The sequence below is a fragment of the Dinoponera quadriceps genome, unplaced genomic scaffold (genome assembly GCF_001313825.1).
Source record: "Dinoponera quadriceps isolate SergipeBrazil2010 unplaced genomic scaffold, ASM131382v1 scaffold4681, whole genome shotgun sequence".
In the NCBI taxonomy this organism is placed as follows: Eukaryota; Metazoa; Arthropoda; class Insecta; order Hymenoptera; family Formicidae; genus Dinoponera; species Dinoponera quadriceps.
Window position 1 is genome coordinate 1196243 of NW_014561157.1, and position 144179 is coordinate 1340421.

The window sequence follows — 144179 nt, forward strand, 5'->3', positions numbered from 1 at the left end:
CCCGGTCGCGGGATCGGCTGCGCAGCTGCCCGTCGCGATTCCCCGTCGACGATGACCGCAACCGTGAGGGAAGCGTGCACCACGACGCGCCCGGGACGATGTGCAATCCCATATGCGTGCACCAGGGAGAGAGGTTTAAGGAGACAGGACTCACATCGCGGAAGATTCAAGCCTAACGCGAGCCTCCGAGGGGTGTGATTCGTGTGCGCGTGCCTTCCACGATGAAGTGGAAACGCTCAGCGTCGAGTCCGCTGCGCGGACGCTTCCCCCGCGAGCGAAACCGCGGTCAGCTGTGTTGATCCGGATTTCTGCTCCTCCATGGCGGGACCGGAACGAGTCAATGATAGACGACACTCGGGCGACACTTGTGCGGTGATAAGGAACGCGTCGTAGAGATCGTGTCATCGGGAACGTGTGACTTCTGCGTAGTTTTGCAAGTTTCGCCGCGAGGTAAACGAGACCATCCCGACGACGGTGTTCGCGATGTTCCGCGACCTGGTGCGCGGTGCGGGCGGACAGTGCGCGTTTCGTGGGGCGCTCGCGGAAGAAGCTCGGCGGTCCCGGAACTCGTCAAGTTCGTATGGTATTTATTACGCGCAGAATTGTCGAATACTGTTCGACGACGGAACCGGAAACGGCAGTCATTACATGTCGCGGATACTTCGGCGAGAATAATTAGAGAAAACGAGAATCGCGGTTCTCTATTTCTTGCAGATCTAGGAACCCCGTTCAGTGTTTTATACGCCGGAGTCCCTTGTCGGTTCCTCGATCTTGACAATTTGACATTCCAGCATTCACATTCTCTCGAAAGCGCGTCCCATTAGTCGCCCGCATCTTTTGGATACCTTTAAGCACATTTATTTTGTACACTGAAAGAAAGAAAAGTGCTACATCCAAGTAAATATTTGCTAATAAACATCGGAAATCTAATTATTTTAATTAGATTTACCCTCGAACAAGGCTCATACGGTCATCCGTCACAGCAAGGTCGGTCGGATCCGACCGGTAGAAACAACTTGTAGTTTTTTCAATTAATTTTGTCGGCTAGCCACTTTTTGTTTCCATAATAAGTTATGAAATACTTGAAAGTAAATCAAATATATCACGAAATGCATAAAATATCTGAAATATAACGCTTGGTCAGTGCGTTATATCATGGATCCGGTCGGATCCGACCCAGCCTTGTTGTTCGAGAGTTAAGTAAATATTACTTGAATGTAGCACACTGAAAGAAAGAAAAGTGTTACACTCGAGTAACATTTTTACTTAATCCAAATGGCACTGCAGCACTTTTTTCCTTGAGCGTAGCGCAAACACGAAGAGACACGCGCCGATACCGGTGCCGGTTTGATGCATCGATAGAATGGTCTTCACAAATCGATCACCTGCGCACTTCTTCACCACGAGATACTTAGTCAATTGTAATTTGCAAATTCCCACTACACTTGTGTGTTTGTATGAAAATGCATGTAAAACGTGTCTGGAATCTGTGATCAATGCGAATTGGCGTAAGAGTCGACGAAAATTGGCCGTGCTTGAATAACGACGCTCTTGTTCAAATTTACAATACTCCGTTCTTACAAAAAGTGAAGAGACGAATGAAGGAAGAATAACAAGAATGAAACCCAGTCGTTTACGTCAGGGAACGGCGTTCTTGTAAATAATGAATGCCGTTATCGGTCACGTCGGCGCGGCGAGATTCCCTCACATTTTTTTGTGCGCGGAATCTACGCGCGGGAAGCACGTGGCGTGTGAGCGAGCTGATCTGTATGTTACAACAGTATTCTACCCGCGAAGAGAAAAGGCGAAGCAAAAGGAACGGACGGAGATTCAGAGCGCGAGGCTGAATTTCCGATAGTCGGGAGGGATTCGAATCATGATTCGTTCGGGAAATCTTTCAAACATTTCTTTTCTCTCGTTTCAGAACAAACTTATCTTCATAACCCGGATTAAAGAGATCATTTGTCTCTCGTAAGAACGAAAAGATGTTAAGGTAAATTTTCCTTCTTATTGCACGCCCGAATCGAATCACGTTATCTTTTTCTTGTGTGAAACTGACCGACCAAAAGTTGGCAGATTTGCGGAAATCTGAAACCGCACGGATGAAAAATTCCGTTGGTACAACTGAATTTTTCGTTGCCTGGGGATCGATCGAAAATCGATCGTAGGAACGGAAGGATTCCTGCAGGAGGTTTCTGCTCTCGACCAATTGTCCTCAACTGTCTGAAAAACCGACGCTGTTTTAATGCAACTGAACGTTCGCACGAGCGTGCTCAGTCAGCGCGGAAGAGATATGGTTCCCTGTGACCGAATTTTCAATTCCCGTCACCGAGCTTTCGTTTGGTCCCTATTCGGTTGCAGGAATTGAACGTTTTTTTTTTCTTTTTTTCTTTTTCGTGCGGGAGATTGAAAATCCTTCGCGTGGAAACGAAACTCTGTCGATTCCTATCGCTCGACCTATTTTCCGCGGGGATCTTATCGCGCGCCACTTTTTCCGCTTGCCCTTTGAGACCGGGGGAAAAGGCGCAAGAAACATATCAAGTTACTAGAACCGTAATCCGCTCGGATGCAACATTCCGTCCTACCATATTCTATACGGCAGCTCAAGAGTCTGCGACGTAAGCTTGGGGAATACGGACGCGATCCTAGCGAGATCAGTTCTTGCGAATCGTCGCGCCGGTAGAGCGCCGATCACTTCTCTGACCGAAATTAATTAAAATTAATTACAATTAAGATACGTGAGATTATAAAGAAATCTAAATTGAATAACCTGCTTCCGTTTCATCGATTTTATTCGGTCACTCTCCTCGCGTCTCCTGCATCTTCGATGTAACTTGCTGCCTGATGTCACGATCGTGCACGGAAAAAAATTAGTCTTAAATCAAAAATAGATATTCTCATGTATAAGCGAGGATATCATAAGGTCACTCCTTAGGTGACTCTTAGACTCTTGACTTGATTGAATTTATATTGATGCACGTATTACTTGAACTCAATTCAAGACTATAAATCTTCTAAGAAGATTATGATATTCTTGCTTATGTATGAGAACGTCTATTTTTGACTTAAGACTGATTCTTTTTCCGTATATTGCTTTGAATCACGAAGAGTGCGCGTCTCGTTGCGAGTTTATCTGCGAAAGGATCGGTTGGTACGTGAGAATATTAAAAACTCGCCGTCTGTATCGCGGTCTTGTGATGTTCGCCGGGCTAGAGGAATTCCTCATAAATACGCCGATTGATACTCCGGCTTCGTTTCTATCGAGCGTCCCGCCGTGTAATTACGAGTGCGTGCGCAAGGAAGACCGAGAGAAAGCTCGCCGCTGCTAAAAATAACCGTCTTCTCATAAAATGTATAATTCTGCTGAATGGCAGAGTTGTCCTTAATCGACGCTGCGATGCTTATCGGCTTATGGAATGCCCGTCGGAACAAATCACGCCGTTTAACTCCGGGCGAACTTGACATCGCGATTTGTATCGAATCGCCGTGATTCTCTGAACAGCCGGAACGATGAATATTCAGTAGTACTGAAAATCCCCGCGAGATTCACGAAGTAACAACAATTGTTGCACCAAATGACGCCGATAACATCGGAATTATGCTAAAAATTACAATATTCGCCGAGTTCGATAAAATTCATTTATATACGACGATAGTCAGATATTTCCGCTTAAAGCAAAACTTTTCTCCCCGCCGTCCGTTTGTCCGAAAGAATCTCTATCACTATGTATCACGAAGTCGTTGCAAGGCGCCACGACGGCCAGTTTCGTCAACGAGGATATCGTCCAGCCGTATCAATCCGCGTTGGGGTTTTCGCACACGAATTGACATGAAACAGTAAAACGTAAAACATAAATTTAGGCTGAAGAATCAATCAGAATATTGATTTAAGTTTGCGTATTGTAAAGGAAGAGAGAGGTGACCATGTGTAGATTCAGACTGAGAAACTAGGATTTCAGGCTAATAAAATCCTAGTTACTTCTGCTTATGGCCGTATTTACCATCAATTTTATATTTTTCCAGAATACACAAATTTTAAGACAATATCTTGATTAGTTATTCAAGCCTTAACTTACGTCTTACATTTATGGTCACGCTAATTCGTGGTGTGCGAAAACCCTTAACTTTGGGCCACAACCTTGCTTTAAGACGAAAGTAGTGAGCAAATTGATCAATTTCCACAATTTGCTTACTGCTTAAAGCAAGATTATGGGCCAAAGTTTACAATCGCATCTATTCGACGTTTAGTCTGAGTCTACGATAAATGTAATAAACCTTTAGTCTTTTGCTCTAAGCAGTAAAATGTAATCTTTTTTATAAAAGGCGCGTCCCACACTGCCGAAGGTCGCAATAACGTTTAAATCTCAGGAATCGCGCCGTCCAATAGCTGTGACAACGTTTTCTGTTATACGGAGAAGATGCTGGTAACAAAAATTACCACTAAATTTTGTCATGCCGAACCATATCAGAATTATAACTGAAATTATGACGTGTCTAGTAATCTTTAGCGATACATTTCACTGTACACATCACTAAAGATTACAAGACACGTCAGAATTTCAGTTATAATTCCGGTCCGGCCTTACAAAATTTCGTAATTTTTAATACAACATTTTCACCATGTAGAAATGACGCTACGATTCAGCGCTCCGGAGCAAAAGTCTAAAGGTGCTCGCCGCACTTATTATAGATCCAGTCTTTCATCGATCCTACGACGATAAAGCACCGAGACGGCTGCTCGAGACTGGCGTCGACGGACGGAGGAGCGAGCGTTTCCCCGAGGCGCGTCCGCGACCACTTTTTCCTGCGGCGGCGCGGACCAGAACGGGACGGGCAAGAAGAAGCCGGAGGGACAGGAAACTCGCGGACGAGAATCCCGTCTCCTCCTCCGCCTCCCCCTCTCGAAAGGTAGGAGGGGGAGGAGGAGGATATTCAGCCTCGCGCCGACTGCCTATTTATATACCGCTGGTACTTATCCGTCCGACCGACACGGTCCGGTCAGCTTCCAACAGCCCCGCGCGTCCGTCCGTCCGTCCGTCCGTTCGTCTCGTTACCTTCTTATTACACTCGTCCGCCTTCTTGCTCGTTTTCCGCGCTACCACCGGCAACCTGTCCTGCCGGGGCGACGCGACGCGATTTTCTGCGCGCCGTCTCGCCTCGCGAGAGAAGAGCTCTCCTTAATGATCGGCGTGCTGGAAGCCGAACGAACGCGGAACGTACCTCGCGTAACGGCGCTCGCTTTGCTCGCTTTTACCTCGCTTTTACGCGCCTCGGTCCTCTCCCTTTTTTTTTCCTTTTTTCCCCCTTTTTACCTTCTCTCTCTCTCTCTCTCTCTCGCTTGCTCGCTCGCTCCTCATCTCCTCAATGCCGCGGAAAGTATTACGGCTTCATGACGGAGCCGCGTTTTTTTTTGTATTCTGCACGCACTTCTCGCTCTCTCTCTTTCTCTCTCTCCTTCCCTCCCTCGCGGTAAAAATCCTCGCCGCTGGAGTCCTGAAAGCGAAATGAAACGAAACGACGGGGCGATCGGTATCAATCATGCTAAGTAAAACGACGACCGGGGCGCGCGTATCTCTCATTTGACGCGCGTTCTCACGTATGTGCGTCCCGACCAGAGCGAAACGACGACCTCCGTCGAGCGCCGGATAACGCCGATTCTTTCGAGATAACGCGGGGAGCGATGAGCTCCATCGATGTCAAGTTTGCACGAAAAGCCGTCGTGGAACCGTTGCGCCGCGCGGCAGACGTTCTCACGTATCTCTCGCGGAGACAATGCAACGCGAGAGAAGGAACTTTTTCTTTTCTGCGAGAATCGTGCGAGAATTATGCGTCAAATATCGGGTTGACGCAAGGTGGACGATGTCTCTCAATCGAAGAGACACGCTCGTGTCAGAGAGCGTTCTATCACAAACACGACATATCCGCATTTTATTACATACATTACATACATTATACATACCTTATCACATGCCTTACACATATATTCAGGAAAAAATACAACACAGATGACAATTTTGTATGTAGAATTAAAGCATATGGTTTAATCAATTATTTTATAGTATATCAAATTTTAATTTGAGTGGTTACGATTGCTATAGTTATCAGAAACTATAGTTTACGCTATGCTACACCAGATTTAGTTGCGATAACTATAGATAGATTATTAAACTATATGTCTCCCCAGACCGCCAAACCTGCAGAAGCAGATTTCGCGCGGTGTCTGCTGCAGGCTGTGCGAGCAGTTTGCCGGCAGAAATCTGGCAACAGGATCTGATGGCGGAGTACGATGACAGACAGACAGCAGAGATCGAGCAGGATGGTGTCCTTCCAATGTATTTAAATGGCCCATAATCTTGCTTTGAGCAGTAAGCAAATCGATCAATCACGGCTGCTTATTTATTAGAAGAATAAATACACTGCAGATCCTGCTCGCTTTCTGCCGCCGATCTGCTCGTCAGCAGGCTCCATCGGCAGAACAACAGCAGATTTGCGGATGACTATGGATCTATGGTCGCCAGTCTGTCGTGAGATTGCTAACAGATTACTCATAGGGTTGATTTCACATACAAAATTCGTATAGTTGTCACTTTTGTAGATCGCCACGATATATAAATAGTTGTCTCTGAGTGTAGGACTATCCAGTTATCGGATATCCAGTTTTGTAGTCGCAACGAGAATGAGTGTCTCTTGTAGCTGTTCAGTATCAGCTGTATCTTACCCCCTACTTGTCCCCGCATCACGAACATCGTAGATTTAAGTAGCTCAAGTTATCCGGTTGTAGCAGCGGGTGAGCGGGATTAGCGTTGAGATCGTTCGGCGAGAGAATGGCGGGCGAGAGTGAGCGAGAGTGAGAGCGATTGGGAGAGCGTGCGTTCGTTGTTAATTGCGTTATTAAGAAGTATGACAATAAGTCGGCGAGCCTCTCGGCGTCGTGAGATCCGAGCCAGCCGGTCCCATTCACTCGCGATCGCTGTACACGTTAATACCGCGATTAATTAAGCAGCGACACGTGAGACACGCGAGTGAACTACGTTGACGAGAGACGAAAGATCGGGAACTCGTGCCGGGGGGAGTTCTCTCGAGGAGGCGCGTACACACATACATATATACATACACCGTTTCTTCACTCTGTCGGGGACTTCATCTCACGCGAATGAATCATAATCTGCACCTTGAACGCATCTCGAGGAGAGGACATGGTTTATCGGGGACCACGATCTAACAAATACTTTTAAGCCTGCGAGATTAGACTTCCTAGATATATTTTACTGAAAGATATATTAGATTTCAGTATATCCCCCCTTCCCCCTTAATATTTACGCGTTACGTATGTGCAATATAAATATATATATATATATATATACATATAAATATATAAATGATCGATTTATGAGATCAAGCACGCGCGGAATGCGTACGGAGGATTTCACGAGCCATCATCCCGGATCTACGACACATAGAGACACATTTCCACGATTAGCTCGGGTTCTTTCTGCTCTTATTGAGATTTGTAAATATTACAATAGTATTATAATCGTTGTAGGCGTATATATAACTCGGTGCGAGAACGGAAGGAGGTGCAACTGGGCGTTCGACACACGTATCGTGAGCAAGTCTTACACACGTTGTTTTCTGTTATTCTTACTTAACTACGTTCGCGCGCGTGTCGAGAAAGATGCATGATGCGGTCCCATGAGGTATTGTCATCCCCTTCGCTTCTCACCCTCGTACTCGAGATCGCCTGTTTCCCTTCGCGCCTCGTTCCCGCGCGCGCGTCCCTTTATGCTTCCTTCCAAAACATAAACACCCGGGGAAAAATGGTTATATGTGATTACATATAATTATATAAAATCATATATGAATCTTGCTCATATATATGGTCACATATATGATCACACCAGATTGATTGATAAGTCTTTAGAATGACACATTAGCGGTGTTGCCATCTCCAATGCGCCGTAAATTTCCAGTAGTGCCGACCTTCAAACCTCTCACTACACAGACAGCTATGACAATCAATATATTTGCCACCGAAAGCACCTGACCTCTGATATTTTGTAAAAATGGAAAAAACTGAAATTCATGGAGTGATTAAGTATTTCCATTCGAAAGGCTTGCGACCGCAAGAAATGATTGAGGACTTCGAAAAAACTTTGGGAGAGTCTGCTCCGTCGAATGCAATCGTATATAACTGGATTGCTGAGTTTAAACGTGGTCGTACCAACACATCGGATGCACGACGCATAGGTCGTCCAAATGAGGTGACTATACCAGAAATGAATGAAAAGATCCATGATACCGTGTTGGATGACCCCAAAGTGAAATGCGTGAACTAGCTGCGGCTGTGGGCATCTGAACGTGTGTTCAATATCCTACACGAACATTTGGGTATGAGAAAGCTAACTGCCGCGATCGCTAACAATCGATGAAAAACGTGAACGAGTTCGCACTTCTCAGCATTGTTTGGACATGTTTCGGCGCAAATCAAAGGAATTTTTCCGTCGATACATAACCGTTGATGAAATATGGATCCACCATTATACACCTGAATCGAAACAACAGTCGGCACAATGGATTAAAAGGGTGGAAGTGCTCCGAAGCGACCAAAGACGCAACAATCGGCTGGAAAAGTTCTGGCCACTGTGTTTTGGGATGCACATGGAATAATTCTCATCGATTATCTTAAAAAAGGAAAAACAATCACAGAAGAATATTATCCATCATTGTTGTACCGATTGAATGATGAAACCAAGAAAAAACGGCCTCACTTAGCGAAGAAAAAAATTCTCTTTCATCAAGGCAATGCACCAGCTCACAAATCGGTAAAAGCAATGACAAAATTGAACGAATTGAGGTATGACTTGCTCCCACATCCACCGTATTCTCCAGATCTGGCCCCGCGTGACTTCTATCCTGTTTTCAAATCTCAAAAGATGGCTCCAAGGAAAGAGATTTGGTTCAAATGAAGAGGTTGAATGGGAAATAGACGCATATTTTGGCGGTTTAAAAACTTATTATTTGGAAGGCTTAAAGAATCTAGAAACTCGTTGGACTCGGTGTATCGAGCTAAAAGGAGATTATGTTGAAGAATAAAGTTGAGTTTTGCTAACAAAATGTTTTTTTTTTTTTCATTTTCATTCTAAGGACTTATCAATCAACCTGGTATATATCTGTACGAAAAAAATGATGTTACGTCGTTTAATTAAATGTCGATATCATGTCGCTTTCAGAACCACAAGTAGCCAGAAGCATTTACTTCGATTGTACTTTGCATATAATTTGTAAACAACAGTGTTTTTTCGCTGTGGGCATGTATGATTGTACATAGTCGTATATGGCCAAATTTCATACATGATCTTTTTTCCCGGACATACACTTATCTCGTTTTAAGTACGCGGGGAGCGCGTTCGGAAACACCGTAATTGCAATGGGACGGGTCGCTCGAATATCCGCCATTTTTAGGACAGGCACGCGCGACAACGCGGTTGTTATTATACATATATATAATCCTTAGGTGAGCTAAGGGGATTCGGCGTATATAAGCTAAGCTTGTTGTTTTATCCACGATCTAAGATGCTTGGCGCGTCGATATTGTTATCAGCGCGTCCCCCACAACAACATTGTACAGTATATTAATATTATTTTATATTATTATCATTATTATTATTATTATATTATTATTATTATTGTGCTACCTTTTCACACACTTCCTTATTACACTGTATATCGCGTTCGATTGTTATCGTACATTATGATGACAGGTTGATCGTAATTACAATCATTACAATTGTTACGTCGTCTCAGATTATCGCAGCTATAGTTAATAATATATTATTATGTCATCATCGCCGACACACACGTAATGTTACATGTAAACGATAAGAATCATTTTATTAAAATTGTCAATTAAGATCTAATGTGTGAAGTTTCTTTATCTCCGTTTGTCCCTTCGACTATGATGTAACCGCGCTTTTGTTCGCGCGCTAGCGTCGATGGAAGAGAAATTTCTTAGTGAAATCACAGTCAAATTCGAGAGAGTTTTAAAAAAGGGATTCAAATGGCGAATGCTTATAATATGATCTTGAAAGACGATTTGTGCGATGCATCCGTTAATTGAATGAATACATTTGCGCGTAAGATAACGTGATCTTGAAAACAAAGGAAAGATTAGGTAATCAAAAATATGAATATCATCGTGTAATTTTTCATAAATACATAAATTTTTTATCTAACGGATACGACGGATATGATAAACAAACGATATGGTACTACATGGAAATCTGTGAAAGAATAGCTCATTACGATCCGACGTTCTCGGAGGAGGATGAGAGAACAAAGGAGGAAACGACCAGCGCGCGCCGTATTATTACACGTTATCTTGTTACGTAACATCGTAAACGCTATTTGCTCGAACGAAGACTTACTCGCTATTCCGCAGCGAGAGTTACAAATCCAAACGGAGGAATCCAAAATGAAGCAAGTACAAGTGCATCGGGTTGCCACTTTTCCTCGACATCTCGTTCGTCTCATTGATAAAAGAGTATATCAAAATACCGGATAGGATATCATAATTAGTTTATTACAATAGTGAAGGTTATATACATGATTTTATTGATTGAATAATTATGCATTCATAGTAGCAACCTATATGCGCGTGTATATGTATACGTACGTGTCATACTTGCTGCACATACATATATATATATATAATATATATATATAATATAAAAATATTATATTATATATATATATATAATATAAAAATATTCAATATTTCCGTATTACAAGCAACTTTTACGATTATTCAGATAGAAAAACAGTCATATAAAATCATCACAATTATTGGAATACAAGATCTAATATGTAAACTTCGCTTCTGGAGCCCTAAATGCTACATTCGCTAAAAGTAAAACACTTCCTACAAATAAGTACGTCCTATGTGATTAAGCACGAAAGAACAAAATAAATATTTCCATTTCAACAAAATGTCAATATAGAAAATATAGCTACAGTATCCTCTAGGAACTACATGCATCAGGAATCACTATCCTTCTTAACGTAATATCGCGTTGCAATAAGTGATATAGGCATTTGACTGTATAATTAAATTCAAGCTAATAAAATAAATTCTGCATATTCTCGAAATATACATATTCCATCTATCTTCATCTAATAAAGAATCCAATCTACTCTATACATCTTAGGTCCCATAAAATGCTGCTGCACCGACATATGATCTGCTCGGTAAATCATACAAGAATGTAAATGTTGAAGATTATAAAAGTACTATACTTTGCAATCATTATACGTCGTATAAATTTACTTTCTTGTGCGATTTACAATCGCGGTCTTATTTTAGTTCAGTAATCATTCCGTGGCACGTCAGCATATATAAATAAACAGCATGAGTAACTCGATAGAATTTTGAATAATACAATAATACACAAGTCTACATTGTTTTATTATTGAGCATGTGTTTGTTTTTTATCTAAGTAACAACTGAAAGAGCACATCAAACAGCTTTCGCTATAAAGAATATATTGCCCATATCTCCTAGTCGTATATTAGTATCGCAAGAGGAGTATTATTTTACATAATTCATATAAAATAGTCGGTTAACTGTAATACTGTTTCACGTACGAAATGCCAGGCATCCGAATGATGTATATATCTTATTAGTAAATAAAACATATGAAATATTTCGTCGTACGTACACATCTCTATTCTTCCTCGTCGATAATAAGTAACGTTACACATCGCTCGATGTGACTGCGCACACTTGATATCAATATCGCAACCATATTGAATACACGTAAAAAAGTATTTTATAACAGCCTCTAGTATTGGTATATGTTTAATATCACTTACGTTATGAGCATGATGAACGTTAGACTATGTTGCGTATATATTCCGTCTACACTCGTGATACTCGTACAGATATTTACACAACATTGATCTACAACGATCTAAACAATGGCCTTCTTGTCTTTTAGAATAAGTTTGGTAGTGATATAGCCGATAAAATCATTATCATGGCAGACAAAACGACATACCTATTCTCGTTAATAACGGCACAATTCGTAAAGCTCTCAATAGCACGCGTCATATAATACACACACACCCACACACATATATATATATATAAATATATATATATATATATATACATATATATATACATTATATGTATATATATTACATCTTACTATGTGTCTACATCTGGAGCCTAAAAAATTCGTAAAGCTGCTTTGTCCAAACTACGACTATTCGCTATGTTCTTGTGCTGGAAGACTTTCAGTGCAAACTAGAATATCTTAGACCAGTGCTCGAATTTTGTTGCACTCTGAGTCGATTGTCGAACGTCACGCGTTAATTTCATTCATTCCCGGATCGAAATTACAGTTCTACATTAAATCTTCATAGGTTTTCTATGGTGCTCCTTTTGATATTACAAATTCTGTTCTCTCTACTTGAAGACTTAATGTAGAACTAATTAAGTAGATTTAACGTAGAACAAAAATTTCGACTCGGGTTTACTCGGTGTAATTAAACTACAGGTGTTAACTCGCCGTTCGAATCTTCTCGAGGAAGTAGCAGAATGTCAATGTCTTAGATCATTACAGTATATCGTACACCGCGGTGTGGAAAATACAACATAAAAGGCACTGTTACAGTTCCGGATCTACGATCTTCAGCTGAAACTCCGAACAATTATTTATCTAACGCTCTAACGAAATCGGGTGTCGTGTTGGCTGCAAAATCGCGCGGAATTGTCATCGTTCTTAAGTACCGAACTTTCGAAATACTTACAACATGTCGTAGCAAATTTAAAGGGACGTCGTGAGCTACATCAAATTAGCATTCGTCATCTCGAAATCTATGGTGTCATCTTTAAGTAGCATTCGCTTATCCTCCCTGGTGTTGCCCTGCTTTTTACCGCCACCCTTACGTTTGCCTCTGTTCTGCACGCCGTCCATGTCGTCCATCATGCGTACGATCTGCGCCTGATCGGAACTCTCGATCGGGGCGATCGAGATGTCGCGCACCGCTCGGAATTGACCGCAGTTGTTCAGGTGCTCGTTCTCTAAGCGGAAGAAGTTCCACACAAATCGTCTGAAAGCAGTTTTGCTGAGATGAGAGGAAGGTCACGGAGGGGAAATCTTCACGGATGGACTCGAACGGTACTCTCTCTCTCTCTCTCTCTCTCTCTCTCTCTCTCTCTCTCTCTCTCTCACCTGAACACCTCGAGAGGCGCTACTATGGAAGTCATCAAGTCACTGGATACGTATCCCCATTCGACCAGGAAGAAACTGGCGACCCACACAAATCGCAATATAAAATCTTCTATTATCGCGAAGTAGTAAAAGCCCTGCAAAACACACGCGAAGCATGTAACACCTGCCTCTTTTTGTGGTTTAGCGTTGCTGCGTTTCGCTACTTACAGCCGCCGAGTAAACCATCTCCTCGCGCAGAAATCGATTTTCACCGGCATTCGGGTCCAAAAGACCCCAATCCATCTTGAGATCCCACGTGTACGAATATATGGAGTTTACAAGGCACCAGAACAACCACGCCCACAAATATCCCGTTTCCTGCGAGCTATCCGGATAGTTCGCTGAAAATACGTATATTATCCTTCTCTTACGTGTATTCGCCCGCACACATACGGTGCTAACAAGTACATTAACAAGTTATGAAATGCACTGAAAGATATAATACATAAGAGAGATTTTGTAATTGACATTTAGTACGACGTACTTGCGTTATAGATGTACAAAGTGTTAAACAGGACAACGAAGAAGGTCGTGGCGTACTTTCCGGCGTTTACCAAGTGCGGAAACGCATCTCTGGAGTCCCGGTAACGACGGATGCATTGGGCGAAACGAAACCATGCCGGTAAGCAATTGACAATGGGTTTAATAACGAATAAACCGTAACCGGACGTGCAGTCCTTGCTGTCATTCTGCTGATGCCAGTCGCCGTTCGTTATGTAAAAGCATATCAGAAAATATACGTCGACGAACGCCGTCGCCAGACTGTTGAATTGATCGGCCAGCCAGAAATCGGCGAAGTTGACGTACGCGAACGGTGAGATCACGACGCGCATCTGGAAGGCGAAGAACCACGTTCAAACTGCTGTCCATTTTTTGTAACGTCGACGCGCAACGGTTGTACCTACAATGATCTTCAATAACCACAGACGAGCTTCGTGGTGAAATATCTTGAGGGGATTTATCAGGAAGGCCACCATCATGCAGACGAGCACCAGCGGATTTATATATGGCGGTATGCTGAGACTGGTGCTGTACAGAAAGCTCAGCAAGCTGAGCGTCCAAATGACCCCGAGGACAGCAGCCAGTTCCATGAGATGCTGCTCGGACAGGTGATTTCGCGGGTCCAATTCGAATATCAAAACGTGATTCACACCGGAAGATCTCCAACCGTAAACGTTGACTCCAATAAGGAACAGGAATTCGATAACAAGCAGGGGACCCCGGTACAGTCTAAACGCGATCTTCAGGTTTTCCCCGCCATCATGGAAGATAGCTTAAAGTAATCGAGGTTTGGACGCGTACAGTTGTGCAAATATTAACGTCGTAAATTATGACATGTAGAAGCCTGAGGAAATTTCGAGCTCGCGAGGAATTTCTTTTTGCAACACTAATTATATAGCGCAGAGAGACGACCGTTGTTCGCCCGAGTGTCGATTTTAATGTCTCGGAAACTCGCGTTGAAAAAAGTGCAATCGGAGTCGTGGCCCGGTCGAAGGTCGCAAAATGGAAATTTTCGGAGAAACTCGAAACTCTTTCTCAGAAGTGTCTGCCCGTGACAAGTGATCTTGCAGGTACCTGAGAGAACGACAGCAACTGCTAGAACAATGAAGCTTCCAGAAAACAAGCCGACCTTGAAGGTAGTCCACGGACTCTGATGCTCACCAAGCGGTGGCACCCGAAGACGCTTCATAGCACGCTGTCGATCCCCACCTTCCAGATCGTTCGTCACAGTAGCCTCAGTTTCCTGTATCAGTCTGTCTATGTCCTTGGAAGTGTAGAAGTGTGAGGTCTCCACGCTCTCGACTCTCCATTTTGAACCGGCGTCAACCGACAGTAACTGGAAACAATTATTGGCGGCACGTTACAGAGATCAAACTTGATTTGACGGCTAGACAACACAGACCATAAAGACAATTATTGATTTTTACTTGGTCATAGAGGGAATTTGGATTTTGTGTCATGCATAGCAGCTGGCTGTCGCACCACTGTTTTGCAATTACGAAGGGAAACAATGACAATGATATTGGGATTATTGTAGTCTCTGAAATTACACAAGCTGTGACTAATGAGCATAAAAGTACAAGAAACGTTGGGTAGCATCACCCTGTGCGAATACCTTATCATGTTTCTTGAGGATCTTGCGGAAGCCAGTGTGATTCAAATTCTGATAATTTTGAAGCAGGATTAGCGAAAGGTAGAATTCTGAAAATGCGAGCTTTAGCTCCCTCAGTTTTCTTCCGGGCAACAACGGCTTTGCGCTAGCTTTCTCTTTGTGCTTCCCGCCCCCCTGTTGCAGCTCTAGCGCGGTTTTCAACTCGCTTTGCAGAGCTGCATATTTGCGCGTAGCTTCTGCCAATTTTTCTGCGACAAGAATGGAAATGGTCGATGCAATCGTTTGCAGAAGGATTTTAAGACTACGAAGACAACTTCAGTGTCAAGGGAATTCTCACCAGAGAAAAATGTATTGATCTTCTTCAATTCACGATCGCAGAACGTGAAGAAGACTTCATCAAACGAAGCAAAATGACGGGATATCACTTCTGGTTCTACGCTTTCAACCGATGGCGCCTCTTCCACCGCTGTATAAAGCATTGCTTTCATCTCCTGTAGTAGATTCGAGAGAATATGATATATTTAAGAATTTGATACAAGATGAACGTTTTAGAGATTCTCTATATTTTATGTATATATTCTATAGCTCCATTGATACATTATAAATTGACATATCTGTAATAATAATTTGTAATAAGCCATACCTCATAACTAATATATTGCTTACGCCACTCAGGTGTTATATGAGCAGACAGATGCTCTGCAAACTTCATGTTGCCTCACAGATTGCAGCTACACGTATCTGAAAGAAAAATATAAGCTAGATGAGAATCCAAGAATCCAAGATAAAATTTTACTTGTAGATTGTAATTATACGTGTTACTGTATTTATAAATAAAAAAAAACGCAAGAAAAATCGTACAAAGTACACAAAAAGAGCACGGTCTGTCGGGATCAAACCGTTTGGGTACTCGCCTCAACTGATTTAAATCCTGAGTGAGGTTATAAACGCCATTTATATACCGAGGAGCTTTGTCGGCGGCGGCTGATCAAACGTTTTAACCTTCGATGTTTGGTGTGATGATAAATATTTAATCGTGGCGCAGATAAAACTATTTGGCGTTCGCCAGCTATAGGTGAGTCAACTGTCAAGAATCTCCGTGCCCGACGTTAATGAGAGCTCCGTTAAATCTAGAGCCAGTAATTCCTTCAAAATGAATGCTAAAGTGTTCTGGAAACTCTATGTTATTTTAGTCTTCGTATAATAAAATGTTAAGTGAAGTTTTAATACGTTTGACGATAAGGGAGAAATAATATAATTATGATAACGGTGCAATGTAGACGTATAATAACGTACGAAAACGATTGAAACGTCAAACCAACGGCAAAAGTATATAAGCGTGAAGAAACCTGATAGATCTTCGCGTTACCATTCCGAGCTTAACTGAACTATCGATTGGGCTAACTGATGTCCCCGGATTTATTGTTTGCTTTCTCGCATATCACTCGTACACAAATAGAACAACGTCGATGTTTCCCACGGGTCGTTTCGTCATATGTGTGATTACGTTTGTAAGAAATTCAAGAGAATGTTATCATGTAACATATTCCAAGTGTTTACGTATTCAATGACACGTCCAGAATAACGTTCCTGAAGCCAAGAGCGAGGACACTCGTGTGGAAGAATTAGCATATCACTCAAGTAACGCTATCAATCAATTACATATATCCTTTCAAGTAATATTACTATTTGAAAAGTAAAAATCTTTATCACTGAATTAAATTGAATTATTTATTTATTAAAATGTATCAATGAAAATACTAAATGTTTCTTTCTGATCTGTTGCTGAGTTTGTAATATTTGGAAATAAACGCTCGTCTAATTTGTCGTTGAACAGTACTACTCGGGACTAAATGCCTACCCTGCCGTTGAGTTGTACTATGATCTCGATTGAATAGTATGGGGATACCTTTCATATTTATGCCCTATACGGTCATTAAGAACGTGGTAGAAATCAACAGAAATAAGCAGTTTCGTATAACATTGAATATGTTTTATTTTATAGTCTTTGCATACTCGTTAAGTAAATGCGTATCTAACGACGTTTGCAATTTGTCGACTCGAGCCGACTCCAGATCATCGTATTACGTTCTGATTGGTGTATTCCTAAAAATGCAGATACACAGTTCAATCAGAACACAGCAAAATGAGCCCGAGTCGGATCAAGTACTGCGCTTAAAGCAGGTTCTATAATGAGAATTTAAGATTAAACCTTAAGAAATCGACCGATCACAATCGATTATTCCTCTCATATTCAATTGTGATTGGTCAATTTCTTAAGGCTTAAAGTTTAATACACCTATTGCAAACCAAAACTAAAGCGGGGTCTACAATGAGAATTTAAGAAATTGACCAATCATAATTAATTTTTCTTCTATAATTCGACGTGATTGGTCAATTTCTTAAGTCTTACGCCTTAAATTCTTATTGGGTGCGTTCGAGAAGACACTATTTAGCACTATCGCATCATTCTATTTTTATTACTCTTTACATGTATGTAAAGGATAAAATGACAGGTAGGGCTAAATAGCGTCTCTTCGAACGCATCTATTGTAGACCCCACTTTAATCGTCGATTAAATTTAAACCATGATGGTAGAAATAAGCATTATTGCGTACGCCTGTGATTGCAGCGCCGCGGTGTATTGTGCCCTCTGCAGGTCAGGTTGTGACCGGATGTCACTAGCTTAGTGAAAACACCGACGTTTCGTCCCCCAGGTCCCGCCGAACCTTTAGAAGGAAAGTGTTTCCCACGGATCCCGTTGCCCGTCCACGGTCGCCAGGGCGTTATTTTTTGAAAGCTTCGCCCAAACTCCAGGCCCGGGAAGCTGGACCGGCCAAGTCTCCCTAGATGCGCCTTTACTGTTAGGGGTTATATAGAGGGATTCCCTTCCTGATAGAGTTGTCGTCCCCGAAGAGATGTTCGGATCACCGGACGCTCGCCTCAGACACTGGATATGGGGATAGGGAAACGCGAAAGAATGAACACGTACCCCGTGAGAGCAAATAAAATGAAATATATTAAAAAAAAAATGAAGCAATAACAAAAAATACTGATCTATAAATCCTATAAGAGTAAAACGAAGTTAATGAACAGAATAGAATCGTGCGAAAGTTTGATGATAATTAACGCACTTGTTGGACACGGAATGAGTATGTACAGATGAGCGATGAATATAATGTAATGTGACAAATGATGGAAAAAATTATAATGAACGAATCTTATATAACTAATCTCCTGATATTACGCGGTCTAAGCCATAAAAAAAAATATATATATATATGTAAAATGTAATTATTCCACGGACCGATACGCCGATAAAATAAAACAATTATCCCCACGCGTCGTAGTTTGAGGATATTTTATTTTTTATCGATCTATCTCGACGCAGGACTGTCGTCGAGAACACGTCGGGACACGATCGGGCGCGCACGGCGGGATAACGTAATATGCGTCGCTTACCATACCGGGCAGCCCTTTGATCCCGCCGACGACGGGATTCTTTCTCTTTCAAACTTAGTTTTTCGGTTCCGATCACCGGTACCGCGTTTCGCGTCGAGCTTCCCACCGGATGCCTCGGTTCTCAGACGAAAAGTCTCAATTTTTACGGAAAGTTACGAGGGGGAACTGTGGCAATTTTATAGCCCACTTACCGTCGCCAGGCGATCGGTCGTTTCCCCGCGTCTCCCTGGGCCTCCACCAGAAGATTTGCACCAGGACATCTCCGCCAGCGACTCCTCCAGGGTCCTTTTCTTTCCTGCGTAGTTTTCTGCCTCTCTGAATCTGCATCCTCTTGCTTCCCGCGTCTGCATGCTACTGCCCGCCTTTCCTTCTTCTTCAATTTCAAATGTTCTCTCCTCTCCGCGACGCTTCCCGATTCGCCGGTGGCCCCCGCCAATCACAATCGCCCCTCGCATTCGTGTTCGTTTAAGTCTGCGGTATCCCTAGACCTATTAAGGCTGTTCTTATAGGGTCAAATAAACTCTTCTTTTATCATAAAACTATTTCTTTATAATAACTGTTCTTTTAAAACAAAGTAAACTTTTCTTGTAAAATAAAATTGTTCTTGTAAAATCGGAATAACAAAACTGTTTTTGTAACGCCACTATCCCTGTTAAATAAAAAATGAGCTTTTCTGTAAATGGACTTCGTGGACTTCTTAATCTTGTTCTCTTTCTTTCGGTGGCCTTCCTCTTCTTCTGTTCCGCCGCTCCTCCCTCCGCGGCTGATCCTCCGGTTGCAAGGTCCGTATCCTTCACGTTATTAAATTGAGATCGTTATACGACTCAATAGGTCTGTTCTTTTTCGCTGCACCGCTGAACTAGTGCAATAAGTTGAAGCGAGACAAATATATGTTTTCTCACTTTAACTTATTGTACTAGTTCAGTGGTGCAGTGAAAACGAACAGACCTAATAACATGTCAGCAGGATTCCTTATTTTTCTATAGTATGGTCGAGTAGCAAGTCAGGTGAATCTCTATAAATTTTGATGAACATCAGTGTCAACAACAATATTAATACAATCTATCTAATTTTTTATTGTATTTATCGAAGTTCCCATCAAAGAAAAATAAAATCTCGTTTTATATGTTACAAAAATAAGATATAATCTGCATTTACTGGCTGAAATAAGGTAAATTTTTGTTCAAATGTGCAAAATATTGTCTGTATATTTACATATTAGTAAGTTTACATTTATTAGTTAATATAAATAAGTTTTTATTCAAGTAAGATATATTTGTGGTATATACATTTAAATAATATTTTAAAACAGACATATTTACATATAAAATTAGGATCTTTTATGATGATGTATCAACGTTATAACTATTACAACTATTTACAAATCTCTATTTCTATTAATATTAGTCTTATTTATTAATCAACTTATTTATCAATAAACAGTATAAAATATATATACATATATATACATATATATGTATATATATGTATATATATATATATATTTTTTTTTTTTATCTAATTTATTATTAACATACATATTGATATAATACATATATTATATAATATTAATGTAATGTTATATATTATGTAATTCCTAAGTGCTTATTTTTCCTTTTAATATTATGAAATGAAAGATGAAGTTAATGATCTCATCTTTTATTTCATAATCAATTCAAAAGGAAATGAAAAATGGAGTGTAGAGAGATATACCATGTGTGCATACATGTATTGCTAATATATATTATCAATTATTAATATATCGTTAATATGTTATTATGTTTTAGTATATATATTTTTTTAATACATATCTGTACTTTCTTTTTACAGCTTTTTCCAATAGAGAACAAAAGTCAGTAATACAAATAAATATTTAATATGCGCTTTCTATTATTGTTACTAGTTGTATTACATATCGCAAGCTTTAGCATAGCATGGCGCAATTTCATGAGAGGCCGAGGTAGAAATGGTAATTTAGGAGAGCCAATTTTGTCATCTGAAGATTATAATCCTCCTGAAGAACAGTGGTTTGCACAGCTGTTAGATCACTTTAATCCAACAGATATCCGTATGTGGATGCAGGTAACATAAGATACACTCCGTTATATTTTCACATGTATTTAATATATGCATATGTTTTTCCAGAAATATAAATTTCCTTATTGTTTCAGGTCACTGTTATATTTATAATATGTCGTTTCTTTGCAGAGATACTTTATTAATTCAGATTATTACAAACTCAATGGCCCTATATTCTTGATGATCGGAGCTGAAGGTGAAGTAAAGCCTAAGTGGCTGGTAGAAGGTCTATGGATTGATTATGCCAAGGAATTTGGTGCGATGTGTTTTCACTTGGAGCATCGTTTCTATGGAAAAAGCCACCCTACTGTGTATGTTAAGTGGAAAATCTTTTAATGCTAGGAGGACAAAATTTACAGAGATCTACGACTTACGTTCTCAATACTTGGCAGGGATCTCAATGTAAAGAATTTGGTGTATCTAAATTCGGAACAAGCTCTAGCGGACTTGGCGTACTTCATTCACGCCGTTAATATCGCATACAAGTTTCCAAATGATACAAAATGGGTCGTATTTGGGGGATCATACGGTGGTTCTCTGGCTGCTTGGATGCGAGCTAAGTATCCTCACTTGGTGCACGGTGCGGTATCTGCGAGTGGGCCATTGTTGGCACAGATCGATTTCCAAGGTAGGTAAGAATATAGCACTTTAACAAGTACGCTGTGTACACACGAACAGTTCAATGTTGCAGAGTACTATGTTGTTGTGGAGGATGCTCTGAGGCAACATTCTCAACAGTGTGTCGACGCGATAGCAGATGCCAACGTGGAATTCCACGCGATGCTGCGTCATCTTGTCGGTCAAAAAAAATTAGCTGAAAAGTTCAGGTGAGCTGTCGGGTCTTGTCGGAATGCGGAATGCATCGATCGTAACATAATCTTTGTCTAACGAGTTATCTCTTATAGATTATGCGACCCGATTGATCCTGGACATACCAAGAAGACCGACATTTCCAATCTGTACGAATCATTAGCGGGCAATTTTGCTAGCGTTGTACAGTACAACAAGGACAATCGGCAAGATTCTAAAACCGTTAACATCACCGTCGATATCGTATGCGACGTATTGGCAGACGATAAATTAGGGAGATCGGTCGACAGGCTCGCTTACGTCAACAGCATGATATTAAATGCTACCAAGGAGAAGTGTTTGGATTATAGATACATCAATATGATTCATGCACTTCGAAACGTCACTTGGGCGAGTGAACAAGCGGAAGGAGGTGCTTGAATTGATCGCTTGTGCATTTTCATTACTGGATTACTTCTGAGTGCGCGTCGACAACAAAAATGTTAAATGTTCACAGGACGTCAGTGGATGTATCAGACTTGCACAGAGTTCGGATTCTTCCAGACCTCAACCGCACGGCCGAAATTGTTCAGCGACACCTTCCCGGCGGACTTCTTTGTAGAGCAGTGCGTCGATATCTTTGGACCCAAGTTCGTTCTCGCTTTTATATTATGCACCCAATGAGCAGGCTTGGGAATGTTACTTGAGAAAAGTAATTCGTTATCGTTATTCAAAAAGTAACGAGTCATTATTAATTTCATCGAGCTTTGAGAACCGTTTTTTCTTCAAGATTCGCTTCTGCTAGTTTCATATACGTGTGTATTGTACTTGTGCGAAGTAACGACGAAAGTAACGATTGTACTGGCTACCGTTATGCAAAAAACGTCACGTGTTATCGTTACTAATGAGAAAATGTAACGTCGTTACCAAATCGTTACCGAAGAAAAGTAACTGCAACGGTATCGACGTTACAAGTAACACGTTACTTCCCAACCCTGCTAGTGAGTGTGACTCGCTAATACATTGAATGAACATAACAGAACTTATCTTCTTTTTTTGCAGATATAACTTAGATTTGTTAAATTCCGCTATTACTCGCACAAATCTTCTGTACGGTGCGTTGAATCTATAAGCGACAAACGTAGTATACGTGCATGGTTCCGTGGATCCTTGGCATGTGCTGGGTATCACGCAGTCTTCCAACCCGCAAGCATCGGCCATCTATATCAACGGTAAGTACAAAATATCATAAACACCCGTCTGATTTATTAACCTGAACGCACTTCTGTGATTTATTAATACTCGAAGGCACGGCACATTGCGCGATTCTGTACCCACCGTCGGAAAAGGATCCGCCACAGCTGAAGCAGGCTAGAATACAAATAAAGAACCTGATCAAACAATGGCTGGACAATTGAGCCTTCTCTCTCTTTCAGTACGATATTATATACGTAGCAAGGATGAAGAAAAATAATAACAAGAATGTTTATACTATTAAGAGAAGAGTACGAACTCTTACGAATGAAATTCATAATATTAAGTTATTAATATTCTGTGAATATCTTGGCTGTAATTTGGCGAAAACTGCATTTTGGATTTGTTTATTTTTTTCCTTTGTTATTGCGCAGGATAAATGAGGATTAATATATACGTTTATATAAATATGTTTATTTTCTAAATCTTTATATATAATGTGAAAATTAAGTCTAACGATATATATATATATATATATATGCAACGGTCTACTTACGAATACGTTAACATCCATAATATCATGTACCATGTTTGAATGACAAAACCGCTCGTTCGACTTGGATCAAACGAGTTTGCCCCAAATGGCACTATCATAATTTATACCGCGATAAATAGAGTTAGACAAAGAAATGCATGTACAAAGTTATCCCGCGTAAAGTTATCTCAGTCAATAAATAAACGTTAACGTTGTTGTGAGAAAGTTGTATTATACTTACTAATTACATAATAATTTCAATGAGCCGCTCGGGAGAAACAATGACGTACTACAGTAGAATCTAGAGAGTTATGCGTTACGTATTTATATTACAAGAGAACTCGGTAGTAGCATAGTAATATATATTAGCAGGTATAACGTTAGAGCGATTCGCGAGGCGCATGGGAATTTTTTTCCGCGAGTGCCTTCGTACATTTGCCGTCGGACGCGCGCCGCATTTGACGCGGCGCGTCTCTTTGATTCCTGAATGGATAACATCGGCCTTCCCTTAACGACACCTATATGCAGCGTCCCGTTTGTCTGGAAACATAGCGATCCTTTTAAAGCGAGGCCAAGGTACCCATAACGGATATGAATTTCGCCGATATCGGTGGCGCCGACATCCCTTGGACGTCGTCGTGCTTCTCCAAATGTAAAAACGTGAAATCCCCGGGTTGTTGTCTTACAGTAACCTTACCGTTAAGCGTTACATTAACATCTGTTTGATCATTATTACAATATTACTTCTTTGCTGTTTTTGGCATGTCCTCTGCGATCCAGCTTCTACCACCTTCCTCGATGACGACTCGCCGTTCTTAAGCTTACGAACTACCTCTGTGTGTATGTGTGCGTGTGTCGTTAAGGGCTACTTCTTACCAGCTACAATTGTCATGTATTTACATCTCGTACGGCGAGAGCGACGATAATATAAATAATTTACGACGTAAAACAGAACAATACGTATGCAGGATCTACATCCCGGCTCGTTTCTGGATTCCCGCGTCTGGGCTACAGATTGCTGGAGTATTCGCCGTGCGCCCTCGTTCAAAGGTGGACCCTTCGAAGCCGCGTTTGCTGAACGTTCACTACAGGCTCCCTACGTCCTTCCTACGTCCTTCCGCCTGCGAGATCGCGCGCAGACGACCGTAGCGACCGTAGCGAGTCGAACGACAGAAAGTCTCTCGCTCGTCGTTTCTTCTCGACCCTTTAGTATCTATGGTGGGACTGCGACTGTCTCCAGTCGGGCGTCGCGCTACCGTGATGGTGATGATGGTGGTGGTGATGGCGCTTCTTGTCGGAGATGCTGGCGTGCTTGCTGGACGGGTACGCGGCCACGTCGCTTACGACCAGCTCCGAGCCGTCGCGCTCGGTGTTGTTGCCGGTGCGGAAGTTCTCTCGGTATCCTGGTTCATCCAGGGTCTCCTTGCGACGGAGCGGCGGATGGCCGGCCTTGTGGCCGGCGGTCTCGTGCAGGTTCTCCCAGGCTTGACGGTAGTACCGATTCAGACCTCCCCGGCTCTCCGACGAGCTGCTGTCGAAGCTGGCTACGGTGTTGCAGTCGGGCGACGCACGGTGACGATAATGCTTACTGCTTCTTCCACGGTTTCTACGTAGAGACAGGGTTGAGTTGCGTTAGTCATTCTCTTTATCTCTCTCTCTCTCTCAGTGTCGGCTCGGCCGTCTAATTGCGAGAACATTTCTCACTGCTCGGCACCGAGGGTTTGCAGTAGGCGGCGAGAAGACAGGCAGCAAAAGCGCTATGTGCAGTGGAGAAACGATCGGATCGGCTCATCGCGAGTGACGATGACGTCGTATGATGTGAGTTCAGCGAGCGTCATCGAGTCTCTATGCCCCTTCAGAGAGGGAGAGAGCGAAGTAAGCACGAATCCGACCGTTCCGCTTTTACATTTGGCTACGTGAGAAACCTCTACTCTTATATTGCTACGACCCGAAGCAACCTCCGAAGCGGTACGATCAACGTGAAGGTAGAAGGCGGAAATGGGACGAGCGCTAACGTGGTGCAAACGAGAACTTGGTGTGGCGCGGAGTGAGGAATGTAAATCGTGTTCAGAGAGCACTCTGAGAGAGTAAACGGGTGCGTGATCAACGTGATCTCGAAGGGATAACATGGGAGAAGATGCGAAAAGAAAGAGCACAATGTACAGGAACCATCTTCCGTCGTGGTTTTCGCGCGACACTCAGGACTTCCGAAGTCGTAATTCGCCGCGGCTAGCTCGGTCTGATTCCGAGAATCTTCAAGTTGATTCCCGAACTGGTCGCATTAGTTCAAGAAGGATACGTTCCGATATCGACTAAAAATCCATAATATACGTAAGGATCTTAGCAGAATGACTGACTTGCAATCCCGGACAGCAAAGGCAGATTCTGGGCAGAGGCTGCTGCGAGTTTTTGATGCCAGGAAGGGAACAGATTCAACGCACGATCTGTTCCATCTGATTACGTCGCAAACTGCCAAACCATCAGAAACGTGACAGAACATGACAGGTAACGCGACCAGAGATTTACAGTGTTGACACTTTGGAGATGCAGCCCTTTTTCAGCTAATGTCGCCAGTTCCGGAATGAAGAATCGTTCGTCTGCGAGCTTGCAGAAGGCCTGAGTACGCGCGAGATTGATCCGCGCGCAGGGGATGTTGGTGCGGCCACCGGTGCGTGTTCACCACCAAGCCCCGTCATCTAATTCATAGGCGTGACGTAATTGTGCGACGCGGTGGGACGCAGCGGTACGTGAAACGCGTGGAAAGTTTCGGGACGAGCTATCGCTAAAGAAGGTGCTTCAAGTAGAAAACTCTTGCTCTCGTTTACCTTGACTAGTATCACTCGCGAAGGTGGCGCGTGGTAGTTGGTGGTACGTGATGATGGTTGATGTGGTGGGCGGTGGTTGCGTGGAGGGTTGGGGTGGTAGTGGTGGTAGTAGTAGTAGTTGCGGGCTTTATAGGGAGCGGTTCTCTCTCGCTTTCTCTCATTATCGGCGGCGGTGGTGGTGGCGGGGGTGAGAGGGAGGGACGGCGACGGCGGCGACGGTCTACAGAGAGGGATTTGAGAAGTAGCCGGCACGGTGTGCCGCCGACAGGCTGAAGGAGTAAGGGTGGTCGCTACCGCGGCGTGCCGTGAGGTCGCGGCGCCCCAGGTGCTGGTCGGGGAAGGGCAGCGCGAGTAGCGTATACCAACGCGAGGGCATTCCGGTGTCGCCCCTCCCAAGGCCACCACTACCGCCACCCCTCAGCGCACCAACCCCACCGAGCCCCCTGCGGCGCCTTCCTCTGACGCTGCCACTGCCGCTAACCACCGCAACGCAAACGGAGCTCAGTGTTAATCGTCGTCCTGGGAGGCCAGACCATCTCCGTCTGACGCTACGTCTTAGATCTCTCAACGCGTCTCATCAGAACCAATGTTTCTCAATTACGTATCACTCGTGGCCGTGCCTCTCGAGTTCTTCTCGTTTACATTTACGTTCGTCCGCCAACTCGTACTTCGGATCTGTAGTAAGTGCAGTGAGCATTTTTAGCCTTTTGCTCTGAACAATAAAATGTTACGTGATTCTTGGCAAAAGGCGTTTCTCACGCTTGCAAAAGTCGCAATAACGCTTAAAGGTGTGTTGCCTATAAGTTAAAATTATGAAAAAATTATGAAAAAATGACAAACCTCTATGTATATATATATATATGTGCGTGTGTGTGTGTGCACATCATACATACATACACATACATACATATGTATACACACATTGCCTATAAAAAAACCAAAAGTTTAAAAGTGACATCACTAATAGGCAATACATTTTTAAATCTTGCGAATTTCAACGTCCGGTAGCGCTGAAAACGCTCTTTGCTAAAAATTATGTTACAACTTAGTGCTTAGACCAAAAGGCTGAAGAGTTACTACACCTATTGTAGATCCAATTTCACAGTTATCGTTAGTGGACGAGAGAAAGTATGGGATGACTCGCTGATAAATTAATGCTACTGCTTATTAATGCCATTAACTCTGAGTAAATTTGCTACGATTCTTAAAGAAACAGCCTTATAGCATAGCCTTGTGGCTTGCACGAGTGACACTGAGAATCATTGTTTTGGACAACGAGCCACAAATTAGCGGGATTCATCACGGAGCGACTCGCCGGCTCGCGACAATCGCAGCTCCCAATCGACAGCCGAGACATTCGACGAGACGCGCAATTTGAGGCCACGTCGTCCGCGGGTAAGTTCTTCATGCTAAATTACAGGAAGCTTCATGATCGATGAGCGAAGGGTATCTATAGTACTAGCGGTAAAGTATACTATCATCTCCACGCGGCTCTACTCGCGACTCGGCATGTCACGGATGTTGAGGGACTCGTTTGTTACACCGAGACTCGTCGGCTCCGAAAGAGATGTACACGCGACTTCGGTAAGCATGGGCGAGAAATCATACTCTATAGAGAGAGATACAATGCAGCGTATTATGTATCACAAGTTAGGTAGAAGACAGAGACAGGTGGACGAGCGGGTATAGAGAGAATAGTATGAAACAAATACAAGGGGGCAAGCGATACAATGTACAGTTCCGCTCGAACGTCGTCTATGTATATATAAAGGTGCGCTACGGTATCATCAGAGAGAGAAACAGACAGACAGAGGAGGGAGATCGACGCGGGCGAGGACGACGATCCTTACCTGCGTATGAGTATCACCACCGTCGTGATCACCGCGGCGAGGAACACGAAGCCGCCGAACACTCCCAGCGCGATCACGGCGCCAAGATTCAGCTTGGCCTGGTGAGCGCCGCTCGGCTGCTCGGCGCTGTCCACCCTGAACGGGCCGGACGGTTCCGGCACGGCCGCTCCGATCCCCGCCTGGGCGTGATCGACTCCGCTCCCGGATATCTCATTGTCCTGCGGATGATCGGCGTCGTTCAGCACCGTCGGCGGCGCCGGTTTGTTCAGCCCGATGCTCGGCCTCTTCGACACAGTCTCCCTCACTGTGGCCGGCAGTTCCGCCGTGTTGGCTACGTTCCGGGGCGGCAAGGAGGTCGTGCTGCTGGTGGCCACTGTGGGCGAGCTCGTCGTCGTCCTGATACGCGGTGTCAGGTACGGCCGGACCTTCGGGGTCGACGGACGTGCCGTCGCTCGGGAGGGAACGGTCACGGTTGTCCGTGGCTCTTCTGAAATGAAGAATGGAGATTGCCGTACGCAAGAGATGGAGATTTTGGTAAAAAAATACGACAAATGCAATAATAAGCCTGTTCGTTTTAATTGAATTAAGGCTGAACTTCGTTCCTCTTCCCTTCAACGTTAACACTTTAATGACCGCTCACACAACATGTGTGTGATGCTACCGCCGAAGAAAATATTGCCGGCCCCTGGCGACGTTTGACTGCGTAGACGTGCGGCCATTAAAGTGTTAAGTTATACGATTGTTTCCCTCTAAAGGCGAGAAGTGCAATCTAGTTCGGTTAAGACGAACAAACCTAATGAGTAATCCCGAAGGGATTGAACATAAAAATATAACGAAATATATTTCCTCATTTTTAATTGACCTTTTTAATTAACGTTTTAAATTAGATCCTCTCTTTTGTTATATTTATTTATATTATAAAATCACGTACCTGTGCATGTGGGTGCGACATGATCGTACAGTCCGGTAGTCAAGCAGAGTATCTGCCGGAAACCGACGAGCCGGTAGCCTTTCTCGCACGTGTAAGTGACGATGCTACCGACCAGCAGGCTCCGGTTGAAACTGTTCCTGACCGGGACGCTCTGGTCTTCGTCGATCTCCTCCACATGAATGGTGCTGTGCGCGACCACAGCCGGGGGATCGCAAAGTATCGGCTCGCATCGCGGCGGCGGGCCGTTCCAGCGTTCGTCGATGTCGCAAGTTAATCGGGCGCGTCCTGCAATCGCGGATCAACTTGCAAGCCTCATTTATACAGAATGTTATTATAATGCGCACATTCGATAGTCCGAGCATAGGACTTATTGCAATCCAAGAATCTAAATTATCTTTTCGTCATCAGTTTAGTCTTGATTTCATATTTTACTTATTTATGTTATCTTTAATTTATATCTTTCCTTATCTAAATTTAATCACATTTTTTGCAGCTTCTCCGAAGCTTCGATATTAATTAGCGATATTATTTAAGTCTGAAGCTACTGTTAAAGCAAAAGCTACCTACGTTAAGTAAAGAATGTTAGATAAAATTTCGACATTCGTATTGCCATGCAATTCTCTTCAAGTTCTTCCGTAAACGTTGCGAATAATTACGAATACAGAATTGCAATTGGCCGTTAGGCTTACCGGTCATCTCGTAGCCCTCCTCGCAAGAGTAGAGTACTTGACTGAGGTAACTGACAGTATTATTAATGAGTGTATAACCACCGTGCTTAATGCTCGCGGGATAGCCGCACTCGATACCTAAAACGAGAAGAACGAAAAAAAAGAAGTATGAAGGAATCATCATATTTCGACGATTCGACGCTTGCGAGCTCGATTGGCCCCTTACTTTTGCACACCGGTGGGAAGTCGTTGTAGAAGCCGGTGTCGAGACAGGTGCGGGTCCCCGGCCCGATCAGAAGATTGCCCGCGTTGCAGTTGTACTCCACCGTCGTCCCGACTTCGTACGCGCTGGTGAAGTTCGGGCTCCGGGGTGTCTTAATCACCGTCATCGTAGAATTCGGCGGCTGCTCGGGTCTGCCACAAGCTCGTGGTTCTACGAGAATGAATTCGTAATCATCAGAACGGCGTTTGAGGCCCCCCAGTGTCCTCGTCGTGGCTATTTTATGATATTGAAACGAGGAAACGCCCAGAATTCTTGCAGTATATATTAACACATAGTGAAAAGTTCCATGTTAAATTTGATACATTTTACATGTTCCAAACGATCTATACGATTTAAACGATCTATACAAATTTTTGTGTTGATTTAACACAAGGTGAATATGTTGAAAAATAACATAAATATTACGTCGAAAATTAATACAAAATTAATACCCATAATATGTTAATCGACACTGAAGTATGAAATGTGTTATTTTAATATTTATACACATTGAAAAACTCATAAAGTATTAAGATAACATAAACACAATATGTTAAATTAATACATGGATATGTTAGAGATGTTAGAGAGTTAACACGAAAATTTTAACAAGAACCGGCTTTAACACAAGTACAAAACATTTCTTGCTGTATATATTCAGATAAGAAGATATACTCTCAAAAAAAAAAAACATTTGTGATCGATTCAGCATACACTTGCAAAATACTCCCAACAATTTCCTTTCGCTCGATCAGTCGATAAATAATCGTAAAATTAATGCGACAAAATCATGAGGAAATATAGGTTCAAAAGGAAAGTTGCACGTCTCATATTAATTTTACGATTATTTATTCATGTTAGAGCGAAAGGAAAGTTTTTATACTTAGAGCGAAAGGAAGAGAAGGAAAGAAAGTTTTTATACTGTAAGAATTCTAGGCGTGCGTTTTCTCGTTTCTGACATCATCCAATAAGACGACTGCAGCGAGAGACCAACGAAGGATCTTAAAAAAAGAAACGGGAGCCTCACGAGACGATACTTACGATGTTGGCAGATGAAATTCAGCCGGGCTGTGCAAGGCGTATCGGTCCAAAGCCAGCCTCTACCACCGTCGTATCGAGCGCAGTCGTTTGTACCTTGAGGTAAGTCCCAGAACGAGACAGACACCACTTCGCCGCTTGCGGTCCACCTCCACAACGTCCGATCCTTCAAGTCCCTAACCGCGCCCATCCAGTACTGACTGGATGTGTCGCTCCTTCGCCAACGACCGACAGAATTTTCGTTATTGTAACCGAGTAAATTGTGAACAAATATAATATGTAATATATATAATAATATTGTAATTCTTTGAGAAGGTAATATGTTACTGCTTAACAAATAAACTTGATTTAATTTCACATTTAATTCAATTTACTCCGATTTCATTAATTTAAGCACACGCAATTATTTTCTTTACGAAGAGAAGTAAATGTGGCAAGTTTTGACTGAGCACACGCCGTGAATTGTTCTAAATGAATTTTTCTACCCTTGGAAAAAAGCCTAAAAAGGAAAAATTTTTCCGCGAAAAAATGGAAAAAATCGAGGTATTTTTTAAAAATATAGGTTCTACCAGGTATATCGATTCATTTAAGCGGCCTCGCGCATTTCGAATACCTGTGTCGCCTCCATAGCTCCCAGGAGATGAAGCCTTGCAGAGCAGGATTGCTCTCGTCCACGAGACTGCCGCCTCGATTGCGGCAGAAGGCCAGAGCATCTTTGAATACCAGCTGGCGATTGTAGAATATGTAGCACTTTCCGTTGTAGGTCGCCGTCGATCCCGGCGGTTGGTCCCGGAATTGAGGACACCTCTCGATCGGCAGTGCCTGCGTTTCATTTTTCGCGAGATCAGTTACGGGCGATGTGAAGCAAGCAGTGCGCGAAAATTCACTCCCGCTTCCTCGGCCGCCGTTCCGAGCGCTTTCGCGTCTCGCGTAGCCGCCAAATCGCGATATACCTGATCGGTATAGACGAACGCCTCGCACAAGGAGAGCTGCACTGGGATGTCGTCGGCCTCCAGGTGCACCGAGACGAAAGCTCCTGGCATCGGCGGGTTGCAGGGCAAGAAGAGCGGCTGTCCTTCCTCCAGTGGCCCGTTGAACCGATTGCAAATCGGATTTATTCCTAAGTCTGGCCGATTGTTGCCGACTCGGACGACGATAGTGCCGGGGATACCGTCACCTGCGAACAGTTTAAACCGATTACTCATCAGTCGAGATTCGATCCGAGATATTTCGATACCCGTGTCGAAATCGTGGCTCTACGTTAAGCTTTTTATAACCCAGAAACGCGTGGAAAAAACAATTCCATTCGTGTAACTGAATTTTCCATTGCCTTCTGGGAGACCAGACGAGAACTCGGTTGTATGGGGACAAAATGATCCCTGGAAGGAAGTTCAGTCAGGACCTTATAATGACCGACTTGTCAGTTCAAAACAATATTTTATGCCTTGAGTCTTTGTATTAAAAAAGTGCACAATGATTGGCTTACATTTGGAGTCTTAAATTAAAAAAACTGATCTGTTTGTGATCGATAACAAACTATTGTAAAATTAAATTAAAAAATTAAAAAATGTAAGGAAAGAATAATTTAGACAAAGATTTATGAGATATAGAATATTGTCTTATAATTACAAGTCAGCTATTTTGCTAAGACCTTCAATTGCTTTCAGTTGTCCTAACCGATGGCCGCGTTCAGCAGAAAAAGCAGCTTAATAAGCGCTTAGTGCCAGCAGCTTTGCAACTGCTATAAGGTTTTCTGCTGAACGACACCAGCGGTTCACACATTTCCGACATGTTTGCTGAGTGATCGCCATTTTTCCCAGCATACTTTTAATACGCTGGATCGTTTAGTGAACACGTTGGAGCAACGTAAATTGCTAAGTGTCGTTCAGCAGAAAATCTTACAACAATTGCAAGGCTGCTAGCAGCGCAGCGGAGAGCATTTACCAGCTGATTTTTCTGCCGGAGATGCAGACAATGCAGCTGAACGTTCATCACGAATGTTCTCAGTTGCGATAACAGAGATATCATTTCTTGTCACCGAGTTTTCATCTGATACCTGTTCAGGAGTTCAAGAACCGAGCTTTTTTTTCGTATAAGAACTATGATAGCAAAACAGGTTTAAAAAGTTTAATAATATAATTTACTTCTACTTCGACTCCGATGATGTCTTAAATTTTTATTCTGTTTGTGTTGTTTTAACGCAGGATGTTCAAGGTAGCATTAAAATTCAATCTAAAGAATTGAAATTGATAAACTGTCGTTAAGAGCGTCAAGGCAGCATCAAAATTTCGACTCGGATAATTGCACGGACGTCAAGATTCGTTAAGAAGATTCACCGGCATCCTCGGCCGTAACATTCCTGTTTTAAGTACGCGAGCAATCACAGAGGTTTACGACCCGGAACATGGTATGAGTCGTGTTGATGCAATTTTACCGGAGAAAAATCCAGAGGAGATTGTTTGCATCGCACGATGACCGCGGCGAATCTCAAGCAAGATCACCGGCGCTCATGAACGCGCGGGTAATTAACGGTATACGACACTGAATGTCGGTTTCATCTGTGTCAATAAGCCGCGCGATAATGCATGCTACGTGGCCAGTGGTAAATTAAAATACAAATCGAGAGGCTCCTATTTAGACGGAACGACTTTCAAACGGTACAAGAACAGCTCACGCGTATGCAACGTGCGCGGCGCAGTTTTGACTTCACATCGCCGCATTCGTGTCACCGCTTCTTTCCAGAGACATCAGTACGGCGTCCCGTGATTTTACAAACACTTTACGAGCTTAACACACTTATCCCGTACTTATCGCGCCACTTACGGGACCCATTCCCACTTTGCTTCTTTTTTTCTTTCGAGCGTATCAAGTGTAAACGTGTGATAATTATACGTCCGGATAGTAAAATCATCGGCAACGCTTCCCTTTCTAATACGATAATTTTACTAGAACACATATAATCAAATTTCGCATGACTTTCTAACGAAATCGCCGCAAAGGGATTAAGTGCGCGATAGTCGCTATCAATTGCATCAACTTTTACTTTAATTGATCGTATTCAATTAACCGTAAGTAAGGCGCGTGATTTTTTTCTTTTTTACGTAAGTGTTCGCATGGGAATCAATCTGATCCACATTTTAATTGATTTATATTCTAAGTATGAATAAAGTTTTTCATTTTCATTTATAAGTAATTATAAACAGACTTGTTTTGAACATAAAATAATAATTTTTAAACATTAAAAATGAGAAAAAGTTCATGTTTTTTTTAATATTCTTTTTCATAATATATTTGGATAGTGAATGCAGCTAGCAAGTTACATAGTAAATGCACATACAGATACTTAAAATCGGAAAATAATTTTAATTATTATTGCACTTCAGTTTAAAGTACAAGCATACAGAATATATGAATATTATTTAATAATGTGATTGTTTAAAGCTAAAAATATTTTTGAAATTGGATTATTATCATATTTCTTTTATAGAAGTACATGTTTGATTCTTTGCGCATTAATTTTTCAAATAAAATTGTTACAAAAATAATTAAATAAAATTTATATACGTATTTATTATTAACAAATTATTATAAATATAGACAAAAATCATTATTATTAAAAAGAACTGAAAACTTATTAATAGACATTTCAAAACGAAACATATTAAGTTTATATTGTAAAAATTAATTTAAAGTAAAAAATCAAAGTAAACTAAAAATAAATTTTTTATAATTGATAATGTGTGTATAATGCAACAACACTATTTTAGTCTATCTTATCTCATCTGATGAATCTGAAGAAATTTTCGACATAAGGTGCCGAATTTTTTCGTTTCTCTGTTTTCATCGTCCATTTTCTCATTTTTGTGAATAAAACTTCTGAAAATGCCAAAGAGATTATAGCTTTAAATTTTAAGCTGTAACATATTTGTTACATTAACTAGACTTAATTTATAATCATTAATTAATTATTATTAAATTATTTGATAAAAGTAACTTACATATCGCAAAAAAGTGTATTAAACAATACGCTGAAATAAACCACGAAAAGTTACATATATATATTTGCATAAGGATCAAAGGAACCGAAGAAATAAATCAACCGCTATTTATAGCTCGGATTCGCGAGTGTTATTGACGCCACTTTGCCGAGAATAAACGATGCAGAGGAGATACTGAAGAAGGCGCCAGCCTTCCAGACAGAAACGAAACGGAGAAACATTCATTTGTTCACGTTTGACCCCTGCGCGTCCACTTACTACGGGTTAACAGACTCCTCTCCTCTCTCTCGTGACCGGTGATGAGACGAAAACAAATTACACGGCGCAGAAACCCCAACCGACGTCGATATCACGACGATGCCAGTTTCCAAAGTCATTCAGCTTAATTAGGTCTCGAGCTGCACGCTCCGTTGACGTATATCGGGTTAATGTAAATCGAAGGCCACGAAGGGCTTTCACTTGCGGTTTAGTTTAGAGGGGTACAACAAGCGCTCGCGTTCCCGCGTAGTGGCCGATTACGGGCGTAGTATCTGGACAGATAAAATCGTCTCCGGCAATCCGGCAAGCGCCACATCTTCTGACCCAGAAAGTATCGCGGCTGTGACGAGCGCGAACGGGACGGCCGGCCGGCCGGTCGTCCGCTCGTACCTGCAAGCCGCAATTACATGCTTTCCACGTTTGGTCCCCGCGATCGCGTCGCGTTCGGACCCGCGCCAACGACGGTCTGCTGTTCGGTAAAATCACCGAGGTAAGAGGTACTTACGCGCGCACGCGGCGCACGTACGACGGCGCGGGTACTTTCTCATTGCACGCGTGAGCCGCTATTCTCGCCTCTAATGAGCGAGCGGACATGCGGCGCGCGAGGAGCGGCGCATGAGATAAGGGAGAAACTCTTGGCATCGGAGGAAGGATAAGGATTGTTTCGCGCGCGCGCGCGCGCGCGCGTGTGAAATCAGTCGAACCGGTTGGCAAAAGCCGCCTCCCCCGATATTCACTCGCCGATATGGAAAATTTATAATAGGCTGTATTTAAATTTCTGTGTTGAAATTTCCCGAAGTGGAGTGTCACCCGAAACCCCCGAGAAGAGACGGTATTTTCACTCGAAGCGACGGTGAAAATACCGACGCACTCGAAATCGCAAGAGTGAACGTTTCATTCCAGCTCAGAGTGAATCTGACTCCGTATGAGCGGATGTTTCAATCGATCAGTGATTATGCTTTTGGGACGGTATATTAGACTCGCTCCCTTCAACTTTGAGTGAAAATGTTCACTCGACATGTTCAGAGTGGACAGAATTGTCTGAGCGAAAAATCACTCGAACTCTCGGTGATCACTCTACTTTTCGTGTGGAATTTCACCACAAGAAACTTAGAAAATACGTAAAACGTGAATTATAAATTTTCAAAATTATAAACTTTCACCAAGAGTGAATATCGGGACACAATCAAAGTAGGATCTATTAAACGCTTCAAAGCATTCTAACTACTACATCATTAATCTCGTAGGTAAAAAACGCTTAGGAACCTATGAACGCCTATGGGTGGAGCTAGGATGGGACAGAGGGGCGCTTATTCTCTCCTTCAAATTTTAGCAGGAAGAAACAATTAAATTATGAAAATCTTAAAAGTAAAAAAATGTAACATTACAATCTATATTCCGCAAAAAAGCTGCGGTATATGCTCTCTGATTAAAAATCAATAACAAAGTATTAGCAATGCTTTATAACAATAAATGTAATAAAAATTTCTTAATTTCATCATCCGACGTTAGTACCTGTATTGTCTACAATGATTTTGGCGTATTTCAGTTATGTAGGAAGGATTTAGTTCCAGACGTGCGTAAAAAAAACATCGAGAAAAGGTAGTATTATGATATTATTTTATCATGCTCTCCTCCATTTACATTTTGCACAATAATAACTTTATTAATAATCAATATTTATTAATATCACTACATTTATCAATAATAACTTTCTTAATAATCAATATTTATATTGAAAACTTAACGATTATATTCGTCAAAGTGTTGTTCAATCAACCTACGTTCAAAATTATGAAATATTTATTATTTAGGACGTTATTTATATAAAAATGTGGCAACACTGTGTAAATGGATCGAAGAGAAACAGGAATGATAATGTGGCCTCCACTAAAATAAATTTAAAAAATTGGTTTTGTTTAAAAAAATTATATCTTAAAATAAAATAAATAAAATTATACAAGGGCCATAATACAATCTCCTTTTCTAATAATACAATTTGTGCGAAGGTAAATTTTTGCCCTGCCCTCGACTAAAATCCTAGCTACGTCCATGTCTATAAAGAGTGTAATGGATTGCGTCCATAAAGAGAAAATGCCTCTTGAATCATAGCATGTAATCGTAATCGCCGGTGACTTGAATCTAATTTCGCTGAGCCACGCCCGATCATTAGAGCGCTTTTGCAATTACACCGCCGAAATATTGAACGGTTCGATTCTCCTTTACCGTTCAAGCGTAACATGAAAGCCGCTCTTTCGCCCGAAATAATTATAATATATTTATAATATATATAATTATAATTATAATATCCGTCCGTTTAATTACGAGCATGAGGATTATCGTCGTAAGGATTATTGTCACGTATCTCGTCGGTGCTCGGCTGTGACTAAACAGCCTGCTTAGGATGGGCCGCATTACGGGGCCCATTGTTTCCGCGAGTTCGACTCGCGCGTGTCCGTCCAACGAGCACAAAGGCCGATCGTCAATTATCGCGTTTGAATAATTCATCTACGGGCCGCCGTCGGATTATGCGGAGTGGAAACCCGCGCAAGAAACACGCCGCGGAAGCCGTTAACGATCAATCGCACGATTGCGAAAGAGCGCGATCAAGACGGCATCGCTATTCCCCCGTCGCACGCGAGAAGAAGAATCTCAGTTACCGCGAATGAATGATGGATGATACATCAAATGAAATTTCGGTAACGAGAAATGAAAATTTGACGACGAGAAATAATATCTTTGCCACCACGACTGAGGACGAATTCGTGTCGAAAATTCGACTGCGTCCACCTTGAGAGTAACACCTGCGATCTTGACGCTAAAGTAACGTCATAGGTCTATTAGGCCTGCATAAAAAAAATGGTAAAAATCGTGGTTCCTTTGCATTTTTTGGTTCTTCATAAATTGTTAAATTTATTGCCAATTTCTGTTCACTATAGATTTTGGTCGCTGACAGTAAATCAGTTATCTCATCCGGGAGATCGGGCTGATAATAGCAGTGGTTACATAGATTCAATTTTTTCTGAGTAATACAGGAATTAAAAGTGGGATATGGCATCTTGCACAAAACGTGGGAGAAGAGATAGGCTAAAGAAAACGCGTGTAAATCCCGTAGAACATGCTACTGTCAAGATTATAACTCGGTTGAGATAATTAGGAGCAATTGATTTTCTGAGCAAAAATCTCCTACAGGAATTTCTCAATTCCTGTATAGCATTGAGTTTTCAGGTGCCTGGTTCCCCGGCGACAGAAAATTCAGTTGCACTAATGGAATTGTTTTTTCCATGCGGGTGATTGCGCACAGAAGAAAGAGAATTCAGTTATTGAAACAGAATAGGGACTAGATGGAAACTCGACGAAAAGAAATAAAAACTCGGTGAAATAAGAAGCGATAATTCTGTTACCGCGACTGAGAATATTCGTGTGCACATTTAGCTATATTAGAACTCAACTGGAACAACTGAAGACAATTGATTAAATAGATACTTCCTACGGGAATGTTTCTGTTCCTACAACTGAATTTTCATTTAGTTCCCAGGCAACGGAAAATTCAGTTTCACAGATGGAATTGTTTTTTCAGTAGGAATCGGCCCCCGTAGGCTTCCGACGCGCGGATCATCAAACGTCGACCCCGTTGACGCGCGGATAAGTGACTCACGAATTGGAAATGCCTCTTATCCGAGGAAGGAAAGAAGGAAGATACCTTTATCTCCGGACGAAATGCGGACTCTCGCTTCTTTTCTCGCGCGTGGAGCGCGTCCAGCCACCGACAATGCCATTATTATCAGTCGTTTAACGGTGAAAGTTTCCCCCGGTTAGGCTAGACAGACGCTCTCGTCACGGACGGAGCATTACGGACGAAGCGAATGAACTTTCGAAACGATAACGCACTTTTTTCGTGCTCCGCAATAGACTCCCGCATTAGCGGACGCGCTGAGATGAAATCTATAACCGAGATCCGTGCTCGGCTTTATTAATTCGCTAGATGTTCGTGCGCCGCTATCGGCGCCACGATCAGAAAAACGACTTCTTCCTACGCGGCGGGAAATGCGGTTTCGCGAATAACCGCCAATCTCTTCTCAATTTTCTTGCTTCTCTTGTCCGGTGTACGATCGCGCATTTAAAAGTAGAATAGTTGAAAGCAGTATATTTGAAAGTAAAAATGAAGCGTCTGAAAGCCTAACAGAAAAATTATCCTTTCATTAAAGCAGCATACGCTTCGTTTCTAAAGTAAGGAGGATTACCAGCGACAGAGAACTATTCAGTAATAACTTCAATCTCAGTTAAAGAAGGCACCGACGTTTCTCTTCGGATATTTATTTATTTAAACGGAAAGTATCCTTTGGTTTACAAATAAAAAAGAGAAATGGGAAAAAGAAGATACATATGAATAATCGCAAAGAAGTACATAAGAATATGTAAAATTTGGATTTCGTTGTACGAATAAATAAGTAGCTTCTAGAAAATATATTCAATAAATAAACTCAAGATGAGAAGACAGGAGTCAAATTACGGGATTTCCTCTCTTTTTCCTATTTCACTAATTATCTCATCATGAGTATGATTCACAGGTGTAGATGACGTGGAGATAGAATTGAAAACTTTCTCAAGAGCAGTTATGCGTTCCCAATAGACAGTTTATCGTTATCTAATTTAATTTTGTTCAATACCTTATAAGATACATCTCACGCATTTCTTCCCGAAACTTATCAAGCTCACTCCGAAATCTATCAAACTCCTAACGGAATGAATCCTACGTGCTCATAAGTAAATTATTGTCCACATCACCGTCAGCAGAAAGACCGGAGGAAATGGTACAGTCAATAATATGACCGTTTGAATATGGATGACCAGCTCAAGATATGCAACCCGGATGAGAATTCAAGCCACAAAAAGTACAAAAAAAATTAGTTTAAGTACTTTTGTATGACAAACATTGTCTCTTTTATCTTATCTGCCATGTCTTACTATCCATAGTGTTCCAATGAAATTTAAATTATTGTTGAGAGATGACAAAATATAAAGACTATTGCGGAGCGAAATGAAAACACGTCCATTCTCAACTATAATTTGGATTTCACTGGGAACGCTATAGACAGTAAGACATGCAGTAGTTGTCACACAAAGAAATTAAACTAACTTCTTGCGCTTCTTATAGCTTGAATTCCAAATATATTTCTTAGTCACCGTAATAACAATACAGGGGAAAGAAATGAAAACGTATCTCAAAAGAAGCGCTCGTAAAAGCTCGCGTACCTCTTGACGTATATAACCGGCAAAATATAACTCTCTCCGAACAATCATAGCTGGTATAATGAACAAACTGTAGTTTGATTAGTAAGTATAACATGCGATATGTTACCTACATAACGTGTTTTATTATATCTCTCGTACTTGTGCGTACTCCCTTAAGTTGAATCAGTGAAACAGTATTCTACCGTTCGACGATCACTGACTATTCACTTCATTTCTAGTAGAAATTTTTCCATTTAGTTCTTTTTTGCTTAATATTTCACTGATTTTGGCCAGTGAAAGATCCACCGTAAATCGCTATTACGCATCCCGTAGCGGAAGTATCAGGTCGTCAAGGATGAAATTTGTAGAAAAAAAGGCAAAGTTGGTTAAGGAATATAAGGAATATAAAGTTGGTTGATAACTTACAAATATAAGGAATTATTTTATTCATCAAAGTATGCACCCATATTGTCTATACACTTTTGCCATTTAAGCGGCAGGTTGTTTAGGCCGGTGGTATAAAACCCTGGCGGATGAGAGTCAATGAATTCCTGGAAGGCCAGTTTTACAGCATTGTCGGAATTAAATTGTTTTCCTATTAAAAAGTTGTCCAAATTGCGGAAGAAATGGTAATCAGTGGGGGCTAGGTCTGGTGAGTATGGAGGATGATGAAGAAGTTCCAACTCCAATTCCTGTGGTTTTGCCACAGTCATTTGTGCAGTGTGTGGTTTAGCGTTATCATGCAATAAGATAGAAGTCGATCTGTTCACCAATCTAAGCTGTTTTTCTTTAAGTTTTTGCATCATTTCGTCCAGTTGGTTGCAGTATATTTCTGCTGTGATCGATGAGCCAGGTTTCATGAAATCATAATGAATCACACCTGCGCTAGACCACCAAACACTCACTATCAGCTTCTTTTCATGAATATTGCGCTTTGGAGTGTGTTTTGGTGATTCATCCTTGTCCAACCACTCTGCTGGACGTTTGCGATTGTCATATTGGATTCATTTCTCATCACAAATGACAATTCGACTAAAAAATGGATCAAATTTGTGACGAGAAAGCAACATCAAGTAAGCTTCCAAACGCTTTTGTTTCTGTTTTTCATTCAGTTCATGTGGAACCCACTTATCCAACTTTTTCACTTTACCGATTTGAACTAAATGAGTTGATACTGTTTGTTTGCCAACACCAAACTTCAACGATAATTCATAGGCACTCTGACATGGGTCAGACTAAACGGTGATCTTTAGTTCGTCATTATTGACCTTTGATTCTGGGCGACCGCATGGCTCATTTGTGAGGTCAAAGTTACCTTTACGAAATTTGGCGAACCAATTTGATACCGTCTGCTGCGTAGTAACACTAGAGCCAAATACACTATTAATGTTTCGCGCGGTCTGCGATGCCGTAGTTCCACGTAAAAACTCATACTTCATAATAGTGCGAATTTCCGACCGTTCCATTTTCAACAAAATTAATTTTTAAAAAAAGGTTTTAATATCTTTTAGAGCTTACAATTATTTCTTTAAAACTGGCGAGATATGTAACTTTCCAACAAAAAAAAACAAAACGGTAATATATTAAGCCAATATCAAATAATAAGCTGTTACAGTTGGCGATATTATTAACTACAAATTTCATCCTTGCCAACCTAATATATGCACGCTTGAAAAGATTGCAAGTCGTCGGAGCGTGTAGCTCCTTAGTCAAATATATCCGGCGACTTTTCCCAGCCGAGATCGATCGCCGGGTGTATTCTGCGATCCGACGGAACATTCGCGGAAAAATCGCACGCACCGTGGGACGGTGTCGTGCGACGGTTTTCGAACACAATCGAAAGTGGAGAAAGACTCTCACTCTCGTCGCGCACGCGCGGAAGTTTCTAAACGATCTCGCATGCAAACGGCGTCTCCGATCGCGCGGTCGCGGAGTAAAATGGCAGGAAGCGCGAATTTTACGACTGGGATTTTACGGTTCGCTTGAGAGAGACGACTTTTCCGCGGGCCCTGCGGGACCGATCTCGTCGATCGGTTCACCGTAAACCGCTGGAAAGCGACGGTCGGTCGTAACACGACCGTGGTGTTTCAGATCGACGACGGATGCTCGCCGAAGAGCATCGAAGTCTCCTCGATCGCGACGAGACGTCTCGTCGCGATCGGTGATGTCGCGAGTCACAATTTCATGCGTCACTCTCTCGATATCGGAATTTTATTAGATACTTGGAGGAAAAGGACTCGATTCTTGCGACGGAATAGAGGCCGGATGGAATTTCGGTAACGAGAAATGAAAACTCGGCGACAGGAAGTGATCTTACCGCGACTAGAAGCATATTCGTGTGAACATTCAGTATTGCATTAACCCGTTTGAGCTCCAATGGGATATACTACTGTGATCAAAAAGTATCCGAACTTCATTTTTAAAAATCAAAATAACAATTCAATCGTCAAAATTCTTATAGTCTCCTTCAAAGTGGTCCCCATTGCTTGCAACGCACATATGCCAGCGTTTAATCCAGTCCTGGAAATATCGCTCATACGCGGCAGACGATATGGCTTTCGGTTCACGCAGCGATTTTTCTTTGATGCCCTCAATCGATTCGAATCGCTGTCCGCGAAGTGGTTTTTTTAGTAGGAGAACAGGAAAAAATCGCAGGAGGCCATGTCTGGTGAATACGGTGCTTGCGGAGCGACATTCGTTGAGTTTTTTGTCAGAAATTCACGCACAAGTGTCGAGGCATGCGATGGTGCGTTGTCGTGATGCAAAATCCACGAGTTGGTTTCCCACAATTCCGACCGTTTCTTACGGATTGCCTCGCGCAAACACCTAATGACGGACAATTAGTATTCTCCATTTACTTTTTGACAAGATAGAAGGAATTCCTCGTGCACAACACCGCGATGATCGAAGAAAACCGTGATCACGACCCTGACTTTTCTCGGCCTTCTTGAAACTTCTTAAACCACTCAAATGTACTTGTTTTCGATAAACAATCATCGCCATAAGCTTTTTGCTTTTTGCATTTTGAATGCGTTTGTGAACGAAATTCCGTTTGCAATACAAAATTTCAAACAAATTCTTTGCTCCATATTTTTCGACATCGTAAAACTCGCACGCACAAAAATCTTCACTGACATAAACAACTGCCACTCTCAAACGGCTTGAAGGAACGTCATGATTTTTTTATCAAATGTGAAGGACATGTGTACCGACTTAAGAAAGTAAAGTAAGATTTGATTTACATTTTCACGCGATTTTTTAAAAATAAATTCGAACACTTTTTGATCACAGTAGTATACGTCTCACTTTCTGAAGATATTCTATACAATAAGAACTCACTCAAAGTCTTGTCCAAAATTTATCAAAGGAAAAAGACCAAAATTGGGTCCGAAAGGGTATATAAGAAATGTTATTTTCACTTTCGAATATCTGAGTTTCCGAACGGTCAGTCGTTTTCTAAGTTTACAGACGTGCAGATGGTATTTCCATCGATATGCCAAACTTGAAGAGGATTCCTGACAAAAAACAGTTGGACGAACCAACTATCTAAAGCTCGGTTGAGACAACCGAGAACAATTGTCCAAGTAGAAATACCTCTTGCAAGAATCTTTCCGCTCCTACAGCCGAATTTCCGTCTGGTCGCCGGGCGGGAAATTCGGTCGCACCGACGGAAATGTTCTTACAGCAAGTAGTGGCGTCGGAAGCGCCGAGGAGATCGCGCATCTCGATGAGAGTCTCTCGCGAAACCGGCGGAAAAAGAAACGAATGGAAAGTTCTCCGGGAGTAGGCTCAAGGTAAAGGCGAAATTACACGTCCAAACCACCGGTGATATACACGCTCGGCAGGCAGATGTGCGTTTGTAGCGTCGCGTTTGTTTTGCGCGACCACATATTGCCGGCGCAACGACGCGATCGCGAATCCATCGCGCCGGCGGCGCTGTTATTGCCGGTAATTACCGGTAATGCTTATTTATCGATAGAAAGTCGAGAAAACGCGCCCATCGAAACGAAAGTGCCGGGCGGGCGGAGTCGCGTTCGCGCGGTATCGCGGCGATTCTATCTCGGCAATGAGCCTCGCATTAGAATTCATACCACGAGAGCGAGAGACATTATCTTCCGCGTTTATCGGCCGGCCGCAACGCGCTCCTCGCAGCGGCAAATTGCAATACGCGCGCACGCGAATGCGGATCCGCGCGACGCGAATCTCAAGAACGTCCGATCACTCGCCGTGATCGACTGGACCGACGGCGAAGGGAAGAACGACGCGATTTGATGAGCTCGTAAAATCAGCGCGCAAACGGCGAGCCTCCAATTATCGCGGCCATCGCGCGCTCTTTCTTACGGCCGCTTCGGCTGCTTTTTTCCTCAACCGCGCGCTCGACCGCGGACCTTTTAACGCCGCCGGATTCGTCTCGCCGCCAGGAGGAAAACGAGCCGACCGTTTGTACGGGGCTATAATTTGAAACAGAGCGGATCGTTGGTTAAACGCGGCGCAGTGTAAATATCAATTTCCCGCGCTCCTCTTAGTCATCGTGCGGCGCTGAGTCAAGTCTTCGCCGGTCTCGGCCGTTCTTCCCGGATATTGAAACCTTGTTCCGCTGTTTAACCGTGACTGTCGGCACACCGATCGTTATGCTTGTATAGCGGCAGGCATGTAGTGTTAAATATGTCGTCACGTACGGAGAGTATAAGAAATGCCCCGAGAGTTTTCCATAATCTTTCTCGTCCGTATATTCTTCGACAAGTCGTGATTCAACTAGTTTGTTGTAATTCTCCTAATAGAAAAGTCGAAATTCTCGATGATTTCGGTCTCAACGTAAATGTGGATAATAATATTTCACTTATCTGATCTGTGTGCACGAGAAAAATTAGTATCAATACAAGACTTATATTCTCATATGTATAAGCAAGAATATATTATATAATCTTATACAAAGATGAAACTTGCTTTTATATATATGGAGAAATTCTATATAATTTAACACTGAGAAAAAATATATAAAAAATAAAAAATATTTATTCGGTGAGTACTAACATATTTGTTTAAATATGAATTATTCTACTTAAGTAAATTAAAAGTTGCTTTCATGGGAAGTTATAAATTTAAGAAGATTTATATTTCTTCATTTGAAAGGAATTTTTTCTCAGTGTAAAAATATGTATTTTAGTATAAGTAAATATGTTATTAGTTCACACCGAATATATTTTATTTTTTAGATTTTTTTCTCTCAGTGCGCTAAAGATATTACATCCTTATTATTTAAGAATAATTTTTATGAATTGAGAGAAAAAAATAATGGGTAGACAAAAGATATTTTCAAATTGATACAATTCTTAGTTCGAAGATATCATTCTTCCTACCCAATATTTTTTTCCTTTAATTCATAAAAATTATTTTTGAATAACAATATGATATTTTTTAAACAGGACTATATAGAATTTCTTCACATGTAAGAGAAAATTTTATTTTCATATAAGATTATATTCATTTATATACATTTAAGCAAGGCGGCAAAACCAGTTGTACAGTTATTGCTTCGTTTTTTGGTCAATCTCAACATAGCGTCTTCAATACTTTTATACTCTGTACATAATCATTAGCGCCCAGTAATATTATTCTTATTATTATATTCTTGCTCATATATATGAGAATATGAATCTTGAATTGATACTAAATTTTTTTGCGTGTGAAATTAAGTTTTCAGTTCACCGGCTAAATCAGCCTATTGCGTCCATATCCTAGATTTGATGCGAATTCCAGCATAATTTCCATTCAAGACGATTTGTAAAGCGAATCTTTCGATGAAGCTCGCACCAGACGAGTATATCGCGATATCGCATGCGTCGTTTAACAGAGCACGTTGCGCCGCTTACTGTCCGCGGGAATCATCCGTAGCGCGAAACGGTGAATTTTCACAGCCGGCTTGAAGTTGCTGACAGATATACAGTAACACTTACCGCAGCACGGCTTGCCGAAGTCCAGACGCACCAGCTGCACCATGTACGGCTCCAGCAGGTTCACGTACCACCATGGTCTGCGTTCGAGCTTCGTCAGGGTGCAGGCCTGCGACGTGTAAATCTCACTGCTACTTCCGTCGACCGCGCGTTGCGGAATTCCGCCGTCCGTGTTGCTGGACTGCATCGGCGCCTTGCCGCCGGCCACGTTCAGAACTGCGGAGACGGGAAAATTAATACATTTGATTGTCATGCTCGCTAATTGCCGCAAAACGGACTGCCTTCCGGGTGTGCTCAAACATAATCGGTTCTCTTATTTCTTTTTTGCGCGCGTGCGCGGAGAGATTGCCGCGGGAGAGCAAGAATTGCGCGATTAAATAACATGATGTATGAGAGCGCCTTTTGCTCATCATCGGGCACACGTAAAAAATATATGTGTAATGAAAGTATCTGTGTGTATGTGTGCGTGTGTGTGAGAGAGAGAGAGAGAGAGAGAGACGCTATACTGTGTCTCTCGTAAACGGAAGTGTGGAGTTTTAGAGAGACATCGAGAGCTATTCAAGTAAGTAACTCAACATAAGAGATCTTTAATGACGATTTTAACGGGACGATTACTGCCATTTTTCGGCCGTGTGACGCGAAGAAGTGTTTTCCACATTTTTTAAATACACGTTACATTTTGATCGACGAGAAATTGTACAAAACTGACTCTTCTCGTGTCAAAGGGTATTACTACTCGAAGAGGGGGCGAGGGAATTTCTCATATATAATTATATACTGGGTAATTCTGAGTGAGTGTGCAAAATGAAAGAGGAAATAGAAGATGTCCTACTGAACATTTTTAGGACTTAGGGTCTGCGAAGCCAGCTTAAGAAGCTATGCATTTAAACATGTCAATCGCTATCGCTTACTGTTTTTCATATTATTTACACTTATTTATATTGATTTATTTCCATATTATTTACCAACTTAAGTTACAGCGTAATGTAAAACCCTAAATTTCCCTATCTCAAGATGTTCAGTAGGACATCCTCTTTTTCCTATTTAAGTTTTGCTCATCATCCTTCAGAATCATCCTGTATAGAATATGTCCCTGTATCAAAATATATAATTATACATGATTATATATAACTATCTGATTACGTATAGACTATATATATATAGCAGAAAAAAAATATATTTATTTCTTTTTTAATTCTATAAAAAAACTTTCCGCTATTTGCTGTCTCATATTTCGTTTGACAATATATATATCGTACATTATATATATTTGTTTATATATTTACATATAATCATATATAAAATAATAATATATAAAATTATATATAATGATATCTGATTATATATATGGAGAATTTTTCCCGGGCAGAAGTTAATATCTTTTTCCAGTAAATCCTTCGCCAACTATTTCTCAGTATTGATCACTGAATCGATTAAAGTCTGTCTATTAAAAACTGCATTTCATTAATATACAAATATGATATTGCATTACAAGTATCTACGCAGTTGCGACGCAAAGCAAAGCAGAGATGAAGACAGATAATCGCAATGTACGTCACCTACGCAATCCTTGTGCTTCTTTTTTCTCCCCACAACGCGCATACCTCGGTGACGCGACGATAATTCCCGGCGGTGTGAGAAAATCGCGGTAACTCATTGCCATATCCGTCCGATAAAAAGAAGGTCGACCACGAGCGGCCGTCGCACGGGTGAATAGCCGTACGACACGCAGATGGGACGGCCATCGGACGGTCGTGGTCGCCAAGTTTTGTGCAGCAAGTGCCGTGCATTCGCGAACAAGTCGGCGGCCTTGCGGTAGTTTTACTGTACCGTAACGTGAGAATTTTATCGACGTTAACGCGCGCGAGCGACGACGATGCGTGTGCCGGTAGCCATCGATCGGACGCGTTGCGGTTTGGCGTCTCGTTCGCCTTAATTGCACCTAATCGGGGGATCCGGCTTGACGGACCGACGTCCTTCGCTCGTGTAGGACCGAACTAATCAGCCGAGTCCTTGAGCAGATACGCTACTCGGCGCGCTCGACCCATATTCGCGGCCGCCCGACGACCTTCCCGCGTTACGTCATTCATTCGGTAGACATTCTGGAGATAGAAAACATCGTAAATGCCATTCGATAAATAATCACACACGAAGCTCGGCGGTAAATTATACAGCGAGCGTGCATAGAGAAATATATCATTCTACTACTACTAAGAAAAGCGACTACTCAGTTTATTCTCCTTCTTCCCTCCGTGTAACAGTTTTTTTCTTTGTCGAAGATAAAGAATAATAAATTTTTTCTGATGATATTCTTCAAATATACTCGTCACCAGTTTTAGAAAAGCTCGTTATCATGTACTCGAAAGAAGAATTTATTCTGTTTTCAAGAATATTATAAATTTCATCGAAGATAAGATAAATTCGATTAATTTGAACAAGTAAACCGAAGTTTTAGTTTTAGTGTTTTAAGGGGCTATATAAGCTCTGTAGTTTTGCGTAAATATTCTTAGTAACATTATTATTTAGTCTTGTCGTAAGGTTTTTTTGATCGATGTTGTAGTTTTTTATAAACGAAAAGAGGAGAAATTTTTGGCGAACAATCGAACTCTTCACATCAAATGTTAGTAGCTTTATTAAAAATTAATATTAAAAAAATTAATATTTTAATTTTATATATTTAAATATTCTTAATAAAATCAATATATCTTATTGAGAATATTTATGTAAAACTACAGAGTTGAATCGGTCGATAGTTCCCTAGATTTGTTGAATACGGATTAGCGATAACGATTTCATAAAAGCAATAATAACAACATATACGTTACATATCAACTTTTTGTAATAGGCTTCATGTAATAATATGTAAATAAAAGTATGAAGAATCATCTCTCAAAAGAACATCTTCATAATATAGTTAGCAGAAAAACTCAAACATTGGGAGTTTTTGAGCCGTTTGGCGTAGCCCCTTAATTTAATGTATATATTCTTAATTGAAGTACTAAACTTACTAGAATTCATAATATATTAGATTGGTGCAAACGAAATGGCCGTTTATAAATATAAAATTGAAACTTGTATTTTTCAAATTTAAAACTTACATAACTAATCAAAATAGCTTCCACCTACTTCAATACACTTCTGCCAACATGATCCAAACGCATCAATACACTTTCTAAAAAAATCTAGAGAGCGTGAATCGATAAACTCCTTAAATGCATTCTTCACACTTCTTTCTTCATTGAAATTTTTGCCCGCCAAAAACGCATCCAGATGCTTGAAAAGATGATAATCTGTTGGTGAGATGTCTAGAGAATATGGAGGGTGAAGGAGAACTTCAATGTTCACTCGGCGAGTTTTTGAACGGTTTGTTTTGCAATGTGTGGTTTAGCGTTATCGTGCAACAGCAACATGCCGTGTCTGTTGAATGCTGGCTGTGGAGCGCTCAGTTTTTGGTGCATGGTGGCAATTTCCTGACAGTACGTATCAGAATTTATAACCTCACCTTGTTTGGTAAATGAATAATGAACGATACCTTTGCTAGACCACCATACAGACACTATCATTTTCTTGGGGTGAAGATTCGATTTTGGAATGTATTTTGGAACCTCATTCGCATCTAACCACTGCGCAGAACGTCGGTGGTTGTCGTACAAAATCCATTTTTCATCACAAGTCACAATCCTGTGTAAAATTCCATCTGTATTCTGTGGCAACCGCAAAGAAATGCAGATCTCCAAACGTCTCAATTTGTCTCTCTGTATGATTTCATGGGGGATCCATTTATCCAACTTTTTCACTTTTCCCAACTTGTTTAAATATCGGACAGTTTAAATATCGCAGTTGAATGATCAACTTCGAATCTTTGACAATCTTTCAGACTGTTAACTTTGGATCTGTTTCAACCCATTTCCTTCAAAACAACGTCATCAATGACGGAAGGTGCGTGTCCGCGAGATAAATCGTCGAGGTTTGTGTCCCCAGAAATTTTTCAAATCAACGTCTCGTCGTTATTTCACTTACAGTACCTTCACCAAATGCAGTATGAATGTTACGCGTTGCCTCGGCTGCAGTATGACCAAGTTTGAACTCGTATAAATAAATTATATGAATTTCTCTATTTTCTATCACAGCGTTAATGTAAACCTCTATGACTAACAATATAGAATATAGAAATAAAGTTATATGCGCTAAATCACATATGGATCATGTACTTTTCACACAGTATATATACACCGTTCTCTGTATGAAAGAAAAGTAATCTATAAGGGTGGGAAATTCAAAACACCGAAAACGGACATTTCATTTGCACCAATCTAATACTTTGAATAAATTTGACACTTGTGAACTTGTGACATATACTTGCGGCTATATAAACTTGTGAAAAATACTTGAAACAAATAATATTTATCCGAATGCGGTATATATTTTTCTGTGTGCTTATATACGAAACGCAGCTATACACGGTGTACGATTTAATTATCACCGGGAGACATTTATCGTTTATTTGTGTCGAAAGTCCGAATTATCGCCAGGAACAATTGTTTCGGCGGGCTCTCCTCATAAATATGCAACGTATTCCTCGTAATCGACTCTTAGTCCGTAAAATGGGTGATGTTGCTCTAAGCGAGCATTTCGTGATAGCCCGCCCGCCGTCCCCGCGAGATACCCCGGCATAATTTCTACGCGCAATCTGTTACCACGGCCCCGAAGTATCTCCGCCGGAATCTCGCGGTGGAATACAATCGGGAGATGCACAGACAAGAGGGGCGAGAGTGCGCATCTCATGCAAAAAGACCTGGTGGGCACGAAACAAAGGACTCGCCTGCGGAGTCGTACGCGTCGGCCGCGCGCACTTCTCGAGATACTCCGATAAACGCGTTGGGAAATAGCGCGGTCAGGTTTATTCGGTAAGGTTAATCCGCGGGTCTAATTGTATGCCACGGTATCGTAGTGCGCGCGGAAGCGCGCCCGAGAGGAAACTCGCGCGGTCGTTGAAGAGATGGAAAACGTGCCTGCGTGGTTGCGTAATTCGATTTCGGTTCGACGAGGGATCGTTGCGCGCGCTCCGCGAGTACACGCGGAGATCGAGTTCGCAAACCGTTTTTGAACTTCGAAAACGCAGCCTCAGTTCTCGTGAGCGTGAAAAGCGCGAACGAAGAAAAATGATTGGCTCAATTAATGCGATGATGAGCGAACCAACCGCGTTTCGATGGGAGGAGACAGAACTTCTGGCTCTTATGAGCCGAATTCGGTTCTTGAGATGCTATACTTGAAAACTTTGCCGACAAAGTACCGATTTTTTCTACAGAGTTCACGTCTTATCGGTTGCACAGAATTATAAATGTTTACGCACGGTGAAAGTGCGCGCGAAAATTAATCGGAGCATTGTTCGGTACATGGCGAAAATGATTAAAAATTGCGAAGTGACATCTCTAGCTGCCAGTTGGCATAAATATTCACCGGATATAGAAATTCTGTAGTTTGTTCGTACCGAACGTGTCAATGCTGCCCGTTAAAAAAGTTTCATAGAACATATTTTTATACTTTTTCAATCAAATTTAGAAGCCTGAAAAGATACGACAAGTTTGTGGAAAAACTTTTACATATCTTGTTTGGATTTTTTGTTACGTAAAATAGGATAGCACGCATTTATCATATTCACATCGCGCTTACATTTACGTAAGGTTTATATTTACAAAACATATAAAAAGAGTAGCGCGATCATGTCATTGTTTATGTGACGTAACATTTCGAGGATCGCCCCTATGTTATTGACGCTCATCAAGTTATTTTCGGCATCCCCTTAAAAGGACCCGAAAGTTCGTCAGTTCAAGCGTTAATTCAACCAATCTTTTCTTCTCCATGAGTCTTTCGCAGTGGAAGAATTATTACGATCCGAAGGAACGTTTCCTCATATCATTCTTCAGTGCTGTTAATCCCTACTTTTTATTCGATGCCTTTTCGTTCCTCGATCCCTCGCGCTTATGAATGCAAACACGATTAAGAGTTCTTTGACGCGTTCGCAATCTGTCGTGCCGCGATTATTTTACAACGAAGTCATCGGCATTCCATCGTCGGCTAGGCATAGGTTCGACACACAAAACCATAATCGATGCATTCTCGACCTAAACCCACATACTGGCTGGAGCCCCCATGAAAGTCCATGTATGCCGCGCACGTATGTTCCCACAAGAGGGGCATATGTGCGCGCCGTGCCTACCTCGTAATTTACAGTTATTTCTTCTACATGCAAATGCGAGAACATCTTCGCGTTGCGCCCATCGCTCCTGTCGATACGCGTAACGAGATATATGGAGCACGGTCCGATTGCACGCGTTTCCGGCGCAGTCGTCATAATTACGATAAAATCGATTTGATGTTTTGCCGCTAGACTGAATCACTGTAGGTCAGGTCGTGAATAACTTCTGACGAAGATAACAAATATCCACTTTTTCTCGAACACTTGCAGGAGGAGTCGATAAATTTATCTATCAGTCCGAAATGCAAGTTTCACTATTAGTAATAATGAATATATCTTAAATTATGCGAGAAACTCTACAGTAGAAATATTTCACATCGAGCTAAATTTGAAATAAAATGGCATTTGAAAAATATAAATAAATAAAAAAGCAAACCGCTTGTACACGTCACACAGCTTGATTTTCTATCTGACCGCATGACTATTTGCTATTTTAGAAACGCTATTAGAAACGGCGCGTTATTTCTTTTCTCGTCGTGTGTTATATTCGAGGATTGTATAAAATGAATCATCGTTGCCCGCCTCGTTCTTATACGACTATGACTACATTATTTTTCATCGCTCTGACTATACACGCTCTGACCATATATTTTTTTACTTTAATCTTCAGGACGAGTAACACCACGCTGTAGTACCAATCGCTCATTTATTCTTGTGCGCGTTCATATTCCAATTACGGCGAGGATATCGATTATACGAATGAAACGAGGAGACCGGATTCATCCTGCGAAATTGCCGAGTTCACCGAACTCGCGATTTATCGCGATAATAACAGATGATCCTGCGACTTGTAACTATCGGAATATACGCAACGCGTTTCATCGCGATCAGGAAGTTCCGTTCAGCGTTGGAGAAGAAAGTACATCCTTAGTTTCGCGAAGTACCGTCGTTCATGAGTCCTTAAGATCGGAAAACAGAAAACGATTCGTAGGCGAGCGCCAGCTTTATGTCTAGGGTTTAAAGTTTTACTATGCCGTACACGCACTGTGGACGAGTCGCACAACCACTACAGCGGTTAATCTCATTAGTCTGCGGTATTTTCCATGGAAATCGCGTTAAACTCCACAGGATATGTCTGTCTGAAGATGTTATCTTAAGGGAATAATTAATTTCGGATGAAGGAAGTGAAAGATGATAATTCTATGCAATTAAAATCTAGCCAAAGAAAGTCAAAGAAGTGAAACGGCCGGTCTTTATGTAAGAAGAGTCAAAAAGAGTTTTTTCGTGCTTAATTGAAATTGTGAGATAAATCACTCAAGTACGTAAACAACAAGATATCATATAAACGGGTTAACACGTCAGATATATTAAAGAAAATATGTAAAGTGGGAGAAAGAGAAGCTAAATATAAATAAGAACGAGCGCTCCCGCGTTTCTTCGTCACGGAATGACATCATGTCTACACCTAAAAGGAATTTTACAAGTTTTTAAAGTTTTACAAAAATCGTCTTTCCAAATTCGCAAGTTTCCTGGACTTTACATTTATTTCCAATGCGACAAATCTAGTTTGAAAATCTAGAAGAAGGAAAATCTAGAAGAACACAGACACGACATTCGGAGGTCGACATCATCGTGACATCATCAACCGGAAGTCAAGGTCGTTTGCGAATGAATTTTGTAGAGAATTACGATACAGTTCCCACTTGAACGTGGGAGGCGAATGAGTACGCGTTCGAAGAGTCAAGTTCACGCACAGGTGCGCAAGTGGCAAGCTGCTCTCGCGGTCGGCGGATCACGAGAAACTGTTGCGACCGTCTTGGGTGGGCAAGTCGAGCAATTTCGCGCAAACATCACTCGCGCTCACGAGCCTTTGCTTCGCAATCGCCAAAATGACGACGAAGACCCGCGCGGCGACCATCCCCCTGCGCAAGAAATGCTACCATTACGATGTCATTAAATTGTACGGTATTTTCTGCCGCCTCGAGAAGCAAGCGCAAAAATTACCGCAGGAATGCGCGATATTTCGCTCCACTAAATTACCATCGCCGCTCGCATTACCATCGACACCCGTCTATTACGGGTGTCCAGTAGAAAATCTAGGATATTTTGATACGCTACAATTTTCAAATTTATTGCCCCCTTACAGAAATTTAATACTGAGAATTACTAGGGGATTCACAGTGATTAAGTACTGGTAGTATTTCAGTAATTATTTGGCCAATACTTAATCATTGGTTAATATATTACAAATTATATACATATAAAAATATTGTATACGTGTTTTTATTCATATTAATAATAGAATAAAAGTAATAACAGTGGAAAAAAGGAAGAAGGAAAAAAATACAGACTCAGAGCAATATTGAACCTAGGCCATCTAGTTAGCAGTCAGACATCATAGATCTTCTATTATCGGAACACTTATTTGATGTAGATTCACTATCTACTGTATTTTTACTGCTTTTTTAATATTTAATTATTGCAAATTTAGTAATTTCCAGTATTAAATTTTTATGAGGGCTGTACATGAAATCTGTTATTATTGTTAAACATTATTATATGAAAGAATGTTTTGTTTTTCCGATATATTTTTGATGTGATGAAAGAATTCACTTTAATCTGTTATAATTTACCTCGAAATAACAATTTGTTGTTAAGTAAAATACGTTCTCTCTCTCCCTTTCTCTCCCCGATAGTACTACCACTGTATAAATAATGATAGTACATCACATTAAGAATAATATATGTTATTAACAGTATTAATATATATAAAGACATTCTTAAATAATGCAAGATAATTGGTTATCTAGTAATATTTCAGAGCGTTCATTGGATTACGCTGCACAGGATATTATCTTAACAACCGAGATAATTGCTCACTTGAAGCTCACGCGAAATATATATAACCGGCTACAAGATAGTGTAACTGAAGTTAATTTGAGATTTTAGTTTCCTACTTTGGCCGTGACTGCCGAGGAAATTTAGCAAAACAAGCGAATTTAGCACGAGTGCCACTTGATTCCTACGAAAATACTCGAAACCGTCGCGGGGTAATTGGGTAGTACAATCACGCAAATGTGGAATCGCGTTCTCGAAAACATCCGGGTTAGGAAAGTCGTTAACGATTTTTGCACGCAGACCGTGAAATTTGAAAATAATTTCGGAGACGCGTGCTTCCGTCTTTCTGGCCGGAACAATTTTATTCGCGCCCGTTCCCTTCTTCGCTAATCGGTCGAGACCCCGTGACCCCGTAATCCTGTCCGCGCAACAACGGTCGACGTTGATGCGCGTTGCCTAGACGTGTCTGGGATACGTCGACGTTACGTTACACGCGGACAAAAACCGTGTTTGCGTTGTCATCGTTGATCGACTGCGCGTCGGCTGCGCTGAAACTCGACTGACTACTTACTTTATCGGATCGCGCGTATATCTGGTATCACTTTCTTAAACATACTTCATCCGCGATGGTACTCCCAGCGACGCTTATTGGCACGAGAAACCCTTACGGCGACGTCATGTTATACGGTCGATTAAAAAGTTGATTATTATTAGAGACTTGAGGGACTTGATTCGCGTTAATCTTCGAGACGGCGTGAGATCTCCTCGCGCATTCCTCATTTTCACAAAGTAGGACGTTAGGAGAGGCTGACGTAAGAATCTCGTTATTTCTGCACGTACTACAAACGCACGACTCTTCTTCGGCGTACGAAGCTCGTGCTCACACGAATGGATGAGAGTGTTACAGCATTAAAACCACAATGTCCCCGATAACATCTATCCTTGACTTAGCCTGAGAAAAAAGATTAGACGAGGAATCTCCGCAAGATATACAAAGGTGCGTGCGGACGAAGGATGTCGGAGCTTGACGGAATTAAATTACGCCGGTGGGTGAGCTAGGCGGCTAGGTTAATTCGCGAAATTCCGCTTCCTCAGTGATCCCCTCTTTCTCTCATGCCCTCTAAACAGATCATTCATCATTATGTTTGAGGTGTCACGTTGTCTCGCCCCTCCGTCGGCGGACTCGGTGACGGAGCGCCTAATGAAGGCACCGTCTCTCTCGTTACTTCTCTCGCGCGTATGTTTGTCGGTGTACTTGCGTCGTAATCCACGACCCACTTCCGCCCACGTGACAGCACCACTTCTCGCGGTCCTGGACCAGTTCGGCGGCTTGTCGTCGAGAGAGCTCGCGGAGCGTGAGATCTCAGCGTGAGATCTCATCGTGAGCGATTCTCTTCCCGTCGTGCTCTTTCTTGTGCTTCGATCTGCGTACGTCTCGCGCGTACGGCAATACGCGCGACAATCTAATCGTCAAGAAACGAAGTCGCGGAAGCCAGCGCGAGACTTTAATTCGCTCGTCAGACGATTGCACGACTTCCTGACTAGATGGAATCGAGGTCGATTTGCGATGTTCTGATTTATTTCTTGCTCGATTATAATTCCAGTTTCGGACGAAGATGAAGAGACGATTGCTCATCAAGGAAAGGTGAAAGAAATTGCGATTATGGAAAATCTGTCGCTCTCGAGGCACGTCTTTAGAGCTTCGATATGCAAGACGGTGCGAATAAATGAGAGAAGAAACGCAGATAAAGAGGCGTTTGCGCGCGATGTTTCTGAATTCTTTTTTCTCGGTACACTCACGGAAATAATAATTTTGCTGACGCAGAAAATTGTTAGTTACTACGGGGACAATAAAAAGATTTGTTACACGGAAAAAAATAATTTTGCTTGTCATAGCAAAACCATTGTTGTGACAGCGATAAAATTTAGTTGGCATAACTAAATTATTTTGTTGTCTATATATCCGATAAATAGTAATTAATATTCTTAACAAATTTTTTTGCTGTCCCTATAGTAACTAATAATTTGCGGTGCCAGCAAGATATTTTTCTCCGTGCATTATTTCCGACACGCCAAGCATTTCGTGCATTTCCGTGCTCGCGGCGAGTATTCGAGAGGCACGGAGAATCGGTCACCTCATTCCTAAGATGGTCGACCACGAGGCTAGAAAACGCATTCCGTATGATAAATACACAGTCGCGTATCGATTTGTACGTATGATTATCAGTCGGGTTTCTCGCCGACGAGAAGCGTATTAGCATACACGCGTACACAAGAAAGCACGTGAGAGAGTTCGGTCGCCAAGTAAACGGCTGACTAATGAGCGTAGTCGAGCCATCTCGATCGGATCGTTGGTTTTCACCGACATCCTACGGCGGTGAATTGATATTCCGTATATTCTCGCGCTCGTGAGAAAAAAAAACTTATCGTATCACAAATTCGATCGTTCCGCTTGATTTATTGCGCGTTTGTCTTCGTGCGCATCCGTCGTCGAGAGCGTAGGGAAGCGTCGGGGTCGATATGTAAAAGCCGCGCGCCGACCCGGGAGTCGCGCACGAGACGAAAACGCCGTGAGGACGCGTTGCGGGAGGCGTTTCCCGGGTCGTCTGAAGAACGAACGAACAGATTCACCCGGCCCAAGGCAACGAAGAGCCCGGTAAAACCCGGTGCGCGGAATGCGCGCGAGGTTGGGAAGGCCGCGGGCGTTCTTAGGCAGGTAACAGGTTCAGAGTTAACGGTGCACTGCCCCCACTGGCTGCGGCATTTCTTGTGCCACCGTCGTCGGGCCTGCTCGGTCAAGGACACGTGGAACCGGGTCACTTGCCTTCCCGAAACCGCATCGATTCACCTGAGCGATTCACCGGAGGCTCTATCGACTATTCGCTTTGCGTATAATTATAGAAGCCGGGAAATCTCGCGTAATCCAACGCCAAAGGTGTATCTATACATCTACCTGCTTATCCACCTATTTACCTACCGACCTACCTATTCGGATCAGTCATGTCGCGTAAGCTTTTATCTATGAATTTTCCGTCGAAAATTCGAAGCTCCTCCCGATTGGAAGTGCCGAGAAATCGATAGTTTCTTCCGCACTGATAGAAAATTATAGTTATTTTCGGTGCCAACCATACCCATTTTTTTATTTTAATCGTGAAAATAGTTAGGAGAACTACTTTTCTAACAAATGTTATTATAGTGTCAGTGATAATAACCTTGCATACATGTTGCTATTATAAAATATGGTTGGTACCGAAAGTAATTATAATTTTCTACCGGTATATGTTGCGCCATTAGTAGCGAATTCGATTAGATGCACTTGTGCGCACCAATGCACACTAAAGCCGTATTCATAGTTTGTTTTTATATTTTATATTTAAGGTTGTTTTGTTTTTATATTTAAGATCTGAAATTCATTTTTGATGCTCCGTAGCGAATAAAATGATCCGTACAGTATCTGAAGATGAACTGTAAATGATTTTAAATATAAAAACAAGCTTTATTATTATTTAATTTATTATTACTTAATTTATACGGCTTTAATGTGCACTGATGCGCATTAATGCGTCCAATCGAATTTGCCATTAATGGCACAACATAGAAGAAACTATTGATTTCTCGACGCCATAAAAATTCTGATTCGTCGTCTCGTCAGAATCGAGAAAACGCGTGTCCAGAATTCTTACGATATACGTTCAAATAAAAAAGATATGCCCATAAAACGACAATTGTAATGGATTCGGCACACTAGTAAAATATTCTGAAAACTTTCCTTTTGCTCTGACAATCGATAAATAATCGTCAAATTTGCATGACACGCAACCTTTAACCCATCTTTTCTCATGATTTATCATGTTAATTTTGCGGCTTATTGATTATTCGTATGTTTACCAATAAAAATTGAAAGCTTGTCGCGAGTCTCTAAGCCCACGATTTCACCGGCATAAATAATAAAAGAAGATAGGCTTGCTCTTTGAGATCGTTAATGCGACTTTCGTTGAAAAATGCCCACTTACCGCAGAAAGGCACACCTTCCGGCGCCCACATGCCGTCGGTTTGGCATTGCCTTCTCGCAGGTCCCAGGAGTTCGAATCCCCGTTCACAGGAATACGTGGCCACGGTGCCCACCGGTAACGTGGTGTCCTTAAGGAGAGCATCCTCCTCGTCTATGACATCTTCGACCTCCGTGCCGGTAAAACGCACGCTGCTGTGCGCCGGTGCACCCGGATAACCACATCCGGCGCCATTAGATCCTGCAATGCGATGCGTCCCTTATTATCCTGACATCGTTATGGGGCATTAAGCTTTACGCAATTAACGACGTGTATCGATAAACAGATAAATTTATCCGCGTCAAAACACGTCTGATATAAAAGAAACGCGGTGCGTTTTCTTAGAAATCACACATACGACTGCAACGTTTAGCGCATATAATAATAAAAATTAGTTTGATGATAAAAAAATATATAGTTTTGAAAGCTCGGAAAAAACCTGTTTTGAATAAGATTATATAGTTAACTTTTTGAATCACATTAATATGATGAGGGAACATTAACAATTCAATTCAATTCAATCGAAATATCATTTAAATAGCAAGAAAATAATTTATCGCAAAGATCGTTTCCTCTCGTTCTTTTCAGCGATTGAAACCCCGTTTTTTAACTATTAAAAATATAAATAAATAAGGAATTTTATCACGGAGAACGTATGTAGTTGTTACAATTTATTATGTATATGTACAATGTATTGTTACAATTACTCTAACTGACGTATAAGAGAGAAATGTGTGTCATTGGAGAAGAAAGTATGTGTCGCGCGCATATAAATATAGATATCTCAATCAATAAAACTGTTCAATATTCACGGGTGAAATCCGCGCGCGAATTTAATATCCGAGTTCCGTCGAGAACTGGTGTAGCATTTTTACGTCGTAACCTACTCGAGTGTTAACGCGGCCGAACTATCGCGCGTTTCGTTTCTACAGTACGTGGGAAACGCTTCACTTTTGCCCTCGTACGGCGACGATGGCTATCGAGAACGACGTGCTAATTAACGCGGATCGCTCCCATTTCTCTTTCTAACCGTCGAGCCATCGCGTGCCGTCGGTTCGCCCATGATTATGGCGGATTATAATATACAAATCAAGCGGGTGATTTTCTCCTCCGAGTTGGCCTTGAGCGGAGCTTTCTAAGAATCGGCATTTTAAAAACGTCCTTTTGATCAAAGGACGCGCCGATTAGCGCGCGAGGGTCGTGATCTTCCCATCCCGAGCGCTAATCACACGTGTCGTTTTCGCGCTCCCCCCGCAGCGGTCACGTACGATCGTGCGCGTCCATTTCACGGTGCGAAATTGCCTTAAATACCCGCGCTCGCGCGAATTCTCACTGCGCGGCGCGAAAGCTGTTAGCTCCTCACAAAGGCCGCGCTCTCGGCTATCTGCGCGGTTCAATCTCTCATGACTAATTGCCGCACGAATAATGCAACGCGCGTCTGCCGGCCGGCCATCGCCGACGCGTCGCTCCAGCTAGGCGCTAAGGCGAGCGTGCTTTTCAATCTTCCCGGCCGTTTCGCGAGTAGTAGACACGCAACCCCACGTCCTCGTCATCATCATCATCGTCATCATCATCATCACGCACCGGGCGCATCGGCGATGCGCGCGATACAAGGCGGGACGTTACCTCATCGAATTACCGCTGCCGTTTTCAAGCCGATGATTTCAATGGGCGGCGAAGTCTCTCGTCATCTTCCTGGGCAAAACGTTCGGCTCGCCGACGCAACGCCTCGTCGGCGGCCGTTTTACGTTACCCTCGTGCAAAATAGGGTCTCACTTGCGCAACCCCCGACCGTATCGTTCTTTGCACAATGCGAGCGAGCATACAGGAAACCGGCGCTTCGGTGCGAGCGCTTTACTTTGCGTCACCGTCGCTTCCCTCCGCGGCCAGAAGGTAAAACGAGTTTGGTCTGAATACACCGCCACGCCTGTTACACCCGATTGTGTACACATCCGATACTGGAAACATTCAATCGCGTGTGAGAATTTCACATCTAGGTATGCTTTATTCAAAGCAGAGAGAGTCTGCATTGTTTTGGTGAAATCGCAAATAAAGCTCCATCTATGGAGGATTCGTCGTTTTCGATGTCTTGTAGTTCACAAGTGTCTCGACACACGACGAGAATCCTATCGGAGATTGGCGAGCAAAAATCTCAACAAGGTGTACTCTATTAAAAGTAGAGTCTGTTTTTCTTACGGAATTTTAAATAATGCACCGTTATTTTCTTGGACCTCCGAAGCTTATTTTGCGGAGGATTCGTCGTTTTCGATGTCTTCACAGGCGCTTCGATATATCCGGTGATGAAAATCGTTTCTGAGATCGGTGAGTGAAAATTCCATCAAAAAGTACACTTTCAAAATGACTCAAGTCAAAGTCTATTATTTGTAAAATTGCAAATAACACTTCGGCATTTTCTTGGACCTCCGAAGCTCATTTTGCGGAGGATCCTTCGTTTTCGACGTTTTACAGCCCGCCGGCGCCTCGATGCTCTTCGCGGACAAAAATCGTTTTCGAGATTGGCGAATTTCCAGAATCCGTCCATTTTTCGCCGTTTAGGAAACCCTCGTAACGTGTAACGGCTCGCGCACGACGCATATCTCAACCTTGCCCGAAGAAGACGTAGAAACGCCCGAAGCCGGGCCCTGATTACACTACTACGCCCTTCCGTCCCGTCACGTTCCAGTGGGCGCGCGGGCAGAAATAAACGCAGAAACACACACGCGTCTGCCGTGCAACCTATCATTACCACCACCCTGTCATTTACGTTTGCGCACGCGGCGATAACCGGTAGTAGTAGTAGTTTCGGCCCGAGCAAAGTGCAACGCCGTCCGAGGTACGTTGCGAGGCAGCGGGGGTGGCGCGAGCGACGCACCGTGAGCTTCGTAACGGAAGCGATAATGCAAGCGACTCACATCCTGCGGCGGCGGCGGCGACGACGGCGGTCGCGCAATCGTCTAGGAAGTAATCGGCTATGCGGATGCACGTTGCCGGCGGCGCGTTGTGTGCCAATCCGAAATTGGCGTTCGAGGGAAGTAAACCTCAGCGATCCGGCGAATTTCACTCGGGTGTTATTGCGTAAACGCACCGCCGCCATTCTTCATTTCTTCGCCGGCGACTCACGTTTCCGCCCTGCTCGAGGAGAATCTGACACACCTACGGCGCAGTCGTACGCGCGTCTCTCTTTGACGAGCCCAGCTTTCTTTCACGGGTCGCACGAATGCCTGAGTTTCGAATGCGGAGTACTTTCGACGGGAGATCCTTCCCTTGATTCAACCTGGCTTGGTTAGGTATGCAATGAAACATTTTGTGTTGGAGACGGTCCATTGAAATGGTGTGCTACTTTAACAAAGTGAATATATTAATTTTATATTTGTGCGCTTTTTAACGCATTCTCCATGTTAAGGTAACACGGAAATGTCAGTGGATCGTTTTTAACGCAACATTTTTCACTGTGTAAGTTTGTAGTGTATGTGAAGGAAGAACTTTTTATTTCTGTAAGTATCGAAACTTAGAGAACGAAACTGTTATCCAGCAACCGTATTTGCTCGACTCCACCGTCCTTTAGAAATTGTTCTTCCGCTTTCAATAGCGGGACTTTTTTGCGAGAAATTTGATTAATCATCGATTTCTAATGCGGACGTAGTGGAAAAAATGTCCAAGAGTGAAAGATAGATATGTATTATCAAAATATGTTAAATGTTAAAAACAAATGTTCGTGTAATGAAAAAGTGAACACACTCGGCTGAAATCGTCCTCCTTCTTTCCTTTCCTTTCCTTCTGCGTTGTCGTACTTGAAGATCTCAGCGATGCGAGGCGCAATCAGATGCTCATCGGGACGATTTGCGCGTTGCATAAGAGCGGTGGGCGCGCGGAATCGCGTGCGGAACGCAAATCGCGAGCGTCTCGAACGTACGCAGACACGTCTTGGAATCAGTGAAATCGCTTCTCGCATCTCGGCCTGCGTATCGCGATGTGCTGTCTAGCGGCGGCGAAAGACGGATGCATCGAATGCAGCGGAATTGTAGAAACGCGGGGCAATTGCACGCACGCGCTTCGTAAAAGCGGACGTTGCGGCGCGAGCGCAAGGGTCGTTGACTTCAGATGTCAGATACATGCAACCTGCGCTGCCATCGTCGAGCGTCGATGCACGGACGATTGTTTATTCATCAGGCGGCCGAAATTGCGCCGGTCCGCTCGATTTATGATTGCCAATTTCTGAAATTCTTGCCGGCAGCAATATCGAGCGCATTAAGTTTACAACGTTACGAACAGAGAAATGCGAATCAATAGCAGCGTGTCTCTCATAGAAAAACATTCTACAGTGGTCGCGCGAATGACAGGTGTCGCATTAAAATGTATTTTACGAAAAACACTGACAAGCATCTATTTTGCGTTTCCGTGTACATTCGTCAGTTAGTGACGCGATCGTTCCAGGGTTAAAATTCGTCGGTGAATTTTACTTGATAAGAAAATCGCTCTTAATAAATCATCCGAAGAATCCGTCGAGGAAATGAAAGACGGCGGTTTTCGGGATACTTGATACGCATATTCGATGCGTTCATCATATTCACGGTGAACGGGAACAGACATAAGTCTCGCCATAATCTTCGGAAGAAAGAAGATTGGGCACGCGCACGTCATTCGCCAAACTTGGCGCGATAGAATGAGTCCTCGAATCACTCGGACGTGTCCCCTATGGTTCAGGAATGGTATTCCTTTACCGAACGAGCGGCCAAATGGTGCCGTCGACGACGACGACGCACAATCGGCGCCTCGCGGGTCGACTGCGTAACGGTCCGTACTGTTCAATTAACATATTTATCGCGCCTTCTCCTAGCCGAACGTACGAACGCGCGAACAAGAATTCGCGGCGCGATATTCCGACGGCCGATGAAGAATGGCGAGGTGGAATGGCGAGGCGTGGAAGAAACGAGCGGGCTCCGTTAATTTCATTGAGCGTTATTTTACACCGCCGTATAAATACCGCATCGCATCGCCGCGCGACGACGATCGGGCGAGTTATTGCTGTCGGTGGAGTCGGGACACGTTGCGAAAGATTAAGTTAAAACGTATCCTCTGTAACGTTATGATATAAATTCGCGATTTATAATGTAAATTTATCGTAAGATAAGGTGTGGTATAATTAATGCACAAATCAATTTAAATCACGAGATACAAACAACTTCGCACATAGTTGGGCAAAGCTATTAAATATATTCACACGATTTATTCGGCATATTTAAAAGATAAACGTTATTTAGTATTAATATATTCAATTAAACTGATAATAATATATATTTTCAAGTAAATATTAAATAGTGAAAACATAATTCATCTATTCACTCCTGTATTTCTTTTCCACCCTTTCAATGAATGTTTGCCGGTTTCATTTCTAAAATTTTACAAAATTTATTTATCCAATTTTAAACATGTGATTTGTTAATACAAGGCAAATTTTTTATTATTAATTTTTTAATATTACAAATTACAGAAGAACCGAGCTTTTACATAATTAATTAATATTCTGCTTAATATTCTCTTTTTATACAGTTCTATATATTTCCGTTTCACTAAACAATAGTATATTTCCCGACAAGGAGGAAGTCGATCGATAAAGATCGTGCTGGCATAAAGCGAGCGCGAAACAGGTGCTGCTTGTGCGAGCTGCCCACTTCGTGTTACGATACGCACGTTACATGTTCATATTCTCGAGGTTGTATTACGTGCACGTGCTTCAAAAAACAAAGATCGCAGCAACCACTGGTAGATTTACAACCGGCACCCAGGAGGAGGCGTGTAACTACGTTATGAATGGCAACGGCCGATCTGTTTCTTCCCATTAACGCGTGGTCAAGCCTTTAAGAAAAATCGCGAACGTAACTATGGACAGCGAAACAGTGCTGATAAATCGACGAGTGTGATTTTTTATTTCGAATGAAGCCGTCTGTGTCAATCATCCGATCAAAAATTGAACGCGCGAAAGATCGTTTGTATCAAATTACAAACATTTCCAGTCCAATTTCTTGGACAGATATTTTAATATTCCACTAAGTTTTTTGTCATCGTTATCGAGAACGAGAATACACCGACAAATACTGACATATTCAAGTCTGAAGTCGCGATCCATCGGCTGGCGTTATTTCGTTGGCGCAGCAACAGCGGCCGAAGGTCCGCGTTGTGTAAATCAATATGTGCGTCCCTCGAAAATCATCGGTCAAGTTACATTCTCGAACTGTACGTCGCAAACGGCGACTGTTGCATCCGTCTAATGTAGGTTACCGTCGTAATTGTTAAGCCGTAAACCGGGGCAGAACCTGAAGCCGAGGTCTGATTCGAAGAGTACTTTATCGTGCCGCCGTTGTACATGATCGTCATCAACGTACGCAGCCACGTGGATCGTAAATTACCGAGGAATCGATTAGAGGCCGGCCACCAGTCGCATCTTACGACGCGAAAAAAGGAACCGCCAAGCCGTGCGAATTATCACGAGCGACGAGATATCGTTGCGCGAATTAAAAATCAGGAAATGTTCGAGGGACGATTGTTGTAAAACAACGGGAAGTTGTGAATAAGTGATAAATTAATAAGAAGTTCGAGACGTTTAATATTAAATGATCAACTAGATAGAAATACGATGAAGATAGAACTGAAACAGCTGAAACGGGCTCGATATCTGCGTATAAATTTCGCAACGCTGTTCTATTTTCACTAATTCGCATGCGCTTTACCGTAGAATTATGCGGAAAAATCCGCGCTGGACGTCTCGATACAACCGCGTCCAAAATACAATGGTAAGTAGTACGTGCCTCGAATAAACGAGCTTATGTAGGACACTGGAATGGAGACAACGCGTGTCGGAATCGCGCATGGAAAGGGTAAAAGTTATTCCGGTGTAAATATCAGGTCACCGCTATTTCAACCGTTATCCTTAAAACGAAGTGATCGTGATATCGTGTCCATCATCCCATTTCACCACCGTGACAAACGTATTAAGCAGATTACCTGTATTACTTTCGAATTTCGCGCTGTTTGCACATAAAACTCCGCGCCTCGCTGATGAGAGAAGCGACGGGGGTCTCGCTTCGTAGCCGTAATAATTTGGAAATTAAAGTTAAATCAGCCAAACGGCATTTTCTAACGTTGGAGACACCCGCCTGTACCGTCTTACCGCGCCGAGTATTGTCGGCTCCGCCGACTCGCCGAGTTCTCCTCGTATGTAGTACAACACGTGGTTCCGACGTTCGGGGTTTCGCCCACGCCGCAAGAAAAGTGGATAATCAGGGCATAAGTAGGAGAGAAAAGGTGCACCGGACTCGCCTTCTTTTTCCCGCTCGCTCGCCGAGGTACTCCCGTTACTTCACGTGGGAAATTGGGTACTCAGCCAGGCTAATTAAACACACCGGCCTTTTGTCTTCGCGAAGCGCGATACGTGTGCGCCGTACGTACGCGAACTCGCGGCGAACACCTACAACGCGAGATGGTAAGTGCGTGCACTTGACACGGCAGCTGTCGATCGTTCCACACTGTTACATGTCCACACTGTTACATTACGCACAATGCGCACATTAACATTATGCTCGTTAGAAGCTGATATTACTTAATTTTCCTAAGTGGCATCGCTTACAACGTAAGCGTCGCATAATTGTAAACGTCTCTATTACATCACGAGAGAAGTTTATTTATAATCGAAGAAACGAACAAGCAACTGCCGAAGCAAATATAAGCAGTGTGCTGATCAATTTTTTATAATTTCGTAAAATATTGATTCCATCTGTAAAATGAAATTAACACGAAATAAATCGTGCATTGTGGGAATACACTATCACTCAATAGAGTTTGCTCTCCCAATCAGCGGCGCTTTTACATTCGGAAATTGTGCGCGTGTATCTCTAAATTAAGCATCGATGATGTTATCCTACAGGTTGGACAATAATAGCATCGATGTCACGTTTATCGTCAGTTGTAAATTGCGCGACGCTGTTGGATCGCCGTTCAGCCCGTGACAGATTTCCCGACACTCGAGGCCTGCCTGTTCCATTAGTGTGGGTTTCGCACGGATGAGATATGAATATCGAATCGGTGAATATCAATCATCGATGATCGGCTCGACGAAGTAACGAGTAATGAAACCTGCTCGCGTCCCAGTTGATACCTGACACCGATCGATCTAACGATAACGGCCGCGATCGATCTCTCTGTAGTTTCAGCAGGAAACGTCCACGTACGCGCGAGAGGACAGTAACTGGATGTGACTCGACGGCGAAGTCGAAGAAGCCAGCCGGCCGCGAACGCGTAATTAAGGGAACTGTTTGAAGAAAAAAAGGAAGAAAAGAAAGGAACACGCGCACACGACGCCACGTGAGAAACGCGGGTAAACATTACGACCGCCTCACGAGAAGATGCACGATCTTGGTCGTTAACCCGCGGAAGAAGTTGGAGTCTCGTGCGTGTTATTAGAGCAAGATGTAAATCGGCTAACGACGGCGAGAACCTTCCCTTCGCGTGTCTGGAAGAAGCTATCGATCGCTCTCGACGTGAGAGGCTCGTAGGAACTATGCGCTAATATCTGAGATAATACCGATGGAAAAATGCATTCGTGCCGCGTAAAATATCTTGAATCCGACAGAAGATACATCCATTCGCACACTGAGAGAAGAATATTTGATATTTGTAACTATAATCACCGCAGTAAAAAAATCATAGTCGGGAAAACGAATTTTCTAAGATTTACAGTATTATTATAGTGTTAGCGATAATAACTTTGCACGCATGTTGTTACTGTTAATTTTGTAGTTGAAAGTATAAAGAAATTATGATTAGCGCCGAGAATAACTATAATTTCTCTCGGTGCAGCGCCGGGATTAACGAAAAGCACCGATGGTCCGATCGGTCGGCGCGAAAACGTCCGACGTGAAATCGTCGATATGTACCGTTAAATCCATAAAATTGCACGACGCAGATATCCCCGTTGCGAGCGGAGTCCCGCGAGCGAAATCTCATCGATTCCACGCACATTCGTATTCTATAAACTAAGCGCCGAGCTCGCCGTAATATGCGCCGAGTAAATAGGTAAACGACTTTCCTCACGACAGAGCGCCGCGTCGGAGCGATAGTCGGCTATGAGTCTTTCGCGAACTTTTCACACGTTATTGCCGCGATATAAAACCGCTCCGCCAGCCACTTTCCACCGCGTGGAAAAACGAACGAAGCGTCGTGGAAAGTCGACTGGTGCCGCTGCAAGTCGCGCGTGCACCTTGCGAAGATGAGAACGCCCGGGAGTTGCGTCTCATTTACGTGCGTTTACGCGTTTAATGACGGGCACGTGCTCCCTTGGTCAAACAGGTGTAGCCGTGTCGTCGTTAGAGCGGGCTTGACGTTGAGGAATTACCGCGCTCGGCCGCTCGGACGGAGGTAGAAATTAAATCTACGGACGGATTATCTCGAGAGATGTAGTCGCGATACAGCGCGCGACGAAGACACGAGGCGAGCTAAGAAAGTAATTAAATGATATTTCAGAGTGCGCTTCTTTGTAGAAGCCGTCTCTCCCTCTCTCTCTCTCTCTCTCTCTCTCTCTCCGACGAGCTAATTGGATCGGGGACACTCTTCCAGTTTTACCAGTCACCATTATAATTTGGATGATGTTTAATGCAGATCCAGTTTACCGTCACGCGACGCTGGCGAGTGAAATTTCAGATCTGATAGAGAAGAATCGGCGAATCCGCTCTCACGAAACACGCACAGACGCACACCGAGCGCACGCATCGCATACATCATGCGCTAATTAGCCGGTAACCTTCGCTTATTTTCAGATGCCTCTCGCGTCTGCAACTCGCGTATGTAATCGAGCGCGTTCGGTAATTCATTGTTAAGTTCAATAACGCCGCGAGCGTGAGATGATCTCGACCCCGAATTCGGCCAAACGCTGAATTACGATACCTATCGCGGATCACAGAAGAGAAATGATGTCTTCACTCGTGTGACGGCTCGTTTGCCATTTACTACTACACGGCACTCGCCGGCACTGCTACCAGTGTTTCTCTTCAAACGCCGATATGTGAGAACGGTTTAGTTATAAGAAGAAGCCATATGATTAAACTTGAGTTCAGAATCTCTTTGTATCTCTTTCTCGTAAAGATTCTATATTTAAATATAAGCAATAAACAAAATTTTATGTAAATAACGGTCCATTGAAATTGTCGTCTTGTTTTAACAAGGTGAACATGTTAGAAAGTGGTGTGTTAATAAAGTGAATACAATTTAACATATATTTGTGTATTTCTTAACATATTCTCATGTTAAAATAACGCAAGAATTTCAGTGGACCGTTATTTATACAAAACTTTATACTGCGTACAGATATATATTAACGTGTGTGACAAACACTATCAACTTGTACGCAACTCGAGCAGAATTCGAAAGTTTGCCGGTACTAATTTGAAGAATCTCATCGTTCGTAACGAACATACGATTAAGCTCCGTATTGTACACGTGTGCTTGATTAACGGCAATTTCGCCGACGGTTCCGCAAAATGGTGTGCTTCAATGGCACGTAAAATAGAGAATGTCGTTACGAACTGTAAGTATTGTCTCATAATCAGCCGACTCATTAAATTTCTTGGCGCTTAGAAAGCGACAAGTGAATGGATGCAGTAATGATTATTATAATTTCCCGCGTGCGTTAATGAGCCATTATATTTTCCACGGGAGATTAATCCATCTTTTGCACGAAATGCCTTACTTCAGCTGTGCTAAAGTTTTCTAAGAAGATGTCCAATTACGTTTTATGGAAAATTCATAACGATCCGTTACACAAAGGGGTGATTAAAGTCAATCATGAAAATGATCAATCCTATCCTATATATCAAGCTTTATCTCATCAAATACAAGCAGGAGTGAGATACGAATTTGTTCGTTTCTACATATAATTCCAAGACACAGAGGTGACTGTTCTTTAAGCGCACGCAACCGCATAAACGACAATTCTACAGGGGGAATTTCATTATCTTTATTTAAAGAATTATTTTAAATGCTGATTTTTTAAATATTAGTTGTTTCACATTACCGTATAAAAAGCTAATATTCGTATTAGTTTAAATTGTATGTAATTGTATTATTTTAATGTTTACAATATATATTTTATATTATATATTCTATTAAACTTCTTTTTATATAGTTTTATATGTTTCAAGTGCCAACAATTTAGCTATATATTAATTTCTTCTCTTATAATTTTAATTCCTTTCTTTAGTAACAATTCACATATATTTAGCTGACATACCGCCACATTCAGAACAAGATTTTATCTGTATTAAGATTTATTATATTTGAATATAATCTCTTTTAAACAAAATATACAATTTATACGTGTTTCCATTGAGAAGTGTGCTATTTAACGATTAATCAGATAAATTAAAATCCCATTATTCCAAACGCTCAAAATTATGTCTTCTGACATATATAATCATTAATTAAATAATGTTTTATACAATGATTATCGTTCATTACATAGCATGCATTCGCACAAACAAAATTACTACCAATAAAGATCCACTCACCTTTGGCGGCCGACACGACGAGGAGGAAGCAAAATGTCGCGATCCTGCGTTCCATTTCCTTGGCGGGCGCGACCTTCCGCGTGAACTCCGACCTTGGACGTCCACTCAGCACGTAGTCGTAGCGGCAAGCCGAGAAGGAAGCCGTTCCGCTACCACACCGACTCGGGTCAGCAATTAATCCGTCCGCAGCAGTGGGCGCACTGTCGATCTCGCGAGATCACCGAATGCACCTCGGAAGAAACGACATTTCCGGATACGGACGAACGAGGCTTTTCTTACCGGAACGCTGAACGCACTGAACGCGGAGGCGCGAATTCGCTCGCCCGCCAGGTGAGAGAATCTTCGAACGGGATTAAGGTGGCGGCAACGACGGCGACGACGAGATAGTGCGTCCACTGGCAGAGCTCGTGACTCGGGACTCACACGAGGTACCGATGTCGGACGTTCTTTCCTGAGAACTGAGGTGCTTACTCCCTGGCAGGAAGTCGTCCAGGTGTTCTGCTCCCCCACCTGCTGCTCCTCGCTACCACCTCCTCGGTAGGTAACGACCGCTGTGCCGGTTGCCATCAGGAACGAGGCTGGCCTGTGCGACTGACTGACTGTTCGTCCCCTCTACTTACGCGCCTCTCCGGTATTCAGGCCAACCTGCGAGCCAACGCGTCACCGAGCCGCCCGAACACCATAATCCAATCCCGTGGGACAATTGGATTAGCTTCTTCTCCGTCGAATGATGACACCCCCGGCCGGATCCGGACGAAGTAAGATCAACCGGAGGGATGTAGGAGCTAGCGACGAACGAAACGCTTAAGGGAAGTGTACTTACGCTTTGTGATCTGCAAGTGTCCGTATTTATCTCGTTTCGCGCGTTAATTTACGTATCGTGTTAATTTTCTTACGTATTTTTGTGCCTTTTAATAGTGCACAGAAAAAAGACTCAGCTCCTGCAACAGAACGGGGACCAAACGAAAACTCGGTGACAAGCAACTGGAAACTCAGCGGCAAGAAATGATATCTCCGTTACCACGACTGAGAACATACGTGTGAACACTCGCATTAAAATCCGGTTGAGACAACTGAAAACGATTGATTTAGAAGTCTCCTACAAGGAATCTTTCTACAATCCTAATTTTCGTCTAGTCCCCAGAGAACGGAAAATTTAATTACCCCAACGGAATTATTTTCTCCGTGTGTGGTAATTTAGGAAGTGGATTTTGTTTCAAATGAAACAAATACTTTTGTATAACGAATATTATTTATGCGCTATTTAACAACACGTGAAAAAGTGCCTGTTGACGCGTTTTAAAATTATAAATTGAAGCCTTTTGACCGAAACGAGTTTCTCGAGGTAAATGTAATTTTGATAGCGATTAGATTTATAACGCGACTAACAGTGCTCGATCTAACAGATCTAGCGGTTTCTGACCGAGCGAGCAGCAATTGCTGGTAATTGATGTATAATCAGCGAATCCGATCTTTCCAAGATTTTCCCTCTCTCTCTCTCTCTCTCTCTCGATTGTTCGTAATCATATTTTTACACGTCTATCGAGATCATAGGAAAGTGTCGGTACTTTCGAAAGAAATGACGATAGAACGTTATATGCTTACGTGCGCCCCCGTAACGTGTCGTTATTATAGCGAATCGTCGAAAACGTCTAATTTGTTTCGAGATGATATAACCGGAGCTTTACGTCAAAGACGGCTGTAAAAGAGATGCTTGTATAAATTTCACAATTCGCGCATTTACATAATTCACGACGTTCTCCGCACGATAATTGATAATTATCAGTGTAGAATCGTCGTGCGGGACATGATTGCAGGTTCACAGAGCGGAGTGCATCGCTCGACATGGGACCGCAGAAATAGAATCGAGGCGGAGGAAAATAACAGATATGATTCTCCAGCGAGCGTACGCAATTGCGAAAACTCGTGGAAACTCCGACGGCAATTTGTAGAAGTGTAGTCGCGGTTGAGAACAATGTGTGTGTAATTTCGCGGAAAACACAAGTGTGGCGGTAATGTATACGTGCGTAAGTAACTTCTTTTTCACAAGGCGAAATTAAATTAATCACACGGGAGATACCTCTTGCAAAATGCATAACGTAACAGGTTCGACAACGTCGATACGACGAAACATGTCTGACAATTGTTCGAGAAGAAACTCACGCAGAATACAAAATGTATATTAATTATTCACTTCTACTCGTAACCTTTGTTTTTAATCCTATTTTTAAAAAGAACTTTGAAATTATATTTCTACGGAGGAAAAGAATCTTGCTGTTGTGGCGAAGCCACATCGTTGCTGCTGCATATTCGTTGCGACAACAATAAAATTCAGTAGATATAATAAAATTCGCGAAGTGCACTCTTAACAAATCGTTTTGCTGTAGTAACTCCATGCAATAAACGAAAGATTTTCTTGCGACGATATAAAATTTGCTGTACCAGTGATTTTCCTCCGTGTGTGTGGATGTTTCATCTCTTTTTTCAAAAATCTCAGGTGTCTTAATTTGCAACTTTCGGATGTACTTTATCGGAATATCATTGTTACGTATACACATATTTTTACATGTACATTTGTATTTCCTACTTGTATTCGCTTCACGGTGTGAACGCTTCGGTTACAGACGTAAGTTCACTACAAGCCGAAGCCTGTATCTCAGACGATATCGCGGCTCATCTCGATTTCTTGTTCAGCTGCAGCGTACAATTTTCTTTCTTTCGAGGCGAGAGAACCAAGAATTGTGTTTAAGCAGGAAGAACTAGGAAGACGATCATCCAACCGCGTCACCCTAAACCGGCTCGCCTAAGCCCTCGGCGCTTCCTCGTTCGAGTTAATTATGGTTTCTTCTGGATGCTAACAATGAGGAGAGCAACCCATAATTCTATCTCTGCGGAGCGCACGCTCGTGCGTGTTGATCAACGCAACCGTGAAATTTAATAGTCCACGCGAAAGTGTTTCGCATGCTCGGGCATTAGCCATTGCTCCAGAAACGTAAAATCACAATCGAGACGGTCTTCTAAGATTTAGTTACAGCCGAGCCATTTTTCGGCTGATTAAATACTTGAAGCAAGACAAGCCTTTTGAATATTTTCACTGAGAAGGAATCGAACAAATGTCTAAGACTACCCTAGTAGTTGCATATCTTGCACAATTGCTTAGCACCGATTATACGAGAGACAGAATTTCAGATTATGAAGCTGCAAGATCTATAACATGCGACAGTCACCAACCTGATAAGTCTGACAACTAACGTTGCGTAGCTAACTCGGTGTGTTTCGTTTTTTAGCTGCATGCAACTTACGAGGTAAATACAATAGATGCGACGCAATCGGTAAAGATCTACGAGATCGCCAAGGAGTGTTACAGAAGAGCTCGCTCTGATTACCGCCACCATACCCGAGCTAAGCGCTTTATCTTTAGTTATTTTTTAAAGAACATCAATAGGAAGGCCGTCGTCGTGCAGGGAGCTACGTAACCGGGTTCTTGAAAGCAAGGACGTGCGGACGCGCGTCATCCGCCGCATTCCGTGTCACTCGGCGGAGAAGAGGTCGCGATTAGTTATTCAATTAGAAATGTAATGCACATGCGAGCCGCGTCGCGTATGCGACGGGTATCACGCTCGCTCGCCATGCAATCGCATTCACTGCGCCGAGCGCGGATCGCTTACTCGGTCGTTTACGACGCGCCGTGTCGACGCAGCCATGCGTGATTTTCGATTATCATAGCTCTTGTTTACTCTGTTCTATTTTGCGGTGGAACGGATTCTCGATCGCTCAGCCGATCGCAAAATGAGGATCAAAATGCCGACCGCATACTCGACGTAGAAAATGCGGCGCGCGAAGAAGCGTTTGGAGCACAGTGACGCGCGAACCGTGCATTGAAATCTCCCTCTCTCTCTCTCTCTCTCTTCGCAGGACGAGTCAGGCACAACGGATTCGGCATACCACGATCTACCGTAGAATATATATTTCCGTAATTATACTTCCCGCTACGAAATAGAGACACGATACTAACGATTTGTTATTTGTTACATAATTATAAATTAATACAGCTATTTTGTTATTATAAGTATAGCACCGCAAATCGGTAAAATTTCGCTACAAAAGTCTGTTAATAACAGCAATTGTTTCCGTAAGAGAAATCGAACTACAGAAACAATAAAAAGAAATGCTATTTGTTACTCTTCTTATTATCTTAATTCCATTTTTAAGGTATTGGTCAATGATTGTGCTTGAAGTGTTCTTAATTATATTTAATTGATTTAATTTATATCGTATTTGAAAAACATACTTATCCTGATGGGACTCGTAACCTCTCTGGCTCTTGAGTCCGCTATCGTATGAACTAGTGAGCTCTTTTTAACGATAAAAAATCGAAATGTGCGGAGATATTTTTTCAATATTTAGATTATTAAAGGAGTAAATTGCATTATCGATTTAATTTAGATGCCTTATTGGAATAGTATACTTTCGTGTAGAATCCAGTCCTCGGACGCTTCAATCTTACTCGGCATCTAATAGTATTACACGCCTATCGAGAACAATGTTTTCAAGTAACGTTAAATTATCTAACACTACCGGTGTAACAGCATGCCGCATCTATTGCACTTTGAATCGATCGATAGATTCCCGATTAATCAATTTAAGCCATCTTGTCGAATGAACGTGATATTCCACCTGTCCACGCACGGAAGCGAGCGAGGCGTGTTCGCGTTGTCATCGTTGCGAAGATCATTGCGCGATTGCACAGCGTGTATTAAGCCGTGGGACCAGATTTGGCAAAAGGTGGAAATTCGGTGAGACGAAAGCTGGCGGTGTGTGTCGCCTCACGAGGCTCGAATCGAGTCACTTGTTAGTAACGCCGGCTTCCTGACCTACATACCGCGACCGCCATACAACAAACGTAACACTTTGTAGCCGCGTGTGCATTCACGGACGGACGCACGTATGTGCCAGCATACACCTGTGCCTCGTGCTCACGTGCGTCCACATACAAACATACACACACACACGTGTATGTCTCCTCTTCTCTCATCGTAAGATCGGGTTTTCGTACACGATTCTGGCACAGAACGCGACGAGATCCTCGAATTGACATAGAACGGGCCGTACATGCGATTATTCGTTTGTTTGAAGGAAGCTCGATTCTATATATAGAATGATTATGAAACGTTCACCTTACTTTCCGCGATATAACATCCGGGAACATGTAGTTATTAAATAATGTCACATTATCCGCGACTTTCACGGTTCTCACGTGTGACAAGTATCGGGTCGATTTGTATCCGGACCAAATAGTGGTCAGCAGTTTTTAGACGTTTCCCTGTAAAATCCCGCGGCGAGATGTATGACTCACAAATCTTCGTTGTTGCAAATTTCCGTTATATTATATAAAATCCGACACGGAGCCAACGCACGGCTCGATATTTCGTCACTTTGAATCACGGAATGAGTCGGTTTCATCGCCTTAATCAAGTAGCGTAACGAAGAAATTAAATGCCATATAAGAAGAGGTTTTAATATCGTTTCCTGCCGCGTGATCTAGACTCATCTTAACAGCAACAGGAACTATAAACTTTTCTCTCTTGCCTTTCACCTCGACCGTCAAGTCCCCGATGCGATGACGACGCCTGTATTCCGCCGTGAGTCCTTACCGCGTCATCTCATCCGAGAGTTATTAAACTTTCGAAGTTCTCTGAATAATTAATACACGAGGAATTCAAGCGTACAAGGACGAGGTCGTTGACCGATGTGTTCTAATCCGATGTCTAATGGGGGGAGAGTCTCCACGTTAGCCGTGGCCACATCCACCACACCGGTTCTTCGTCTCGTGAATATCAATTGAACGGGGACGGCCTCGGATTTTCGATCCGTCAAACGGAAAATTTGTAGAGCATCGTCGATCATTTTTGCCGTGAGCGCTGCCGTTGAAACAAATTGCTTTGATCTCGATTCATTTTTAATTATTTCGATCCATTTTTAATTATGCTTATCGATTATTGTGCCTTGTGATTTATTTTTCCTTGCCTCTCTAAATCACACTTCCACACTTGTCACTACGTGCAGAGGAAGAATTGACAATAGAAGCTAAACTGGGGACAGGTAATGTCATTATTACCGCAGCTAAATTTGTCAACTGTTCGAACTAAGACGCTACAGCAAACGATATAATTATACCTTGCAGCAAATGTGTTTTACCTCTAATAACTAACGTCGTTGCTATCGCAGCGGAATTGATTAGCTATGGTAGCAACAACATTAGTTTTCCCTATTTTAGCTGTCACAGCTATATTTTAGCTTCTATCGCTAATTCTTCCTCTGCACTTTGAGTTGAGAAAACGAAAGTTTTAAACCGAATATTGAATCGCGTTCTGCAATGCGCGCGATATAAAAATTTATTCATGTGTGTAATACGCACTCATCTCCGCATGGCTCCCCGTTCTACTTGACATTCTTCTTTATTATTTACTTCAAAAATAACCAATTACCAATACTGATTGGGAAGAGTCGTTTAAATCGATCGTTACAATCTGCGAAGATCTTTTCCCGACGGATAAGAGCCACATACCGAAGAGATTCGCATCTTAGTTGGATTCGATCTCTTTCTCTCTCTCTCTCTCTCCCTTTCTCTCTTTTCTCCCCGTGAAGCCGACGGACGTAGATTTTCAAGATTGCAACGCCGCTGGATGGTGTACTTCTTTTATTTCCCAGAGAACGCGTGCACGCTGTTAGTACATTTAAATTGTTCTTCCTCGCGCGTGTGACGATTTCCCGCACCTGCCTCTACCACCATGTGCATCATCTACTGCTGCACCTCGTGCGACCCCGATCTAGCCGTAGGGAATTCGTTAAGAGAGCCGATGCCTATGGAAAGTCAAAGCGACGGCGGCGAAAAGATGGAAGATGGCAGATACAGTTGCGCTGGTATTGTTGTCTGTTCTCGCATGTGCAACAGGTACCTGTGCGGATTTTCTCACTGGCTCCGCGTATTTTCCATCGCCATTGTGCGGCTTGCGTTCTTGAGCAATCCTAATCGATTGATCGTACACAGCGAGCTGATTCAGCGACGACCAATTAATTCAACGGGCGAGCGAGAAGAGTGCATTTTTCCGTTAAGAATTATGAGAATGAACTTGCGAGATTACGGCTGAGGAAGTCATCGCGGTAGGAAGCGCAACCTTCTAAACTCGCGCGAATTACGTGAAAATGATATCACCGAATAATTCACTACCGCGAGTGTAGAATGAAGCCATCGGTTTTCGCGATTTAAGAATAAATCGTAATTATAATCTATCTGGAATGTTTGATAGTAAAATAAATACTGAATTTCACTTTAATGTATAAACAGAATGTTCAACATAACGGTCCGCGACTTTTGGGACATTTCGATAATTTAAATAAGATTGAAAAGTGGACAATCTATTTCATATAAGCTGCAACTTGCATTCACAATGAAACAAACGTTGTTTTAATAGTAGCAATAAAACGTTAAAATAATGCTGCAAATTATTAAATATCGATAAAAGTGACATTCCCGATAGTGCGTTGAATTCGTCTCAAAGTTCCTTGCAATATTATAAAAAAACATTGTATAGTGCCATTTAAAAAATTTTAAGTGACCTTGATTTTTTTATAAAAAGAACTGTTTTTCAATTTTTTATTGCAAGTTGATGCTTGCGTGAAACAGACATCTATCGAACTTTTTTTTTACTGTTGGAAGTGTCCCAAAATTCAACGTGGGCTGTTATGCTGAACACTCTTTGTATAACAATTGTGAAATAAAAATAAAAATTGGAAACCGATCAACAGCCCAATTTCTTAAAATCTTATCTATATAATCTCTACAATCTGTACAATTGGATATATTTGTCGCCTCGCCTTAATTTTCTTTGCAATTACCACGGCGAATTATATCGTGAGAATCGTTGCCAACGATTCTACCATATTTAAGATTAATTACCCCGTCGTATACAATCGTTCCGTGTGTGTTTGCGCATTACATTTTCCCTTTGTGTCGAAGTATCTTCCTTTCTGTTCTCTATTACTGTTTTTCCCGATTTCGTGAAATAGCCGTCTATCCTCCGTGGTGGTTGCATCAAGTCTTCCTCCGTAACGGGACGCGTTGTGAAATTTTCATGGCTATTAACTAGCAGTAATATCTGACTTGCAACGGACGTGTATAGATCAGTGCGCATTACGCCGCGCCACGACAATGCATTCAAATGAAGGTATCGTGATGCACGCAGCGTCGGTCGCTCGATTTTTCTTTTTCCTTTTTTCATCTAATGGCGCTCTATCCTGCACTTTCACTCGAAGCTTGAACGCAAAGTGACGAAATCACATCTTCTCGCGTAGTTGCGGACGTTCGCGGTATAGCAATTTTTCAACCCACTTAACGTAAAATATGTAGATTTCGGAGTGATGATAGTACATACAAAGAGATAACGAATATTTAATGCGTTCTACGATGGACAAGTCAAACACATTGAGTATGCAATTCAGTAATAGGCATGCTCGACAAGGATTTCAGCAAGAAATATTAGATCGGTAGTGACCTATTGACCTAATGCATCAATTATCGAGCAACCTGATAGAGAAGCTAACATTTATAATAGTGGTTCCACAAATTTCAAAAATATTTGTTATCGGAGAGAGTTGGCAGGAGGGTGATATCGCGAAATACGTATGTACGACAGGAACTTAGTGTTTACACGCGTGCGCTTGCGTACGTGAAATGTTTAAAATGACACATTCGGTCTCAAGGCGGCGAAGAAAGGTCGCGTTTCTCGCATTGCATGCTTTCTCTAATAATTAGAGTACAAAATATATACCTGTTATTAGTTGAATTGTTGAGAAACCTCATTAACCTCATCACTGTCGCGTCTAGCGTTTTGATCCTGTCAAGCCATAAACGAACTTTTATTATCGCTGACGTTGAAGAAGCTCAGCTCTGCGGCCGTCTTTCTCTCCTTAATTAGATGTTCTCGCCAACATCATCTCGATTAAATCTTCGTTGGCTCGTGCTATTTCTGTAAAAAAAAAAAGAAAAAAAGAGTCCGCTATATTTTCCAGAAAGAGGTCATCTCCGGGAGATTATGTTATTTATCGCTGTGTTTCTTAGCTAATTAAAGAGCAAACATGACTATAAAAAAATTCCATCACTTTTTAACGTGAAAACGTTTATATAAGAAATGAGAGAGAGAAGGAATATTTGCATCAAGTCGTTCATTTGAATAAAAAAAAAAACATTTACATTGCATATGATTAGACGCAGTTAGAAAAATGTTTCTATAAAAAGCAAAGTTATCGCATAACGCAATTAATTAAAATTATATAAATACGCGCATATGTGCTTGTATCGTGTAACTTTTGCACGGGGTGTGTTACAATTATACATCTCAAATTATACGAGCCATTTGTATCGAAGATGTCGTAAGTCGTCTCCAAAATTTGGCCGTATTCTGTGCCGGATGCCACGATTACACAACTTATACACGATTCATTTATGTTCGTCGGTGTTATAAGCCCAGCTCTTAAAATTTCACTACGTTCAATCTCATTGTCGCACAGTGTTTGTCATACTGTGTCTCAAAGAAAGTGTAGGTCTCTCATGGTATGTTCGCGATTTACGTAAGTCTAAGTAAGAATTTCACTTGTATCGCATACTCTCAGGCAAACAGCTCACGTCGATATCGATTTCTAAAAGTCGTCACTGGATCCGGATTTTTACACGGTCATCCTCGCCCGGTGTCCGTGTGGCGGTATAATTAAAAAGAGATGACGTTGCCGCATTCGACGTGTACGTACAAAGAAAAAAGAAAAAAGGAAGATCTTCGGCGCTTTCATAATTCTACGAACCCGGTCGGACAAGATAGGACTACGGGAATCGTCGCTTTCTCTTCTGGGTTTACGTCGATCGAGCCGATGCATCTTGCGGCACGCTTTCGAAGACGACTTTAAAAAGGAAGCTCTCTTGACGACGTTTCACGAATATTCCACGAATGAATATTCCCCGCTGTCCCGTCGTTCCAAAAGGAAATGAAATTGAGAGCCGAGAACGCTCAGCTCGAGAACGGGGAATAACGAAAATCAACGAGAGTCCTTTAGACTTCTCATCTCCAGATCGTGACTCGCGCACCGACGAAAACGCACAACGACGTCAAGCAACACGAGCGACGCGGCGCAATGGCGCAAAACGGTGTTTTTACGCAATGAAGAAGACCTCGGAGGCATTAACGCAGCATAGACTGTAGCGTGCGCAGTAACAGATGCAAGACCGTTACCGAGCTCGGTTTCGATTCCCCGGCAGATAATGCGTATAGTTGCCGTTGCTGAACTTATTCATCTGAGACAGCATTTCTTCTCTGAGGAGGAACAAACGCACGAGGTAACTGTACGTGAGGGCTGGGTCGACCGATGCGTTTTCCATTTTTTCCCCCCTTCTCTCTAACAAGCGAGTGCAAAGATGCACGGAGTCGTTGTGCCTTCGCGAGGGGAAAAATCTCGCCAGCCAAACCCGGGACCGAGGTGGTACCGCGAGCACGTGTGCGACACGGAAGAGTCCACGTTGGAGCGACGAAATCAGCTTGAGAAATCGAAGGTGCTATCGAATGCCGCGGGCTCAAGTTCCGAGATTTAATTTACATCACCTGCAGAACGTATAATTCCGACGGTCGCGCGTTCGCACCAGGGTCAATTAACTCTCACGGGCCGCGCGAGTCAAGCCGAAGTGACGAAGTGAAACTCAATAAAGTCGATAACCACCGGAAGATTTCGGAATTTACACGTCATTGTTGGCGCACGATAATGGGTAACACGGGGAGAGGAACGACGAAGACAGAGAAATACGCAGGAATGATGTGTTGGAGTGAGATGAGTCACGGTAACAGGATATACCGGTGGCCGTCGTATAGCTTTCTCCGTTTCGACGATCCTCGAAGTCTGGATAGGCATCGCGTCATCGCCGAGACCTTTGTCGCCGATTTCCTCCGACCTCGTTACGCACCGGTCTTCTCACGCCTTCTCGCGAAAGGAGACGTGATTTTCACGCTTCGCTGGAAATTCCGCGGGTCAGATAGATAGATAGAACTTAGCATAGAGCCGTACCGCCCGAGAAAGGCGTAATCGTCGCGCGCGCGCGCGCGCGATGCGCGTCGCACGAAGGAGTTTCACTGTCCTTCCATGACGAACGTCCTCGAAGTAGGTCCCGAAGGGAAGGTGCAACGACCCGATTCAACTTACTGGGCAACTCTATAAATTATGCGATGACATTGCTCCTTCCGGGCGAAATTACGAAACCCTAAAACATCATGGACGTTGTATCGACCAAGGTATGTGTGCGTATACAATGAGATATAGTGCGCAGATTATTTAGCTGATCAGATGCAGATTATTATCTGATAACATATCAGCATCACGCGTTTAAATCTAATGCTGATAAAATAAAAAATATTTTGCTGTTGATATGATAGCTACAAACGAGTTCGCTATTGTTGTAATTCAATAAATATTTTGAAAATTTAGGAAATAGTAAATTATTATAAATATATTACAAATGATTCATTGCCACGATAAGTGAAAACGACGAAAAAAAGAATCTGATAATATATTTCTATAGAATAATTTACTATTTCCCAAATTTTTTCCAAATATTTATTGAGTTACGGAAATAGCGAATTCATCGTAGCTATCATATCAACGAAGAAATTTTTTTTCTTTTATCAACATTAGACTTAAACGCTAATATGTTACCAGACGTTAAATAATCTGGCACGAAGTGGTTAGGTATCTTAATATGTTAACGTTTCACAATAATAAACCTTTACTAAGCGATATATTTACGAAAAGAATAGTAACAACGAATCAAGATATGATTATATTTTTTGCAGATTTGTCTGTTACGGAGGAAATCGAGAAAAGTCGAAGATTCTCTCAATTTTATAGCAATAAATGAATTTTACAGCAATAAAATTATACACAAAAAGAGAGGATTGTAAGAAAAGAGAAAGAGAGAGAGATATATATATATAAAGAGAAAGATATTGATTAATCTTTAACCCGTTAATTTATTTTCACTGGAATGCTCCTACCACCATGAGCAAGTTGCTGTAGAAAGCGTAGGCGTCGAACGAAAACATCGATCGAAGCACAGTCACCCAGATTCTCTCCCGATAAATTAATAAACAAGTTAGAGAGCCTCATATCGACGTAACGTCGTTAGACGCGACCGATCGCGGCCGAGCAAAGGGGCGATTGTTCTACAACACGTTAAACGGTCGCGATTCTCCACGACCCATTGCAGATATCGCCCGGTATATTAATTTGCTTCGTGCCATCGGCAGTGCCAGGCGGTGTTGGTCGATGACTTCGAAATCGGCGGGTAGCGAAGAGGAACACACCGGAGGCGACGGCGGTGCGGCGCGCGAGTAGTTTCACCGTGTTAAATTAACCGAGCGTCGAACAAATCGATCGAGACGGGATAATGCCCGAAGAATGTAGCGCGCCGTGAAAGTTCCGCCCCTCGCGAAAGGGTCGCAACCGAGGGGGAAACGCCATCCCCGAGACCGGGCCGTTAGTACGTGATCGCCGCGCTCGCAATTAGTCGCAGGTGGCTGCATGCCCGTGCGGAAGGACGTGATACGGCTGTAAATGCTTTCCGCAGCGGTGGTGCTCTTACCAAATCGGTAATCGACAATCGCCGCGGGATTACTTTCTTCGGCGAGGATCTCGTCCAGTAATCGTCGGAGGAGGCGAAACGGCCTTTTGTAGCAACATCGAGCCGGAGGCGCGACCGATAACTTCGCGTGTAGCGAAATTACATCTCACGGTTTCGTTATCGTGAAGAATGAATAAAGATGTTTTCCCCGGCGAGCTCCTTAACAAATTGGATCCTCCAACGATCGCACGTCCGTCGTTCTCTCGTCGAGCTACCCGACAAATTGGATTCTCCTGCTTCAGCAGGGCCCGCGTTATTTTCCACGTCTGTTTCGAAACTACGTTTATTTCTTTCCGACGTTGGAAAGTATTGTGAGACCGCTGAGACGCGATTGTCCGTCTGGACAAAGCGTACTCACATCGTAGCCTCGCGAGTAAACCTACCGTTGCTGAGGGCGCAGGTTTTTTAATTAAAATACGTTTTTATAATGAAACTCGTTCAAGGCTATTCGTGTTATTTCAAGAAGATTTCGTGCGTGCACGTCTACTCGCGCCCGAAGCTCGATGGGAAAGGCGAGAACCCGGGGAAAGTGCATACCGGCAGAAGGGCCTTGAGTCCCTCGGACTTCATTAAAACGTACGATTGCTGCACGCCGAGCGCCTACCGAGGATGACTAGAGAATAATAAGGAACGACGAGGATCGCAATCGACTCTAATCTATTCCCACGCCCGTCTCGAGATTGTCTGGCATCAGCAAGATCGGTCGTCTTTTCTTCCCTTCATCGCCGCGAGGCTATCCCGGCGGGAGGTCCGTCCGCGGGAAATCGAGTCGCATCGCTTAATAATTTCAATCGACCGCCGAAGCGGAATCTCGGCTTATCGCAGCCGTTTTCTCTCGTGCGTCTCCCAGAATTGTTATCGTCGTGATTTCCGCTTTTGCTTTCACCGTTCCCGCGCGAGCGGCGAGACATTTTGCAGGAAAGCCGCGCGGAGAGAGAGAGAGAGAGAGAGAGAGAGAGAGAATAAGCTCTCGGGATGTACCGTCGTTTCCGCCTGTATAATTCTATCCTGGGGAGGTTATTAATGGTGTACGAACCGTTTAATTCGCGTTCTGGAGAACGTTATTTCACTCCTATCGGACCGAGAGATCCCTCAGGGAAATGTCACATTTGCATGGGAAGCCGACGTGATCCCACGCTATCAATGCAGACGGTGGTTGTATCAATGTTACGGACGTTCTTTGTTGTTCCATTTTAGTAATTGATCGGCATTAATTGGCGACTAGTGGTCGACGAACGACTCATGTTGCTATAGTTCTTCTATGGTTCAATGGCAATGACCGATGACGACAAGAAATCGTTGAAAAATATCGATTCGCCCTGTATATAGTCATACAATATGCATGTCTAAGAGACAGAAATGTTCAGACGTCTTATTATCTCAGAGATGTCTTTATGGTGTCTTATATCATACGCATATACGCATTTATTTTCTTTAAGATGTCTTGATGCGGGTAAAAAGTTTGAGTTCATTTTCACGCAGCCCAACGTGGCTTTATTAATTGTCGAGATATTAAAAACGAAATTTTTCATAATAGATCCATACGATATTGATGCTTCTTCAATTAATTGGAATCGAAATATATACGAGTTGATTCGAGTCTCGCGGCGAGCTAACGAACTTTCATGCAAGCTCTATTCACGTAGCTTTGTTAATTGGCGAGATATTAATTAGAAAATTTCATAATGGTTCAACTTTGCTCTTACCTCCCCCTCGTAGAATGTTCGGTCCAGATATTGTTGTGTCTTTGGTTTGAATCCTGTCTGCGATCTTCATCTGCCAATAGAAATAGTGGCGCCTCGTAGCGGACATTTTGGAACTAAGAACAGTCGATCCAACTATCGGATTGCTTGGCGCCATCTAGCAATGTTCAATGTAAGCTATACAGTGTGAACTTTGGGTAATGTTTTAGCTGAGCGATTCGTTAGACCCGATATTTTTAATAGTTCCAAAATTTTTGCTAAGAAAAAAAGAAAACCGTCGATCTGTTTTTTACTTACAAATAACATAACTTTTCAGAAAACATAAATATTCAACAAACATCTTATCGATATCTGAAGGATATTCTGCTCCTTTAGACATCGAGACGTTTTAACGCGCCGTTTAAATATGTTGCTCCGATTAACGGCAAGTTAAAGAACTTACCATTTTCAATTAATACGATTGTTATTTTCGCGTAGTAGGGTCATGTGGTACGTTGAACTAATCTCGATATTTCGGCAACGGTCGAAGGAAACGATTCGTATAGACTTTTGCCATTCTTAGAGGGAAATAAAAGAATCCTTCCGTGACTTAATTTCGAATAATACTTTGACCTCAATTTCAAGTATATATACAACAATGTAGCGCGCTAACAGTAGCGCGTCAACAGATATGACAACATTCTCAATATTGCTCGTATTCTAGACACGGTAATAGTGTTCTATTAGGAAAAACCGAGGACTACGCGTGTTTACAAAAATTCCTTCTCGGTCATTTTTCCCTTACTAATAAGTCGACTTATCAGCGCGTCAAGGGGATCCCGGAGTTCTGTTTTACTGTAAATTTTTCAGCACTCATTACCGGCTACGCAGAATGTACGAAGACGATTGACTTCTTATGCGAAAAACGAAAGAAAGATAAACAAATTATAAAACTTTTTTTTCGTTTTCCCAATAAAGTCAGCCGTTTTTTTTGCTTACGTTGACGTGTGTATTGTAATTGTACAGAAGGGGATATTTTAATTCTCTGCAGATAGTATAAGGAGTACTCCCGTCGACGTCGTTGCGAGCGCGTTCGAAATACAGGCCTTCGACTCGCTCGGTTTACACGGCGCGCGCGCATTGAGACGCGGTGTGCAGCGGCTCTGTAGCTGGTCGTCTTCAGCCGGCCCAGTGCGCATCGGTGCTCCAATACGTTCGGTTGGCGGCTACTGCGCGCAGTCTCCTCTAACACCCAGGCCGACGACGACTACGCGACGCAAACGCGAAATACACAGTCGTAAGTAGAGAGAAGTGTGTTTCGTCTGATCCGGGTTTTGCCACGGTCCGTCCTGTCGTAGCGTTGCCAACACTCGGAGCCAGCTGTGAAAGGGTCGACTCGTCCATTTCTAATTCACTACGCAAGCATCCGCCAACGGTGTACACACGCACACGCATTCACACGGTGAGTTACGCAGCAGACGTCGTTAGCGTTCGCGTAACAAGATGGTGTTCTATTATTAGAGAGGGCTTAGCAAAGCATGGCTTGCCTTTCGGTTCCACAGGCGCGGCCGCACAACCTCGCGATCGTGGCCAATCGGCTACGAGCCCTGACTTTTTACATACTACCTTTCTTCCTCCCGCACAATCGCCTGTCCCTTTTCCGGGACACGGTGATTTTTTTTCTCTCTTTCGAATGCCGTTAGGATCGTCCTTTTCTATACGCCTCGTGTATAATACATTCTTCATCGCGAGAAAGTCGGCGGGAGTCACGCTTTCCCGCTCGCAAGTGCGACGATCGCGTTGCGAAAAAAATATTCGGGTATAGCGTTCGCCGTTCGCTCGCTATTCAAATAGTCGTTTCTGCGCCATCTGCGGTAAGTGCCAATGAAATAGGTCAATGAAGGTTAGCGGCATTCGCGGCTGCACCGATCCGTGCGTGCAAAACGCGACAATATGCGAAGCGATCGCGCGGAACACGAGCCGCGTGAGAGTCGCGTCGAGACAATCATGCGGAAAATATGAAAATTCATATCGCTTTTCTTTCGCTTGGCCGCGATCGCTGCGTGACGTAAATGATTCATGATTCCCTGCGAGCAAGAGGATGTCATTCCGCGTGTCCGAAAAAAAGAGAGAGAGAGATTCATTAGAGATAATAGAATTCTCGTCTGCGGAACAAACAACTTTTACGACAAGTCGGCAAGTATTTTTGCATATCACGTGCCATTGTGCCATTGTATCGTTAAACCCTGCACTTGCCGGTCACACTTCTCCACATCAGTGTTGGAAACGAGATAAGTGGGGGTTCGCGCCTCGCGAGGGAGAAAGAAAGGTACGAGAGGGTAAAAGAGAAAGTACTGTCGAAGAGCCGGGCGGATTTATTGTCGCGGTTGTCCACAGTTTTTCCGCGTCTACCACGTGTCGGAGGATATATCGCTTAATAATAACGGAAGTCGCGAGTCGATTGCGGGTCATGCGAGTTGATAAATGATTTAATTGATATATCTTTTGTCTCGCACGCATTATGCACTTCCGCGTTGCGTTACACTTTTGCCAATCGCGGCTACATAATTTATGAGATACGTCGCAATAACTTACCGCAGGCGGTAATCAGGAAGTAAATTTAAATCAGTACAGCACGTGTGTGCGCGCGTCCGCGAAAGATACAAGCCACGTGGCGGAAAAGGGGTCAAACACCTCCGCGGAAGAGGGAGAAGCGAAACAATACTGTCGGTGATACTCGAATCAACACGTGGTCGTACACAAAAGTCGAACGTCTACAGTCGCGAGTTTCGCTTCATGTTCTAAAGTGCTTCTTGGAATATCTGTTATATTTCTTGAGGAAAACAGGTATTACACCTTGAAATGGTAACAAGCGGCAGTTAAATCTAGGTGCATAGGTTAAGAAAGTATATAATATTTTTTACGCCTCGAGTCGGCGGAACTGGACTTCGACTAACGTTTATGTGTTAATAGGTAACATTTGCGATTTCATTCGCTGACAAAGAAATTGACTTAATTAACCATTACTCGTCATAAATTTGCAACGCGAATGACTGTTGACGCAAATTAGTGTTTTTTTCCTCACTTATCACATATACATTATTTTTTAATCGTTTAATAATTTGTCATTAAAATGTGATTTTGTTATTTATCTGTTTTAAACAAAAAATATAGTTGAACAAAAATTTTATTTGGCAATTTTCAACTGATTAACGTTCGAAGTGCGAATATTAAAAGTTATGAAAAACACTTTCATTAATTTTAAATGCTCCTGATCAATGACGTATTTAAATTTTCACAAATTATAGATCGTCATTTATAACTTCAATATATCATTTATAATTTTTATCAGGTCTTGTGTGATTTTCACCGTTAATAAGCTTCTTCGTAATCTGCGCGAGAAACATAATTGTAACTGACCTTGTAACTGATAATTGTAACTGACCTCGGATTGCGCTTTGATCACGCGTATATATAATACAAACACCTACGCAAATATGTGCTTTCTTCAGGTGCTAAATCACGTTTGTTCGAAACACGTGCGTGGTGCAAAAGAAGGGTTTGAGCGTTCCTAAGAAAAAAAAAGAGAGAAAGAAAGATCACAAATCCCCGACATGCTATAACAATGCATTGCGCACCTATGGTCACTAATCTGAATGTAAACAGGCAGTTGTGTGTATTAAAGTAGGTAGTTGATGCCATGAAGTGCCGGATTTTCAGTGGCGATATTAAAAGACCCTTTCAAAAATTTATTATTTACTGAAAAAAAAATTTTCCTTTAACTTTACTTAACTAAGTAATAAACGTTAATGTTTTAAGCGCAAAATTAATACAAATATATACACAATATTACAAACACGAAGATATTATTTATTTTTTATTTTTCTTATTAATACTTTATGTCAGTTGAAATAATAGAAGTGCACTTATAGTGGAAAATGGTATATAAATAAATATATTAATATCTAAATATTTATAATACATACATCTTTAAGACATCTTATGTCTCAATTTTAGACATTATGTTGCTTGGGTTACTATAAAATTTTTTATATCTCCTATACATCTCCTAAAATTTTTTATATCTCCTATATATCTTTAAAACAAAATAATAAAAATCAACAAAATGATTTGGGATCTTTTGTAATGTTTCTATATTAATCCTTAATATTACAGTAGTTTTTCATTAAAATCCTAAATGTAGTTTAGGAGAAATTAAATATACATATTAAAAATAGGTATTAATCTCAAAGAACACGTATAAAAATGTCAGTTGCGAATATCTCAGCTTCCGAATGTCAACCATTCTCTAACTTTATAGACGTGTAGATAATATTTTCATCAATATGCAGCTAAAATTTAGAAGAATTCTTAAAGAAAATTAAGAGAATTCTTAAGAAAACAATTTTACGGACTAATTATCTTAGAGTATAAGATATAGTTACATTATATCGCCACTTAGAATATCGTACTTAGAATATCGGTTAATGTTTATAATCTTAATATTTTTACTTACAATATCTTATATTATTCTGTGGACGAAAACAACAGATTAAAATGCACGGAGCGGTAGGCTGCGTTGTTTTTTTCCTGGGTCAAAGTCCACTTCTTGAAACGAGATTTTCTTACTAGAACGTGATCTCACGCGACACACACTCACGTTGCACGCGAAAGGCGATTGCACTTTTGCGGCTCTGCCCGGACAGTTCATATCGTGCAGTTAAACGGGAAGACTGCTTGAAAATAAAGGAAAGAAAAAGAAATAAAGGTAATAATATATTAAAGAAAACGGCAGTAAAAATAATTTAAATTAAAGAAAGGTGTAGAGAAGAATTGTAGCAAGAAATGTGGAATTTTAGAAAGATAGAATGTAATCAATTTATAGGATTTATGTATAGGTTTATAAAATTCTAACAATTATAACGCAATTAAAATCTGTATACGAGGGCGGTCCGATAAGTACTTAGCCTACAAAAGAAAAACGAAAATTTTGGAAAAGTAGCGATTTATTTCTCAACATAGTCTCCTTTTAGCTCGATATACTTGACCCAGCGATGCTCCAACTTCTTTAACCCACCTGAAAAATACGTTTTCTCGAAGTCTGCAAAGTAGGCCTCCGTGGCGGCGATAACCTCCTCATTCGGCCAAATTAGTCGAATTGGACTACGAACTGCTGCCCCATCCACCGTTTTCTCCAAATTTGGCCCCGTGCGACTTTTTTTTGTTTCCAAACTTGAAAAAGTCACTCGCCGGGCAGAAATTTGAGTCGAATGAGAAGGTCATCGCCGCCACGGAGGCCTTTGCAGATTTCGAGAAAACGTATTTTTCAGATGAGTTAAAGAAGTTGGAGCATCGCTGGGTCAAGTGTATCGAGCTAAAAGGAGACTATGTTGAGAAATAAATCGGCACTTTTCCAAAATTTTCGTTTTTCTTTTGTAGGCTAAGTACTTATCGGACTGCCCTCGTACTTATATATCTGCTCGATGTATAAAACTGTACTAGAAATATTGTGGCTCCTAAATTATAGTTTATTTCATTATAAAATGATCTAATAAATTGATGACATCTGACTGTTACTCTAAAATTTTTTTTAAGATAATTAACAAATATGGTCGTTTTGTTATATCTAAGTTGATGTGAGCGAAAGTATTATTAACAAATTTCAAAAATCAATTTTGAGAAAGATTGTTACTTTTGTAATTAAATAAAAACACCTGTGTTAGACTCGTTCTAGTAAAAACGTATTTTAAAATTTTGCCCAAAGAACGTTTTGACGCTAATTCATCTTATTCCGATCTAATGGACTGTCGAACATTTTTCGGTTATCTAGTTTTCACACGGCGTACTATTTTTTTTCTTAAAATATCAAGTATAATACAATAAACGAATATTATTTGATCTTAAATCGTATTTGCAAAGCCATTGGAGAATTTTTTCCGAAAGCACATTTTTTCTTATAATAATAATAAGTTTGGTTTAAATCCAAATCATTTTCTTGACCTGACATCATAAACATCTTATTCAGACTCTATATTTCCAATTCTCACATTACAAGCTTAAAAATATTCATTAACATGAAAATGATAAAGCGATAAAGTCGAGCGATCTTACGAACTAGAGGGTGGTGAATTGAAAACTCGAATATAAATAAGACTAGAATTAAACAATGTAAAGTTATTATCATTTTGCATTTACACCATTACACACATTTGTCCATGTTGTGACAAGAAACTAAATAATATATAAATTTACATTCTGTGGTTCTTTGGCATTCATTAAAAGCTGTTTTTCATGCAATATCGTAGATATATATTCTGTCGTTAATTTAAATATCGTAACAACTCTATATATTCTATGTATATTACACATTTTGATGTAAATATGCGGTGACCCCAAACCGGTCGCGTCGAAGAAACGCATCCATAAACTAAGATATATGTGGGCTGGTCTGATTGGAATTTGACCCGAGGAAATTAGGTCAGCGCCTGGAAACTGTTAAATCTACGCACTGTGACTCACGGTGGCTTCGAAAATCTAAAATTATATTATATATTTGGCATATTTATCATATGACTCGACAATACATCGCTAATACAACGTGTGACGCGCAGTCGGAAAATAACTATGAGAACAAGTATTGCGAATAAGAAAAGTAATTTAACATCTTTGCAATAGCAACGGCGGATGAACTTTGATGAACCCGTTGCACCGATTTGCATATCCGTTTATTTACTCGTTCAATTTCATGCTCTCATCTCTTGATTTACGTTACGCTTACGCTGCATATTTTATTTACGATCTTGTTGCAGTAAAAAAAAAAGAAAAAGATAATATATCTCGCTTACCATCTTTTTAATGCTCGGCTTATATTTAAATGTTTTTATATCGACGAAATAACTGTGGCAGACAAGATCTTTGAAATGTAAATTTCTTGCTGCCGTTCTAGTCAGTAAATGCTAGAAGTTGTTCGCTAGCGTTATAGTCAATAAATTACTTGCGCCTCGCTTCGCTTAAATATAAATAATTTATCGAGACGTATGAGCGTCATATAAGCATGGAAACGGCTCATTTTTCTCATTTTCTTCTTACTCGACTTAAGCCATTAAAAATAAATCGGTTGCGAGAAATCATTTCAATGATTATCTGTTTGACATCGAAATAATATTTATTCGAAAGCTCCAATATTCTCTCAGTATTATCTTAAGGTATAGTGAAACGTGTGTTCTTAATATCACGCATGTATAAAGAACCTTCATGTAAGGTCCCATAAGAGACAATGATGAACGTACGAATTATTAATGGGCGTTATCGACAATGATAATGCGCAACATATTTTTTGCGGAAAAGGAAAGAAAATGCGAGAGAAAGAGAGATAAAAAGGAAGTGACAAAACGTTTCTGTTATAGAATTCTAACAATTATAAGCTTTGCACGCGAGATCTTGTTTCGATGTCTTATCTATTTGGAGCGTACAGTTGCTTTAAAATAACCGAAGCTTACCGATATCTGCGGTCTTATACAGTCACGTAAAACATTCAAGATGTGAAATATACCGAACTATCATAATTTGATACTCAGTAACTTATAAATGTTTTATGATATATAAAATAAATAAAGAAGTGAAAAGTACAACTATTCGAGATAATGTGAATAGACAGATGAAAAGTTCATATAATTCAACGATGATCACAATATATTATTATCACAATATGTTATAAATATGTTATCACAATATGTTACACTGAATCTCGTATGTTATATATTTCATCTTTCTCTCTTTCTCTTTCCTCTCTTTTTTACAACAAATGATATATAATCTTTATATTATAACGCTGAAACGTGTTATATTTTTTTATTGCTACTTTCCACCTATATTAATTTTGAGAAAAATTCCTAAATTCTAAAATGGATAATCTATGACTAATATTAACCCTTAGTTGACACACAGGGTTAAAAGTACCCCAGAGTGTTTTTGAACGCAAATTTTTCATAGTTGCGTGCCAAATTTGGTTCTGTGGCGTCACCTAGTATTAGTCGAGGCTTGACCCAATATTGATAAATAAAACAATTATACACATTTTTTCTCGCTGGGGTCCAAAATACCCCCTATAGCACGTACGTTATTATTTTGACGTGTGTCAGCTAAGGGTTAATGTGAAAGTTATTTCGAAGATATAAACGTTATTTCGTCAAAATCTAGTAGCTCTTGTTGAATATGAAAACATCAACCAACGACGTATGAATAGATATTAGTACCAATGTTCAAATCATAAGAAAACTTATTGAAACAAATCTCACAAAATATAAAGATATTGCACATAACTTATTGCGCCTAACGGATGTACATTCATTAGGGAATTAAACAAACTAAAAAATACATAGTCAAGTTTACATTTCCATAGGTCGATGCCTTTCGACGATAGCTTCATGCATATCACTTCTGCTATTAGCAACAAGACCGAGGTGAATTAAATACTACGTAAAAAACTGTTCACGTCAATAGTCTTCAATTGTGCAATTTTTTATGCAACGAAGCAAATATAATCTTTCCCTTTCTCTTTTTCCCATCTAACTTAAATATATTCCTGAAAAGGCAATAACAATCTACCACAACTGTCGTATTCTGAAAAAAAATGATAAAACTCAGCTGACTTTTAGGAAACAAAAATTTCCCCCCAAAAAAATTGACAAATTTTTTAATACATGTATCCGTAAAATGCATTTACCGTGATGTGACACATTTCATATGAAACAGAGCAATGTTTTAATCGCTAATTTTTATCTGAAAAGTTCTCTCTGACAGACACAAAGATATATCACTGTGTTTATTTTTCCAAGTGAAACGTTACAAAATCTATGGTGTGCTCAGTGCTCAACTCGGCCATGAATAGTCACGCCCATGATGATCAAAGTCCAGTAAAGCATCAAAAGTGCTGAGAATTATCATCGAATTTAGCCTTGGAAAAACAAAGTAGCTCGAACGGCGGAATCGCATTTCGTCAGCGCTTCAATTTTGAGACCTACTAAATTCTTTTCACTTTAACAATTCACACGTAATATCGTGAATACCTTTAAACAAACGGTCTTACGCAATTACATACTATGTCTACTAACGAAAATTATATAGCGAAGGGTCCTCCAATCGCGCGCAACAAAGCTGCGTCGCGTTTTCCTCGTAAAAATACCACTGTTTTTGTATGAATCTGAAGACTATATCGCGCTATACATGGTTCTTGTAAATGATTTTAGTAATACTCAATAATGAGAAAACGGAAGAATTTTCTTATATATATTTTCCGATGGAAAACTCGATAATCAAACTATAGTGGACATTATTAATGTAGAATAATTCATGGAGAAGAATATAAGGAGGCTCTGAAAATTTTTCGTGACATATTTCCAGTATATGAAATTTATTGCAATACGCATTCGAGAATTAACTTAGGATCGCCTAGATCTCTGTGTCCGTTTCGTCTTCGTCGGTCAAATTCCAGCCTGCGATGCGCAATTGCAACGCGATCTTAATCCTCGACATGTATAGTGTGACATGGCCTTTAAGTCGCATAATAGAACAACCATTTCATAGCTAATTGCAAGGTCTAATTATTTCTAATTTCTTATTTCTAAAGGCAGACATATTCGTTTCTACGGTAGAATGACGGACGAGCTCACGATATTATGATGATTATGTAATAAGCCTTGATAAACGCAATATACGATGTCTATATGCAAGACAATGCATCAGATAAGAAGAACGCTATATCACACGCTACATCGTGACAATGTCAATATGTAATTTTTTGTTTCGTCTTATCACGGTTACGAGAAATATTACGTTCGTACTGATTATACTTTTGCGCTATAATTATGTTAAGTTGCATTTTTGAATTTGCTTTTTAATTTCGCGACACTGCTAGTATCACTTCTGACATAGCGATGCGACGTTTTATTCTCTTTTGTTCCATTCTCGAAGTCATGAAGTTGCCTCTGATCCTTGAATTCCTCTCGTACGAACAAAAAATTTTAACGATTAGTGCAAAAAAAAATTAAGGATTAGAAATTAATATTTGTTCACTTATCACATATTTGACAATGATTCATCAACATTATTGCTCGGAAGTCCACACAGGGAAAAATATCATTCTACTCCTAAGGAAAACGATTACTCAGTTTCACTTTTCCTCCTTTCAAATAACTATCTCCAACAAAAAATATTTTCTTGATAATAGCCCTTAAATATCAAAAATTTTAGAGAAGCTCATTATCACGTAGAAAAAAAAATGTATTCTTGTTTCACGAATGTTATGAACTTTATCGGAAAAAAGTTAAATTCGGTTATTTTGAATAAGTAAATCGAGGTTTTAGTCTTTTTAGTCTTTTTAGTTTTAGTATTTTAACTTAATATTCTTGATTGAAGTACTAAACTTACTAGGACTCAGAATATATTTTTAATAAATTTAACGCTTACGATGAACTTATGGTATACTTGCAGATATATAAACTTATGAAATACTGTGAAACAAGTAATATTTACTTGAATGCAGTATTTTTTTGTGTGGTATAACCCAAAACTTTTCGGATTATACTCTCTGAAGACGTGAAATGTCCACGAGACATGAGCAACAAGAACCATGAAGGACAAATAACTCGGAAAACAAATTGAATAGCATTGTAATGTTCACCTCAAAAAAGAGACGATTTACTGACGTGTCACTTTGCTACGCGAAAATTTTTCCTGACCGGTCTGACCTGGCACTTTTGGTTTTACGTTTCGTTGACTATTTCCGGCTGGTCGTAATGGCGTTAGATCGAAGGTTACATCACATTCTTCAAAACGATGCATAAGCAATTGCGAGTGTGACGTCATGCCAGTCAAGAGTTACTACGTGTCTAGGCACGTCGTTGCTTCCCCACGAAAATGCGCGAATTTTCAACATGCGCATCCGTTCGCGTTGCAACACGAGCAAAACAAACATGCGCGCGTCGTCATCGTCTACACTTTTATGAGTTGACGTCTCCGGAATTAATTAAGCCCGCGCGGTATGTTTACCGTGCCGCGGAATCGAGACACTGTCGATCAGACGGCGGCATTAGCCGTGAATTCCACATATAACGCAATGTATATAAACGAAGTAGTTACGCGAATATATAATAACCAGGCATTTGTAGTCTGTATGTCGAAGATTCGTCATAATTTTCCTCTCGTCGGTAAGTCAATAGTCAAAATTGGGAGTAAACTCGTGAATGGAATCAACTGCGCCACGCGCGCTACCATTGTCTGATAAGAACAATGATACACGAACGAAATAATGCACATTCATCAGTTCGTGTATCAAAACGCGTGCGCATCACGATTACAACTGCTTCGGTGCGAAGGTCGTCTCTATGTTCATACTTGGAGCGATACAGATAATATGTCGACTATTGGCACTGCGTCGCTGCGTTAAAATTAATTATTTATCGTGAATAATACACCCATTGACGAACGATTAGCATCTTTGAATGACGATGATCGAGGATATCGACCGACATATTCGGTATATTTCCAATATCGTATATTTTTTTCTTTTTGCGTAAAATATGACTTATTTTGTTTGAAGACAGCAGACGACGTTAATAATATATGAGTTCCGTATGAGGCACATGAAGTTCAGAAGCAAATAGGATAGAAAATATAGAAGGCTACGTGTAAATCATGGTTAAAGACCCGTCGTCATGAATTTTCAACGTTTATGATTGTATTTGCAAATGAAGCATTTTATCTTCCCAACATTGCATAATGCATTATACATATACATATTGACACATATAACAAATATTTACTTTTGTCGTGTTATGCTACAATTCGTCATGATATATATTTTATCATGTAGCTTTTTTTAACGATATTCGACGGATCTCATGAAAAAATTAATCATGATTTAATTATAATTAAATAATTAATCAATGTACCCATGTGAAATTTGTATTCTATATTTAATAAAATATTCTCCATGCGCACTTACAAAGCCGCACAATGTTTGCATATGAAGCAGCGACTGAAAGTCTCATTTAGTAGCAGGAAATAAATAAATAAACATAAAGTGTTTCTTTTTTTATAAAGCGTTTAGTGACAAATACGAAGTTACGCTCCAATAAATGAGTTAAGGAATATGTCTTTCTTCGATGTGAATCGAGAATTCATTCGGACTCTCTTCGTAGCGGACTAGCGTTACAGTTCTCGGTTATTTTTGTCGTTTCTGTTTTCATTTTTATTTTCTTTTCTCTTGCTATTGAGTTCTGCTCTGAAATTTGAGACGACGGTGTTCCATCCTTAGTATTAACTCCTTCAAAGATATTCTTTTTTATTTTTAATTCTTTCGAAGATACATCGAGAATACCTCATTACTTTCTAATCGAGAGTAAAAATGCTAAATAATACGATAACAAATTATTTTATATTTGGACGCGTGCGTGTGTGTGTTCGGCGAGAGATATTCCATTTTTATCATTATGATTCGTCATTAAATACATATGTTGCTAAATATCTGGTTGACCCGCGCACCCGAAAAGAGGCACGTCTCAGCGTACTATCGAGAAGATAATGCCTCTCCGTCTGTAATATCGTGCTTTATCGTTCAGACTGAAATTGCGTTGATAGATACAGATATCTTTGCCTGACTGGTAGCTCGTGAAATATCTCGTACCGTCATACGTGGGTCAATAATGTAATCTGTTATCACTGTTCATTACATCCGGGTTGTGGAAATACAACAATGAACGAAGAAAAGCGAAATGCGATTATCGCGTCCTTCGAGGCTGAATCTTTCAACAATTAAAATACGAAAGTAATTACGCGAAACGCAACACTTGATAGATTATACGTCTAACACGTATTACTGTTCTTATCGCGAATTTTATCACTCTGTGATTATAACAAAGATGGACATATATGAATCACAAGCCCGAAAAAATGAAAGAAAGAGAAAAAGAGAGAGAGAGAGAGAAAGAGAGATGGAATAATTCAATTTTTATGCACATACAACGTAATTCTTTCCGTAATTATTCTGGTATAATAAATATCTATACAAGTGTCCTAGGATTAAAAACTATCGTTCGAACGAAATTTTGATAAACGAAAATTATTTTGTTTGGCATTAAAAATTCCTTGATATATACTTCTCATGCGATTATTCTGCGACACCCTGTATAATCAAATTTAGAATAATGGGTTGAGCAGAATGCGAGATACATTTTTCTTGTAAATGAAACGATGAAGCTTCAAGACAAACATCCATGATAGAATATCACAGTCGCAATTGACTGACGTCAAAGAGCGATATTAATACATTTTGACGGCACTATTTCTTTGCTTCGCGACGCAACTGTTAACATTACAAAGTTCGCGTAATTATCGTCAGAACGTACGGATCAAAATATGGGTCACCGATTAAGATACCTGATTGATCCTAATCCATCAAACTCTTCGCGTTTTTACGTTATCGTTATTTGGCGTCATCATTTCCTTCTCCATCTAATAAACTTACGATTACGTTGTGGAAACATTCGAGATAAATTGGAAGATTAAATATCAATAATCGTAACCGAATTAGCGTACAAAAGTTTAATGATGAGAGAAAGAGAAAGAGAGAGAGAGAGAGAGAGAGAGAGAATAATTAAATTTTTATGCACATACAACGTAATTCTTTGAGTAATTATTCTGGTATAATAAATATCTATACAGGGTGTCCTAGAATTAAAAACTATCGTTCGAACGAAATTTTGATAAACGAAAGTTATTTTGTTTGGCATTAAGAATTCCCTGATATATTCTCATGCGATTATTCTGCGACACCCTGTATAATCAAGTTTAGAATAATGGGTTGAGCAGAATGCGAGACACATTTTTCTTGTAAATGAAGCGACGCATGCTTGTCGTAAATAACAATCTACAGAGAGAATGAAGCCGAAACAAAGTCTGACAACGTACTTGAATAATTTGCCGAATGAATTTAAATAACTTTTATCTGGACGTGAAATTGGTTGTTTCTAGGATTACACAATCTTTATCTTATCTGATTTATGTATATTGGACCATTATTTACGTAGTTGACTGTTCTAAAAAATAGCAAAAAGAGGTACGTTCGCTACACGTGATTCATATTAACAACGAATTGGACTTGGGCTTCTGTGAATTAGCTCGATTATTATGCTGTCACAGTTCCAATATATTGTTCCAATATTCCTTGCGCGTTTGTAGCGAGTATCTAACACGACTTCATATATCGTAGCACTTTCTGACGTACGCAACGCGATAAACTCGGACTCGTATCTATATATGTGTCTCGCCGATGTAGGACGTCTCTCGCAGCGTGCCGAGAGTCGTCGCTGGTCCTTGTAATTTTCACTTTTTCGCGTTATCGTAAATAATACAATGGAGATAACTCAACGGTGACGCGCACATAACTGGCAAAACCCAGTAATCATGACATGAAATATTGCTGCGATGATTTTGTCGATCTTCAAGAAGGGGAGGGGGGAGGGGATGTGATCGAGCGATAATATATTAATAATATATTCTTATTTTAATTCTGTGCTCGGGCGTTTTTTATATCGCTGCGTAATGTTTTTGCTCTTGCAACTGGCATGACTATATTATTATCCGTTATGTAAGATACAAAGTTAATATGTCTTAATATCGAGCATTACGTAAAAACTGCCTGTCAACAAAGTTAACAAAAAATGAATGATAGGCGTAACTAGAATGACAATTCATTCGCACACATTTCAACTTCAGCTTTTAAATTTTTAATGAAAACATTGCGCACTTGTTCTCGTAATTGTATCTCGTTAACGGCCTTGCGGCTGCACTATTATTGACCGACACGTCGACCACTGGCTTCGTTCACGAATTCTTCCTGCCAAGAAATTTATTTCTCGATCCGTCGAGTTGACGAAACACGTGTTGCCGATAGATGAAACGTACGATACGACTTACTTGCGCAGTGGAAGAAGCTGGTTCGATACAGTTTAATTGCTATCGGTGGTATCGATAGATGGTCACCGAACGGAAGGTGAAAACTTTACTCATGTTACCTCGAAGACAAGTTCTCCTCACGCGCGTGTTCGAAAAAAGTGCGTGTTTAGCCTTCGTGTTTAACCTTGTCCTAGCTTATCCTGCTTCTAGTATTCATTACATCGCGCATGTCCCCTTATCATGCGAGGAATATGCAAGAAAATTTTAGAATATCGATTCATCGTAATTTTTATATTTCGCTATTATTATTTTTCTTACTTGCATTATACGATTTTGACTTTATCAGCGCATTTAAGTCGCACGACATGAAAAATAAATTTATTCATATATATATATATATATATATATATATATATATATGTGAATAAATTTATTTTTCATATATATATAGTTATTATCTTTGAAACGTATAATTATCTTACACATAGCTATACACATAGTTATACACATAAATTCATTTATATTCCGAGAAATAGTTCGGAGTTATTAATAATAAATTAAATTATTAATGATTAACCAGTTAAGTGTGTTTGACGACTATATCCGTCATGGAGATGTGGCAGAATCTTGTGTCATGACGACTATATCCGTCATGCGTAAAATTTGGTTACAATTTGATATTTAATGTGTAAATATATGTTCATGTTGAGTGACTGTGTAAATATTATTAATAAAATTGTTCATTTTCTAAAATAAAGTCGTCTTTTTGACCCAATATTTCAACAGCGCCACTTACTCTGTGTTTGACGACTATACCCGTCATCGCTTGATTATCGCGACACACACTGGTGGGCGCTTTGCAAAGAGATCGCCACAGTTAACTGGTTAATTTATTAATTTATAATAAATTACGGAAATGTATCGCATTATTCAACGTATCACTGTACCGACGAAGTGGTAATACAATAAAGAGCGTATAAATAAAAAAAAAATAGATTGAATTTTAAAGTAATTACATAAGTACAAGATAAGCAAATAGAATAATCCATAAATAGAAAAATACATGAAAATATATCTTTATTCTATTTTTACTTCTATGTATTTATACTTCCATGTATTTTTCTGTTAAAATAAAGAAGTTAAGATAAAGCATAGAATCATCGTAATATATAATTAGATAAAATTGTAATATATAATTAGGTAAAACAGGCAATTTGACATATTTTTAAAAAGATCTGCGTAAAAATAAATCGAGATTAATTTGAACCGACGGACACAGATATTAGCGCGTTTCAAGATCGCGTCCTAAATAACTTTGTACTCTAATGCTCTATGTAGTGGAATGTTTCCTTTTAGTCGGCTTCTTTTCAAGTCAAAGTCCAAACGATAACTATCTATAATTATAATTATACTATACTATAATTATAATAGAAAATTATCTGTACGATCTGGCTGAAGAAGAGACTAGAGTAAAGTATAAATAGAAACGTTTCATCCTATTTAGAGCGCAACGGAAGAACACAATTCTGAAGTATGCGAATTAACTTCTCTACTGACTCTTATTGGCCGTGATTCACGTTCATTTGGAGTTATTAAATTTTTAATTTAACAAGCTGTTACACTGGCAATGATAGTTTATTTGTTGTAAAAGTAAATAGCATAGCAACGATACAGAGATAAGATTAAATCTCATTTTAGCTCGTGTTAGAAGAAATTTACACATTCCTGAATGTATGAAACGGTCCGGATACGAAACGGATAAGTCTCTTATCAACAGTTTGTTATTGACAGGCGGCCACGAGCAATCAATTGAACTAAATCATGATCCATATAATTTTGATAAATCAAGATTGCGCAAATGACTAATAAAATCGTCGAGTTCAGTCACATCCATCAAACATCTCTGCGCGAGCGGATTACTACGATGACGCCTGATAAAAACGAGCCGTTGAATTATCGGCCGGACCACATCTCTATTTGTTAAATGATTAGGCGACCGAACAATACGTTTTCCACGTTTTGAGGTCTACGTTGCAACGTGGTAGATCGGAATGTGTTGGGAAGTCATGCGATTATTCGCTAAATTTATCACGACTCTTCCAGCCGGACGAGCCGTCGTTCAAAGTCCAAGGTTATTGACGATACGTTCAACCGAGAATGGTTACTACCTGCAGATTGCGCGGCGATGATAATCCAGGAGCGGAGAACGGCTCCGCTACATCGGAGTATCTTCCGATCAAACACGCGAATCGACAGGGAAGAAAAACACTCGATTCCTCATCCTATAGAAATATTTCTGCAATCACCGTTAGGAGCACCTCTGACTGCATTTTCTTGAAATTAAATACTAGAACCGATTGTTCACAATTTATCCACGTTTGTCCATCCATAATTCTTGTTTGTCCGACAAACAAAAAAGAGTCATTGCAAACAAACAGAAGTAAATAGACAATTTTTCATAACAGTCAAACATTATATATTTTCGTATTTTTCATAGATCTGGTATTCCGCTAATTAACTTCTTTACAAGTCATTGTATGCGTGTACGTGGTTTTTAGCATTATTTTAAATATTTTTCTACAAATATGCAAAGTTTTCCCTTGTAAAAAAAAACATAGATAAAATTGTTGAATTTCAAAACGTACTTTTGCGGCCTGTAATATATTTAAAGCGGTTAGGAATAAAATGTTATGAAACATAAAATGCGAACAGATAAGACTTTTATGGCACAACATACCTTTAAAATACAACCGTTGAACGAATTATAAAAAAGAATTTATAAGATCAATTTTCACTAATGATTTATAATTATTAAAAATAATTGCCAGATAATAAATGGACAATTAATAAAATTTTCAATTTTGATTTTTTTCAGATTTATCGGGCACTTTGCAACGATTCTGAAATTGCATAACGGGTGTTTACGTTTACTGCTTTTTTTTAAATGAATGTTGCCTGAATATTTGTTATGGGATTATATTAACTTTCATATAATAAAATTCATATTGATTCAGATCCGACCCTTAGAAGCGTTTTATAGAATTTCAACTAATTTTTTCGATTAGGCATTTTTTATTCTCACTCTAATAAGTTATAAACTATTTAAAAGTAAATAAAATATATCCAAAATATGTAAAATATCTGAAATATATGAAATATAATTTTTTACAAGCGTACTCGCGGAAGCATTAAAATATAGATCCGGTCGGATCCGACCAATCTTTTTATCTGATGGTTAAAAATAAAGATAACTCGAATTACGGAGAATAAGAAATAAATTAAACTTTTTCACACGTGCAATATAATTAACGTGCACAATAATTATCATAACATTTTTATTTAAAAATCAATTTTAAACCAAAGTTCCTAGTACTTTTTTGACACATTGTTGATCGGCAATTTTACTTAGAATTTCTCTCATGTCATCGGCTATTATTTCGTAATTGGATGTGGAAGTGAAACAATATTAATAAACTTTGATAAATTTTATTTAATATTTAACTTTTAATATTTCTTTTTGGTATGATAAACGGTGGCAATCACCTACGTATAATGGTACACAACAGGTTTTGCAAATGTATCTTGCTTCGATCGCGCAAATGTATCTTGCATCGATCACGAGTTTACTCATGGCCGGTCAGCAACGTTTGAGCAGAAAGACACGAGTTAACTCGTGACCGGTCAACAATGTGTTAATATTTTTTTTTTTTCGTTGAACGACATCACGAGAGATGTCGATCGTTTAAATACGGCACACGTGTGACGATCAATCAGTTAATTGGTCTGACTTTACGGTGACGAAAGAGAGGGCGAGTGAATACGATAGATAGCTAATTCTCACCCGAGGGATTGGCTATCTATCGTACTCACTTGCTCTCTCGTTGAAAATGCTGAAAAATACACGAACTGGAAAGCGTGACCGTCATTCCGCGTGCATCTCCCACGCGTGTTATCACCGATCGCTTTTCTCTTCGATGAAGTAGCACGCACGCTGATATTTCTTCGCGACTCTCGCAGTCTCGCAGTCAATGGTTAATTATAACTGTATTATATCGGTCTCCCGATCTCTCGTCGTCATCGTCGTCACCAAAGTGGTTCCTCCGTCGCCGTTCTCTCGATACTCCTCTCAATCGTGATGCGAGTGGAAATCGAGTGAAACGCGCGGACGGACTTTCTATCCGAGCGCCGTGCTTAGTACTCGTCCTCGAGACGACACGTACTAGAAGACTAGAAGAAATTATTATTTCGACGATAGCTTAGGTCTGTTCGTTTTCGCTGCACCGCTGAACTAGTGCAATAAGTTGAAGTGAGAAAACATATACTTGTCTCGCTTCAACTTATTGCACTAGTTCAGCGGTGCAGCGAAAACGAACAGACCTATAGATAACGTGCGCGCGAAAATTGTCGCGTCATCGTGCCCGTTTTGCAACGTCGTTGTTTAATAACGTAACACCGCCGTAATTTAGTCTAACATTTCGCGTCGTGCACCTCGCCGAAGTTTCTCATGGAACTTTCACTTCGCAACAACCGTCGATTCGCATGTAAATACACCAAAATAGTGGCATTAAATCGTGAGAACGCTGGAGGAAAGATGAAAAATCACTACCTATCACATAAGCCTCGTCTCTCGATGAAATTTTATCATATTGATCATATCTTGCAAAAAAAATGCGCGCCTGTTGAAAAAGTCTGACTCAATTGTGAACTCATGATCCCACTATTTTCCGACGTTTATAGCGATTCGATGCTGATTAGTTTTTTTCCAAAAGGCGGTTCAGCGGAAATTTAAATATGCCAAACATACATTTCCATTTAATCGCATGAAAGAAACGCATAATGTAGTTATATTATTGGTTTATTTCTAACAGTAATTAGCTTTGCATAATTTTATGTCGAAAACAAATTAAGATAAAAATTAATTTGAGAGTCTAATTTAAGAAACGTTATATATTTTCATTCATAATTTATATATTTTATATTAAACCTACGAAGGAGAGAGAGACAGAGAGAAATATATGTAATATATAAACACGTCATGCTTTTAATATTATCTTTTCATCACATGTAACGTTAAGTACTATTAAAAAATGGAAGAGGCAAGAAGGACTTAGAATCTATGTATAGAATCGAATATACTATATATACACGCATAGTGTTTCATAACACGTAAGATAATCTCTAGCGGTGAAACACATCAAGTTAATAAATTATTAAGTGCTGCTAATAGGAGAACAAACAGAAATAAGTAAATTCAATCAATAGAATGTGTGAAATCAATAAAGTCGGGAAATATCGAGGAGATATCGATGCATTGTTTATAAATATAGATCGAAGGCGGTCATTTCGAGCACCTCTTATGAAGGTAAGTATCTATACATTATTGAGGAGGACAAAAATAGCTGTAACTCTGAAACAAGGTCAAATAGGACACATATTTATATGAACTGAATTGTTCTTCTATTCTCCACCTGCTGAAATAGGTCCACATAAAATGCCCTCTATATATATATATATATTTCGAAACATTTAATGGGAGATGGGAGAGAGAAAGAGAGAGAGAGAGAGAGAGAATCTTTATTTTTATCTTTATCTTCGTAGAAAACCTATATAATAAAGAAACCTTCGATGGAGACGATGCGAACGCAGAGTCCCTCTTATTGGCATTCTTTCGAAATTCGAACGTGTCCGGCCTCGGTGAATCACATCACCTGCCGTGAGTTTAGAAGTGCGTCGAACTCGCGACCATATGATGCCCGGTGTTTACCAGCTTGTGGCGCGATCCTACGATGCGTTCACGCACCATGCGCACCGCAATTATGACTTTAAGTAAGGTCAACTGCTGTATCTGCGCCCACCCAGTATCGTTGTCGCTACAGCTACCACGTTGCAGCTCGTATTTGTGATGAATCGCTTCTTTTTTTTTTCGCGCGCGCGATCAAGCGCGATCCATCGATCCTCGACCGACTCGCTCCCTCCTAAATATTTCAGGCTTAATCCTTCGTCGCTCGAATTGTTTATGGGCAAACCTCAGAGACGTTTGAGATAAAATTATGTATGTATATACATACAAACATACGTTGAACTTTTCATGCGAATCAAGGAAAAACTATATTCGCGTACTATCATCGGCCACTTATCGATAACCACTGGCCATTGGTAATTATTGAATATTATATTTTAATTAATAATTGACGGTCAATATCAATCAAATCTCCCGAAGCAAACGATCGAATTAATTAATGTCCGATCGAATTAATTAATGCTACATTGATCTGATATTTCAGGCTTTTGCGGTTTAAGTAAATATTCAATTTGGTTTTCGAGTTACCATCGTGTTCTTCATGGACTTATTGCGACTTCGCACACAGTTTTGAGTCATTTCTCACTCGATGAAGAAGTGAACGGTTTAATGTTTTAGAAACGTCGGCGACAAATCCGTGAAGGACATTGTGATAACTTGAAAACTATAAATTGAATATTAATTATTAATATTAATTATTAATTATTTCTATAGACATTTCCTTACCTTATCAGAAACTCTCGCCGCACCAATGTGGAATGTATGCTTGATGTATCTCTATATAATCTGTGCAGGAAGGTGTTAACAAAGAATGGCGGAAGCCCATTCGGCCGTAGCATTCAGCTTTTCCATAACCCACGAAGGATGGGATGTGAACTTCGACCGAGAAGTACTTCACTTGGTGTGGCAGTCCGGCGTGCGGTCCTGGAAGAAGAGACTCTTTAGGTTCCAGGTGAGCCGTGCGGTTGAAAATCTAGCGACGTTCAGGAAATGACGATTGATGATATCGACTGTGAACAAACGCATATATCATTTCCAGAACAACCTGAAGAGCGGCGTTTATCCGGCATCCTTGGAGAGTCTGTGGATCACTGTGATTACCGTAACGGCGATACACTTCGCCGGTTACAAGGTTCCATATGACCTCGTTGGGAAAATTTCACCGTATCTTTCCGAGTGAGTCCCGATAGCGATATCCTTATCTTGGTTTCGCGTATTACCTCGTAATTTATTGCACGAATCGATGCTGATCTTCTTCGCAATTAATCATTGTCTTTTCTCTCTCTCTCTCTCTCTCTCTATCTCTCTTTTCCCGCGACAGTTCGTCGGTGCCCGCGCATCTGGCAGGATCGTTCGTAGTCGGCCTGTTCTTGTGGCTGGCGGTCATATACGTGATTCGGTATATCCTGAAAATGTTGCTCATGTACAAAGGGTGGATGTACGAGGCGAGAGGTAAAGGTCGCAAGATATCGCTGCTCACGAAACTCTGGCTGCTGCTAGTGAAGATATTCTCCGGTTGGCACAAACCTATGCTGTACAGCTTTCAAGGATCACTTCCACGATTGCCGCTGCCATCCGTGGCCGGCACTATGGCACGGGTTAGATCCGCTAAAGCGGTTTTATTAAATTATATATTAAGAAGAGAAGCTTTCTCTCCGTTACTATACACGTAAGATTTAAGTTCAAACGCAATTATAGAAAAAATGCATTAGCGTGTTATAATAAAGTTTTAACATCTTGCGGCCCACCGAAGCGAATACAATATCGTCGTGCGAATTTTTGAATTGCAATTCACCGACGATATAGTGACGTTGCAATATGAGGACAAATTAATATTAACGACACACACACACACACACATCTATTGGTTTTTTATAGCTGAATTGGTTGCATTAATTCAAGAAATTTACACATGCTGAAGATCTTGTAAGCACGCTTTATATGTTTCGATGCATATATAAATTTCCTGACTAGTACAGCCAGTTCAGCCATAAAGAACAGACCATTTGATCGGAGGTAAATGTGTGGAGAAAAATAAAAACTTAATCTAGTAACCTAGTAGTAAAAATTATATCTTAGTGATATTAAAAGAATTTAAAATATCAGGAGAAAGCTATAATCAAGCGTTATAAAGTGACGAATATAATTATACGACAGAATTGAAAGACAACAAAGCGCAAAAATATTAATTAATAGAACTATGTGCGATGGAGATTTTTCATCAGACGATTATGTTATTACATCTTCAGAAGGTCTATAAATTTTCTTATAGTCAATTATAATAGATAATATTCATAGTATAACAATATAATTTATCATCTGGAAATCTCAAAAAGCGATGTTTATAATCTCAAAGGATCCAATATTCGTACGTTTCACTTTTCTTAGCTAGAACATCTGAGTTAGAACTATTTTTGACTGTCTGAAACAAATGAAAAAACAAACGCAAATATTTAAATTTATTATGTTCGTTGGTAAGAGAAAAATATGGACTTTACGATTAAAAATGCTTTAATTTTAATAAATCCTTTTACATCGGTATTTATTTGCAGTCGAAAATGTACAGCTAAGTATGAGTCATAAGTTCAGTTAACACGAGTCAAAGAGCTCGACAATGTCATACAGGCCGCAAAATGTTAATATCGCTTAGAATCGATATTTTTGTTTTGTAATTTGTAATTTTGTAATTTGCTATCTTGTATAAGTGATACTTAAGATTATTACAACTGCGTTCGGGCTTTTATTCTTCTCTTCTCACTTATATGATATTGTGATATAGAGCTTCGATTATAATCCTATTTAGGTACTCAATTGCTTCGATTTTAATTATATTTAGACACGAATAGATACTTTCATACATTATCACACATATAAATCGAATTCGCTATCACTATTTATGTTTTACATTTCATATTATTCTCATTATTCTCTGTTTGTCGTCGTTAGTTATGGAGGACTCAAGGTATTGTGTTTAAATAGTATCTGAGGAGTGTACGGCCATTATTGGACGACGAGAATTATGCTCGTATGGAGAGGCTGGCCAACGAATTCCAAAACGGTATCGGAAATAAACTGCAGCGTTACTTGATCCTCAAGTCCTGGTGGTCCACCAACTACGTGTCCGACTGGTGGGAGGAATACGTTTACCTGCGCGGAAGGTCTCCCCTGATGGTTAATTCAAATTTCTATGGAATCGACGCTATCCTCACGCATCCTACGACTGTGCAAGCCGCGCGCGCTGCATCCGCTATATATTCTTGCTTGCAATACAGACGCCTTATCGAACGTCAGGAATTAGAGCCGGTTGGTAGTCTTTTCGTTATGATTATAGTTGAAAAGAAAAACGCTTTTTCCTCGGAAAGAAACCGAAAAAGTCCGCGGAAAAATTGAAAAATGTAATTGTTTTCTCCGATTCTTTCGTTCATGAAACGAAACCGAAAATAAGTGCGAGAAATTGAGAAAATCGGTTTTTTTCCGAGTCTTTAAAACCATAGTTATGATTACATCCGAATTGTTACGTTCACAAATACGACTCATCCTCAAAGAATAATGTAACCATTTTCAGATTTTAGTGCAAGGATTAGTGCCGCTGTGTTCTTGGCAATATGAAAGGCTGTTCAACACCACGCGCATTCCGGGAATCGAGGTTGATAAAATCGTGCATTACCAGGATACCAAGCATATCGTAGTATATCATAAGGGCAGATACTTCAAAGTTCTTATTTACTATAGAAATAGAATTTTGCAAGCCTGTGAAATAGAAATGTGAGTCTTTTGGGTTCTTTTACCAAATATTGTACGCACACGTTACGATAATATCGTCTTACAGTCAGATTCAGCAAATTTTGGATGACCAATCGGAGCCGTCAGATGGAGAGGAGAAGTTAGCTGCTCTGACAGCTGGTGATAGAGCCGCCTGGGCACAGGCTAGGCAGAAGTTCTTCGGAAAAGGTGTAAATAAAATTGCCTTGGACTTAATCGAGAAGGCTGCGTTTACAGTCACTTTGGATGATGTCCCTTACGAATACGATCCAGTACGTTATTCAGTACAATATATATATATATATATGTTGTGAATGGAAGAAATGGAAATAATTCACAAAATGATGGAACTGTATTGTAATTTCGTATTTTAGAAGCATCCAGAGAAGTTAGACAATTATGGTAAGATTCTATTACATGGAAAAGGATACGATCGGTGGTTTGATAAATCTTTCACTCTGTGCGTTGGTAACAACGGAAGGGTGAGTAATAAATATATCTGCAGTCGTGTGCCAGAACTAGTTGATATTAGTCTCGTTATTTTTGTTCACAAAAATGATCTCTCTTTACAGATCGGTTTCAATGCAGAACATTCCTGGTGAGTATGTCTTGGCCGCAATGCAAAATGTTGAGAGACAGATCGTTTATTTTTTTATCAAAATTTTTCGTTTTATCGTTATTATCGAAATGTGTTCCGTGCATACATCAGGTAACCAAAAAAGTTCGTGCAGTTTTCAGTAGAGTTCGCTGCAATGACTTGTTTTATTTTACAGTGGTTTACAGAGCTCGATGTCTTATATGCGTCATAAGGCACAGATACACGTCAGCCAATCGGTGCGCTCTAACTTGATGCGTACTCTTTTTTTTTTGTAGTTTAACTTCTATCATATAAAAAAGCGAACGAACTTTTTCAGTTACCCGATACATATGTCCCCCCCCCCTACTTCACACAGAGATAAACATAGAGCGAATATTATAATCAGACCAACATTTTGAGTCATGTATAAAACGCAAGTTTATTCCATTGCATATAATGATACGTGTAAAATAAAACACCACATATAATGATAAGTAATGAGCAGGGCAGATGCTGCGATCATGTCACATTTGTGGGAGCACGTGATAAGCTCGGAGTTCGTCAGTGAAAAGTAAGAATCACAATTTATAAACTATATATCGTCTATATATCTTGCATATTTATCTCTCTTCTGTTTCCATAAGATAACTTGTACTATCTACTCATTGTGCGTCAAGAACTTCTGTCTGAAGTTAATTTAGATTGTAATGCATAAGTGTTGTTTCCCCCGAGTAAATCTTTCGAACCACCCAGTGCTCTTGCAACAAAGTTATCTCTGAAGGTCTATGGGATGTTGGTGCTATGCCTATGTTTCGATCTCCTAAATCTAATTCCTGGAGGTTATCGCTCCTCTCTTGAGTATTTCTTACCTATGAGTGTTCCTCCTGTTTCTTCTCGCACTGTAACGTTTCTTTCTGATGTGCTTGCTAGGGCTGATGCACCGGTGATGGGAACTCTGTGGGAATTAATTATGGCTACTGATAACGAGATTGGGTAATCTTTTGCATTGTTACATATAGGGAAGACAAAACGTGACGAATCTCACTAACCACGCAGAACTCCTACGCATAATTTTTATCCTTTTGCGCAACTGTATTGCAATTTGATCAATTATAATCTTTAGTTGTAATCCTTATTGTATGTACAAAGATACTTCTTGTCTCTTACATAATACTTTCGCATGATAAACTCGCTAACATCTTTTTTGATGTTTGTGTTAACATGCGCGGTCGTCAAATCGCGTATCGTGAAAATGTGTCATGAAGATTATCTACTCGAAATAAGTGCTAAATTAATTGACTGATAATGAAACAATTAACGAGCAATTAATACGAGCAATTAAAAGATATTCTGTATTTGCATAGAGTTTTGTTGCATGTACGTGGAACATATTTCGTTTCTTTCTCGGGTTATCCGTAAATCGGATAAACCGAGTTTAAACAAAGTGTGACTGTAGCGTAGGAAAGTCTATTGATTTATGGTACTTTGGCCGTGTTAAAAAGTAGATGCATGTTATCCAGGTATAAAGACGGTCACAATATAGGCACTCCGGAGTTTACACCTCCCGCACCGAGTCGACTGCAATGGGATCTGAGCGCCGAGTGTATCGAGGCCATTGAGAAATCCTACCAGGTAATATAATATAGTAGACTCCCGTATAACGCGAGTTCTTACAACGCAAATTCCTATAACTCGCCAAAGATGTTGCGACTGCTGTTTTCATATATTTTCGCGCGATTCTTCGTACAACGCGCCGACTTTTTCTGTTTCATCGTTGTTTTGTTTTTTGACGCGGTCACTCTTAATATAACGATAACGAGAGGTATTTTTCAAAAGTATTTATAAAATTAAAAAAAAACAATACATAAATTTGTATGGTTATATTTTTATTAAATTTAAATACAATAAAAGATGTTTCAGTTAGCATAGCAATAATCATTTCAAACGTGTTACTTTAGATTATATGCGTTATGCGAGAAAAATTCCCGTACAGCACGATTTCCTATAACGCGAATTCATATAGCGCGTAACGTATTAACACGTTAACTGCCACGCGCATTTCGGAGGAAATCTCCGTCAGGCCAAATCCATTAAAATTTTTTGATAAGAAATATTTAAGTATATTAATTATACGATCCAGAAATTACTTATTAAACTATGTAATTTTTTAAGTTTTATGTCGTACTTTATACTATCAGTCACCGGTGACTGACGCAGCCTAAACGGAAAGTTCAGTGTCAGTCGCCGGTGACTGACGTGGCATTCAACGTGTTAACTGCATTATACGGGAGTCTACTGTAATTATAATCCCGTCTCTCACTTAAAGACGACTGCTTCTTGTGTACTTTACTGTTCCCTGGGTCGACAGTCGACACACGATTTTCAAGCTTATGCGTGCATACGATTAAGGTCGAAAATCAATAAATTATTTTAATTATAATAATAGATTTATAATAGATCTAATTATAACAGTTTCGACGTTGTGTGTATGTAAATGTCTGAGGCTGAAAATCGTGTAATTTTCGATCCGTGGAATAGTAAGGCATATACAACACAGTGTGTACAATTATGATGACGTAAATCGACTTGTTTATTCAACAGGTAGCGCGTAATTTATTGAGCGACTTGGAGCTGCGGATTTACGTGCACGATGCTTACGGTAAGGGCCTGATGAAGTGTCATTCCATATCGCCGGACGCTTTCATACAAATGGCTCTGCAATTGGCGTACTACCGCGACGCCTCCAAGTTTAGTTTGACTTACGAAGCCTCCATGACGAGATTATTCCGGGAAGGCAGAACAGAAACGGTCAGGCCGTGCACTATCGAGTCCGCTAAATGGGTGAAGTCGATGGGGGATAACAAGATGACGGTATGGACGAAAATGAATCGAGATCGAGGCAAACCAAGATCCACCGCTCGGATCTTTGTGTATCTTTAACGTATTCTCTCTTCCCGACATAGGCGGAGGAAAAGATAAGACTATTGATGACCGCGGTGGCGCAACATCAGAAAGGCTATCAGGATGCTATGTGCGGCAAAGGGATAGACAGACACTTGTTCTGCTTATACGTAATATCAAAGTACTTAGAAGTAGATTCACCGTTTTTGAAGGTACTTGACCATTCCATTGTACGACTATATATCGTGCGCGTTCCATCGACGATTCCGGCAAATGGTTTTGTGCAATGCTCGCTTGCATTTGCAGGAAGTTTTAAGCGAGCCGTGGAGACTGTCGACGTCGCAGACTCCACATGGCCAAACTGCAAGACTGGACCTGAAGAAGTACCCCAATTGCATCTCAGCAGGCGGCGGATTCGGTCCTGTGGCTGACGACGGTTACGGCGTTTCTTATATAATTGCGGGAGAAGATCTCCTATTCTTCCATATCTCTAGTAAACAAACGTCGCCGAATACGGTAAGATAACCCAGATAAAAGTGTATAGTTTTGGTACATGTTTTGGTCTTGTTCATTTATGTTCGTTTTCTTCTTAATATTTATCATATGTCACATTTTTATATTTATAATGAAGAGCTATTTATTTATTAAATGTACAATTATCAATTTGTTAAGTACTCATGACGCTTGAATATTTACAGAATGCTGCCAGATTCGCGAAGCAGATAGAAAAAGCACTTGGTGATATGAAAGACTTGCTAGAACAGAAGAAGAAAATACACCAGAAAAACGGATCTGCGTAATTTATTCGTTATCAGCGATAGTCGCAAAAGAGTAATTATAACCTATATAGTGAAGTAGAATTTATGCCTCCGGAACTTCTTTCTGGTGTATGAAAAGATTGAGAGAACAATGTAAATATAATTTAATATATTTACATAAAAATATAATTTAATACAATAGTTTTTTCATATAAACGTTTATTTTGGTAGATAGAAAAATAATGGGCCCAAAATTTTCAAAATGCAGCGTCAATAATTGCAAGTAGAAATAAAATTTTACAGTCATTTTCATATTCGTTGTATACACGTCATCATCAAATAGCATTTCTTATTATTAAATAATCATATTTCAAATGACAATTTATACGCGATCAATATTGCACAGCAGAAATGTGCATAAAAGTACAAGTATCAAATTTTCATTATTTGCTGTACAATATTGCAGATTTGTGAAGCAGTTTGATATTAATGTTACATGGTTGAAGAAACTTATACAGAGATGNTTTTTTATTTTAAATTTTATTTTATTTTAAATTAAATTTTTTAATTTAAATAGGTATTACGAATATTAAAATACAAAAATTATAATTACCTGATTCCCACCAACTAATATTATCTGTTATAGTTGAATATTGAAAATAATATTGTAGAATACTTCGTGAAAGCTACTTATTCTGTCACAACATATCAAATCAAACCGTTAACTTTCGTAAATCTCATTAATTATAGAAACTGTTAAGAATTTTTACGCACGCAATATATGAAGAAATATGTTATCAAAATTAAGTCTTACGGAGAAATATGTTATCAAAATTAAGTCTTACGGATATTTAAGATAAATGGATCGTAAAGAAAAGGAATTTTATCGTCATAATAAGCATATTGTAATCCTCAAATATCTGCCGCAAATGTAGGTGCAATTTAACAATTTCATCTGTGTACTATACAGGCCACATCTCATATTTTACTTTAGTATCAAATAAGGGCGCATTGATCTGTAATGCAACTTATGCATAAAGCTGATAAAAAAATTCTCCAAGAATATCGACACATAAGTGATGAATAACTATCGCCTGCACCTTATTAATTTATGAGAAGACATCTTGACTTGTAAGTGGACATGCATTGTGCTCCGAGAAGAAAAATTATAATTAAAAAAGTTATATCCTTATTTATTGTTTCGTATTGATTTCGGGATGATAACTCTTCAGAATAAATGCATATTTTCAATAACTCCGGAAAAATGTGTTTCGAGAAATTGTTTCGATATTCAGATTCATGCGTGTGAATATGTGCAGAGTGTCTAAAACCTATCTTGATATCCGTGGTATATATATATATATATATATATATATATATATATATATATATAAAAGATATATATATATATATACACACCAAATATAAAATTTAAAAAAAATATATATATATATTTTATTGCATATATTTTCTTTCAAAGCAAGTTACCGAAATTTATTTAAGTCATTAAAGTTATAGGAGTTTTCGAAATTTTATGATTTTGTGTTCTGAAATTTTGATTTTTCGAGATAATACATGTCCATCAAGTTGCACTAATCTCGTGTAATACGTGACGAGACACAGGTGTGTAATTGTGAATGTGATCAGTCTAATTTCTCGTGCAAACAAACTTCAAGCGATGCCATAAACTGATATGTGCAACCTATCAATGCAAAATGTTTTAATTATAAGTGATTTTATACTTAGGTTAGAACTATATGACTACATTCTTTATGATATATTTGTTAAGGGTACATATAGAGATAACGGTGCTTTTAAAACTTGTTATTATTATCTGGTGGTGTTACGATTAATCCTTACTGAGTTTTAAATTAAATGCAAGACAAAATGCAAGAAGATAGATATATAAATAACATCTTTTGTATACATCATTTCTTCTTTGTACATTTCATAGAGTTGTGTAAACGACTAGATATGAAATTGTATAATGAACTTTCACTGTGTGTTACTTCTAATAGAAGGAATTTGATAACCATTGTAAATAAAGGCGGTTTTTACGCTAGGAATTTACAAGGGGCAACTTTTTTTAAAGGTCTATAAAGTATACTTATTCGATCAAGAATGAAGTATCGTACGTATAAAATACTTAAATATTGGCAACAGTAAGAATTGTAAAATGTCCACAAAGCATTCGAGATATTTTTATACGATATTGTTAACCGAATTATAATTTATTTTATAACGTTCATTGGGGCACATTTATATAGAAATTTTCTCCGAATTTTTACAAAAATATGTAATCTTGTAACAATGAGTGTGCTATAATAAATAAAATTACGATCGTTTACATCAATAACAACATGTATATATATTTTTGTGTGCGTGTATATATTTCCTGTGTATGTGTACTAAGAAAATTCTAAATTCTTAAGAGATATATATATATATATCTAGAATATACATCAAGGCAAACGCAAGAATAATACACATATATATGTCACAGCCTATGGTTTCTTAACAGTATCCGTCTTATTCAATGGTGGTTGAGTTTTTATTTTTTCCTGCTTCAATGATCGATGTTTGTTTGATATTACTGCATTTCGTAATGTTGAATGAAGGAACCTTTTGTTGATAGTTTCTTTAGGTTTTACCCATCCGCTAGGTCCCATTATTTCTGCCCTTTGTGCGCCAATTTTGGCTTCTTCCAATAAAGCTTCAACTGCAAGCCTATGATACATAATTGCACACACAAATTTATATAATAATAAAAACACTAATAGAGAAAAATAGCAGAATATTGCAGCAAGAGGTATTGTAAAAAATGTAATCTATATTTATATTAGGAAAATGTTTCATAAGTCAATCAATATTATTATATCAATATTATTTCATGTGGAATGGTGATAAAAACAATCAATCTATTAAATCTCTTGGTCTATGGTCCATATTCTGACCTCATTTTTATCGATAAAAGTGAATTAAATGTGACTTCACAACCAATTAGGTGGTTCCTATACACTTTTAGAGATACTTTTATCGATAAGCGTGAATTCAGAATATAAATCTATATATATATTTATTATATATATATATAAAATAAATGTAATCTAATATTCAATGAAAATTTCTCATATATATCTAGGCTAGCACGACAGTAATTACTAATCATTATTACGAACCCAAACAACACAAAATCGTAAAACTACCTGTTCAACGTCTCGTCGTCCATATTCACTTGCTTTGTATTGTTATCCTACAAATGCTGAAACAAGAAAAACAATATGATAACAAATTATTAATAATAACCAAGATATATAGGTTAAGTTTCAGTAAATGTGATGCATCGCAATTACGATGAGTTTATAACTTTGCAAGCGAACATAATAACGAGCTAACGTTTCAAAAAGTCAAAATTGCCATACCGGTTCGCAGATAATAGATATTTCGACAATAACAACGGTCATAACGCCGGTGATAACTCTGATAGCACTTCTTATTATTATTTTATGTAGCTAAATGTGCCCGATACATTCACGTACATCACTAACTAAATACACATTTAATTTACAAAAATAATCGTAATACATTACTTCAGTCACAATATAAATTCAAGGGTAAATTCCTTAGCAAAAGCACACACTCCGCACGTTTCACAGTCTTCGAGAGACTTTTGACAGCTGATAACAGCTGACGATTGTAATATAGCTCTTTTTACAGCTGATTTAAGCATAAAAAAGGGAAAAAATGCATTTTTAACTTTCTGCATATAATGCAAGAGTAAAAAGAAAACATTTTTTATAGCAGAAAAGATATTAATCACTACAGTTACTTTTTGCAATGCAATAGTATTTAATGATGAAACTAAATCTATATGATCTTAAATCTTAATAAAAACTTATAAGTATATTGTACATACATATAAATTACAAGATTATTTTCCTTTTAGTCAAGAAAAAAATAGGAAAAATTTAATAGGTTATATTTTCTACAAAAAATAATAATGACATGTTCTGAAAATTTTTTGAATTTTACAATTCTGAGTTTCTCATTTTTTATATTATTTTCCAATATAAAGTTGATTTATTTCTTATAATGTTATGTAAATAGGAATCAAGATTCGTTGAATGTAAAAACATGTTTATGAAGTTTATGAAATTACATTGCAGAAATTAACAACCACATAAATAACGCACACATAAGCTAAAAATACAATTTTATTTCTTTAATTAGTGTATGCGCAAGTTGCGATTTGACTTTGTCTTACAAAGTTATTCAACGAGGAATACTGTCTTGTCAACTTTAATCATTTACAAAACAGATCAGTGTATGACGTTCATTAAACTCAATAGAAAATTTAAAGAGATAGTTCCTTCTTTAAAATTCATTATCGTATTTCTTACGACTTGAAGCTTATTACATCTATTGTAAATTCAAATTAAAGTAAGGTTTACAATGAGAATGTCAGCTCTAAACCTTAAGAAATTGATCAATCACAGTCAAATGTGAGCGTCAGGAATTCAGAGGGGTCAAAGGATTCTGATTGGTTCATTTCCTTATGCGTCATGCATAACGGCCTGGCTGAGCAGCACTTCACTTTGCATGAAGAAACGAAAAAATGGATCGATTCGTGGATAGCCGCAAAAGAAGTGTCGTTTTTTCGACGTGGAATTCTAATGCTGCCAGAAAGATGGGAAAAAGTAGTCTCCAGCGATGGGCAATACTTTAATTGACTTGTTTTTTTATTATTTTTTTTAAATAAAGGATTTGTTTTCACAAAAAACGGCGAGAACTTATTCACACTCCCAATAAAAATCGAAAACTGTGATTGTCTGCAAATACACACACGTCACTAAACATATGCGTTACCAGTTTACGCGACTATTGAATTTGGCGTATCGGTAATAGCATAAAATGCGTGAACTAACTAAGCGGGTTGCGTATGATAATTGAGATGATTTGATTGGCTGATCAAGCTTCACGCAAGTTAGGAGGAGGCAGCCTTAAGGAAAATTCACACTTTACAGAAAAGCAGAAAACAAAAATCAACAGCCAATTAAAACTCGTGTTGGTAGTGAGCAGTAGATAAAACAAAAACTGTTGATTGCCAGCGCGAGTTCTGATTGGTTGCTGCTTTTCTGCTTTCTGTTTTTCAGTGAAGGTATGAAAAAACGTAGTTAAAATGAACACACTTGTTGTCCATCCATCGCATGGAGCAACGGAAACGTAAACAATATGGCCGATGTACATCGGTGTAAGAAAACGGGACTGCTTAATAAATCAATATTTAAGCTATGTCTTGTAATACTATATAGACATGGTATTTAAATGTGCGGGCTGACCAATTTTCCTCTCAGAACCGAATTTCCCTCATCGCCATGTCGTCGGAGAAGGTAGGTTATGTGACATTGACAGCTTTACTTCATGTGAAATTGATTAATAAAAACTTTAATGTTAATTACATTAAAGGGAGACAATGTCTTTTGTTTTGATCAATAAATCTATATCTTCGTTTCGCTCTGGTTTATCACCCTGAAAGTTTTGCTCTATTATAAACAGATGTTTATTTAAATTAATTTTCTGATAGGTTCTTTATCGCCTAGACCAGCCTCATGGCTCTGGCAGTATCTATATTGCTTGGCGTCCTGGAAATAGCACTCATTTAGCTACTACAGGTTGTGATTCAACAGTTGCCATTTTTGATAGACAAGGTGATATCCAGGAACGAATACCAATTCCTGGACTATGCACCGGCTTTGGTTGGGATTCAGATGGAGATATGCTGGCAATAATAGCGCAAAATTCATCATCTATATTTTTGTGGGATGCAACAACTGGAAAAAAGTCCCAGATAGACGCAGGTGTAAGAGATGGATTGAGCTGTATGATGTGGGCAAAGAAGAGTTGCTTATTAGCAATAGGGACACAAAAAGGAAATTTAGTACTTTATGATCACATAAATGCCAAGTAAAATTTGATGTTTCTTTAGAGTAAATCTTAGATATAAAAGCTGTGTTCCAATATTCACTGTCAATACTGAAAATCTACAGTATACATAATATAAACTATGGATTTTTAGTGCTGATAGTGAATTTTGGAATACAGCCGTAGAGAATACTGTTGTAAATTTCATTATTCATAAATGTTCTATATTGTGAAATACAGACGAATACCTATTTTGGGAAAGCATAAGAAGCGCATTGTATGCGGCGCATGGTCAGTAGATGGTCTCCTTGCTTTGGCGAGTGAAGATAAAGTCCTAACTATCAGCACAACTGAGGGAGATACGCGTCGTGAAATAACTTTTCAAGGTGATCCGTCTCATATACAATTTAGCGAAATGAAAATGGACCATAGGATAGCTGGTGAAAATACAGTAAGATCTTATCAATATGCATTATTGATAATATTTAAAAATTATCCATACAAAACTACATTTCCTTTCTTACCTACAAACTTAGGTATCCCTTATTGTTAGCAAGACAACATTATTCTTGTGCAATATTCTGGATCCGGAAAATCCCATTGAATTGGCTTTTCAAAAACGTTATGGTTCCATTGTAACTTATAGATGGCAAGTAATAAATGTAATAGCAGTACAATTCCTATTATCGCACGATTTTGATAATAATGCATATATATCGCTACTTTGTAGGTACGGAGATGGTTACATATTAATAGGTTTCGAAGCTGGGTTTTTTATTGCGATATCGACGCATATAAAAGAAGTCGGCCAAGAATTATTCCAAATTAAGAACCACAGGGATTCTCTAACGGATATCGCATTGAGTCAAGCGGTAGGGAAGTTGGCCACTTGCGGCGACAGCACGATCAAGGTGCACAACTTGCTGAATCTAGAGGAGACCGAGACGCTGATCTCGGTGACCAGCGAGAATGGAGTGAACAACATCGAATGGTCAACGGATGGAACGATGCTGGCAGCGGTCACTTATATCGGCAATATCTTGATCTACTTGATAGAGATTCCGAAGTTGACCAGCGTTTGCGGCAACAGGATAGCATTGTTGACGAGCCTGATGGAAGTAGCCGTGCACCTTTACACATTAGACAAGGTACTTCTGGTCATACGAGATCGCACAGTGGACTTCTCTTTCACGAGGAATCATTCTTCTAGGACAAACCGAGCCCGCAAATAATCAACACTATAATAGAACCGTCGATCTTAGCAGTAGGCCCGATGCATGTGGCAGTAGGGTTGAACAATAGAGCACTCTTCTGGGATTTGTCGATAAGCCATTATAACAAGATGCATTTTGAGAGGGATTATTTGGCCACGATAGACAGCATGCGCCTGAACGAAACATACGTATCGGCGCTGTTCGACGGGAAATTACAACTGCATACGGTAATTATCATCACGAGGCTCGAATTAACAATGGGAATAATGTAAAACAGGTGTATTAATTTCACTTCATACACATAGATTAAATCCGACCAGACGTTGGCAAACGATGGGAAAGATACAAAAATGTTTCCGGATTCGAGCTCTACTCATAGTAGAATTACATGTCACGCTATTTGTTCGGATTTCCTGGTTTACGGTAATGATGTAAGTTAACATCGGGCATGCTTTGAGATCATCCTTACGCTGTATTCGAATAATTAACATGAGTTTCTAACATTGTTAGATGGGTCATATCGTTTACTTTTACTTGGAGACATTCAATCAATGCACCGAATTTATACATGACAACGGAATCAAGGAGTTGTACTTGGATACGAACGGAACGCAGTTGTGTTTTGTCGATAACAAGTCGGACGTTTACGTATTTGATCCGATAAACGAAGCGGCCATTACAGTGCCTGACTGTCCTGATAATATCGATGGTATTCTTTGGGATCAGAACATATTCGAACGTGCTATATTTGCAGTATATAATAAAAGCAATATTGTGACGTACATTTTTGTAAAATACTTTGTGGAAGGTGAGTGGCTGAATCAATTTGTCACATGTTATCGCCGTGAAATCTAACTCGTTAACGATTGCACGGACAGGTACCAAAGTGATAAAGATAAATACGACTAAGTTGCCATCAGAATCAGTGCCTTTATTGATGTACTCGGGAGAGGTGACGTTGAGCACAATGGGTAGCAAATTGATACAGATAACATTAACTTCTCATGAAGATATAGGGAATATCGTGGAGTCCAAAAAAATTAACGAGATTCTGAACAATCAGATTTTGTGCAGACGGTGAGACTTTTATAATTTAGCACACGTCAAGCAATCACGTATAGAAGAATCTAAAAGCACATTTTCATACAATTTAGTTTTCAACAAGCGTGGAATAGCTGTGAAAAATTAAACGAGAAAGATGCCTGGCTAAAACTGGGACGAAGCGCTATTGCGAATTTGAACATCGAATTCGGTGAGCGAAATGTATTGGAAAATATAAACGCGACGAAGGTTGAAAGTATAATTGAGAATTATAACGTCTTCGTAATTTATTATACACAGCTATTCGCGTATATCGACAAATCGAAGATGCTTCAATGGTATGGACGTTGCAAAATATGGAGAATGTGGACGAACTGGCGTTGCTATGTGGCCATGCTTGCATATTACTAGGAGATTATAATGAAGCTGAAAAGTACTTCCTACAATCTTCTGAACCCGTGCAGGCCTTGTACTTGAGGAGAGACCTGATGCAGTGGGAGCAAGCGTTAAGCTTGGCGCAAAAGTTGAAGCCCGATGAAATTCCTTTTATCGCCAGAGAATATGCCCAACAATTAGAATTCACGTAAGCTCTTAATTGGTCTTATTAAATAATAATCTATTGCAGAGAAAACATAATCGATAGTTGCTATTAAATAAATAAGTGAAATATACTTTTTTTTTTATACAGTGGGAATTATCCAAAGGCTCTAACAAATTATGAACGCGGCTTGGTCGATTATAATACCTCGTCCATCTTGGTAACGCAAAATCCTCATCACCGAAACCAATGCCTGGCAGGAATAGCGAGGATGTCTATAAGATGCGGCGATAGTAGAAAAGGCGTCGGAATAGCGATGGATAACGAGAGCTCGAGGCTGTTGCGAAAAGAATGCGCCGAAATTCTGGAATCGATGAAGGTATGATCATCGTCATTAAGACTCGTAAGAAATTGGTTATAAGTCGGTTTTTAGCTTTTAGCACTTTTTGCCTTTAAAATGAAACAACGGTGTGATCTAGCGTTGAAAGGAAAGGGAACGAAGTTCCAATACACTAATTTAGCTGAAAAGAACAGGCCTCATATTTCCAGTAAACTGTTAAAATATATCGATACTTTTAGCAATTTAGCGAAGCCGCGCTGTTGTATGAAAAAGCTGAATACTTCGACAAAGCTGCCTCCGCTTATATAAAGTTAAAGAATTGGCACAAAGTGGGTCAGCTTCTGCCACAAATATCGTCCGCGAAAATCAACATACAATATGCTAAGGCCAAAGAGTCCGAGGGTAAATACGAGGAGGCCGCGAAAGCATATGAAACCGCTAAGGATTATGATAATATAATCAGAATCAACCTGGAACACTTAAACAATCCTGGTAAATGCACTCGTTACATGCAAGGATTTACCACGGCACAAACGTATTAGCGATTTTAATAATATATTTAATAATACATTTTATTAATATATTCGCCTCTTATTATACATCGTTACAGCTCGTAGTGTTGAAGTTGTCCAGCAAACAAAGAGCATAGAAGGCGCGAAGATGGTTGCGAAGTATTTCCAAAGGATGAACGATTACAATGCAGCGATTAAATTCTTAATCCTGTCGAATTGTCACGACGAAGCCTTTCAATTGGCTAATCAGCACGGCAAGATGGAATTGTACGGAGAGATCTTGGTGAACACGATCGAAGACACGAACGTTCGTAAGGAAGATTTTAAGAGTCTTGCGATGCACTTCGAATCCCAGAAGAACAATCTTTTAGCTGGGAAATATCATTTCCATGCCAAAGAGTATCAGAAAGTAAGTTCACATCTCTAAATTTCTGCGCCACCTTCTCTCCCATTATATGTAAACGCGAATATTTCAATTAACATCTTTTTTTTAAGGCTCTGCGGCATCTATTAAAAGCCGCTCAATTGGTGCCGAACGACGACAGAGCGATCACTTATGCTATAGACGCTGTCGCGTCTTCTAAGGATGACAAATTAGCCAATCAATTGATAGATTTCTTGTTAGGAGGGGATGGATTACCAAAGGTTACCATTGTTTCGTTTATTAGTGCTTCCCGGATACTAATATCGCGCGTCCGAACGCCTGAACAGTGTTTTTCCTAAATAAAAATCAAAACGGATATGTCAGATTTAACTTGCACAGCTCGTTTGTAAAGTTTTAATACGTTTTATATCCCGTTAGGATCCGAAATATCTTTTCCGCTTGTACATGGCTAGAAAACAGTATAAAGAGGCAGCTAAAACTGCAATTATCATTGCGAATGAAGAACAAATTAATGGTATGCACCCTAATTATGTATAAATACATTCGTAATACATTAGTAACACTGATAATTACAATTTTTTGTTTCAGGAAATTACAGGAACGCTCACGACGTATTATTCGGAATGTATCAAGAGCTAAAAAGAAATAAGATTACCATACCGTTAGAAATGCAAACTAATTTAAGGCTCTTACATTCATACATCCTGGTAAGGTTGCATGTGAAAAGAAGCGACCACTTGCGAGGCGCCCGGATGCTGATAAGAGTAGCGAACAACATATCAAAGTTTCCATCGCGTTAGTAGGACAAAATTTTCCATGACAATTAATATATAACACTGTGTGTGTATGCATGTATGTATGCATGTATGTATGCATGTATGTATGTATGTATGTATGTATGTATGTATGTATGTATGTATGTAAATAAAAAATAACTTTTATTTCAGAAATAAAATTGTATTTCAGATATCGTACCAATATTAACCTCGACTGTAATAGAATGCCATAGGGCGGGTTTGAAGAGTGCGGCTTTCAACTTCGCCGCTATGCTGATGCGTCCCGAGTATCGTGGGCAAGTCGACGCGAAATACAGCAAAAAGATTGAAGCAATCGTGAGAAAGCCACCACGAGCGAAGGATGTCGAGAACGAAGATGAGCCTCTCACCCCGTGCCCATACTGCAAGAGCAGAGTTCCCGAGACTGAAGTAACCTGTGATAAATGCAAGAATACCATACCTTTCTGTATCGCGACGGTAAAACTTTCTTTATTGACATTTAGAAATTGACCCCTTAACGGTTTTTCTACGACTAGAAAAATGCTAAAATAGCTGTTCAATGTTGTATTATATCATTAGCGTAATTATTTTTCATGCCCAAATTAACTACGGGTGCGTCCATAATATAAAGTGCTATCCGAGTTAACTCGGGCTTGCGCGTTAAGGTGTTGAGGAAAAAGAGAAGTACGGGATTCTCTCACTTCTATTGTTCTACGGTTCCTTTATAGGGACGACATATCATAGAAGATGACTTTACAGCGTGTCCCCAATGTGATTTCCCTGCTATTAAAAGTGAATTTCTAAGGTAAATAATGCATTATATAATGCATGTTATAAAATTATCATGTATATTTATTGTATAATTTTTTATACAGGATCGTTGAATCTGAAGAAACTTGTCCAATGTGCTCAGAGAGAGTCGGGCCAGAAGCTGTATCATCTATCACTGATATTCACCCGTATCTCAATTTTCAGGAAGAAAAGGCCATCATAAAGGCATAATTTTTACATATATTTTAGATATAGAGTAAATTTGTCAATGTACAAAAGACGAATTCATAGTTTGACGTACACAAACTAGGAAACGCTAAGCTGTATAGATATCTGCATTTTTATTGCACAAATGAAATGTGCCTTGTTTAATTGTGTGCCTTAGATAAGTAATACGATGATAAATATGAAAAGTTATGAAATAGTTTCAAGTAATAGTGATAATTAGTGGAATGTTTCGATCAAGTCGAAAATTGAAGCGACAGTATTCTCAATGCAAACGGTGCCGTCCATTATGAGTACAATTTATTTGAGTACAAGATGACTAGAGGTATATAATCTCATTATATCACCACACGCACACACACATATATACATACCATACATACATACACACATATATGTATAAAGAATCAGTTATGTTATTTGCTTTACGGGCCATGCTTTACTGTAGATATTACTATAAACACAAAATAAAACGATTCAATTCGGATATGATACTTGAAAATTTTTTTGAGAGCTCGCGGACAGCTGCGAAGTCTCGCATGACGTATCGATAGAATCATGTCTAATTGTAATTTCGAATCGTGTCGAACACACGATTTCACCAATCCCGTAGCTATTTCGGCGGCAATTCAATAGCGAATACATAAATCGTTGCTACTACTGACGACGACATATTAATAATAACAAATCACCAAAATCAAGGCGGAATACTGCAAAGGGAAAAATATCGATTAATTCCTGTTACCGAATTGCCATCAAATTGCAGCATGGATTTGTTCTACAATTTTGGCCGTCAGTATGAGCGTAGCATCCAGGAGTCTTTCACAACTGTAAATTCACATACATATTTTGCTTTTCGTAATAATTATAGCAATTTTGACCAGCGAATGTAAAAAAAGTCAGCTAAACACTAATAAATGAAATGTAATGGTTGCAACGAAATTCCTCGTTATCTTTGTGACCGAGTAGCCAACTTCAGCATATAGCTTTCGTAATCGTTAGCGTAATCGTACTGCGTACTGTGCAGAAAAAATGTGTGCTGGAAGCAAAAAAATCCACGATCATAACACGGTCTCATGACTGGCATAATTATGCCGTGCCTAACCTTCAAGCTCTCAGCAACTCTTGTATTCAAATGCGACAGAATATATATATATATATCTGAATGACACGTGACAGCTTAGCATGACTTTGAAGAATCGATGCGTATAATGATGCGTATTTATCGTGAATTCCATCAGATAGATATATAATATATAAGAAAGCCCTGGAATAGAACACGTCGATATTCTCACTTTCAATTCTCTTTTTATTATTTTCTCATCAAATTGCAAACCCAAGTTTTACACGAAAGACGATTGTTCCATTTTTCATGAAATAACTGTATCCCGCTGAAGAGGGAGAAAGAGAGAGAACGGCAAACAGAGAGAAAGGGAAGTAAAAAGTGTGAAACGTACGTGTGTGAAACGGTACGTTCGAGACGTATAGAATAATTAATGCGACAAATTATAAATGCATATAGGTCTTAGCCATCTCTACTTTGTTCAAATTGCAACAAATTTAATTCCAACATAATCGATAAAGCGCATAAAAGTGATATCCACCAATTTCGACTAAACTAATCAATGAGTAACCGGTCGAATCGCCAACAGCAATTTCTAACTATAATTCAGTGTAATAATTATCAGTAATATCAAAAGTTTCTAATGTCATTAGTAATTTGGTCGGAAAAGGCGATAAAAATCATTCATGCTATATAACAAGTAAACCGACAATAATTATTTAAACTAATGCATACGCATTTATATGCAAAAAAGAGAAAGAGAGAGGGAGAGAGAAGGAGGCGGAGAGGAAAAGAGAGAAACGCTATCTCGGAGGCACCGCCTATCGTGGTATTCAAAGTCCTAGTTTCCTGTATAAATATTAATCTTCGGGAGTCTCGGAGGGCTTGTTACTAACGCATACGTCGCACAATAGCAGGAAATCATAATGAAGCTGTCGTTATATCAAGTTGGCGCGAAGATTCGTTTCGCGCCTGCCTAAGTCGGGAACGCCACGGATTCCTAGTGACATTTGTCGCACTTGGTCGACACTTCGGGACGTCTTGCCTGTCGCAGAAAAGAGTCCCTCCGATCTCATTTCTCGTCCGATGCCTCTAACGCGATTTAAGATAGGATCTAACGGAGCGACAGTCGCCAATATCTGGCGCCCACTTGGCACAGCCCTGAGACGCGCCTCGGCGATGCGGCCACGTATGTAACGGCGATGCGATTCTGTCGTTGTGTTGCGCCACACGTACGCATACGCGCCTACGTTCGGACGTGCGGTTGGTGCGCCGCGGCGCACCGGTACACATCGGTTGGTAGTGTGGTTCGATCATCGTTACTAGCGCGCACGAGTCGTGCTGACGAGAGCGGCGGCGCCTTGCTCGGCAATATTAATCCGCGCCTCCCGGCGAGTCGTTCCGGTTCACCTCTGGACACCCGTTGGCACGTAAGCGCGCGCGTAGCCCGCGAGGAAGGAGACAAGCAGGAAGGAAGGAAAGAAGAACGCGGTCACTCGAATTACCGTTCGTTCGCACGATATCGCATTCGCGTAACCTATCTTCTCTCTCTCTCTCTCCCGTTTCCCTCGATTCTCGCCTGCTGGATCGGTCGGTTGGTTCGTCAAAATGGCCGAGAACAGCGGCTCGCCAGATCCGGCCGCTAACCAGGCCCAGGATAGCCAGCAACAGCAATACCTGTCGAGCTTTATCTCCGAGATCGTAAGGAGCCCATTGAATCTCGCGCTCGTGGCTGTAATCGCCGTCCTGGTCTACAAGATCGTCAAGAGTAAAACGAGAACCGAGGAGCCCGTGCCGGAGGTGAAGAAGCTGCCGAAGTTGCGACGTGACTTCACAATCGAGGAACTGACCAAGTACGACGGTAAAGGCCCCGACGGCCGGATACTGGTTGCCGTCAACGGCAGCGTATACGACGTAACCAGAGGCTCCAAGTTCTACGGCCCTGGTGAGTTTTACCCTGCGTCGACGATCAATTCTCACTCATCGCCACCGATCTCTTATGGTAACGCTCGCAGATCGGGACGATATTTCTGCGAGGCGGCACGACTCTCTCTCTCTCTCTCTCTCTTTCTTTCTTTCTCTCTCTCTTTTCTCCCTCGCACTCTTTCCTGTTCCCTACGGGTCACGTTTTATTAGTCGCTCTTTATTAGCTCGCGACCCGAAGGAGCGGTCCGCGCGATGATATCACGCCACGCGCAAAAATAAAATCGTGAAAGTCGCACGATCGTCATGGCCAATTGTGCCGTCTGCGTCGTAATGCGGAGTCGGCGACGATAGCGGCTTATCGCGTAAGTGAGTGACGAAAAAAGAAAGTTCACAGTGAACAACCTATTGGGTGGGCACGCCGCCCGAACGTCGATGATTGTCAAATTGTTTTTATCTAAACGACAAATCGTTCAAGCGGAATGAATAAATCATATGTAAATAGACGATCGTTCAGCGGCGCATACTGATTAATATTGATTATTTAATGATATTCCAGTGTTGCGAGCTTAAGTAGTATCCTTCAAATTGCTTTGATTTATCTACCTGTAAGTTGCATCTATGTTCGTTAGGAATGTCATACTATTGCAGTGTAATTTGTTTGTACAGGTGGACCATACGAAGCATTTGGTGGTCGAGATGCTAGCAGAGCATTAGCAAGGTTTGCAGTAGATGCAGCGACAGATAAATATGACGATTTGAGTGACTTGAACACTGCAGAAATGAATTCAGTCAAGGAATGGGAAGAACAATTTAAGGGTAAGCGAATACATACGAATTGGCTATGAAAATTCTCTCAATTGCGAAAGCAATATATTAATGACATATATTAATGATGCAATATATTAGTGACATCTGGACTCGGTTAAGCAGATATGTTTATCTGATACTTCACTGTATTTTTAAAGGCTCGGGAAAGTTTTTTTTTTCATTTTTTCGCGAAAAAATAAAAACAAATCTGCAGAAAATGGAGAAAACCAGATTTGTTTTAGCTATACATTCTACATTGTTTGTTCTTTTTCGAAGAACTTCCAAAACTGACGTACACTGGTGTAATAAATTACAATGAAACTAACTATATTTTTTCACTTTAACATACTGCACCACCAGTATACACCAGTTCACGAAGTTTTTTAAAAAACAGCAGACCTATTGTCTACATGTTACTTATGTATTTCTGACGCCATGTTTTATGTACCATTACACTAATCTACAAGTATGTAATTTAAATATACGGGATAGATAAGGAAGTAATTACGATTATATTGTGCAACGCGACATACATATCAAGACGATATTTTTCTAAGATATAATATTTATTTGTACAGTAAGAACTTTGTTGGCATATAATAAAGTAGATGAAACGTTATATTTTTAATAATGAGTATTGATATATTGAATATAAATTTGAACGTGATATATTTTTCATATTTTCATTCGGTTGAGAAAGTATAGTCTATTAAGCTTTTATTACAAAAACTTTAAATGTGATAAATAACTGAATGAGATCAAGGTTTAGATTCCTAGATGAAATGCATTAAGCATTAATGCATTGCTTCAAAGCTATAACTATGACACAGCATAAAATTACAATACGATACAACGTTAAATATCGGGACATGACCTTTGTTTAAATGAGTGCCATTCCGAGCAGTCTCGAAATCGCCAAAGATTAAAGAGTTGTATACTGTTCGAATTTCGTAAGAAAAATTTTATCCTGATCTGGTTTTTGTTTTTTTTTTTTTTTTTACTACAGAGAGGTACGATTATGTTGGGAAGTTGTTGAAGCCGGGCGAGGCACCCACAAATTACTCGGACGAGGAGGATGAGGGCAGCCAGCAGGAGACTGAAACGAAATCGGAGAATTACGAAGCCGAGGCAAAGACGGATCGTAGTGAGACTGAGGGAAAGACCAAGAGCGATTGACCACGTGATCGTACATCGAAGGCGCAACCGTTTTGGAAGCACACCACGCACACACTGTTGTTATGGAAATTTTTCAAATTATCGCTCATGAATATATTTCTGGACGCGTTCGGCCGACTATTTTATTACTTCATAACGATGATCGAATGAGAAGCGAAACACTGGCTTTTAATCAAGTTTGAAGTACATAAAGAGCATTCGAAGCTGGGTGATTACATGCAAAAGGACTTTATTTGAGCGTCCGACTTCCAATCAGAGTGGACATTCACGTTTTTTAATATATATATGTTTTTACATGTGTACAAAAGATTTTCTACAGAATGCTAAGCTGAATCAGTGGCAAGTAACAATATAGCATATTCTATTGTAGTGATGTTTCTCGTTGAATTGATTATTGTAGATCCTGCTGTGCACACGCATGGCACACGCTGCATCGTGCTTATGCGTATGTTCAGCAGTTCATTTCTGACATGCATTTGGAATTTAGTTTTAAGGAGTATCTATCTTGTCGCGTTCACGTAATTCCGTCATTTTGTGATTAAAAAGAAAACTATTACAGGAAATACTGAGATTGTCACGTCGCGCGCCCGTGGCATAAAGAATTCTACAAAAACATACTCTGGAATGAAACGTTTATCGTCAGATAAAATGTATGCTACATATATAGTTACATATTTATGTTATATTTTTAATACAATTACCAGTACCAGTATGATGTAATTATCATAAACGGTGTATCGACGAGATATCGCAATCCCTCACCTACATTGAGGTTAATGCAAAGGGCCACCTAGAAGGAAACAAATTGTACATTTCATGCAAAAGTTTTAATCGCTATATCTAACCAATATCGGGGGAACTGGTGTAACGTATATGTCCTTAACGTGGTTTGTTTTACATGTATGAAAGTAATAAGCATACAAAACCTTTGTTGTAGATTTTAATGTTATCTAAAATTATGTTACAATTACGAGGAAGTACGATGGGTACAAAACACGCAGGTATTTGCATACTTCCGTACACAGCGTACTTTTTCACATTACAAAGCATTGATTTATTAAGCATTAATATACACAGCATTATTAATGCTGATGCGCGGCTTTGTTCATCGATAAACTAGAATGTGGTTTTGGTAAAAATAGTTATACCCTTGAGAATATAAGTTTATGGATGAAAATAAATTAGAATTACGTTATATACACACATGTATGTTTTCATATACACAGTCACATTTAACACGGAGAGAGTAAGTGTGAGTGTGATGGGGAGAGGGAGAAAGGAAAAAAGAGCGCGAGTTTGCATGTATTTCCTGCGTAATGTGAAATTTCGTCAATGTAAATTGAATTTGCGTTCTACATCTTGTTGGCATAAAAAAGGAGCAGCAAATTATTTATTGTATACCACACACATTCTGTTAATCAACGGTGTACATAATTTATCATGGTTAGATAATATTAATTGTGGCAAATAAAGTTTTGTTATTGTTTGTATCAATCGAACGACAAGAGGTGTGCGAGTTCAGTTTAACTAACAATTTACGCAGAGAGATATATTACACATACACACACATATACACACGTAAGATATGCATTCTCAGTTAATTACTTAATTACTATAGGGAGACTTATTCAGTCCTTAGGGTGAATGACTTCCACACGCGTTGCTAGATCGTCTCACCGGTAAACTCGACCAATTGTATCGCGCCCCACGCGAAAGCATGAGAGATCTACAAGTTTGCTTCGCGAGCGCGACAATTCAAGAACTAATATCTCAATTGTTCGACCGACGGGTAAAGACCGGCGCGTCGCTTTCGCGCACTTTTCAGTCGGTTTGTGCAATCGCTTCCAATCTTCGAATGATATGTAGATACGTCTAGATTTTATTCTTCGATGAAAAGCACGCTTTCAGAATGTTTAATCATTTACAATGCGGACTTCGTCAGGAGAGAAAGAGAAAGGGCAAATTGTCCAATGAATGAAATTTTATTTCGCTGATCGCCAGTCGAGGGTCAAGACCGAGACTCGTCCTCGCGTTTTCCGATATTTCAAGGCGCGAGATGCGCGGCCTCTCCTGAGTATTCTCCAGACGGATGTGAGAAGAGCGGGGCTGGGGGCGTCTTTGATTTACGGGTACAAGCTGGCTGGACGTTTATCTCGCCTGGCTGATGGTCTTTTTGGGATGCGCGACGCGTTCGAGCCGATCCGAACGAAGCGAGAATCGACCTTGCTTCTCTAAATCGACTAACAACGTAGTGTGTACTCGTAACGAATTATGTGCGCGCGTTAATCGTGCGCTATCGTTAAATAAATATTTATTCTCGATTTCTTTCCGCGCGCCACGTTATCACGAGAGAGAGAGAGAGAGAGATATCTATCTATCTATCTATCTATCTATCTATCATCGATCTATCTTCCTATCGGTTAGGTATTTTAATCGAGCTCGTCGACTGCCGAAAAAGTGTGCAAGGCGAGCGTTCTCTGCTTTGAAAAGAGAAAAATGCACTCGAAGTCTCTCTTTTCACCGGTATCTTTCAACCGATATTTCGCAAAATGAAGGATGCTGAGCAGATTGGTGATCGGCGACATGTGGAATTTTGTTCATTGGTCAGTCTCGATTGTGCGACTACGAGAGTGACATACTTACCCAGTTGATTATGTGTACATGGGATAATGTATGTCGAAAAGGGATATGTTCACTAACGCACAATAGGCTAGGAAGTGGAGAAAAGTGGCTATAATTCGAAGTTAAATTAGATTGTTGCCAAAAACTGCATTTAATTATTTTTCGGACTGATAATCACGAATCCGAGGTCAGATACACAAAATAAAAAATAGCTGATTCAATATAGCGGACCAAAATGCAAAAAGCAGTTATATAATACTTTAATATTGATTTGTTTTTATGAATATTTGAGTTGCTGAACACAAATTCAAAGTCAGAATAACAAAATTAAAAATGATGGATCCAATATGGTAAACCAAGATGTAAAAAGTACTGTGAATATTAATTTGTAAATTTTTTATGAACTTTGATGGAAATATTTTTATGAAAGTATTTATTATAAAATCGATGAAAAGTGAAAGGAAGGTTATTGAAAAATTATTGAATATATATGAAAATGATAATTTTCTTTATAAAATACATTATAATACTGTGAAATATAAGAAAAGTTAAAGTATACTGTTGAAAAATAATTAAAAAATATTTGAAATATTGATTATCATGAAATTTACTGAATATAATTAGAAACCTGTTAAAGAAAAATTGCTGAAATATCAATTAAAGTAATTTTTTGTTAAAATAATAAAATGATGATGAAATAGGGTCAATGTTGAGAGATTTTTAATTACATTTTTATTATATTTTCCGTAAAATATTTCCATCAGAGAAGTGTGTGGAAACAGGCAAAAATGGGCATGATTTTCTTATAACACTTGTGAATGTGCATTTAATGACGTTTTACTTTTAGTGGTGTCAGCAATTATCACCGATTATCAGCGGAGCTTTCATAGCTTTAAAACTATAGTATATTTCAAAATAATAAAGTGTATTTTACTATAGGTTTATTGTCAAAATTCTAGTATGATTTTTTAAAGTAGTTTATGTCTTAAAATAACAAAAAATTAACAGATATTTTACTTTTAGATATATATATATATAACAAAATTAACGATTTTCTCTTCAAATTAATTATACAAGAACTATATATATATTTTTTTTTAATTCAAATGGTTACTATATAAACGGTAACTATACAACTATCATGAAACTTTGGAAAAAGTTGTAAGAGGTGCATATTATAATAAAATACTTTTTCATGCTATTTTCTGAATCGAATTTGGGCCACTTTTCCAGATTTTCTATCCTACAGTATAGTGGCATGATTATATTTCCTGGGATAAGAGAGAAAGAGAGAGAGAGAGAGAGTAAGGAGTGTCTGCGAGACGCAATCCAAGATCCTCATTTACATGCGGATCTTATATTCTCGACAATGATTGAATTAAATATTTGCTCTGAAAAATATACCGCAAGCTGATCGAAAAATCGAATCCTAGTTTAGACTGTCACGAAGCACCGAGATCCTCAAACTTCCGACGCCAACTATTAATTAATTCAGTGGTCGTTGTCGGTCATCGAGCGAGACGCGCTTTGCGAAAACGTGAATCGCGCTTTTCGATCCGGACGCGATCTAATAGCCGAGGAAATACGCACCAATGACGTTTGACGTTAATCGGCAAGAAGATCGCCTTTTATCTTTCGTTCTCTCTCAATTAGTGTATTATCATTGAGTCAATAGTCACACAGTAGTCATAGTTATAAGTATAGCAGTGCAAATTAGTAAAATTTTACTGCAAAAATCTGTTAATAGTAGCAACTATTTCCATCGGAGAAATCTAATTGCAGAAACAGTGAATAAAGATATTGAATATTTCTTTTTTATTATTTTGAGGTACTGTCAATGATTTTGCCTGAAATATTTTTAATTATGTTTAATAGATTTAATTTATTTCATATTTGAAAAGCACACTTATTCTAATGAGACTCAAACTCCAGACTCTGGCTTTTGAGTTTGCGACACTGAAAACAGGATTTGGTAATAAATGTTAAAATTTGGTGAATATTTGCCGACTAAATAGTTAATTATTGCAACCAAATAATTTAGTTCCGTATATTAAATATATAATATACACTTAATTCTACACACACGCACCCAATGCCGTGTATACAGTACATGGAATTAAATTATTTCATTGTAATAATCAAATATTAGGTCGGCAAATATTCACCAAATTTTAATACTTATTACCAAGTCCGTTTTTCAGTGCACTATTGATAGATTTTTTCAATGAAATTTTGCTGATTTATCGTTCTATACTTATAGTTATAACGACCCCCAACTATTAACTATTAAGTATTTTTCAGTGATAATACATTGATTACACTTTAGAGAGTATTAAATAATTTAGTTGCAGTAACCAAAATTTGGTTGAAACTATTTAACTGAATCTCACTTCTTGTCTACAATCTTATTTTAAAATGTAAATAGTAATCAAATTGACCAACCACGGCTATTTATTAGAAAAATAATCTATTGTGGTTAAGCCAATTTGCTTATTGTTTACGTCTTACAGCAAGAATGTGGACAAGGGGTTAATAATTGTCAACAAATTTTTCTTTCAGTAGCTTACTTATGGCTACTCGCACTGAAACTTCCCACTGCGATCATGGCGTTTGAAAATGCGTCTTTTCGAGAACTTATGTAATAATAAGGTACCGCGTGATTCCTCAGATTCCCATGACACGACAATTAGACCACTCATATGTTCAGCGCATCATTTAATCGAAAAACGAGTGATGAACTCTCGCATACATAGGCATTACATAATGCAAATCGCCGAGGCGCGCGGCTGAAAAACCACGGGGCGCGGAATTCCCACTTTCGTCGCAAATCGCTCGCGACTACGAAGCTCTATTATCGGAATGCTATATGCGACCTTGTTTCCGCGACCCGTTATAATTACGACGTTATGCGATCAGTCGATTAGCGGCACGACGCTGTGCGTAGTGCGTATGTCTTCCCGTGCGTGCATGCATGTATGTATGTATGTGTATATATATATATATATATATATATGTGCAAAAGATAGCTGGCTATCGGAGAAAAATCGTGGACGCCCAGGCCGAATTCGCACAATAAGAGCGAGAAAATACCCGTGAAAAAGACCACGCGATTCTCTCTTCTTGCACTCGAATTGCGGAATCGAGAGGAAGAGTCGAGTATCACATACAGAGAGCGGGCGAGATTACGAAAACTTTACGCTGCTTATCGCGCATACAGCAGCGGTGACGATATCAGCGAAGTCCGCGTGAAAATAGCAGCCGTTCTTCTCGCGTGATGATCGAAACGCAGGCGTGGACGCGATTCGCGTGCCGCCATATGTATTGCGTGTGTATACACACACACACGTGCATGTACATATTTACGTATGTATACATATGTCGCGCGCGGCTTTACGATGTGCTCTCTCTCCTCTTCATATACGTATATACACATATATATACGCGACGTGTAATATCGCGGCGAATCGAAAGAGAGATGGGTCGATGCACCGCGCGCGCGGTCGTGCACGCGAGACTAGACATAAATTGTAGTCGCGAGGCGAGCGAGTGAACGAGCAACCGACCGGCCGGCCAACTGACCGCGCGCGCGGTTACGCGATCGATCACGTTTTTTCCTCTGAAATTCGTGCGACGCGTCGAGGCAGCGGACGAGGCGCGAGAACGCCTTTCCTACGTGTCGGGTGCGATGTAGCAGCCAGCGCGGCTCGCCGCCCGAAGACGTTTCTCGGGCGAGGAGCCGGACGGGGTTACGTAACGCAGCCATCGGATTTCATTCCGTGCGCGATTACTTTCCCCATCTTGGCCGCTCCATCACCGACTCGCGTCTCATCCCTCGCGTGATTCTTAATTCTACGTCTTTCGTCTCTATGGCAGCGTCGATCCGCTTCACGAGAGCCGCTCTCGGTGAAATAACGTGCGACGCACCGCCTCCTCCACGGCCGCATCGTCTTCGCGAGATTTCTCGGTATCACCAGCGGCGATGCTGCCGCCGCCGCGAGAAACGGGATCGCGAGAGCCACGCGCTTCGTAGATTTTTCCCCGCTGGAGACGATGAGCGAGCGAGCGAGAGAGAGAGAGAGAGGGAGGAGTGAGAGAGCGAACGAGGCGCCGGAAGGCCGTCGCGAATCAACGCCAGCGAATGAGCGAGCGAGCAAAGCAAGCTCGGCGCGGTATGCGCGGCGCAGTGCAAAGCAGCGTTCCTCTACAAAGTATACAAAGAGCCGCTGTCACCGAGGCGGATAGCTAGGCGGCTGCTGCCACGCCGTCATCCGATTCCCGTCCCATTTCCAAAGTCCCGCCGCCGCCGACCCCCTCTCACCTTCCCGAGCGAGCATCAACTCGTCGCTCCTCCGCCGGAGAGCGCGTTCACCCGTTTCTTTTCCGCTCTCCTCGTCGGACACGCTCGACAGAGACCGAGCCGATGCGAGAGGGAGACACCGACAAGTTCACACGCCGCGATATGTGCGTCGGGTCGCGTGCCGTTCGCACCTAACGCTTGGAGACAGACGCTCCGACAGGAGTCTTCCGCGGAACGTACCCTCTCCCCCTGAGCGAGCGTATATGAGACTCGCGGATCGAGAGAAATTGGTTCAGTCACCCTGCGAGAAACATCCCCCAAATTCTCCCTCTGGAGGAGAGAGAGAGAGAGCTGCAACTTAGTAAGCGCTCTCTCTCTCTCTCTCTCTCTCGCATGGACATGTCGCGAGCGGAATGCTCTCGATGGAGGGTATTGCATGCGCGAATGCAGCTTCGCGAAAACGACGCGGCGGCGAAAGTGATTGAAGATGAAAAAAAAGGCGACATGATGCGTGCTGCCGCGCAAACGCGAGATCCGCTTCCGTCTCGGCCTGCCCTTTTCCGCTTTCCTCGTCTCTTCAGCGACGTTCGTTCGCAGTGATCTACGCACATAAGACATAGCGCGAGGGGCAGGGGAGGGTATAAAGGTTCTTTGAAATGATGTACGAGTTTTTTTCAGGAAAATTACTTTGGGAGGAATTTATGTGCTTGAAGATGTATCTCGCTCTTGCGTGTCGCTCGAACGAGACGCGGAAATTTGTTGCTGTAATTGCAACAGAGAGGGTTGCTCATTACCGAAAGGATATCCGGCACCAACAAATATTTGTGTTTACCATCTCAAGTGCGTATTATATTATGATGTATAATTGTACGTACTGTGTAATAAAAAAAAGAATCTAGACATTTTTCATAACCGATAACGAAGAATAGGAAATTATATTACGCTGCAAATTTCAAACTTTTAGAGGACCAGCTAACCTAACCTAAATTTTAAGTTTTCATGTAACATAACCTTAAGGATTAAGTACAAGTGTGAGCCTCTAAAGGGAGAAGAATAAATATTATCTGAATTTTAACATTAAATAGGAATATTGATGTCACGCGAATGTAATATCGTGCGATAGTTTATACGATAACGTAACTTTTGCAGAAAACTCCGATCCTTTGAAGTATTTATATATACGCATATATGTGTACTTAACGTTTAATCATGACACACATACGCACCGAAGTATCAGGGATTTTCGTGAAAAGTGCGCAAGATTAAAACAATAACAAGGTATGAAATAACAAGTAGTCTATTTGTCGCGTGCAAACACAGCACGTGGCCTTTCCCTTGCTTATCGGCGATTACGGGATTAACGAATCGTTCGATCGCTTTTACCTGGGAACCTAAACGCAAGACACAAACCTCTCGAACGCATCGATCATCTTATCGAGGTAGGAACGATTCAGTGGAAGGCCTCGGGTCCACTGTCGAATCGCAATCGACCATGTTAGGAACGACGCTTCGGAGATTTGACCGTTCTCAAGAGACACCCGACCGGCGGCGTGAGAGTAGTCACGTCGTTGATGTCTTAGCGACGTGAATGCAGCCGCGGCGCTGGCGTCTTAGCGATGACCGAGCCAATCGCGGGGCGCGCTGGGGTCACGTGACCGGCTCGGCCAATAGGCGGCGCGATCTACGGTCACAGCCACCGTCTCCGAGTCAGTCGGGCATTTTCCTGACAAGCGTAGAAAAACTTCTCGTCAACAGCCGCCGCCATTTTACGTAGCCGATACTTGTGCGGTGCGGAACACTTCGCGATCGCTTTTCCCGTGCGAATTTCTGTGGCGGGCGCGGTGGCCGCACCTGTGCCGATACGTGCGATCGTGTTCGCGTGCTCGCGCCCGTAAATTACGTGCGAGCGTGCGGGGAAAGCGGCCCGCGGCCGCGCTGGTCGTTCGCGCGCCCCGTGTGTCGCAGTGTGCCGAGCCGTGAGAGAAGAGGAGAGGTAGAAGATGGTGCCAGCGGGCCTCCGCTGCGATATCGTCGCTGCGAGCTAGCGCCGTGCGCGCAGCCAGTACGCCGCGGTGTCGAGCGTTTGACGAGTCGTGCTGCGGTACGAGAGAGTGCGTTTACCGCCGAACGAGTTTATAAACGTGCGTCGTCTCTCGTTCTCCGCGAGAGAGGAGAGCGCGAGAGCGAGCGAGGGAGAGAGAGAGAGGGAGAGAGAGAGGGAGCGAAGGAGCGAGCGAGCGAGCGCGAGAGAGAGAGAGAGCGGGAGAGCGCGAGTCGAATCGAATTCAGTCGAGTGGTATCGAGTCGAGCCGAGTCGTGTCGGAGCGTCGCGCGCTCACCGTCGTCCGTCTCGCGAGCAGGACCAGCAGCGAGTGATCGAGTTCCTTGACGTGAGTCGACGTCGTCGTCGCTGCTGCCTCGGTAGTCTTTGTCGTCCCGGTCGCGCGCACGGCGCCCTGCTGGTCCGGGTGTTCGACGACGCTACGCGACGCGACGCGCCGCGGCAGTCGTGCTGTCGTCGTTCACCGGACAGCTACTAGGAGGAGAGAGAGGGAGAGATATATCAGTCGCCCGTGTTCGTCGTGCGTGCTCGTGCGTGTGTGCTATTCGCGCGTGGTGTGCGGGCTTTCGCGCCCTGGGACGTTCGACGTGCCTCGATGACGACGATGCCCAATGGTTGATCGTGTATCAAACTGTGTTCCACGGGGACGCTCCACGCGCCGCGGTTTTCATTGTTATTGTCATGCACGCGAGTACGATTGCGGCACGGTGAACTTGTTACGAGGCCTCGCCGTCGATAGGCCAGAGGTGGCAGCGGCACCACCAGCATCATCAGCAAGAACGGCGGCAACGGAGCCGTCGGCGACGGTGACGGCGGAAGCGGCGTGCTAGTGGTGCGCGGCGAGATAGAGAGAGAGAGAGAGAGAGAGAGCAAGTGAACGCGAAAGAAGCGCGCGACCAGCGAAAGAGTTCCCCGCTGCTGTACGGTGCCGTCGCTGCGACGTGGTGCCGCGTTACGCGCGCCTACGTTGTCCACGAGACCGGCGATACGCTGCTCTCGTGATCGGCAACGGGGAGTCGTGAGAGGTTATACGGAGGAAAGATAACATCCGCCATCAAAGAACAGCCATGGCCGACCACCTGGTCGACGGCCCGCCGAACAAACGGCCGAAGCTTGCGGATCCCTTCCAGGGACCCTCGGACTCAGCAGGTGAGTCGCCTTCCTCAGCTTTCCTTCTTGTCTCTCTTCTCCTTTTCGTTCATTCTTTTTGATTTCTCCGGTTTTCATTATTATTATCATCATCTTGTCCCGCGTCTCCCTCGTATCCTCCTCGCGCTCCGTGCTTCTCTCTTCGGTCCGCCGCGACTAACCTTACAGAGATCGTACGCGCCGCGAGAGGCGCGTCGTACGTGCATACGACAACGCGCCTCTCGCACGCACGTCGTGCACGACGGCGAGGAGCGGCGCATGTCCTCCCGTTTGATTTCTCCTTATTTCTCGTTTTACGGAATGACGGGCCGTATCTTTCCGCCCGGCCGCCGGTGTATGTTGTGACGGTGCACAGGCTGTGCGCCATCGCAAACACCGCGCGCGCCATCGCGCCACACGAATCGCCGCTGTTAGCCATCCAGCCCGCCGAGATCTCCCTTTGACGCGTCTCGGGGGCGCGCATCGCAACCTCCGAGCAAAATTACGATACGACACGCGACGATCACGCACGGACGTGATCCCACGCGCGATCGCATTCGGCAGGTAGTTTCGCCCTCCTCGTGCTGCACCTCGAGGCCCGAAGTCGCGGATTTTCTTCTCCCCGTCAGAGGTTAAACCACCGATATCTGCTGAGACCACCCAATTCTGAGGTTCTGTTCTTTTACGTTGAATTAGTACACACTTGTGGGATTTAAAGAGGAACAGATGCACTGTTAAAGGTCTGTTTCTTTCTTCTCTGGAATTGGCTGCACTAACTTGCAACCTTGACTACGTATCTGTTTCTTTTTAAATTCTAGTTCAGTGAAAAGGAAGAAACTTTGAGACTTGGTGTAGAAAGAGGTGTAGGAAGCTGTTACAAGTTAGTGCAGCTAGTTCAGCGAAAAAGAACTACTTCTGGACATTTGACAGCATTTACAAACACTTTTGTTGTTTGAGACGCGAATGTTTAAATTTGCAATGTAAAATACACACACACGTATTGAATGTGTGTTTCACATTGAAAGTTTAAATGTCCGCATTTAAAGGCCAAAACAATAAGAATGTCCAGAGGTGTTCAGATATTGTGGTGCTTTTCTTCAGTCCCGATTAAACACGAGGGTTTACGGCTTCGTAATGCAAAAAGTGTGAATGAGTTTCATACAAGATTAGCTAGTATGTGCGGTGCGTAAAACCTTTTGAGGTTTTATTGTGTTGCTTATATTTTTATCGTGTAAAGGTCTCTCATCGTGCAAAAAAGTGTGGTCGAATTTTGCTCGGAGATCCTGTGCGAGAATGTACGATACGAGTGTAAATGTCTGTTGTTGAAAGAATAAATATATTATTACCTTTTCGTCTTATTGCATGTACGTAATTTCTTCAGGCTCGGATCGAATGGCAAATCGATATACGTTTTATTGTATATTCTTCCAGACATATATATATATATACATATATACATATACTTAGATCTAGATATAGCTGTGGTCCTGTAGTGCATGATGGATGCATGACACTTTTAATATCAAAGATGAAATTTTTGCTGGCATGAACAACGCGCTAATTTTTTATCTCTTTACTATTTCTCTTTCCTTTACACACACCTTAATCGTCTCTTAACAAGTTTTCAAAACTTGAGAATAATGCACATATAATAACGCTACATTATATCGACAATAATTACAGTTTTATTCAGATAATAATACGTAAAACTTCAAAATTGCTTATTGCCAAGTTGCAGAAGTTAAGTTGTACGTGGTAATCTGTTCGATCGCCCTTTTATGTCGAATATCTATATAAGGTAAGCTCGCAGAGAAAAGATATTATTTGTCGACTGTCACTAGAAACTGCAACTTAAATTTTCTGCCACTTGGACGCCATAAACAAAAAGAAAGCCTAGACCGTTTTCTTCTCACTCTGAAATAAAAAATACAATTGTGATATACGTAGTGGGTATGGCGCCTTTAATGATGCACCATGCTTATACGAACTACGGGGGAGGTGGAAGTGGTAACATACAACAAATACAGGGCTCATCGCAGCAGCTACATCTGCAACAGCATCAGCTGCAACCACACTGGAACAACCATAGCGTCCAGAAACGAAGTAAATATCACTATTCAAAATTAAATATTCAAAATTGTCAAAAACATTAAGTCCAGCACTGTAAAATCCGTTTGTCCGTCCGATCATCTCATAGAACCATACATATCTTCTTTCGTAAACTCACTTGTTCCAGCCGATGGCTTTCATAGTGAAACGAATCAATACGTTTTCCAGTTGCAGTACTTTCTGAGAAAGAGAGAGAGAGAGAGAGAGAGAGAGAGAGAGAGAGAGATATGCCTATATAGTTTTGACATATTGTCACTATGTTCCGGTAACTTTAGTCTATCGTTGACGTTTAGGGAAGAAAGAAAAAGAAAAATTGGATTGGTCACGATAATTTATCTTTGAAAGTACGGCAGAACGTAGAGCGGCAAATATGTGGATACATTGTATTATCTTACTTTGAGACACAGACTGATTCGCTTTACATAGCAATGGAGAAAAATTGGATCAGTATTGCTGAAGGTACATGAGGTACTCAGATAAACAGCGGTTCCCCTCTTCTAATGAACACCGTGAAACATTCACATAAATTAGACATAACATAGACATGCGACACACACGCGCAGAGCTCGTGGGCTTACAAACGTATGCAAAGGTGAAATTAAAAATGCATACGCTATACTCGCGTTGTGTAAAAAAACTTGACGATACGGCGCAGGTAATAAATAGCCGTGTTAGGTAGGGTTCGATGTTTATATCAATGAAAATTTTTACAGTTATTTATAACTGAACGTAAATAGAATGTGAAGAACTGTGCGCACAGACGCGTCTTTTATGCGAGAGAATCTCGAAAATTTTTTCTCTTCTTTTAGGATGATGAAGTACAAAACGAGATACTTCGGTCTTGAACAGTGCGTCAGAAGCATTATTTGCTTGAACAGATATTTTCTAGAGTGACTTATTTCTCTTCGCATGACTCTCTTCTATAAAAGTTTGCCGTCAGTGGCTTCGCTGCTTGTGTAGTTTAGCACGAATTTAATGTGCCGAAAATTTTCATTCCGCTGTAGAATAA

General features: G+C 40.6%; 7 protein-coding genes across 15 annotated transcripts; 4 read left to right on the forward strand and 3 right to left on the reverse strand.

Moving 5' to 3' along the window:
• Positions 1-10779: 10779 nt before the first annotated feature.
• Positions 10780-17193, reverse strand: LOC106750943 (xenotropic and polytropic retrovirus receptor 1). Of its 3 annotated transcripts, none has more exons than XM_014631627.1 (11): positions 16302-17193; positions 16031-16128; positions 15725-15878; positions 15391-15635; positions 14937-15111; positions 14850-14867; positions 14180-14547; positions 13759-14107; positions 13443-13615; positions 13236-13369; positions 10780-13113 (listed from the first exon to the last, which is right to left on the reverse strand). In XM_014631627.1, the coding sequence occupies exons 2-11, from the start codon at positions 16097-16099 to the stop codon at positions 12846-12848; spliced, it is 1953 nt and encodes a 650-aa protein (XP_014487113.1). In that variant the 5' UTR covers positions 16100-16128; positions 16302-17193; the 3' UTR covers positions 10780-12845. The 3 variants fall into 3 exon arrangements, with proteins under 3 accessions (XP_014487113.1, XP_014487112.1, XP_014487111.1); XM_014631626.1 differs by having other exon boundaries at positions 10780-12695; positions 12811-13113; positions 14850-15111; XM_014631625.1 differs by having other exon boundaries at positions 14850-15111.
• A 2632-nt stretch (positions 17194-19825) lies between these two features.
• On the forward strand, positions 19826-23667 carry LOC106750942 (putative serine protease K12H4.7). Its single transcript, XM_014631624.1, has 9 exons — positions 19826-20020; positions 20680-20931; positions 21058-21239; positions 21321-21556; positions 21620-21755; positions 21834-22150; positions 22235-22367; positions 22780-22949; positions 23026-23667. The coding sequence occupies exons 2-8, from the start codon at positions 20728-20730 to the stop codon at positions 22847-22849; spliced, it is 1278 nt and encodes a 425-aa protein (XP_014487110.1). The 5' UTR covers positions 19826-20020; positions 20680-20727; the 3' UTR covers positions 22850-22949; positions 23026-23667.
• A 105-nt stretch (positions 23668-23772) lies between these two features.
• Positions 23773-71574, reverse strand: LOC106750941. The gene is made up of 11 exons (XM_014631623.1): positions 71107-71574; positions 59516-59752; positions 46469-46681; positions 31974-32197; positions 31634-31842; positions 31024-31235; positions 29947-30153; positions 29742-29858; positions 29053-29337; positions 28122-28608; positions 23773-25052 (listed from the first exon to the last, which is right to left on the reverse strand). Exons 1-11 carry the CDS (start codon positions 71159-71161, stop codon positions 24653-24655), a joined length of 2646 nt encoding a protein of 881 aa, XP_014487109.1. The 5' UTR covers positions 71162-71574; the 3' UTR covers positions 23773-24652.
• A 15105-nt stretch (positions 71575-86679) lies between these two features.
• Positions 86680-114479, forward strand: LOC106750933 (carnitine O-palmitoyltransferase 1, liver isoform). Of its 5 annotated transcripts, XM_014631601.1 has the most exons (17): positions 86680-86800; positions 86862-86965; positions 107053-107210; positions 107298-107434; positions 107580-107856; positions 109238-109561; positions 109824-110023; positions 110088-110292; positions 110395-110502; positions 110593-110618; positions 111103-111168; positions 111528-111590; positions 112118-112229; positions 113199-113468; positions 113561-113710; positions 113805-114014; positions 114197-114298. In XM_014631601.1, exons 3-17 carry the CDS (start codon positions 107070-107072, stop codon positions 114296-114298), a joined length of 2391 nt encoding a protein of 796 aa, XP_014487087.1. In that variant the 5' UTR covers positions 86680-86800; positions 86862-86965; positions 107053-107069. The 5 variants fall into 5 exon arrangements, with proteins under 5 accessions (XP_014487087.1, XP_014487090.1, XP_014487091.1 ...); XM_014631604.1 differs by lacking the exon at positions 111528-111590 and having other exon boundaries at positions 114197-114479; XM_014631605.1 differs by lacking the exon at positions 111103-111168 and having other exon boundaries at positions 114197-114479.
• Positions 114480-116590: 2111 nt separating this feature from the next.
• LOC106750934 lies at positions 116591-118047 on the reverse strand. 2 transcript variants are annotated; one of them, XM_014631607.1, is made up of 3 exons: positions 117847-118047; positions 117463-117518; positions 116591-116983 (listed from the first exon to the last, which is right to left on the reverse strand). In XM_014631607.1, exons 2-3 carry the CDS (start codon positions 117483-117485, stop codon positions 116761-116763), a joined length of 246 nt encoding a protein of 81 aa, XP_014487093.1. In that variant the 5' UTR covers positions 117486-117518; positions 117847-118047; the 3' UTR covers positions 116591-116760. The 2 variants fall into 2 exon arrangements, with proteins under 2 accessions (XP_014487093.1, XP_014487094.1); XM_014631608.1 differs by lacking the exon at positions 117847-118047 and adding an exon at positions 117679-117840.
• Positions 118048-119493: 1446 nt separating this feature from the next.
• LOC106750946 (WD repeat-containing protein 19) lies at positions 119494-126922 on the forward strand. Of its 2 annotated transcripts, none has more exons than XM_014631634.1 (20): positions 119494-119646; positions 119960-120220; positions 120419-120629; positions 120715-120827; positions 120909-121326; positions 121389-121619; positions 121698-121823; positions 121903-122200; positions 122271-122469; positions 122547-122644; positions 122734-123016; positions 123122-123350; positions 123551-123803; positions 123922-124232; positions 124319-124468; positions 124626-124722; positions 124797-125003; positions 125175-125461; positions 125713-125789; positions 125860-126922. In XM_014631634.1, the coding sequence occupies exons 1-20, from the start codon at positions 119582-119584 to the stop codon at positions 125984-125986; spliced, it is 4041 nt and encodes a 1346-aa protein (XP_014487120.1). In that variant the 5' UTR covers positions 119494-119581; the 3' UTR covers positions 125987-126922. The 2 variants fall into 2 exon arrangements, with proteins under 2 accessions (XP_014487120.1, XP_014487118.1); XM_014631632.1 differs by having other exon boundaries at positions 119632-119646; positions 119841-120220.
• Positions 126923-128314: 1392 nt separating this feature from the next.
• Positions 128315-132451, forward strand: LOC106750937 (membrane-associated progesterone receptor component 1). The gene is made up of 3 exons (XM_014631615.1): positions 128315-128988; positions 129636-129785; positions 130783-132451. Exons 1-3 carry the CDS (start codon positions 128652-128654, stop codon positions 130950-130952), a joined length of 657 nt encoding a protein of 218 aa, XP_014487101.1. The 5' UTR covers positions 128315-128651; the 3' UTR covers positions 130953-132451.
• Positions 132452-144179: the final 11728 nt, after the last annotated feature.

What these genes read in the sequence shown, in the direction of transcription:
- LOC106750943 (XM_014631626.1), bottom strand. Translation starts at nt 16,099, where the DNA reads ATGAAGTTTGCAGAGCATCTGTCTGCTCATATAACACCTGAGTGGCGT. An exon ending in AGCAATATATTAGTTATGAG is followed by an intron (nt 15,879 to 16,030) that starts GTATGGCTTATT and finishes AATCTACTACAG; the next exon opens with GAGATGAAAGCAATGCTTTA. An exon ending in AGATGGTTTACTCGGCGGCT is followed by an intron (nt 13,370 to 13,442) that starts GTAAGTAGCGAA and finishes TGTGTTTTGCAG; the next exon opens with GGCTTTTACTACTTCGCGAT.
- LOC106750942 (XM_014631624.1), top strand. Translation starts at nt 20,728, where the DNA reads ATGCGCTTTCTATTATTGTTACTAGTTGTATTACATATCGCAAGCTTT. An exon ending in ATATCCGTATGTGGATGCAG is followed by an intron (nt 20,932 to 21,057) that starts GTAACATAAGAT and finishes GTTTCTTTGCAG; the next exon opens with AGATACTTTATTAATTCAGA. An exon ending in AAATTAGCTGAAAAGTTCAG is followed by an intron (nt 21,756 to 21,833) that starts GTGAGCTGTCGG and finishes TATCTCTTATAG; the next exon opens with ATTATGCGACCCGATTGATC.
- LOC106750941 (XM_014631623.1), bottom strand. Translation starts at nt 71,161, where the DNA reads ATGGAACGCAGGATCGCGACATTTTGCTTCCTCCTCGTCGTGTCGGCC. An exon ending in GAATTTCATCTGCCAACATC is followed by an intron (nt 30,154 to 31,023) that starts GTAAGTATCGTC and finishes TCATTCTCGTAG; the next exon opens with AACCACGAGCTTGTGGCAGA. An exon ending in GGAGGGCTACGAGATGACCG is followed by an intron (nt 29,338 to 29,741) that starts GTAAGCCTAACG and finishes CCGCGATTGCAG; the next exon opens with GACGCGCCCGATTAACTTGC.
- LOC106750933 (XM_014631601.1), top strand. Translation starts at nt 107,070, where the DNA reads ATGGCGGAAGCCCATTCGGCCGTAGCATTCAGCTTTTCCATAACCCAC. An exon ending in TCCCTTACGAATACGATCCA is followed by an intron (nt 110,293 to 110,394) that starts GTACGTTATTCA and finishes TTCGTATTTTAG; the next exon opens with AAGCATCCAGAGAAGTTAGA. An exon ending in GCTACTGATAACGAGATTGG is followed by an intron (nt 111,591 to 112,117) that starts GTAATCTTTTGC and finishes CATGTTATCCAG; the next exon opens with GTATAAAGACGGTCACAATA.
- LOC106750934 (XM_014631607.1), bottom strand. Translation starts at nt 117,485, where the DNA reads ATGGACGACGAGACGTTGAACAG. An exon ending in GACGACGAGACGTTGAACAG is followed by an intron (nt 116,984 to 117,462) that starts GTAGTTTTACGA and finishes TATGTATCATAG; the next exon opens with GCTTGCAGTTGAAGCTTTAT.
- LOC106750946 (XM_014631632.1), top strand. An exon ending in CATATCAAAGTTTCCATCGC is followed by an intron (nt 125,004 to 125,174) that starts GTTAGTAGGACA and finishes ATTGTATTTCAG; the next exon opens with ATATCGTACCAATATTAACC. An exon ending in ATTAAAAGTGAATTTCTAAG is followed by an intron (nt 125,790 to 125,859) that starts GTAAATAATGCA and finishes TTTTTTATACAG; the next exon opens with GATCGTTGAATCTGAAGAAA.
- LOC106750937 (XM_014631615.1), top strand. Translation starts at nt 128,652, where the DNA reads ATGGCCGAGAACAGCGGCTCGCCAGATCCGGCCGCTAACCAGGCCCAG. An exon ending in CTCCAAGTTCTACGGCCCTG is followed by an intron (nt 128,989 to 129,635) that starts GTGAGTTTTACC and finishes TTGTTTGTACAG; the next exon opens with GTGGACCATACGAAGCATTT. An exon ending in ATGGGAAGAACAATTTAAGG is followed by an intron (nt 129,786 to 130,782) that starts GTAAGCGAATAC and finishes TTTTTACTACAG; the next exon opens with AGAGGTACGATTATGTTGGG.